Below are 121,896 nucleotides of genomic sequence, written 5' to 3'. Positions count from 1 at the left end.
TTTCAGAATTTAGAACAAAATTAATATTTATTCAGAAAAAACTTTTTTCATTTCCTAATAAAATCTGAAAGCAGACAATGTTTGGAAAGTACAAGTCTTTTGACAAGTTGCTTAGCAGTTCAAAAGGAAAATAGAGATGTTAAACTTGTAAAAAGTAAATATGAAATTATTATATATACACATGTATAAATTGTTTATTTTTATATCTCTCCCCCAACCCCAAAAAAAGCATTGCTATGGTGTGTTATTTGCAGATTAGTATAATTATTCTGAGTTTTGAGGTGTCAATGGTTTGAGGCATCAAATGAAAGAAAACAAATTAATCACAACATATTTAATTTACTTTTTTTGTCTTCTGCATTAACAACACTAATACATCTATTTACAATAAATGCAGTTCCAACATAATAGATAACATGAAAAAATAGATTAAAATTTGCACGCATTGGCTTTTCTAAAATATGAGGTGGGATCGCACACGCGCATCTGCCACTGGCTCTGCATAGATGTTCAATAATACTTGCTACAACAGAAGGTACAGAAACTCAAAGCAACACAAATGAGATTCTGGTTCTTTTGGTTTCTAGCTCAGGTGAAGATCAAAACAAAACAATAAATAAATAAATATTGGAAGTTTGATTTGTTTCTTTTTACAGTATAAAAAGTTCATTTTTTTGCCAGTGGTCAGAGGGAATGCAGGAATGCTCAGCATTCTCGAGCATTATTGCACCACCGCTTGGATAAGGGTGATTCAGACGTTGTAAAGTCACAATTCATTTCTTTTTGCTTCTCTCGATCCAACATCATAATTTTCAGTTGCTGAATGTAGTTCTTAAGGTCCGTTAATAAAATTAACTTGCTACCTGGTGGGACAGACACATTATGCTTGGCAAATGCTTCATGTTGTAAGCTGAAAAATAAAAGTAAGAATTTAGTATCTTATGAATAAATAACAGCATAAATATAAACAGTTGATAATTTTAATTATAATGAAATGTTCATCTAGTTAACAGATAAATTTGTAATAGCCAATTCCAAATAGGGTGGAATCATGGTCATTTAAAGCCTGCTAAACTATTTTCTTTCATTACAAAATTGTTGTGAACAGTAGTATGCAGCAACTAAGTCTGAAATATTACTTGGCACATTTTAACTGTTAACCAGTCTTGTACAAGGGGACTAGACTAACTGTATAAATGAATACCCTATCTTTGTACAGTTCACTATCATTTCAATAAAAAATTAAATACATACTGAACTGTATAAAAAAAGGAATGCACAATGGGCCACAAAAATTAGGAAGTATGTGGGGAGCGAGCCAGCAGTCTTAAGTCTGTAATCCAAGTTAAAAATACTAATATGACTCACACATGTATAACTAATTTTTCAGCTTGGCATACATTTGGTGTATATACTTAGATGCAAACAGATAATAGTTTTTTCTTAACTTGCAATCGAATACAGAAATAACAAAATTTGTTACTGTTCCTGATAAGTATTAGATGAACAGAAATGGTATTTTAAAGTCATGCTTTAATATCTACTTTCAGAATAAGAAATCACCCACATTTATTTGTAGAAATTCATAAGACATTTATTTTTACTGCTAACACTGAGCCATTGCATACCTGCCAACTTTTAATCCGTTCGAGGATGATTTTCCCCCAGTGGTAGTAAAATGGAATTTAAATTACAATTTTAGGCCGAAACATACGCAGTATTTTGATAGAGCATATTCAAACTACAAAACCAGTATTGCATATTAATATATTTGCTTAATTTTTTTTAAAAATAGTGGTGGTCAAAAAGATTATAAAATTTAGTTTATAAATGCAAGGAATATATAGAAAACATACATTTTACTACCACTTTAAATATAGAAATAAAATTTTACACCAAATGCGTAAAATTTGGCAAGTATGCCATAGTCATAAAAAGAACATGCAAAATTAAATAGTTTCAATCTGGTACTTTCAGTCAGACAGAAATAAGTAACTTAATGCACAAAGCACAGCTTATTTTTATATATATATATGTATATATATATTACTCTTTTGGTACTCCCATAGGTTGTGCAAACTGATAAACCTAAATCTTATATATTTTATAGTTTAATCTTTTATAAGTTTCCCTGAAGAAATCCCATACGATAACTAACAGATTGAGTTGGCCTTTTATAATTGTTAAATTATCCCATATAGCATATTTATTGGAAAGACTTTAAGTTCCACAAGTAAATATTAGTTATAATTGAAGAAAACATGAGGTGGTTGCGAACTCATTTTTGAGATAATTGGTAAGCTTTTCTTGTCATAACCTAAACAAACAAGTCATATAGTAATTGATAAAGTTTCATTAAAAACAGAAACATGTCTAATTAATTTGTGTTCCTAATGGAAACTTATCAAGTGAGATTTGAATTAACAAGGTAGTAAAATTAATGGAAGAAGTGCTTTAGGCACAAATTACATCTATGATCTCGCACAAGACTCATTTTGAATCACCTGAACACAACCGTCCAATAATTTTAATGTTTGTCGATAAAGAAAAACATTCTATTGATATGAATACTGCAATTAAAATTTTTTATCAATAGTAATCTATTTTCAATAAAGTTTTTTTATACCTCAAAATAATTTATCAATAGCAACAATGGTAAGTACTAATTTAATATATATATATTTTTCCTTTAATAAAAATTGTGTGCGACTAATACAGCAAATTTTCTCCTAACTAAAGAAAATACATTTTTTTTCTTCAGTTAGGAAAAAATTTGCTTTATTAGTAACACAATTTTTATTAAAGAAAAATGCTGCACTACTTTAAACCTAAGGAACAGAAATAGGTGACAATAGTCCTTTTTTTTTAATCGCATAGTTGAGCGCAACAAAAACATAAAAAAGAATGGTGTAAAATGCCCAAATAAATTAGAAAAACAGAGTTGAGTCCCAGTATGTTAAAAGTATGCACACTTATGGATATATATTTTAAAATATTTTTGCGTGTTTTATTTGGATTGTACGCGATTTTTGTTATCCCCGGAGTTCTTGTCATCCAATTCAATGAATAATTGGGGCTCAACTTTACAAAATAGTGAAAGTACTTTTAACAAGAATACCTGAAAAAAAAAATTAGGAGGAAAACAATAATAATTTATTAAATGATGATCATCACAAGTTCTTTAGTAATGTTATCTCAATGGGAGGAAAATATGAAGTTGCATCGCACAAAAATTATTTCATTAATACTTTTTTTTATAACTTTAAAACATTTATATAATTGCATATCTTGTGTTGTGCTTTAATTTTCCATCTCCCTCCCCACGTGTGCACTTTATTAAAGTTTAAGCCTTATTAACAGATATTTAATTTGTCTGCATAATTTAAACACAATACAAAAAAGCTGCATGTCAAAAATAAATTATTCAATTTTTTCATGCTAAAATTTTGTATTAGCCTCAAACAATAAATAGGTAGGTATCTCGTGCGTTCCGTAAAATAATAATTACAAAAACTAAAATGATTTTAATGTAATTACATATAATTTTGAATGTTTCATTAACAAAAATATATCAGGATCAACTTTATAAATTTAGTAGCACTTTTGCAAAGTTAATTTATTGTGAAGGAAATGGAAAAATAAGTTATCAATTGTGTCTCTCTCAGATTTTTTTTACTTAAATGTGTATGCCAAGAATTATATACATTTGTGTACTCAAGATGAGAATTAAAGGTATGATTTTCTTTTCACTTTAGTAGATGTTTTGTTTTCTAATATTATTTGCTTAATTTAGCATTTTCATTTATTTCTTGATATACATCGGTCCCCTCATAAACATATAAACAATGCTTTACTATAATTCATACTTCTTAAACTCATTTTTATAAATGCTAAATAATATGAAGGTTACATTAAATTTTTCATAGTTTAATCAAGCGTACACTCAAAAACATTCAAGCACAATAAATTAAGTTTAGAAAAAATTAAATAGCTGTAACAATTTAACTAATATTTTTGCTCACAATGTATAAATATAAATTTTTGCATGAGTAATATTTCTTCTTTCAGTTAATATGACCTGGTTAATACAGGGCTGATTGTGCTCCGGAAAAAAATCCGGATTTCCGGAATTTTTGCTAACAGTGATCCGGAAGTTTCCGAAAATCAAATTTTCAAAAGGTGGAACTTAAAACATTTATTTGTTTGTAAGGGCGAGACGGAAAGATACTTTATAAGCTTATATTCATGATTAATATTAATTTTTTATCAGTAAATAGTTGTTATAATCATAAACTCAAGAAAGAAAGACATATTTGTAAATTTTAATTACTTTTCCAGATCATCATAGGTATGTGTAAATGGTATATGTATGTGTAAAATTTTAAATATATTTTAAGTAAACTAAGAAATATTGAGGAAAAGGAAAAAAACCTTGTTTAAATTTTTTTCCTGATTTTTCAATTTAAAGTTTTTTCTTTTTTTTTTTAAACTCAAGAAATTTTCCGGAATTTTGATTTGGGCTCACAATCACCCCTGTTAATATAACAATTTAAGTCAGAATTGTAAATCTTTAAATATCTTGTACCTCTGAAAACTAGTTAAGCATTTTAACATTGTCAACCACATATGGTTCAAATTATTAAATATAGCCCCACCCCAAATTCAAACAACATGAAGTAAGTATCAGAATTTCTAAATAAAATGCCTATCTTTCTAAGTTTCATCGAATTTTCCAAGATATTCTAGTTATTTATTGTCAGCAAGCTTGTATATTTTAAATTAAATATACAAAAGTACATTTCAAAATAAGGAGAATTTTCATATTTCGTCAGTAACTCCAGAACTAGTATGAAGATTAGTTGAAATAATAATAATAAAAAAAAACAATTTAAATGCATGCGCATCAGTCAGTGGTTTCGGATTCGATCAGGTCTCACACTGATTTTCTGCAGGAAGTAAGATAGTTTAAGCATTCCTGTAGTAAATGGTCCCACTTGTTCTGTCTGTAATTCAGTTTTGAGGTTCTGGATATTTGCCAAAAGGACCTTTCAAGTTTCCAATTAAATTCCAATTGTACTTCCCGTAGTGTTCAAACATTATCTACAAAGTTGAAGTTTGGAGATCTGACTGTGGAATCCATATGAAGAAAATCATCACATTTAACCAAGATGAGCTCACAAAGTTACTGCAAATTGTTGTCTACCAGCTGCAATCCAACATGAGCCCAACACATTGCCAATCTATTTTTTAATGAATCATGATTTGAAAACAGTGTAACAATGGGCACAATTACTTCAGAAATACCTAAACAGTCTTTGTACCTGCATTAAACCACAGTGAATAACTTCTGTACTAATGATAGAATTTTCACCGAGTGCCGATCTTAATGGTTTAAAGAAGGGCTACTAAATTATTACGTCATTTTTTCTGACGAATATCGATTTTTAATCAGTGTAGGAGCAATCGGAAGTTTAGGCGCCTTAATGTTTCCATATTTCACTTCCATATTAAGGGAACTTTTTAAGCAAAAATCGAAAGATTTTCACACCCAATTGGGTATACTATAGCCTACGTCACAGGTTGTGTTATTTCTACTAAATTTAACCCATGAACGGCATTTTCTGCGAGCCTAACTTCAAGCCACAAATAAACAAACGAAGTGTTTGATCGTTTAAATAGCTGCTCGTCAGATTTTATTGCATTATAAAGAAAAGTAATTGGTATTCGATTTTTGATTAATAATTGATTTATGTGGATAGTGGCATTTATGTGGATAGTGGCACAGAATTTAGCATTGCGTCATGGTAAATGTTATTCCTACTAAGTGGAAGTAATTGTGTTTTTTTTATATTATACCCAATTATAAAATTCAAATATCCTAAGATAATTATATAATATATATTTTATAGAGTTGCAATTTTAAATAAAATAAAAAATTTGAATTAAGTCTATCAATATAGTTTTTGAGTTATAAAATTTCAAAAAGCTTTGTTTTGATACATGCAATTCTCAAATATTATTCGACCGATTCTGTGCAAATTTTGCATCATGTCACTCTAAATTAAACAGTTTAAAATTAAGTCAAAATTTGTATGCTTTTTAATTCAATAAATTTTGGATCCTTTAATCTATTGAGACCATATTTCCTGGTATAATATTTTAAAATTGAATGGTAGTATAAAATACTTAAAAATTGAACTATTTCCCATAAGCTACGGACCTTAATTAACAGTGTTTCTTTCTTTCTAGAAGCGGTCATGTTTAAATAGTCTTTCCCATCGAAGTGGGAGAATTTGAACGTTTACTAATTAGAATGAATGGAGCATTTTTCCAACTTGGTAAAAACAAAAATAGGAACACAAAACATGATAAGCCAAGCAGTGTCACAAGGAGAAAAACTCTGAAAATTTTATTAGCAAAAAATTTATAACAATTCATAAACCATACATGCTTTATATTCAACTAATTCAAGAAAAAACTCGCAATATGAATAGCAATATTAGATTTCAGAAACTCAAAAATACCGATATTGAATTTTTAAATCGCGTAAATGCGAATCATGAAGCATAATTTTCAGATCGGATGAATACAAAGCGCAATGCGTAGTTTTTAAATCACATATTAACACGAAAATCGATGTTACAACCGCGTGAATACGAAACGCGATAATGGATTTTAAAATTGCCTGAATAGGAATAATCGAAACGCGTAACTTTAAAATCAGGTAAATACTAAAATTGATGATTAAATTGGCAAAAGAATCATACGGTACTTTATTACGTCGCATGGTTAAGAAACGCGATATCAGTAGATTCAGTTCCAAATTTTCAAAATGGCGAAAATCTGCTAAACCAAAATAATTAAATTGGCAAAAGAATCATATGGTACTTTATTACGTCGCAATGTGTTGACGGTCTGGGAAACACCCCTGAGGATGATCCGAAGACATGCCATCACAATTTAGATCCTTTGTAGAGTAGCACCCCCGCTTTGGTAGCCCGACGACCTGCATGCGAAGTCTAGCACTTTACGGTAGAACAAGTTCACATTTACGATTTAATCGAAACAGTTGGCAGTTATGTACAAGGTTTAGAGTAGCAAAAAAGAAAAAATAGACAAGTAGGGCAACTAATTTATCCGTATCAGCAAAAGTTACTTCATAGGTTTTGTTAATTTTCTTTTGCTATAACAAAATTATTCCATTTGTTCGTTGTTTTTTAATAATTAAGTTCAAATATTCACATCTAATATTTTTATATTTGTTTACAAAGACTTTACAACAATTTCATTAAATTGAAATTGTAAACAACTCAATTACAGTTATCTATTATTAATAACAATTTCCTCCAGTATAATGAGGGCAATGTATCCTACACCATGAGAACAAATAGAGCCAAAAATCTTTCTAGATTTTATTACAACTGTTATCTAAAATTATTTTGTCGAATTATAAGCAAATTCTTCTGCTCTAAAACCCTATTTCAAATCATTTTTACACTTATCTACCAAATTTTTTTTATATTGTTAGTAAACTGAAGTGTTCCTGGTTGCTTAAAAAATATATTGAATAAATATCTCACTTGAATAGATAGCTATGTCAGATGCATAAATATGAATAAGTTAGAACTTGCTATTTTTCTATTTAAAACGTAAAAACTTCTTATGTTATTAGATATCTTGGTTAGGATGCGATTTCATTCGATGAATTGTAAAAAACTACGTCGGAAACATATCACTTACAAGCAAGTTTTTTTCTCAGCCCGCTTTCCCATAGTAAATTCAAGATAACTAAAGCTCACCTTCGAGATGGGTTCATAAACTCATATTGGGCCTTGATCACATTTTTTAAAACAATGTACAACTTTCCCATAACTATTTCTGCATTCAATTATTCAAGTTAAATTAAAACAGTAACCATAGATATGTGAATTGATTTTGTTTCTGCTATACTCAGAGCTTCTTCTCCAACAAATATCAACTTGTTTAATTTAGGGGAAGGCACTTTTGTGCAAAATTTAAGTTTCTTGAAACTTTAAGAATATTGCAAATGGTATTACCAAACACACGTTAAAAAATATTTTTGCATGTTACTGGAATAATTTAGAAGGGGAAACATTCCTCTCCTTGCTAAAACAATTCACTTATTATAATCAGAGTTGCAAAAAAAGAAAGAAGAAGCCTGTCTTTATTGGCTTTTCAATATTTTACAGCTCACAATTAACATTTACATATTTAAAACAATTTTATTAATGACTTTTTAGTAAAACAATACAAGTAAAATATGATATTAAATTTACTTTCTTTTAAAGGCATTTATTCCATATATAGATAAAATGATATTAATTTTAGTAATGTAATTGCAGCTCCATATCTGCCTCAAAATCAGCCATTTTAGTCTAAAATCATTCAAAACCATTTTTTCATCATGTTCTTATTCATCCTAAATCTTCTATAAATTAGATATTTTCTATAAAACTTAACATGATTTGTTCGAAACAACTATCATGATTTTGTTAAAATTATAATAGTTAAAATTATAATTGCTATAATTATTAGTAATTATAGTTAATTTTGTATTACTCAGACATTTATGCTGCGTTAAAAAAAAAGTTTATTTCTAATTGTAGTTCAAAGTATTCTAAAATGTTTATTCTTAACGCTTCCAAAGTCAAAGCTGTTGCTTCTTATTTTTTCGAAAAGGCAAAGTTGCTGCTCCAAATTGTTTCGAACAAAAATTATATCAATTCAATAATTAAGAATTTTATATTATTACAGTTTCTGAAAAATATTAGTTCCAATAAAATCTGGCAACCCTGATGAGAACGTATCACCTCTTTAGTGAACCAGAATAAATTTAATGGTTAAAATTATTTTCCTATCTGGAAGACAGCTTGCAACTCTCGCAAGAAAAGTAGTGGCTTAATATTTTTGTTATTAGAAGGTGTGTGGGGGATGAAGGTGGAATATGTAAAAAACAAGTTAAAGAATAGTGGGGGAAAAAGAAAACTATGATTTGTATTGATTAAGGGGAGAAATTCCCAAAATATCAATTCTTGCTACAACTGTTTATGTTACTAATACTTTTATTACTTATGTTACTTATACTTTTCACCTTTCAACCCCACATAAGAAGTTAAACGGTAAAAATAATAATTTTTCTCACATTCATATCTAATCTATGTTCATAAAAGTATCGAAAAATGATTTTAAAAAAATAAGTGGTGGGGGAGTGCATATTCAGCGGGAAAGGTCAGCTGAATGGTGTCAGGACTTTTTTTTCACGCAATGCAGTTTAGTTTTAGTTCGAAAATTAATAGCTGTTAAAGTTAATAGTAAAAAGTACCACGCGGGTCTCTCTACATCCACAAGAGTTTTCAACTCTAATGTTGAAATTAAGATTTGTCGGTCACTTTTATTCAAAATTCCCTCCCCCCCTTTTTTTTTCAAAAATTATTGCCTTTTTCCGCGAATTTCTTTTCGCATTTTGCTTTAAACGATGACCATATATTCTTTTATTGCAAACGGATGTAAAAATTTATATATCCCACTCCTCTCTGAAGGTGGCTATCAGCTCTTACACAGTTCGGGGAGGGTGTGTTCTTTGTGAAACATGCCTGCTAAAGGCATCCCAGTAAAGCTCTGAAGGATTCTGGTTCGGGGAGTACGTAGGCCATTACACGCGGACAATATCTTCACTTTCTAGTGTGTCCGATACCTCAGCGATATTGTATGGCTGCGCATTGTCGTTTATAAACAGAAATTCTGGACCTACCATACCGTTGGGATGTAGCGCTACCTTTGATCAAATATGTTCTGCCATTGTGTATGCCTGCCCAAACCAGTAACGCCTAGACCGCACCGATCACGTTCATACACTAACTGGTGGCCAGAATAACTTTTCACAGTGAAACGGGGAATGTAAAACATCACCCTGGACCACTGTTGGTGACACCAATCAATGCGTTCCTACGCTAGCGTAATCTTTCTTGACGATAACGTGTAGTTGAAACGAGATGCACCGAACAAACTTACACGCATGTGCATACAAACAAACTTGATTTAATAGCCGTGAGTTATCTGTCAGAAACCTGTGTACCAGCAGTGGTTGCAAGGTCTGCAACCATCTCACCAGGAGAGTGACATTTCTGTTCCTTAAAAACCACTAAGGATATCGATCCCCTTAAAGTGTGGTGCTCCTACCACAGCCTCGCTTTCAAATAGCATTTCCAGCTTTAGCGGCCTCTTTTAGTTGCGAGTCGAAACTTTTTGACACTACCATTACTGAGACCACAGTGGTGACACTTTAACCTGCTTTCAGTCGTTCATAAGTTCAACAACCAACGGAGCTAAATCGGTTAAATACCTAACAGCATGAATTTTCGAATGAATGAAGAGCTTGTATACCCTCTGTGCTTGATTTTTATGGTTACTGGTGGGCTGTTGGAAACGCTACTTTGCATTAATTAGTTGCTCCTTAGTAATTGTCAAGCAGTGCAGTGTAAGTAGATATTAAAAATAAGTAATAATTTTTTTAATAAATAGAGCTATAAGCTAGAAAATATCACTAAAAAAATTAAAGAAGTTAAGTATGAAGATTAAGCACATTTGTGAAAAAGACAAATAGTGGATAACTTTCAAGTACGTACCGTAACATTTTTAATTAAAGTAGTAATTTGTGCTATTATAAATGAAAAAGAAATTAGTTAAGTTAGCAAAGAAGTACACAGTAGAACAAGTAGTTCAGGGACAATGAAGGGCAAGAATGATGTTAAGGTCTTGAAGGGGTAAAAAAACATAATTTTTTATCTCATTGATTTAATTTTTGAATTTGAAAGATAAAAACCTCAAAATTTTTAGGTCTGAGAGTCCATTTTCATTATATTCGATATCCCTATAAGCGAATGCTAAATAAGCATGAAGAAACACCCAGAAAAGTTCAGATTAGAAAGTCACTACAAGTTTATCATTGTTAATCCCACAAGGCGATGATAATTTGGAAAAATATTAATTATTACGTAAACAAGAATATTAACTTAAATTTTTTACGAATCATACTATTTCTACCATTTGATCATGTAAAATTTTAAAACAATATCATTTTGAATAATTATTGCCCAAATTCCAAAGCAATCGTTAATTTGGCAACTTTAATTTTGCTATATTTATATTTCTGGATTGTCATGCTATTTATTGTGTACATAGATAGCATAGCTAGTAGGTAATTCGTACCGCCCACGTTTTATTTTAGCTAACGTATATTTTTTGAGCGAATTGTTAATATTGGATTAATTGCAAGGTAGCTTCTTTTCATAACTTATATTCGTTTATATTTGACATAATATCTATTTTTCAGCAGTTGAATTAATATTCTTGATATGACTAATATGAACATTGTAATTCAAACTTGGCAATAACAAGTGCTAGCTCTAGCTCAAACAATAAACAACTACAGTAAAAAAATGAGCACACGCTAGCCAAATGGAAAGAAAGTAGACAGGATATAATAATTCTGAAGTTTCTTTAAAGGAAAGAATACAGAGCCCTCTACTGTAGAATTTACCATCCATATGAATAAACTCACATAAATTCCCTGAATAATTTTTTTTCCATTAAAAGAGAAAGAAAGACATGCAAATAATATGCTTCTTGAAGTTCCTACATCTTATAGAATATATTTTAAGAAATGAGAAGTTAAAAAAGTACAAGGTGTGGTAAATAAAATAGAAAGCATTGTGGACAAAATAGCCATATGTCCTTACACAAAATGTTGTATCACCAATATTTAAGTAACAAAAATTGGCCAAATATTTATAAGTTTCTATTTTATTGCAACAAAGAAAAATGAAGATAAAGTAAACGAGATTATAAAAACTGGGCCCCAATACCCGCACCCCTGGTGGCAGTTAAGAGGACGCTATCCTGTGGGAGAAACTTTTCATCAAAAACTCCGTTTCATCTACATAACTTATTTAAAGCCTAGAAAAATTGAATCCAGGCAAACCTAGAATAAGCCAGGAGTTTTAATTGCTAGAAGAAATAAAAATTCAAAATACAATAGAATTTACAAAAGGAGTAATCCTATGTTATCCTTTCATAATTTGTTTTATTTCGAAAATTTCTTTTCTATTTTCAATATTTATCTTTTGTTTGCAATCGCAGTTCAACAGCAGACCCAATTTTGAGTTCATGACTACCTAACCCAATCCAGAAAGCAAGATAACTCGTGGATCAAGTATTGGGAGAAATATGCCTTCGTAGAGGACTTTTTGATGGAACTAACCCGTATTTGCGTTACATAGAGTGGAAAACCGCGAAAATCTCACACGGTTAGCCCGACGGCAAGGGTACTGTAACCCATGATCTGCCGTCTACCATGAGGAAATTTTAGGTCAGCATTGTTGTCGGTGCTAGCCGAGTGCAGAATTCGTATCAACCAGCCATTTCAGGGATTCAAACCCAGGCACCTGATTGGGAGGCGAGCAATATATTCCTTAAACCACCACAGCATCTTTTTCACTATTTAAAACTTCATTGTTTACTTTAGGTTTCCTAAACTCGCTTTTTCCATACTTAAATTTTAAATTACTTATGGAGTTAAGTTTCTTCCGAGGTATAGCGTCTTCTTCCATTTGCCCTTGGAAATTGATAGGTATTTTCTTGAGTTGCCACTTGGTTGTAAGACGCTGCTTTGCATCCCAAATGTGGTCAATGGGAGATTTCAAATTTACATACAAGACAGATATGAATTTCAAACTACAATATTAAATAAAAGTTGCATTTAGAAGTATATCATAAAATTTGTATTAACAAGAGATTTTTTTTCTGGATCGCTTACATTCAATACAGAGCCCGCGCTAAGCATCAGCCACCTTAAAAACAATAAAATTTTAAATTTGGGGGAAAAAATTGTGTTTTCGTGAATGATTTTTTTTTCGACCGAAAAAAAATATGTATAATATCTTTTTCACAGGGAAAAAAAAAAAAAAAAAAAGATAAATAAATTTAAAAAATCAACTTAATCTTTAAAAAAAAAAAATAAAAAATAAAGTCAAAGAGAATTTTCTTGAATAAATGTTGTAATTTTTATTCGATTATAGTTATCTCTGTTAGACGTCTCATAACCAATTAGAATTATATTGGAAAGTTCAGATAATGTAAACAACCAGAGAGATTATGAGAGCATAAGACTAACTACTGAAAAATACAGATTTCAAACGTTCATACACGACATCACGTTCAAACGCGACATCACGTGATGAAATTTTTTTCTACAGTTTCTGCCAATACAACAAATTATGTGATAGCAAGATGCATATTATCCTCCAAATATTTTTGTAGGAAACATGTTTTTTCATGACAATAGCCTAAGCTACAACACAATAATGTGACAATAGCTACTCTAGTCTAAGAAATTATCAAAAACTAACCCCAACCGATTCCTACTTCTTTCCCTCAAAGCCGATGAAACAAAAAATAAATTTTTTTAATCCTCTCAAATTTGATTTTATTAAATAATTCAACTTACAGTAAATTTATATTTTTATTTGAAATTTTCTGCGTGAAAAAAAATCATTAATAAAAAATAGTTAAGATTTGCCTTTGGCTAATAATTTTAAATCTTTAGTGTGGGCCCGGTAAATTCAATTGACAAAATTTTCTTTGAAAAAATTCATTTTGTTTACTTTGTAAATCTTATTTAAATTTGTTTATTTAAATTTAAATTTGTGTCTCTGGATCATTTGTAATTTTAAAAAGAAATTTATTATCAGACTAACTTTTTTTTTTTATTATTCAGAATGAATTAGAATGTCTTTTTTAATTATTAGTTTAAAATTCTATTTAAAATTAGTTGGTATTTTGTTTACAGAGTGTTTTCTGAAATTATCCTATTTTCTTGTAAATAAGAACTTTAGTTCAAAAATTCAATAATAGTTAAATAAAACTTCAATCATTTTATAAGAAAACTCCATTTTCATCTTTACTTTCATGAGTTATTTTTCAAACTACAAGCAAAACACAACTTAAAATTCAAAATAGAAGTTAGAGGCATTAACTTTTGTCTTGATTAAACAAGCGGTAAAAAAGTTAAAGGACTTGAGTAAAGAACATATTACTAGATATGTTACAAATTTCTTTGCTTTTTAATTGAACACAATTAGTGAAAATATTAAAAATCCTGGAATGGATTTTCAATAGTTTGAAGGAAATTATTTTAAAAACTACTGTAGCAGTAGTAAAAAAAAAAAAAAAAAAGTAATAGATTATTATGGTCAGTTAAAATCGGTGTAACCAAATAAAAAACACAAAATTTTTGTTTTTAAAAGGTACTTTTTACTTTCAACTTATTTAGAAATGATATGAAATAACTTGGAAATTGATAATTTCTAAAATTAAAATGTTTGAAAAATTGTTTTAATATTTCTGTTTGAAAAAGATTTTCTTCCACTTGAATTGAAAGAAGCCTACTTTTACCAACCACTACTGCTTATAATCAAATGCAGGCTTTGTAATAGGTTAATAAAAAATATGGAAATGGTTTTGTATAAGATACATATACCAGACTATTTTTTTTAAATTTACATTAGAATAGCTTTACATTAGAATAGCATATTAAAAGCAAATTTTATCCAAAAGAAAAAATATTTTAATTTCAGAATTAGAAGAGAAACAGAAAGTCTAACAATTTGCAATATATCTGATACTAACAACTCATAATAACTTCAAACACTAGAGTTGCGCTACAAAAAATAACTAGCATCAATTAGTTAATATTTCCTCAATACAATAAATAATTTAAATTAGTAAATTATTTCAAGATTTCTTTTATCAAATAATTTAATTGTTGATTGGAATCTATCAATTTTAAAATCAGATGAAAGAGACAAATCAATAATTGTAAACCCCTGCTCATCACTATAAAAATTTGATAACATAAAATTTTCATTTTCATTTCATAAAGACACTGAATTCCCAAAAATGTTTAAAAAATGAATCCTTTAGGCAAGCATCAACTGTACCTGAACTATGTATACAATTTACTAGCCCGTCCCTGTAAAAATTGGAAACTATTGAATTTTGCTATTTCTAATATCAATTTTTACTGAAATAAAAATATTTTGGAACGAAAATCTAACTTTTTCGATTCTGCAAATTTATTTTTTTTAGAAATCCGCATTTGTATTCTCAGAAAATAGAATGTTCTGGAATCTGGACAAACAAAAAATCTGGAATATCTGGACAAAAGACTCAAACACAGGACAAATATATTTTATCAGAATTACAAACACCTCTAAATGCATTCTTTGTTGGCGCGACTGCCCACTATGGACGCTAGCTTTCTGAAGAAGAAAATACATCATCATACGACAAAAAACTGCTTTAAAGTTTTCATCTGGTTATTTGGAATGATTCCAAAAAATTGTAACCATCGAGCAATTCGAAATACTTAAATAATGCATATTACTAACAGGGTTACAAAAAACCCAGGTGGGTTTTTCATGTTTTATTGTTTTTTTTTTCAAAAGAGAGGGCAGGGATAAGAACCTTATTTTGAAAAAGCTTATTTTAATATTAATAATTAAGTTTAATTTTATGAATTGACTTAACATGTAGGTAAATAATAATTAATACAAATAAATTGGTACAAAAGTCAGAAAAAAGTTTCTTCTGACATCACATTACAAAATGTTACATGTACTCACATAGGTACAATACACATTTGAAACTTATTTTAACACAGGATTACTTTTTATTTATATTTTAATCTCAAAAAATATTTGAGGAAATATTTTTTTTTTTTTTTTTTGTGTGCATAGATAGCGAATCAAAGGCACTGACTAATCAATGGCCATACAGTCAAATCTAGCCAGCAAGGTAGTCTCCAAAAACAATTTTTTCACCTAGGTTCATTTTTTAGGCTAGACTACTACATATATATTTCAATACAATAGCGCAAAAGTATAACAGAGGATAAAAAAGAAATATATTTTAGAAAAAACCCACTTTAGGGTGGGTTTTACCCAGTAAAACCCACCTGGATTTTACTGGGTAGGTGGGTTCTTTGTAACCCTGATTAGTAATTGGTCTAGTTGGGAGAAAATATTTGAGGGGAAACTTATAGTGGTTAGTCAATCAGAATAAGTTTCATAAGCATGCAACTATTTTTTTGGCCAACAATATACTTGAGCCTATGCCGCAAATGCTGATCTAGCATCATACTAAAGATTTAAAGAATAACAAAGCTTTCATACTAGGTAAAAACAATACATACACCTTATACTCACACAAACAAAATGTTAATTCAATACATACCTTGTACATTCATAAAGTTGTATCCCATAAGTTTCCAAGACAATCTGGCAGGACTGAACAGAAGAGCCCCTGAGGAACTTATTTACCACATCTGATAGAGGAACCGCAAGCAAGGAGCTATACTTTAGTGGTTCAATATTAATTGCTAACACATAGCGTGTGTCCACTTGCACTAAACGAGCGATATGAGGATGGTAGGGATAACTGGACAAAAGAGGGCCCCTTGGGCTACTTGATAAAGCTGTTCGCATTTCAGGTGATGGAGGGGGACTACACAAATCAAGACCATTTGGTGTATTTCGTGTGGAATAAATATCAGGGACAATAGTTGCTGGAGTACAATCCATAAGCGATAAGGGTTGAAGAGGGGATGATTGAGGAGGTGTAGGATAGTGAGGTGGAGGACCAGGGCCTGCTAATAGCCTTGGACTTCCCCCATGAGGATGCAAGATCCTGTCATCACGGCACAATGAGCTGCTGGTGATGTCATAACCGTCTCTGATTACACCAGCAGGGTTGCTATTGCTTCTCACTAAATTTGAGGAACCAGCCCCATTTAAGTTTACACTGGATGATGATAAAGACGTTGGACACCACAAATCATTCTCACTGTACCGTCTAGACAAATTTTCTGGGGTATCTTTCTGTTGCAAGACCACTCTCTCCTCTTCCCGAATCCAATCTGGCTCTAAGAAACGCGACAGCCAAGGATTTGCGGGAGTTGGTATGTAAGGGTATATTGAAGGTGTAGTTTTTGGCACCACTGCATTTTCTGTAGGAGCAGATCCAGCATGAGATCCTCCCAATCTAACAAGGGGAGGTGGTGGAGGAAAAGGCCTTGGTCGATTAGAAGTCAGTGAAGGCATATTTTCCTCCAATTTTCTATACCTCTCTAAATCAGAAACAGAAGGATGCTGCAAATGACTGTTGTATTGATTAGAATAGTTAATAGAATAAGGATAATTACAGTTAGATGAAGTGACCAAAAGATTTTCAATAGACATAGGAAACATGTTTGTTTTATCACTATTCGTGATCGAGCCAAGACCATTTTGCAATTCGGGACTTTGAGTAAGGTGAGTAGCTCTTGATAGAGCTGAATTGACGTTTAGATACTTGTCAAGTCCTAAGAAAGAGCTTAGCATACTTTCTTTTTCTTGCATTTCACTTATTTTCTCCCTGAGTTTTTTAGCATTCTCTACAGCAACAGGAGACTGAATAACAGAATCTTCCCATTTCGAAAGATTATCATTGGAAGAAGGCAAATGGGAGGCATGTAAGCAACGAAGGTCTGCCCAAAACTCCTCAAAACGAATACCACCTAATGCATTTTCCAGATCTTCCACACAGCAAATTTGTTGTATTTGCAAACTATCTGCCAACGATTTTCCATATAAAAGTCTAAAATAGGCTATATCCCACTCAGTAACATTTTCAATGCGTGTTACTGATGGCATAAGTTCAACAGGAACTCCATTTAATGGAATATATTTTTTTGTTCCCTTTTTAATATATGGTACACAATCATTCCTGATACTGTAAAAACCACACTGGTCATTATATAAACGATTTCCTTGAATATCAAGCTTTGCCTTACAGGTTTCAAGGAAATCATAATAGCTTATGCAGTCTTCTAAACTTACAACTACATCGCTTGATGTAAACTTTGGGTAACCAAACTGTAAATCACAATGGAACTCATTAATTTCATTGTACAAAGTTATTTCAGCCTCAGTCATATAAAAACTTTCAACATGAGCAAATTTAAAAAGATGACCTGGAAGAATATTCATTGCAGCTCTTATAACTTTATCTTCCAATATCCGAGCAGCAACAAACTTGTGTTCACTACGCATGATGTAAGGAAGATTAATAGAGCCAACTGTAGACCAACCAAATGCCTTGCACCTGCTTGTATAATCAGCTGGCGGTGGAGAGGATGGTTTGGAAATAACAATATTATCAACCGATGGTTTCTTAGGAGTTGGCAGAGTTAGTTTAATCGAAGAAATAGGCTTTTCCTTCTGGGATGATGAAGCAACAGTAATTGTAATGTTACGGGATTGCAATCCAGACAGTTGGGGATCACTCACAATAAATTTTTTGACATCAGAGGGATTCTTCGTTTTAACAGTATCCTCCTCATCCTCCTTTTCTTTCTTAATTTTTACCCCGCTTTCAATATGAATTGGATCATCAGCGGGTTTAGCAAGCGCCATGTTACTTCCATTCTACTACATAGGATTTGGGCAGCTTATGCGATTTTCCCAGTGATAGTTGGAGGTCAGATCTTGATATCATCTTCCTAAGATGGCCTGAAAATAAATTAAATTTCTCTTTTAGAAAATATCGTAGTTTATGTACATTTAAGCAGAAAACCGGAGCCAAAAAATTTCTGAAACTGCAGCTCCACCAAAATAATATAACTAAAGCTCCATTAATTTTACTATATATTACATATTAGTATATATATTAGTGCATCTGAGTTTCAAATTTTAATTGAAATTTTACTTATAAAAAAGAACACATAAATAATATTATCATCAGTTCGCACAGTAAATACAAATTTAATTTAATTTACAGTAGAGTTATTCGTTTAAGAAAAGAAATCAAGCTAATAAATCATCAAAAGTATTATATAGCAGAGAAAATTCTTTTCGCTGCAACTTAGATGTTGCAATGTATCAGACCTCTTGAATTTTTAACCCAATTTAAATAAAATATATCAGCTAGACACAAAATATCTGTATTTGTAGAATCATCCAGAAATGAAAAGCAAAAAAATCATGTTTTTTTTTTTTTTTTTTAAATTTTATGTCCGAAAAAATTATAAGACAATGACTGTAGAAGAGAACATGAGTTGGAGAACTATGCAAGTTATATTAAATGAAAACTTGGGTTTTTGCCTTTATCACAAAAGTTCAATGTTTGACAACTGCACAAAAATCAAAAAGGTAACAAAGATGTAAGATATTGCTGAAACAGCACAGCAGTAAAAATATTGACATCATAATCTTTCTGATAAGAAAATATTTTGCACAGAACAAAGGTATAATGCTAAAAATAGTGCTGTATATTCAGCAACCTTTGATGATGTACCAGAAGTATTCGAACAGTACAACACTTTCAGAACAGGAATACTGCAGTGATTTGGGCTGCAGAATCAAATAACAGAAAATTTCCTCTGAAATTCATTGACAAAGGAGTAAAAATCAATGCTGAATATTACAAAAAGAAAGTACTATTGGCTACACATTTAATGCCACATGCTGACAGATTGTATATCTCAGCAAGATTCTAAACCATTGCACTGAGCCAAAACAACACAGGCTTGGCTCCATGTCAATCGCCCGAAGTTTAACAAGCAAGAAGAACGTCCCTCTTCGCCACCAGATCTAAATCCTTCGTACTATTGTGTTTGGAGGATTCTAGAGTTTTAAGTTAATGCTAAGCAGCACAGAAGTTTGGTTCTCAGTTATTTTATCCCTTAAAAACACTGTTTTTTTATTTATATTCCATTTTGAAAAAAATTAATTGTCTTGTTTTAATAATAATTACACACTGATGACACTAATAAAATTATCTGCGTTTATTAAGTTTAATTCTGATTACTATTACAGATATATAATTTGCTAGGATTATTCTCAACTAGTAAAATTTTTATAAGTATATTTTTTCGAGGGGGAGGGGGGTAGCAATATTAATACACTTTTCAAGTGATTTTAAATTTTTAAACTATTTTTTAAATAAATACTCATTTAAAAGAAATGTACCTTTAAATGTTAATTTTTCTCATAATTTTAGATTAAATTATAGAAAAAAGTCTCAAGTTGTTTATCAATTAATAATATTTTGTTAGTTCACCTCTTTTGAAAATATATATATGCACAGAGATTGCCTTTTAGCACGCCTTTAATTATTTCTATAAAGAACAAATTATTCTCTTATTTTAATAATCAGAGAGAATTACTCTTTGAAATATACACATAAAACATATAAGAGGGTAATTTAAAAGCTGTTGTGGATAAAATTACTATTAAAAAAATCTTAAAAGTAATCTCGGTCCAAAGCCACTGTTCATTAATATGAAGACAAAAAGCATCCTAGATTTTTTTTTTTCATGTTGAAAAGAATATTTAAATTTTGGGGGGAAAAACACAATTACAACTTGCAACAAAGTTGCGACGAAAAATTCTTGAAATTTGTAAAACAAAAAAAATTCACAAAACTGATTTCAATAAAATATTTTTAATTGCTTATATAGGGGAGAAAGGGATAAGCCCAGGGTGAAACCAGGTGCCTCGATTGTGTCGAAATTCTTTCTTTAGCAGATAAATTAAACCTTTATAGTCAAGTAAAACGACCTACCATAATGGTGCTTTGTTGTTGATGTTGATTAATTCACAATGCCTGTGTAGATATGTTTGTTTTATTATGTTAACTTTCTTATTTCCTTTTGCTTAAAGTGACCTCATTTATTGGTCATCACAGTTACAAAAATTCTATTTAGTCCTTATTATTATAGATTTACTAAAAATTCACACCCTACATAAGGATCAGGATTTAGTCCAATAATAGCACCATTTTGTTAACCTTTGCTCCAAAGGTAAGACTGGATATTACCCGGTTTTGCCTTCACCTCTTTGAATTGATTCGATGTAGGGCCCACAAAAGTTACAGAAAAATTGAGGCTGGACAAAAGTAGACTACATCTAAGGCTGGACAAAGGTGTTACAGACCCCTAGTCAAGACTTATAGGGGCCCTTTCCTCAAAGCACCAAAAACTTTTTGAAGACCCTTTATACCAAATGTTAGCTTTTTTAATATAGATGTATAGAAATTTTCTTTTAAAAAGAACTAATAAAAAAGAGCTATGTTTTCTTTCGGAAATTTTGGCATGGCCCCCAGCAGACCTGGGCCCAAGGACAACTGCCCCCTTCAGTATGGCTTTGATTAAATTTCGTGTATAATTTTCTCAAATTATCATATCAAATAGAAATGCCCGCAACTTTTTCTCTGAAATCCTAGTATTTTTAAATTTCTCATAGATTTAACATGTGTACCCGGTCTTACTCCCTAGTGGAGTAAGACTGGGTGTACTAGTATAATGCAAGTACCCCACTAGTCGAGTAAGAGCAGGTGGTTTGACTCTTTCTAGAAAAAAATCATTAAAAAAATATTACACCTATGACTTTTTAAAACTGATATATTGTATACAACTAAATGACTAGATTTATTAAATCTAAAAGTGCGTAGGTAAATCAGTTAAGCTCCAACAGGCCTTTGAATTTTAGCTATCCGGCCTTGCCCCTTTTTTCCCTAAATGCTTCCAGCATTTTAAATATGTCAGTTACATATGTCACACTCCTTCCTTTCTAATGACAATAAAATTAAGAAACTTGGCTCATAAATAAAAATTATAAACAGTAAGAACATGAGCCATTTTCTTTAGTTACACCATACAATTAAAGTTAGTTAAATTTTTAAGTCATCTCTTAACAGTTTTCATCTAACACACTTACCAATTCAGACTTAGCTTTTAATCACAAAAACTTACTTAAAAAAAAAATTGACAAATATTTTAATGAGCAATTTACCCATGTTTAAATATGGTGCAGGGATAAAATGTAGAAGTTTTGCCTTTCTTTCTTTCTGTAGAAGTTAAGCCTTCATAATTTTAAATTATAAACTACAAATCACAGCATGTTCTGCTTTGTATTATCCAACCTAGCAATAGGAATTTCAGTCAATCAGAAATTTCAAATAGGAATTTCAGTTAATCAGAAATTTCAAAGTTTTTCTGCTGGACATATATTTTATAGTTTGACATGAATAACATGCCAACCAAGGCATGTAAAAAATTGGAGATTTTTCTTGAGTCCTGATTTTTTAGTCCTGATTTTCGAGTTCTAGATAGCAATATTGAATCTGCTAATTAAAACACAGTGGAAAAAAATTTTATCACATTTTTTTATTAGTTTACAAAAATTACATTTAAATACTGCATTTGTAAAATTTACTTAATATCATACCATTAAATATATTTAAGTAAAATTATTATCAGTATGTCAACAGACCAGTATGCGGACTAGTGAAATTTTCCAGTATTGGCATTATAAGTATAAAAAGGATTGGTGTATCAATACCTGCGCCAAAATGGAATTTTGACAACCCGGCAGTGGTACATGAGAAATTAAAAAAAATAATAAGATACAAAATCAAAACATACATAATTTGTAGCCACCTTGGACAAGCCACAATATAAATATTTACTTAACTTATTATAGTTGCAAGGAACAGGCAAGTGGCCTTTTGGCGAAAGCAGTTGGTATGAACAGATATGGATGCAAAATTACAGAGATATTTCCATATTGGTACCTCATGTGCCAAATGAAATCCAGCAGATGATTAACTTCGAATAAAATAAGAAAAACACAAAGTGGCTAACTCAGGGGCAATTACAAGTTTTATATATCGAATCTTAGGGGAGATTTCCGCATCGTGATCTGTGGCAAAATAATCGCCAAGTCTTGGAAACTTCCGGGCAGTGGCCCACGAGAAACTAAAAAAAACATAACAGAAATGGACCAACTTGAAAGGTATAACTTGTAGCCCAGCCCTTTTTTTAAAAAAAAGTTTGCAAGTTTAAAATCTATTTGGCACCTTGGCGATTGAAGTTGGAGCCACAGATCACGATGCGGAAATATCCCCGAATCTGCCCCGGGTCAGAAATTTCTTTTTTTAGTTTCTTGCTAGCCACAGCTTGAGAGTCACTAAAGGGAAGGTTTCTTTAGCATAATCTGCATCAACCTGTCCTGACAACCTTTGGGTAGCGGACGGCAAAAAAGAAAAAAAAAATCACAGAGGGGGACCAACTCGAAGGGTATAACTCAAAGCAAAAGCCCAGCATTTTTAAAAAATTTGTTAGCTTAAAATCCATTTGGCGCCTTGGCGATCATAGTCTGCAAAGCAGATCACGATATATGGAAATATGCCCTTTACTAAAACTTGATTATTTTGGTGCAGGCATTGATATATAAATCTTAACGTCCTTCAATGAGTGGTAGTTTTTGTATCAAGGAATAATTATCCAATATTAATTAAATCTGGTTATTTTAAAATATTTTTCTTATGAAAAAAAGAGAGAAATGAAATTTATAATAAATCAGGTTTATAATTTGACTAAATTTTAATTAAAGCTAGCTTTATCATAGAAAAATAACATAACCACAGTTATAAAAAGTAATATTAAATAAATATAAAGGACTAAAGTATAAATAAGACAAATATCAAGTTTATTTAAAACTTTTGAATGAAAGAGCTTATCCTATGTTTTATCCCACTTATATTTAATGATTTTTTAAAGCTAAACTTTTTGATAAATAATGGCATAGCAATCACAACTATAAAAAATTATAAATAGTAAATACCAAATAAATTTAATATTTCAAAAATAAAAAGGTCCAATATATCCTAAGTATATTTCAATTTTTTTTTTTAAACTTGTCTTTTAAATTAAAGATTGGGTAACTACAATTATAAGAAACAATAATGGATATGGAAATATCAAAATTAAAAAGTTTTAGATTGTAATGTTAATTTTTTTTATTTAAGACTGAGAAATTACTATGATAAATTTGTTAAACATAAATTACATTTATGTTTACATAAATACATTTTAGTACAACATGATAAATATAGCTCTAAAATAAAAATACTAATTTATTTTAAAGGTGGATTTAAAAAATTTCTGACCATTTTCATAACAAGTTGATATTAAATTGAAAAAGAAATTTTACAATCTAACCTATTTATATAATACTAAAAAAAAAAATTGCGTATGAAATTTTTAATGAAAAAAAATTTCTTTCAAATTGCTTTTCTAAGTTAGAATAATTTTTTTTATAAATATACATGGATTTTATGAATATAAAATTGATAAACTTAATTGATAATTGTAAATTTTATGAATATAAATACAGATTACGAAACGTATAAATAAAAAGTAAAAACTGGGAGTGAGGAATGAGAAATAAAGGAATTCCAAACAAAACAAATATCCCCTTTTAAAATATAAATGTCACAAATATAAACAAATTAATTGTGTTTTCTTTGAGAATATTAAAATAAAATTTTTTTTAGACAAAGTACAAACATTTTACACAGCATAAACGAAATACAAGCATAAATGAAGATGGAACGGATATGTTCTTGATACACTTAAGTTTTGTAACTATTATATCTTAAGACATAAAAATTTCATGGATTTTTTAAAAACATAAAATTAACTACTACAATGTTTACAAACACAGTAACTTAAAAAAACTAAATTCCTCAATCGATACGAGAGTAAATTTAGGTTGCGATGATCACCTGTCAAAATATTAGTATACGTAATCAATGACATATTAATGCCCATTTTCAGTAAAATTTCTAATACATATAATATTTAAAATTTGTATTAAGAATATTCTTTTCGAAAGCAATGTTGACAAACATTGATTCTCGCCAGCGCAGCATCAACAATGTGACCTTTGTAAAAAATGTAAATAATATAGGCTAATGATCGCTTAAATACACACACTTACCTCCAGCATTTGTGATACATTATCCATGCCGCGTGTAGTCACCGATTGTCAGAATAAATTAGGTGACAAACGATACATTTCCGTTTTTATTGCTTTTCTCATCTAAAAGAACTAATCAAGAATTAAAATTCTATGCATCGGGCCCATTATGAGCATTATATTCTTAACTAATACATCACCCAAACACAGTCCATAACTTCACAGTGTGTGACAAGGGAAAGACCGTTCCATCTCAATATCCGAGGGTGGGTTCGACAGACGAAAAGCGGGCGCCGGCATCGTACCGCTCCTCATTGGCTCTCTTCCATTGGAAGTGTAGGGGTGGAAGGTGAAAGAAAATCTCTGATAGCATTCCGTAGGCGTGCGGAGAATTGAGAGAGGAAGGGGAGGGGTACCCGAAGCGAAAAATAATGAGTTTCAAAAACAAACAAAATAATGTCGATAAACAAAAAAAGAAAGAAAAAAGGCACAAAGCCTACTGGATGTGTGACCCGCATTCCTATAGCTTGAACTTGGTTTAAAAAATAAATGTTGCGCAAGGCGCAATGACGAAAAAAATGTTAAAATAACTCACCGGAACAAAAGTTTTATGAAGGGAGAATTTTTTATTGATTGAAATGTTCATAATTATTTTTGCTCCCAGTTTTAAAATTATGCTTTAGCGCAATATGACATTTGCAAAGTTCGAACAGAAAAGTGAAGTTCGAGGAATAGTTTTCCAGAAAAGAAAATATTAATTGAAAAATTTTTAAAAATAAAATACATATTAATATTTGTAGTTTATGTATTTATAAAATAATTACTTATTTACATATACAAGCAATTTTAATTCTTTATAAGCAAATAATTGCTAAAAATTTGTTTCTACTGAAAATTTTATGTAAGCTACAAAATTTAAAAATATTTTGAGTGTTAATAGAAAAAAAATACATAAAAAAAGAATTTATAATAATAATATCAAATTTATTTATTTATTAGCTATTTCCAGCACTAATTCATTTTTATCACATTATTATAATAAAATGTACGTTAAAATAAAATATTTCGAAATGAATTTACGTTGACTATGCCGTCCTATTTATTAATAACATTTCATAGTAATCCTTTATTTTTCCAAAAATTTATTATTGTTAATAGAGAACGTTAAAAATATTGTTCACAAAGAATGATGAATAAAATAAATTAAACCTAGTTAAGTTTCCAATGTAAACTACTTACTGATGAATCCCGACAAGTTTGTTTCAACAATCCCGGGTCCTGAAAGTTCAATCAGCATTTCTTTTTTTTTTAAATTTAGCATTTGGATTATCAGACAAATAATATTTTCCCAACAAAACAAATACAACAAATTTAAACATGCGTACATTGAATAAAATACAATAAATGCGAAAACAAATATATATATATATATATTCACTAAACTGTTTTGATACGCTTTTTTTTAATGGAAAAAAAGTAGCTATTATTGTTTATAGTCAAAGCAAGGAAAATAATTTATAAAATTGATTTTTTTTTATTTTTAAGAAGAGCATGTTGGAATCTTTTTTATTCCCTTATTAAACACACACTTGTGAAGCACTTTTCAAGATTTCATGTTTAACTATAGTATTAGCGTTAGTTAATATTTATGGAATAACCACAGGGTCAAATAACCAAATTCCATTCATTTCTCATCCGGTCTATGAATCAGGCTGAGTACTGGGTACTCAGCCTGATTTTCATTATCCGATTTCTACCCAGCAAAACGAATTTCAAAACTGGGTATTCAGAATCGGGTAACACTCATTTATGCTGGACACATTTGCATTAAAACTTATGGTAAACTTAAAAGTACCCATAAAAGTAACAGGTTTTGAAGCAATAGTTCACCAATTTCTAAATAAAAGGTGAAATTAGAGCAATACATTATAGATTTAACAACTGTACAAAATTTTAACATTCATTAATTAATTAATATAAATGAAAACCCTAATAGGACACATTACAAACAAAATAATTTAAATCCCTAACAGCTATTAAAAAAACCATAATTTATTTTAAACTGTTAAATCTTTTTTTAAATATATAAGAAATTAAATAAAAAGTTAGTAAATGATATTACATCGGGCATAATCCATGAAAAAATAAAATTCTTAAGTTGCTTGCATTTCATTATATTTTTAAATTAACATAAAATAAAAAATTAAAAAATAGCCTTTGAGTCACCGACATTCAAAATTGTTTATATAAAAACACAGAAATACAGAAAAGATGTTTATTTAACATTATAGTTAAAAGTTGATGTACGTTGATGAGTTTAAAGTTGAGCATTAACTGCGCTCTAAAAACATGTTTAATGTTGTTATTTGCATAGACGAAAAAATATTTGTATCATGCAATATATATATTGCATGATATATTTTGCTTTGGTTATACTGATACAATATTAGAAAGCACTCCTTTTTGCGGATATAATCGTGTGAGCTGATGAAGGGATTATATCTTTTAATTTTTTTTTTGTTTTGCTCACCGGCTTTTTAATGGATATATTTTTTAATATTTTCTAAATATTTAAAAAAAATATTTTATTGTAATTTTTTTTCCCTCTCTTTACACATATGTATATTTCTAATTATTTTTTTCACGTAAATCATCAATAAGCTCATTTGGGAAGAATAAACTTTATTTCAAATACAAACTGATTCACGCTTATGCTGAAATTAGTCATAATTTTTTTCAGAAAGCGCGTTTCTTACTTGTTGGTTGAATACGTTATATTGTCGATCAGTTTTGTTCTTCAACCATCGAGTATTCTATGAAGGTTTTCATTGTTTTCTTCTATGTGTAGAGCAAATACGGGATAAGATTTGTTATGAAAGTTTCAAGCGAACTAGCGAATGTAAGTTTGACCCTTTAATTTGACCATTTAATTTAGGCTTAATTTAGGAATTGCTTTATTTTGTTGGTTGAACTGAAAAAAAATTACAAGGATGCGGAGTTTTAACACAAAATATAATATCCGTTATATGGGTCATCTATTTACAGTGTTGATAAAAAAATAAAGTTTCCATTTGCATATCGAAAAACTAAGTATGAATTAAAGTTCAATTGGTTAATTAAATAGCGTTTATATTTATTGGATGATTGAAAAATATACCTTCATACTTAAAATATTTTTCATTCAGTATTACCTACATTTTAATAAATACTTTAATATCCTTCATTTTACTTTAGTTAAACTAAAAAATGCTACTAAAATTTAAGTAAAACAAATTTTGAAAAAAAAAAGAGAAAAAAAAGAATAAATTAATGTTTAATGACTGTTTTCATAGTTAAGTTTTACTTCAGTCATTCAACATTCAGTTTTTCCGAATTTCTTGAATAATTTTTTTAAATATAGTTCAAACATAGAAATGAAAGATTTAATCCAAGATTTTATTTATTTAGGAATTTTATATCTTTGAAAATTTATTATTATTTTTTTTTTTAAACTTATTAAAAATGCTTACAACCTTAAAATTTAAGATGCACTTGTTAAAATCTATATAGAATATATTTCAAAAAATAAACTGAATAAAAAATAATTCAAAAATATTAATTTGTTACTTAATAAGGAAATTGTGATCATATAATTCTCAGTAGATTAACAAGGGGCTGATAGAATCACTTATCTGTCTAAATAGGGGAACCCTTAAATAAAAACTGTAACTAAATATTTCTCATTTTAGGATGTTAAAGGAAAAAAACGAAAAAGTTGATGCTTAAATTATTACCTATAAATAAAAAATTGCTTTAGCGAATTTTTTTTTAGCAATTTAAGGAGGTAAAACCTACCTTTCTTTTTTACTTGATACAACTGTTTACGCAATAAATTTTTCTCTTTACTAGCCTTTCAGAAGAAATGTGACTTTTTAAATGATTATTGGGTTATTCCCCCCCTGAGAATACTCGAATCCCTCACACGAAAGTCCCGAAGATTCAAAGAAGGAGGGTTTCCTGACCTCGCTCCCCTCAACCACTTTTAGTCAAAATTGTGGCTAAATTTGTTTTTATAATAAAGTGTTTAAAGGAGGAAAAAGGGTCTTCAAGCTGGATTCTGTGGAAAAGTCAAAAACTTCGGGGGAAAAACGATAATTTTTAATGATTCTTTTACCATTTCAGGAGGAAAATCCTCAAAATCTCCCGTTTTACTACAACTGCTCAATTTTTAAAGCAGTTACTCATAAGTTTAGTATTTAAAATAACCCGTTTCTCTTCCTCCAAATTAAATTCACGGTTATAAAATTATCGTAAGGGGACATATAAATGGGAGTGTTTCCAGAAAACGGTGGGTGATGAAAAAAAAATTCAGATTTAAGTTGTCAATTTACGTAAGGATTTTTCTGCATTTGTTAAATATAACATTTCAGGAGGAAAATATCCATCAAGTTCCTTATTTTATTTTATGAGTTCCTTTATTAGTCCCTTATTATTGAACCGCCCACCCAATTTTGGGTTTACGACTACCAATATTCAACTCCGTAGTCTTGTAATTTTGAGCCCAATCCAGAAGACAAGGGAACTCCTGGATCAAGTATTGGGATAAAAATGCCTTCGTGGAGGACTTTTCGATAGAATTATCCGGCAGTTGCGTTACATGGAGAGAAAAACCACGAAATCCACCCACGGTTAGTCTGATGACAAGGGAACTCTAACCCATGATTAGTCTATCACTGAGGATATTTTACGTCGGTGCGAGCCATGTGCGGAATTCGTATTGGCCAGTCATCGCAGGGATTCGAACCCGGATCACTTTTCAGGAGAACACTCTATCACCTGAGCCACCACCGTTTACGAAGTTCCTTACTGTTTTGTTCGTACTTGTTACTATTTTTACCGTATATGTAAACCATGGATGATCAACCCGTAAACCATTGATAATCAATAATCAATAAGCACAGTACTATACTGTGGCACGCATGTCAACTGTGGCATGCGTGCCACAGTATAGTACGGTGGAGTTTTGACAGAGGTACGCGGAGACTTTTGAAATATTAAAGAATTTAAAAGATAATAACGTGATCTTCAGAAACTTAATCTAAATCCGTAAAAATCCTACTCAGTTTACACGATTTAGCCATCCGATATCTTTTGCAGCATACATTTGGTAACAAATTTTGTCAATTATGAAAACAATAAAATCAAAATATAAGTCAAGTTTAACTGATACGCAATTGAAACTTCTAATTTCGTTCCCATCTTAAAGAACCTTATCCTAATGTTTGTAACAGTTAAAACAAATATAAAACTTCAAAAGCCGCATCAATTTACTACAGGCTGTTTAATATCGTAGATCTGCAACCAAAAAAGAGATTTAAAAAAAAAAAAAATAGTTGACTCTGATAGAGTTTTGGATGCAAGATTATAGATTCTGGATGTATCAAAAATTCAATCACGTACCATTTTTTCATAAATTGAAAATTTTGATTTTCGCATTTACAATCTTCGTATTCTAATCTAAAAAAGATAAACATTTAGTACCTACTATCTTGTCGCTATAGGAGTCAAGGAGATTAAATCTATACAATTTCGAGACCAACGACATTATTGCGGCAATCTGTTCAGCATTGAGTACATATCGCCTTTACTTCACAGACAAGTTGTTACCCATCGATCTGAAGCAGGCTGGGCTTTAAGCCGACTCTGGGGATTAAACCCCAAGTCCTTCAAATTGACTGAGTGAATTGCTTCAACCACCGAGCCATCGCATATCGTCGCTTATTTTAAACATAACCTTAACTGAATGAACTTCTAAAACTATTAAGTTTGCCATTTTGTTATATTTATTACATTATTTTTTAAAATTTCCACTCCTGAGAATTACGTGAAAAAAGTGCTACTTGTGAAAAATCTTACTAATAACCTAAATAAAAGACTTTTTGAAAAAAAAAAAAAAATATATATATATATATATTTTTAGTATATTGGATTTTTTTTCCTTTCAGATTAGGGCACTCTTTCTAAAAAAAAAAATCTTAAATCTAATATAGATTATAAAATGGGATTTTCTTTGGCATATTTAATTAATTTTGTAACAGCGCCTTAAAATGATAAATCTAGGCTGTCATAAGACCCTATTGAGAAATTTATAGACCGTCATATATTTTAAAAATATCATTTGGGAAATAAAGTAGATAATTAAAGGACTTATTACGAAAATATGACAATCCTAATTTTCGATGTTTACATAACCTTGAAAAAAAAGTAGAGGTAGAATGTCCTCATTTTTAATCAGTTTCTAAGAGAAATAAAAGTGCGTAACGCTATCGTGATTTGCACAAAATATTTACAAAAAGAAAAAAAAAATATCTAGATGTCAGTACAAATCCGTTCAAATAATTTATGTTTCAGATTTCCCTGACAAAACTTTTTAAATTTCAAGTAGTAGCTAAAACGATAATACATTCTTTGCATATAATCAATTATAAATTATCCTCTTTTTCAAGATTTTACTTATTCCGGTTCGTAATAATTTCACAATTGCCCCCCTTAAACCATCAGTTTCCAAAAGGTGCAGAACCCTAAGGCCTCGTGAAAGGATCACAAGGGTTCCAAGAGTTAAGGAATTTTTTTTGAAAACAAATATGATTTTTAAAATCTATAATTAATTTTATATCTGATTAATTATACATTATTTATTTAAAATTGTCGTGTTTTTTATGAAATTAATTAAAATGCTTGTGAAGAGAGAAAAGTAAAATAAAGCTTTTTCCAGATTTTACTTTCAGCTGTTCGATATAGTTTCACAATGGCCAATCTCCTTAACCATCGGTTTCCAAAGGTGTTCTGCAGAACCCTAAGGTTCTGTGAAAGGGTCACAAGGGTTCCAAGAGTTAAGGAATTTTTTTTAAAAACAAATATGATTTTTAAAATCTATATTTAATTTTATATCTGATTAATTATACATTATTTATTTAAAATTGTCGTGTTTTTTATGAAATTAATTAAAATGCTTGTGAAGAGAGAAAAGTAAAATAAAGCTTTTTCCAGATTTTACTTTCAGCTGTTCGATATAGTTTCACAATGGCCAATCTCCTTAACCATCGGTTTCCAAAGGTGTTCTGCAGAACCCTAAGGTTCTGTGAAAGGGTCACAAGGGTTCCAAGAGTTAAGGAATTTTTTTTAAAAACAAATATGATTTTTAAAATCTATATTTAATTTTATATCTGATTAATTATACATTATTTATTTAAAATTGTCGTGTTTTTTATGAAATTAATTAAAATGCTTGTGAAGAGAGAAAAGTAAAATAAAGCTTTTTCCAGATTTTACTTTCAGCAGTTCGATATAGTTTCACAATAGCCAATCTCCTTAACCATCGGTTTCCAAAGGTGTTCTGCAGAACCCTAAGGTTCTGTGAAAGGGTCACAAGGGTTCCAAGAGTTAAGGAATTTTTTTTAAAAACAAATATGATTTTTAAAATCTATATTTAATTTTATATCTGATTAATTATACATTATTTATTTAAAATTGTCGTGTTTTTTATGAAATTAATTAAAATGCTTGTGAAGAGAGAAAAGTAAAATAAAACTTTTTCCAGATTTTACTTTCAGCTGTTCGATATAGTTTCACAATGGCCAATCTCCTTAACCATCGGTTTCCAAAGGTGTTCTGCAGAACCCTAAGGTTCTGTGAAAGGGTCACAAGGGTTCCAAGAGTTAAGGAATTTTTTTTAAAAACAAATATGATTTTTAAAATCTATATTTAATTTTATATCTGATTAATTATACATTATTTATTTAAAATTGTCGTGTTTTTTATGAAATTAATTAAAATGCTTGTGAAGAGAGAAAAGTAAAATAAAGCTTTTTCCAGATTTTACTTTCAGCTGTTCGATATAGTTTCACAATGGCCAATCTCCTTAACCATCGGTTTCCAAAGGTGTTCTGCAGAACCCTAAGGTTCTGTGAAAGGGTCACAAGGGTTCCAAGAGTTAAGGAATTTTTTTTAAAAACAAATATGATTTTTAAAATCTATATTTAATTTTATATCTGATTAATTATACATTATTTATTTAAAATTGTCGTGTTTTTTATGAAATTAATTAAAATGCTTGTGAAGAGAGAAAAGTAAAATAAAGCTTTTTCCAGATTTTACTTTCAGCTGTTCGATATAGTTTCACAATGGCCAATCTCCTTAACCATCGGTTTCCAAAGGTGTTCTGCAGAACCCTAAGGTTCTGTGAAAGGGTCACAAGGGTTCCAAGAGTTAAGGAATTTTTTTTAAAAACAAATATGATTTTTAAAATCTATATTTAATTTTATATCTGATTAATTATACATTATTTATTTAAAATTGTCGTGTTTTTTATGAAATTAATTAAAATGCTTGTGAAGAGAGAAAAGTAAAATAAAGCTTTTTCCAGATTTTACTTTCAGCTGTTCGATATAGTTTCACAATGGCCAATCTCCTTAACCATCGGTTTCCAAAGGTGTTCTGCAGAACCCTAAGGTTCTGTGAAAGGGTCACAAGGGTTCCAAGAGTTAAGGAATTTTTTTTAAAAACAAATATGATTTTTAAAATCTATATTTAATTTTATATCTGATTAATTATACATTATTTATTTAAAATTGTCGTGTTTTTTATGAAATTAATTAAAATGCTTGTGAAGAGAGAAAAGTAAAATAAAGCTTTTTCCAGATTTTACTTTCAGCAGTTCGATATAGTTTCACAATAGCCAATCTCCTTAACCATCGGTTTCCAAAGGTGTTCTGCAGAACCCTAAGGTTCTGTGAAAGGGTCACAAGGGTTCCAAGAGTTAAGGAATTTTTTTTAAAACCAAATATGATTTTTGAAACCTATAATTAATTATACATTATTTATTTAACATTTACATTTTTTTAAAATTAATTAAACTGCTTATTAAGAAGGAAAACAATATTAAAATAATGAAACGGATACACATTTATGAAAAATTGCATTAATATTTCCCATCGTATAAAAGCAACCAAATTCAATAATGAAGAAATATGTTCTCTGGTAAACATTCTAAACGTTTATTTTCGTCTTTTTTCGATTTTATTTCAAAGCAAACTACATTTTAGGTACTTTATTTTCAGTTTATGCATTCACTAAAATCAAATTAGAACTAGACTAGATGCCGCTTCAGACCTGTAAATTCAACTGTCTGTCATAAAAACCGAACTTTAAGAATAGTATTGATGAAAGGAAACAGTAAAACATTTCATTTTTCACATTTTTAAAATATATTGAATTAAATTTCAATCATTGACTATTTTTAAAATATTTTATAGTTTTTCGCATATGTTCATAATTGCTAATGAAATTTATTAATTATGTCTCGGGGGTTCCGCCAAAAAATCAATTATTTAATAATAAAAAAATAGCTAAAATAAATGGGAGCCTACTGCTTCAAACCTCCCTCGAATTATTTTTCTTAACATAGGTCGAGCGTTTACTTACAGCTTATTAAAACGCTATATTTACTTGTAAATGAGAAATACTAAACATAATAATTTTTTCGAAAAACACAAAATTAGGAATCGTTTCATAGCACATGAAATGTTTTCAACTAATAAAATTGCTTTTAATACAGATTTTTTCGGGAGTAAAATTTAATGTGAACTAAACAATTGTTATCAGTTTACATCTGACTCGACTCCGCCCCCCTTGTTCTATAATAGCTGAATATATTATTAAAAAAATAAATATATATACACCGAAGAGCCATTACATTATGACTACCCTGCTAATAACATGTAGGACCACCTTTAGCTCTCAAAACTGCTAGCACCCGCCATGGCATTGATTCCACAAGGTACTGATAGGTAGTCTGGGGTATCTGGTACCAAGCGCTCACCAACTGGTCCTACAATTCCCTCACATTGCGAGGGGGTAGCGTGGCAGCACGAATTTGGTTTTCCAAGTAGGACCACAAATGCTCTATTGCCAGGCGAATTTAGGGGCCAATACATGACTTGAAAGCCACTGGAATGTTACTCGACGATTCGACCCTTATGACATGGTGCATTATCCTATAGGTAAACACCATCCCCCGCAGGAAAAACTGTTGCCATGAATGGGTGAACCTGGTCTGCAATTATGCTCAAGTAGCTTACAGACGTCAGGGATTGTTCTATGAGGATTATGGGTCCTAATGAGCCCCATGAAAACATTGTTCCTGGGCGAGAAACCATGAAAACCTGGGCGAGCCCATTGTTACAGATGAAGGGTGGTTATAATGTAATGACTCTTCGGTGTATATATACATAGTTACGAAAACTTAATGGCAACACAACACACACATAAAGTCAATCAATCTACATAAATCTAAAACACTTCTAAAAGTGGTTACACACTGTTGAAAAATAAATTTGCTTTACATAGAAAACTATTTTGAAATTAATTAGAATTTAGACATGAACAGTGCGCAAAAAAGCGAATACCCTGAATAACTTTTGATCTAGTGATCGGATTTTCTCTTACTAGAACTTACTATTAATGGTTCAAAGACCTAATCTTAAATATTTTAATTAGAACAAACAATAAATATTTTAAGTTACGAAATCAGACACAAAAACGGACTTTCTCTGAATAAACCTACTCTTTTTTTCTGTTGACGGATTTGGATTCTCAGAACAGAAGGGATAGCCACAATCTGGGAAACATGGGTCCAATAGTGAAGACAAGGAAATGGTCGAAAGTTTAGACTCTTTAGTGTTAATTTGATTTTTCGCTAGATCTCGACAACCTTTTAAACAAATCGAAAAACTTTTGCACACCACTCTAAAATTCGTTTATCCAAAGATAGTCATGTTTTGATAATGTTTTGTCAATAGTTTTTAAGAACTATTTTATGCGACAAATTTGAAAATTAATATGACAAAGTGACGAAATTTGAACAAAATCAGTTGAATAGTTTCTGAGAAATAAAATTTAAAAAAAGTAGTATAGATAAAAGTTTTCTTTTTTCTTAAAAAAAAGCTAATTGATCGATGTTATTCAAATTTAAGGTCAGGCCCTCAGACCATTGCGATTGAGTTTTAGTACGTGAAAAATCCAGTTATTAGATCATAAGTCATTCGGAGTGTTTTATTTTTCTTCACACGATGTACAATCGGTTTATATGCATTGATTATAAATACAAATTAATTGTTTTGGTTCCTTCGCTGTAATAAGTTTGAAAGAGTAAAGCTATATTACATGCAAGTTAGACGACGCTAGAATGACAGGGTTACTGCATCAAACCACAAAATATTTTCAAAAATTATCAAAATTCTTTTAAAACCTTGTTTTTTAAACGAATGTTTTTCTATCCTTTTAAAAGTTTGAAATGTTTCAAAATCTTTACCTTCTTGGAAATTTCTAAATTCATATCGTTGAAAAGAATTAAGCGAATTTTTTTGAAAAAGCGAAACAAAATTATTCTTGAAGTTTGTTATACCTGGGTTAATAAACTATTTTGATGAGAGATTTTCCTTAGGGCTAATGAATAAAGAGATGTAAATATTTTCCCCGTAGGACAGGGGTGGCGAACCTTTATACACCAACGTGCCATTTTTTTCAAAAAATTGCTTAATGAGATCATAGACGTGCCGTCAAATAATTTTGCCTTCGTGATTATTGGGAAAATAATAATACTAAATACTATCAACTCAAAACTCTTTAATTACATTGAAAAAAATATATTTTGCAATGTCTCAGTTCTACGCGTAATTCAACTTAAAGTAACATCAGTGTGACTTTTGTTGTTGCAGATTAGATGACAAATAACTTATATTAGGTTGTAAGATGTTAGTTTAAGCAGGACTGTTTATTTATTTTGTTATTTATTTATTGTTAGCTGGTTTTTTATGGTTATTAATTGCTTTTTTAGCATTAATTGTTAATTTTTTTCATTAATAATTGTTTATTATTTTGCGTGTTTTTTGTGAATTCTAATTTAATTGTTACAGATGCTTCATAGTGTAATAGCATTTGAGTAATAACAATTCATAGTGTAATAACAAATGTGATCGGTGATGGCGTGCCCAAAATATTGTGTCGGGTGCCATAAATGGCACGCGTGCCATTGGTTCGCCATCCCTGCCGTAGGATTAGCAAAATAACTTATCCTTGAAATGTCGTTTTGGGTATTCCAATGACGATAGGTATTTTTTAACAAGATGTTTAATGATACTGAATCGAAAATCGTAAGTTAATTAACGCAGTATGATACCTTTATTCCGGTAGGGATGCGACATCCCTTAATTTACGATTGTACATTATAAATGCACGAAAGACATTACAACAAAAACTCCCTCATGATAGAACTAAAAAAGGGAGGAGTTAAGTATGACATTTATTTCATATTATAAAATCTTAAGCGCCGCCGCAGTTTTGGATGTTTAACTTAACGTCGCATTTTGTTTTGCTATTAGGCTTAACTTGAAATTACTTAACTATTAGGCTTAACTGTTAGGCTTCACTATTAGGCTTCACTATTAGGCTTAACTTCAAAAACTATTAGGCTCAAACTTGAAATTAGGAAAATGTGTTGAAAAATAGACAGATTAAAAAACATTAACGTTCGGTATTTATTTGGAGAATTTATTAACTGTTAAAGTTGTTGTAAAAAATAACATGTGGATTTCGAGATTTTTGTTTTCTTTATTTGCTGTAAGTAATGACTATTTAGCCATTATTATTAAAAAAATTATCTAATGTAAAATTATAAAACTTATTAAATGTGTTTACATAAAATTATAATAATAATAATATGTATTATAAATAAAATAATTTTGTCATCAAATTTTAAGGAAAAAAACAATAATGAATAAGAAGCAACCGCATGGGGGTTGGTGAACGAAGTTTATAAATGACTTGATAAATGTTATTTACTATACTCGGCAGTTCAAGCTCGTCTTCCTAACCAAATTGGAAAACTGAAGTCAGCAGTATCTAAGAATTTTAATGATTTTTTCTGGTAAAATTATGCAAATAAATTTTGCAATCAGCATTTTTTGAAAAGCATTAGTCTGTTTTTAGATTTTTGATACAAGCCTGTTTTTCGTAACCTATGTTTCGTAGCTAATGCTTTCGCCAATTTAAACAAAAATAAAAATATTAAAAAAAAAAAAAAAAAAAGAACCTAAGCATAGACAAATGTAAAGCACAATTCTTATACGAGAAAACAATTTCAGAATAATTTATGATTTCAAATGAATTATAAAACTTAAGCAGATTTACATATGTTTAACCAAATATAAATGTACTTTCAGTCGAATGTAGTACTTTTTATATAAAATAATTAAGTGTATTTATTAATGTGTTTTCTTCTTTTTATTTATTAATTTTTTGTTCACCGAGTAAAAATTCCAATATTCATACGGCTTTTTTTGGTTCAAATGGGTAAATTTTTAAAACGCTCTGAGCTTTCTCAGAAATAAACCTTTTCTTTTGATAAAGAATAAACCGGTACAGAGTCTTGTAACACGAGCCACATGGGAATCTTTAAATTTAATCGAGTTTGTCAGAAACCAATATTTTATAATCCATCTTGATCAATGTCTTAGAAACTATTCTATCAAATTACCATTTTGTTTTATGAATTTATAGATAATATAACTCTCTAGAAATGAGCGTTGATTGGTATTTATTCAATTATTCGGTATTCTTCATATGTAATTTTAGAATCCTTGTATAAAATGAAGTAAAAAATGTGCATATTTTAAGAGCTGAACGTTAATATTTAGGGGAGAAAAACAAGAACACATTGCGAAATCTTTAACGGCGAAAGTGATGTAAAGAGTATAGAAAATATATAAAGTTAAAATTATAAAAGACAACTATTAAGGCAAATTTCAAATTTTTTTTAGCAATCAAACTGGTTTTGATGTTTTAAATCTTGCCTTCCACTATAGTAATTCGTACAGTTTTGCACAGTGAAACCTACTATTTTGGGCAGCAGTATTCTCTACAGTAGTCTTTCTTTGAAATTACAATTAAAATTATCATTCAATACTCATAATTTGGTGATAATAATTTTTAAAGTGAGCTGCAACTATACCGGGAAATAAAAATCGAAATTTCATGTATTTGTTGAAAATAGAACTGAAATTTTAACTTTACAACAAACTAATACGAAACTAATTTCTCACATTCGCTCCGCAAAACTAATATTTTGCAAATAAATATTTTTTCAGAGGCATTTTGATTCTTGTAAAAAATTATTAAAATACCGAAGAGTAAAAAAGTGTGATACACTTTGAAATTGAGCTTCAATTCAATCTGAAAATAACAGTTGAAATATCATAATTTTGTTGGAAATAAGATGGAACATTACAATAGACATTTAGAAACTATTTTCACTTATTCTCACTGTGGAATTTACAATTTTAAGCGATATATTTTTTGAAAAGCAATTATTAAAAATAATCATATTAACTGTGGAATTAACAGTAATAAAAGTAAAGCAATAAAGCACTTTTTGTGGGCCAGAGAGATCATGGAGGTTAAAGTTCCACAATTTCATGATCAACGCACAGTGGGCTAGCATCCAAGGTTTCGTGGCTAAAATTAGTATTTCGATCAAATCTGTTTCAAAATTTGGGCTTTTTTATTTAGGGGTTTTTGTGTGCAGGTAAATTGAATTCATAGTTGTAATTTTGATATACACTAAAAATACCCAAGGAAAAAAAATGGCGGCTGAAATATGGCGAGCAAAAACAAATAAAATAATATAGAACTTTTAAATAATTAAATATAGCAATGAAATTATAGTAATTTTCGTAATTTTATATTAAAAATGAAAAGCAAATTATATTTCCGAAGTAATATTATAAAATAACACGAATTAATTACAAAATAACGCGAAAACATGAAGAAAAAAACATAATTTTTGTTTTTCGGTATATTTAGTCCACCTTTGTAATACGGGCAAAATGGGGCAGGTTTTTTCGAAAGAAGAAACATCAAAGAAGACAACAAAAAAAAATTTACCTAATTACCTCGTGGAACTTTTTGGAACTAAGTTTCGAAAGTCATTCAAACATTGTAAAATGTCAAATGATAAGATGTAAACTATAAGTTTGTCAAGAGTATTAACTAATCTAACAAATTGAAAAATTGCACTATAATTTCAGACTAATTACTCTGATAAAACTGTAACAGTAAGGTGAAATTCCTACGTATATAAGTTATAATGTTTGGAATGATTATGAATACTTAATTTGGGCTATATTAAAACTGCCAACAGATATTTTAGTTGAAAATTTAATTTTTGACTTTTGGCCAAGGTTCATGGTCTTCTGGCCCGCAATGCAACGGCATGAAGGTGGCAATGTGGATAGAATTGCGCACTGGCTGCTTTTACTTTTTAGACAAGCTGGAACCCATCGATTTGAAGCTGGGTATGTTTGAAGCTACCGGATCAAAACATAGTCCATCACGGTGACAGTGTTTTAACCAGTGAGTCATCGCGGTTCATTTGACTACAGTAACCAGTCTAACAATAACGGTTTAAATTACGATTTTCATGTGGAAAAGTGTCTACAGATTAACGTAATAAAAAACAATTTATATATTAATTTCCAAATTTGCACTGCGAAACCTTTACATTTTACAATAAATATGTTTTATGACGTCTGAATTTTTAATCTCATCGAAAACACTATTACCCTATTCATACAGACTGAAAAGAGTGTAAATATAAAAGATTCAACAATATCTAGTCCAATCAGATCTGAGAGGATCCCCGAAAAAAGTTAAGTTCAGGTACGCCTAGAGTAAACCTTAAAGTTTCAAATGCTGAAAATATTTTGACGAAACGTCAAAATGTAAATAAATTATTGCATGAAAATTTCCCACTGTGTAATTCTGGATAATCTTTCCATAATTTGTTTGAATTTTGATATAAAAAAAAATCAGCAAACGTTCTTTTTAAAAATCTGAAGTGGTAGCTAACAGATGAAAATACTCAATTACATTAAATGTTAAATAATTATTAAATACTTAAACCACTTACGTAGGTGAAAGAGAATTTTATATGAAAGGTTTCTTCTGTGGTATACTGTTCTTTTAAGAGCAGTGGTTAGGTTTAATACAAATGGTACTATCATGGTGCCACTGTCAGCTTTGACAGCACTTTAGTTTATTAATGATAAATAAATGCTAGATTTAATTATCCCTTTGAACTGTGATTTTTAATACAATAAAGTAAAATTGAATGATAAATCTAAATTTGAGAACAAATAAAATAATTAAAATATTTAAAAGTTAAAAAAAATTGTACATTTTTTCACTAGTTTTAAACTAAATGCTCAAAAATAAATGTAGAAAGACAAACAAGAGGTTTTTTATATTATTTTCGTTTCTTATTTTCGCATTATTTTTTTTAATTCTAAGGTTTTATTTTTTAATAGTGGAATGAGTATTTTTTTCCATTTTATTTAAAAAAAAATCCATTTAACAAATTAATTTTTTTTAAAAAAAAATGGTATTGCGTTTATATTTAAACAGAAATATTTTAAAAATGGCACATGAAAAATAAACTTATACTTAAATTTTATTCTTTTATAAAATATGTACATAAAAAAAAATGGCGGTTCAGCATCTGAAAAGTAAAGAATACACAGACTATAAATAAATAAAATAACCACGAGAAAAATTGTTCTATGCTTTACAGGTGTCCTTTACTTTTTTTTTTTTAAAAAAAAGTGTCGTTTTCAACTTCCCGTGTTTTTTCCCAGTTCTTCGGAATTATGATGTAAAAGAATATCCGAAAAGAACGGGAGAAAATCGGTTTTATTTTATTTGTTTTGTTGTATGTTAAGATTTCAATTCTACCCCTTTTGTACTCAATATCCTTTCTCATGCCCGAATGAGGGTGAAGGGGCCCGTTTAAATATTGCGTTTTCAATTATGAAAAGTAAGATAGAAATTTGTTTTTATTTATTAAATGTTGAAAGCTGATAGATGGTTGGAGAGCCCACTCAAGTGTAAAAAATAATGCAATGTTTCTCACGAATTTCGTATTTTTTTTTTTTTTTTTTTTTTATTTGTGTGATTTATCTTGAATCTTGAACTGGTTAAACCTGTGTAAGCATTAAATATTAACTGTTGAAGTGTTGTGGCAGAATCAACTTACATTTAAAAATTTTCTACTTTGGAAATTATAAGATGACAGTTAAAAATCAAAATAAAAAATAATATTTTCTAAAAACCACGTTTTTGTAGTGAAGAATAATAATTAAAAAATAAAAAATTGAACAACGAAAAACGTAGGGCGCATGAAATACGTAACAGTAATGTTATATTAGTGTGTGCATGTGTGCTCATGAGAATATGTGTATGCATATCTGTAATTGTATCTGAATGTGGATGTGTATGTGGAATATGTTTGTGTATATGCATGAGTATGTGGATGTATATGTGGATGTGTATGTGGCTGTGCATATGTATGAGTAAGAAAATGTGTATATGTACTGTTATGTATTTCATGCGCCCCACGTTTTTCGTTTTTCAAATTTTTATTTTTTAATTATTATTCTCCACTGCAAAAACGTGGTTTTTAAAAATATTACTTTTTATTTTGATTTTTTTTGTACTCACTTCCAGAATCTCAATTTTTTCACTCACTGTACACAAAACTTTTCAACTGACATGTGACACTAATTTGAAATAATCGAATCGACAACAAAAGATAATCACGAAAATATTAAATTTTCTTTAATTTTAATTTTATTTTACTTGTATGTCTTCTTTCTTTTCATTTTCATGCATTGTCATCCAATTCTGAACTATGTGCCAAATTTGAAGTCTGTAACTAGTCGGGAAGTTAGTTTAAAATAGATTACGAAATTCCACCCGAACAGACATACACGAAGGCAAGTTAATATAAACGTAGTAATAAAATAAAAGGAAATTTCTCAGAACTGTACATCGCTTAGGAGATTGAATTTATCAGGTTAAACATTAACATTTCGTATGGGTATGGAATTTACACCTAAATGATAATCAAAATACATTCCGTTCAAAACTATATTAGCGTTATGCTATATAGAAATCTGGCTATATTAACTATATAGCTAAGCATATTAACATCAAGTTATGATTTTTTTTTCACTTTTAATAAAACTTCTACGGTTTCTATTAAATAAATTTAGTTTTTTATTGTTTTATGTAATTTTTTTGAAAAACTAATATAATAATATAGAGATCGTAATTCATATACTAATCGCTAAAAGTGAATTGGTGAACTTACTGATAACTTACTAAACTTACTGACTTATTCACATAAAAAAAATTTCACTTTGGAATGTAAAAAAAAAAAAAAAAAAGACATAAATTAAAACAGTGTTTCGCAATTTTGTAAGCAAACTGAAAAAATTTAACATCATAAAATGAGCATTTTAAAAACTATGTTTTCCAAGTAGACTAGTAAGGAGAAAATAATTTTATTTTAGTAAAACATGAAACATACGCGCAGGCGGAAGTAAAAAATTTTGTTTCGGAAGTTACGAAAGAAAATGATGCGACATACTGTTTTGTTTTTGGTCTGAGAAAAATAGAATTATGCTCCCCTTTTGAAATTCAGTTGAAAAACGAAGATTTTTAAATTATATATTATATTTCATTTCCCTTTTAGTTCTATGTCTGTATAAGTCGCAAAGTGATAAGAAATTTTGCCTGACAATAAAATAGCAATAAATTTTGCTTGCACCATTTAGGACACAATTGTAACTTTTCTTAGCACAAAATACAGAGCTTTTGAACACTCCTAGCTAGTCGAATAGTGGTCGAAAATGCGAGTGACGATATAAATTCTAACTGGCCATATATACTCTGCTTGAATCAACAAGATGTGCGGATAAGTTTTAGTCGCGACAGAACTTTATAAAGAAAATGAACCACTATAAAGAAATGAATGGTCATGAACCTAATGAAACTTGCATTATCATTTAATCACAGAGTTTCAGTTTTGAACACTTTAAATAGCCGGAAAGTTTCGAAAAACTGAAATGACGATAAATTCCTCTTAAGGTCTGGTTTCTTAGGACAAGCGCCTTATCTGAGCGTCAGCGGGACGTCAACGTCCCGCTGACGCTCAGCGGGACGTTACTAGGAAAGTAGTAGAATAGTTACTAGGAAAATTGTCAGAATTTAGATTGACGATAAATTCTTGTAGAACTCTCGATACGATTGAAACATCCCAGAAAGCATGCAACCTTACCACAACCTCGTGTCGGAATTTTCTTTTTATTGTCACGAAAATGTTTGTACTAAAAACCTTTTTTCAATAAAGCAAAAATATTGCAATTTCATACCCTTCATTCTAAAAGGATTAAAAATTATTTTTTAAAGATTTTTTAAAAAGTATTGTCTCTTAGGTCCATAATGACGTTTTAGTTGACGTCACACTAGCGATCAAATCAAATTGCTTTGTTCATTAAAATTTCGTGACAAGGTGGATTTTAGCTGAGCATACAAGACTTTGCGAAAAGAAACCTTATAATGACCTAGATTTAAGATTATTTTCACCTTGAGACTAGCTTTAATAAAGGTTTTTTTTTCTCGCTTGAAAACCCTAAGTCAACCTCCATTTAAGGTTTTCATATAATTGGTTGTTTTCCAAGATTTTGGATTAGGGCAATGTGCGTAGAATGAAGCAGATTGTCACAGACCTCGATCTAAGGTTAGAAGGTTTACACGTAAACCGTATTACAACCTTTTAAGTTTACATTGAAAGGTTTAGCTGAGTGAAAATAAACCTTATTTTGCTATCTGGGATGCAATGTAATCAGGCTTAGATCTCTATTTGAAATTCGATTATTCTAACTTGTCGGAGAAAATCGAAATTTTTATTGACGCTAATTTATTGAGCTATAATATGACCATAAATTCATAGAGCTTGGAGGCGTATATGAGGAGGTCATAAATTTGCAGACCGGTCAGGAAATGATTGAAACTTGCATTGTTGTTAAGCACAGTTATGCTGCGAGTTATTATTTGAACGCTTTAGCTAGTCGGTCTATTGTTATAGGGCGAAAAGCTCCAGCACAGATTTCAGCAGTCTTAGACAAACAGGTACAAGGAGAAAATAAGAGGAAATTTTAATTATAAGATTTCATAGCTGCAGATACGAAAAAAAGTTCTAGAAAAAAATCAATACTAATATAAATTACTCAACAATCATAAAGGTCATTGTATTTAGGACATCAAAAATGTAAAATTCAGGTCTCTATCAGTTTCTTCTTCATCCTAAATCTATATTAGTACCTATTGAAAGAAAAAAAGAAAAGTCGGAATTCACATTACTAATTGAAGCTTCAAAGTGCTTTTTAATAACGTTACTTTGCAATGCGTCGAAAGGTTGTGTGCCCTATATCTTTTTATTTAGGATAAGACACATTTTAAGATATCCTTTTTGGAGTTCTGAAACACTTTTGAAAAATTCTCTTCGTGAATGGCTTTCCGTTATTTCATGAATGGTTAATGGTTTTCAGTTTTGTTTTATTAACTCACTTTTGCGCCTGTGTGGGTGAAGTCTTCAATCAGAATGTCGTCGAATTTTCTTACAAGTTAAAATATTTAAATTCAGGTATATATTACCCGATGGCAATGCCACGTTATCACCAAAAGAAATTTATTGTCAATCAAAATTCAAGCAGCTTTTCGACTAACCTAAAGTTTTAAATCTCACCCAGAGCACTAGCCCAAAGGATAATACAAGATAAAGTTATAATCGTTTCCTGATAGTTGCTACAAAAATTCTATCATCACATTATCACCAAAAAGAATTTATCGTCCATTAAAACCCTGACCACTTTATAACTACTTATAAAGATCCCATTTCAACTGGAGATCTGTGCTGGGTAGTATCAATAATTTCCGGACCGCTATAGCAAAATTTAGCGCCAATCTAAATTTCGACCACTATTTAACACAAACTAACAGATGGATAGGTAAAAAAATACAATGAAACAAAATTTTAAAAACTACGTTTCTTAAGAAGTCTGAAAAGGATAAAATAATTTTATTTTTTCCAGACCTAAAGAGAAATTAGCAAGGCGTATTTTCTCAATTAACTTTTAACCACACCGATATTTTCTTCACATTATTTCAAAATTATGCGTCTTTCGATTTCCATTTTAGGTCTGTCAGAAATAAAAATTTCTTATATTAATTTTGAAATTTTTATTATATTTTATTACATGAATAGATTTTTTATATTTTATTACATGAATAGATTTTTTTATATTTTATTACATGAATACATTCTTTTACTGAAGACCTCCCCTTTATTTTTTTTATACCATAATTTTTCCACTTGTAAGTTAACACTTTTAATTCCATATTTGCAAAAATAAATAATTTAAAAAAAAATTCAAAAAAATTAAGTTCTGCCCAAAAGTAAAGTAATTGTCTAATAACACATTAAAAAATTACTTAACAGATTTGTAATGCTTTTATAGGCATTACATATTTCCAAGCTTTTAAAATTTCTATAATTTCATAAATTTATTTTTTTAATCATTCTTAATCCAATTATAATTAAATGAAATTAAATATTTAATTTTTATCACTCTTTATAAAAGCGCATATAGATAATTTTTCTTAACAATTTAAGTAACGGCTAATTTTTAACTAACTTTTTTTTTAAATTCAATGCAAGGGTGTAACTCATTAATTCAGTGTCTCAACTATTCGAATATCAAAATCTAGTTTTAACTTCAAGCTGCTTTATTTCTCTAACTACAAAATATTTCGGTTACAGGGTTGTATTAACTTCCCACCAGTGGCGTACGCAGAATTTTTTCAAGGGGGGTGTTCATAATTTTCTGAAACTACTAAAAGAAATTCGAGTCTGTAATAAAGCACTATTATTTCCCTAATTTAGACAGCTAGACAATTTTGACATTTTATTTAGACAATATTGTTTAGTTAAATTTTGATTTGATTTTTTAAGTTTAAGAACATAATGTAATATCTTCTAAAAAAAGTCCAATAACATATGGGTGGGAAGTAACACTTTGAGGCCACTTTCACATTCATCAGATTTTGTTATGCTAGAAACGTTTTCTTCAACGGAAGTATCACATTTCTGTACACCAGAAAAAACTTACATTGGTACTAGATGCTGTCACCTCACTAATTTCAGGTCGCGGTTTTTTCTCAAAATAATTAAAAATTGTTAAATTCTTGCGTTTTGACATCCTAAAGATCCAAGAACAGCAAACATATATATATATATATATATATATATATATATATATATATATATATATATATATATATTCTATCCAAAATTCATATTATAAATTCATATAAATAAAATCATATAAATTCATATTCAATATATATATATATATATATCCAAAATTCTCGAATTGTCTCAAAGACGACAGAACGTCTAGGATTCCAGAATCATCGTAAGACCTCGTGAATGACAGATAGTCTCGAAAACTATACTGGCAGGACAGAAAGGAACCAGTCCGTAACAGTATCACGTGAATTTGATTTCAAAAGTACAACTCTATTATAGTAAATGTTTTTTCAGTATTCTGAGAAATACCGTCAGAAAAAAAAGTAGGCATAAGGCAGATAAAAATATATAGTTTTAAAAAATAAAGCTCGCATAATTTCTACTAAAATTTTTATTTTTGCCATTTTGTCTGAGCTCAAGGGGGGTGTTTAAACCCCTAAACCCCTCCCTTGCGTACGCCACTGCTTCCCTCAGTCACTTTAGTGATTAAACTGTAGCCAAATTATTTAAAATTTGATATCAATAAGTTGGGGTTGGCTTTGTTTTTGGCTATACTACCTATTGATAACTCGCCAATTTAGATCCCTACCCATGCTCCTAAGTGTTCGTTAGTAATTATTCATTCACTGGTAATTTTAAATAATTCGCGTTAGGACTGGGGGTCGGATTCCCGAGGGCCCCTCAGTCCGACTGTTTATAGTTACAATTCTCATATAAAAATTAACATTTTCGTCTCCATTAGAGGAGATGCTTGCTATTTTATTTTTATTATATTTGGTCATATTTTGATCCTTTTAGAAATATTCCCTAAACAAAACAATTTTGCTTGGTGTGTTTCGGCATTAATCCCTCTTTCACTACTACCAACGCAATGTAAAACAGAAAAATCACCACTATTACAACCAATTCTTCCATAAAACTGGATAAATGTCTGCATAAGATAGTTATTGCGAGAGCATTTTTGTTTCCGCCTTATAAAACATGTATGTATTTAAAGTCCTTTACCTGGGTCAAAGATATGATTTCAGGGCTCCAATGCACTACTAAAACTACTAAACTCCCTTTTTTTTACCATTCTAAAATTTTTTTTATTGTTACTTAAAATGGAATAAGAGTTTATTAGTAGGAAAGTGTAAGAATTAGATAGAGAGCAAGTGCAATAAAATTACTATACGATTTGCTTTTAATTATATTTGATTTTTGTTGTGTTGAAATTGATCATTTAAAAATTTAGAAAGAATAATTCAGAAAGTGTACATGTTTCTGAATACATACGGGCATCAACAATCTAATACTTTATCTGCAATGTTTCCTAAATTGTTTCCATGCTCTCTTTCCAATTTCGAAATCTATGGTAAAAAAAATAAGGAAGAGCTTGCTAGTTGCGTAATAATCCAAGCAATAGAACCCCAAAATGTACAAATAGGCGGAATTTTTTATTTTTTGAACACTTATGTTTTTTAGAGTACTGAACACGAATTCGCATTTTGCGACGAAATTTTTTTTCTGGGAAATATGCTTTTATTCCCTAGGAAAAACCTTGAAAAATCCAGTTTTTTTTATATGTAATCGTTTTATGAAAGTTTCTGATGGCATAATTGAAAACGAGGGAATATGAGTTTTTTCTTTGATTTTGTATTTATCCCAAGAAACAAAAATATTCACCCCCCTCCGCCGGGTATTCCATCTCATAAAATCAAAATACGTAAAGGGCATTTCTTGGTTAATATTTATTAATGTTTTTTTTTTTTTTTCAATTTTTGACAATCTAAAATTAGATTATGACCCAAAACATTTCGATGCGAATAAGGTTTCACACGAAACAAAAATAATAATCTAACAAAGGAAGAAAAAAAATATAAAAGTTTTATTTACCAAGTTTAATACAAAAACTACTTTTGTCTGATAATAATAATGTGCAAGCTACCTTAGGTTGGTGGCTACAATAATTATCAACATGTTGTCCTCTGCTATTAAGTTTTCAAGGGCATTCAAGCTAATATCATTGCTATCTCCCTTTCTATTTCGCACGTTTCTTTAATACGAAAACAATGATACATGGGTTCGTCATTTTGTAAAGCAACTATCATTCTTTCCCTAACATCCTTTATTTGGGAAATCAATGGGAAAATCAAATGTGTACCTACTCTGTAATCAAATGTGCAGTTTCTTTTCTTTTCGTTATGCACCTTTGTTTTATTTTATTTATTTATTTTTTTTTACTGAAAATCAGGAATAATATGGAAAACAGTAAGAAAGGCAAAAAGTAAAAATAAAATATTATAATCCAAATAAACTTGACTTACAATATACAGAATTTAATTAGTTTATAATTCTATTGCTTAGCAACGATCGGTTCTGAAAATTTTAATGCAATGACTCAGAATTTTGCTTTTTCGTTAACGATCTTGAATTATGTATTTTTTTTATAGATAAAATTTTTGAATAATATTATTCTTATCGAACTGAAAAATAATGGACATTCACCCTAAGAAAATAAATCTGAATGTGTAATCACCATAGAGGAAAAAATATTATTAGAAATTTAAAAAAATTATTAGAAACTATGGAAAAAAAATTATTAGAAACTAACCGCCTGGGCGACCAGCTTGTTCGCCTACACCAGTGTTTCCCAAAGTGTGGTGCGCGTACCCCGAGAGGTACGGGAACAGTTTAGTGTGGGTACGCGTTCTTATGCGAAATATCTTGCAACAAACGAAAATTTCAAAAATTTTAATTTGAAAGCAAAGATTTCAAATTTACGATTACGTATTTTTCTATTGGCTATTTTTTTGCAGAGTTAACAGCTAATAATTAGCGGTGTCAACAGCCAGTTGTGATTTTTAACTATTGTGCAGTTTTTTTACAGTAATAAATACATAAATTTTTTTATTAGTGGTACACAGCGTTACGAAACATGTAGAAAGGGTACACAAAAGTCATAAGTTTGGAAAACACTGGGTTATTCTAACTCACTGCTCCGTCTTTCCACATAGATTCGGCTGCATCCGGCAACATTGGTATTTTAGAAACAAATTAAAGAGATTAAGTAAAAATTGTTCTCGGACTAGCCGTATCTCGGTTTTCTCTTTGTGTTTGAAGTGTTGCTTTATCACCCTAATACAAGAGAGACTAATTCAGAAGGTTAGCAAAGATTCTATTCACCATAACTGTTCTATTTTTCATCCAGACTGTTGCCATCCAACATATAAGAAATAATTTATAACCACCTTGCTTAATCGATTCATTATCGATTAAGAATAATACTACATGTTCATCGCTTCACGATGCCACTCTAATTCTGCTGTCTTCGAGAGCATTTACATTTGAGTTGATATATTTATAAAGAGAGAAAGTAGTGCTAGTTTAGATTTAAAACTATTAATTCCTACATTAGTGTTCCTTGATTTAATGTTTACACCAAACAAACACGGTTTATCAGCGATGATATTTAATGAGACCTATTCTCTGCCACTGTCTGAAACACGTTTTTAGTCTAAAAGATCGAAAAGGATCTATTCAATTTGAATGGAAGCAAGCGATAATTTAAAGAAATATCGAAAAATGATAATCTCGAGAAATATCGACAAACGATAATATCGCGAGTAAAGCCTGCTGTATGAAGGAGTCGGAAGGAAATCTTTTCCTACAACACCCTTTCACAGTAAAGGTTGGTGGCGATTAAGTTGTTGAGCACCTTGGTTGAGCTCTGTTTTGTTAAGCGCTATTTCTCTTGGGGGAGGTGGCTGTAAAATGGATGTATTGATTGGAGGATAATTTGCTACGAAATATTTTGACCAAAACAAATAAAAGTGCAGAAGAAAGAAAGAAACTAAATGATTACAATTACCGTCACTCACAAAAGTACCAAAGTGGTTGAGAGAATTGAACCCTACCGAAGAGCGAATGGTGACTCTCCGTACCCCTTTCATGCAAATACTAGAACTGGGTGTTGATCACCAGTTAGAGATAAGCCGATCCTTTGTTAGCGTAACCAATAATTTGCACCAGGGCTCGAAAAAACTCAGAAATTTTACCCGTCCCCGAGGACAGCTTGTCCAACAATGTACCCGTCCTCCTTTGAAGCTAACCCGTAGCTTCTAAATAAATAAAAATATAATTTCCTCTTATTTATTACAAACATTTATATAAATTGCACAATGAATTAGTAGTTACTTGGATTACATTATACAGTAATAAAAGAAATACTAGGTTACTAATAGTAACCTAGTATGTACTTCTTTTATGAAATAATTTAGGCGACAAAGGTCAAGTTATCTGGAATGTTAATTTATTCGAGGGTACTGCGTTTTTTAAATGAATCAAATATGACGTTTGCCAGTTCCACAATTAAGCCAATGATTTACATAGGTTTCTGCACAGAAATCTGAAAGGGGTTTTCCATTTAGGTAGATGTTTATAATTGCGTTTAACGCTTCTTGCTTAAGACCAGTACGTAATGTGTTTTTTGTAAGTTCATTGCTGAAAAGCTCCTTTCAACCGCTGCAGTTTTCCCAGTCAGAGAAAACATCAATTCCACCATGCACAGTATGTTGCTATATTTCTAGATTAGAGAGTCATTTTAGAAGTGAGGGGCTAGACTCTTGTAAGATAACAAAAATTGAAAATGTATCACGAGCATTAACGGGAAAATGGCCGTCCGCGCGGACGTCGGATTCGAAAAATTCGTTGTCCGCGGGCAATTTTTGACCGTCGAGGACGGGCGGACGGGCTGTTTTTCGAGCCCTGACTTGCACACACTGTTATCCATGCAATATAAATGATTCATTCACTATTCATGAAAAATTGAAAAAAAGCCTAGCTTTCAAATCATATTTCATGTATGAACTTGTGAATCCGAAACGGGAGTATGATGTAGCTTACAATCTCCTTCAAACACCATTGTACCAATCCGATTTTGGAACCTCCTTATAATTTCATAAAAACAGATATTTGACAGTTATTATTTTCTTATATATCTTATAAAAGCTTATCAATAGCGAATTAAAATAGTTTCATCAAAACCTGCCACTGAAAGAACTGAGTTTCAGTTCTTTAAGAGTGTTTTACTTTCTTCGCGAAATTATGGGTCAAATAACCCAGAGGAACGCTAAGGATTTTTCCTTTTCTTATAATTTCGTTTAATTTTCCGTCTGGTTTTGGGTTAGATTTAGCATTTCACCTTTTCGTTGTTAATGTTTAACATTGTGTATAACATTATAACACAAACATTAAACAAACATATAAAACAAACAAAACACACATAAATATTATAATGTTTGAGTGTTGGCACAACATAATGCATACTTACCAACATTAGAGGTTTGTGCGAAATATTTCTTTTAGAACTAATGCAGAAGTTTTTAAATCTTGTAGAGTTAATGTAGTTTTTATGTAACTTTCATCAGATTTTCGAAACGTACTCATTTTTTTTTATCTGACCTTATGAATGTATGTTTAAATTATATATATACGGTGGTTTGCAAATATCTTATAATTCTAATTTGTTAAAATATTCAGAAATTTGACTTTGATACCAACAAGAAATTTTTTTTTTTAAATGACATTACCGAAATGCCTTAGTTGGAAGATATGCTTAACGCTACTAAACTCTGCGTTCAAAGAATTATTCTCTTTCTACCAAATATAAAATTGAATTAAATGTAAAAGAAAATATTTTTTCTAAAAGTATAATTATAATTGTACATGTTTAAAATTAAAAATTTCAAGTTCATGAGGAATTTCTTTACAGTTTTGAATATCCTGAAAACGCAGGCAGTATATAATTAAATTTCAAGTTGATAATAATTTTTTTTAAGGAAACAATATTTAATTCAATAGTGTTTGACATAATACTTTATACAAGGTCTTATTAAAATATTATTTTGAAAATACTAGCAACAGTTTTTGAATAATTTCGAAATGATAATGATTTTAAACTAAACTGAAATATTGATGAAAAATAATCAATTTTTCTGATAGATCAGAACTGTATTTACGGTTAACAAAAAGTTTCCAATTTCAAACCGTCGCTAAGCTACAAAAAAGTAACTAAAATATGACAATAAACAAAAATATAACGAACAATGTGAAGAAAAATCGAAAGTAAATAAACAGAAGCATTTATACAAATTTTAATAGTTTATCAGAGTATGTTTTAATCGGTAACATTTTCAATTTATTCTTAAAATAGTACTTTTAATGAAATAGTATTCTCTAGTCAAATAAAAAAAATACTTAATAAATTTACTCAACAAAAAATATTGTTTTTAAAAAATATTAAAAACTTTTAGATAATTTCTAACCAGTAACTTTTTTTCTTTACAAATTACGATTTTAAAATATAAATAATTAAAAATCATTCACAGAAATGATTGATTTTGAAATTTGAAAATCAAAACTAAAATATGCTTGCAATGTATTTACTGGTGATTACTTTTAAATGATTTTGAATCATGAACTCCTTTCTTTACAATATAAGATTTGGCAATACGAAATAAAATTCGAAATTATAATTAAATATAATTTAATTAAAAAATTAAATGCAAAAAAAGGTTTAAATTACACTTACAATGTGAAACAATTCATATTCGGGACAACTTTCAAATATTTTCATATCCGAGTCTCTTATTACTAATAAAATAGGATTTTGCAATACTAATATTTAGAAACTATTCGTAAAAATGATTAAAAATGATTAAATGATAAATGATAATGGTAAACTATAAAAATCTAAATTATACTTACTACGTGAAACAATTCCAAATTTATAGAACTTATAAAAATGATGACCTCTTCATACACTGGAAAAAGAACCGTGGTTTTCGTAAATATTTTCAGATTAATGTGAAATACAAAATGTTTGAATTCGAAAATTCAATACAGTATTAAAATGTTAAACCTATTCAATTAAGATATGTCAGTTTGAAAGGTAATTTTTTCCCTTTCCTAATGACTTATTTTTGCACCAGGGGAAATCAAGAAATGGAAGTTAAAGTAAACTTTATCTCGCGAAAAATGGTCTCTTAACTAATTAAACCATCTGCTCGGTAAAGGCTCAAACAAAGTGCTAAAAATTTCAATATGCTCCTTATTTAAATGTGCTATTTTATTCCATTTTTTTTTTATCATTTTCATTTAGAATTTCGTTCTTTGATTAATACTTCTCTCTTCCCTCCCATAGATTGAAAAAAAATTTATTTTAAGTCTAGTCATTACAAAAAAAAAAAAAAAAAAAAAAAAGGAAACTTTAGAGTTACGTGTTGCATTTGACAACAAAAGAATACGTGCAAGTTTTTTTTTAACTGATGTGAATTGCACCTGTTTAAAAATTAAATAATAATAGAAAAAACATAGAAGTGTTCGTTTTATACGACTTTTACATTCTTTATTACTTTTTTGAAGAAAAAAAAGTATCTCTACTGAATAAAGTAAAATGATTTGATTAAAGTACAAATAAGAGTACGAAAATTGACAAAATTTGTGATTTATTCACGTCGTTTTACTTTATTCATATGTAGTACAAAATATAACTCACATACATAAGCATCTTTACTGTATGAAAATTACACTTCTAAAACTGAAAGGAACATGTGTTTTTGTTTTTACTTAAGTACACACACTGGTCCATGTATCGAAAACTTAATAGATCTTCTCTTGCCTAGTTTGTACTGTACAAGGGTCTGGTGGGAATATCATGATGTGAGATATATTCTATTGGTATGGAAGTGGTACCTTGGTGTTTATCAAAAATACAAAAAAAAGCCATGCAACTTCTAAACACACTGGCAAATCAAATTCATCCTAGAATGTTAAATTTTTGCTCTGAAGATGACTACTACTTCATGAAAGATAATACAACAGTATATCGTGCGAGAAGGTTACGAAATTGATTCATCAGCTCACTTATTTCCAATACTTTCCTTGGTCACCGCAAAATCCGGATTTCCATCTAATAAAAGCTGTTTTCGGACACGTTTTAAAGGCATATTCGTCAGCAATCTCCTCATCCATCTAATTAACAGGATCTTGAAGTCGATGTAGACAATGCATGATATTATTTAAGCATAAACACACTCCAGAAATTTGTAGAATTGATGTACTCAGGAAAAAGGGCTGTTGTTCTTGCAATTTGAGATCTAAGAAAATATTAATCTAAGGTTTCTAATTCATTGGCCAGTGTGCGCTACGTGTAGAACACACTACCAAGGTCCTATTTACCTGATGCAAATTGCACCTGTTGAAATCTTTAAATAAAAGAATTAAAGAAAAAAAAAACATTTTCTATGGCAGTCCTATTCTGTGATAAGTACTTTCTTAATATCGATAGAAAAATGCATTCAATACAAGTATTTTCACTGTGTAAAAATTACTCTAATATAACGCTAGTTACAGGGGCTATTTTTTACGAACATGTTGAGAACCCTTTTGTCTGTTTGTCTACGGTAAGAACTCCCCCGCCACAAAGTCAGAGGCTGCCTGCTGCTATGGAAACAAGAATAGCGCATTTCTGGGAGGGTAGCTTCTCTTCACTTTAGGGCTAACACAATAGACGGAAGAAAAATATTAAAGTTTCTATCGCTGACTCAAACGGAAACCAGTACAAAACAATGATCCCACATCTCTACTTGAAATAGTTATACCTCGTTATCATAGTCACCGCCACGGGTCCAGACGAATGGTTAGGGGAGTTCTTACTTTAGACAAACTATAGTGGTCATCTCTTCTTACTATTTGTTTTTGTTATCGTCTATCCGACATAGTTTTTATTACCGTTTAATTCTATTAAACTAAGTATTTAATGCCGTAAGTGTTACATCTTCAGTTTGGCGTAATATAGCCAAAGCGCAGGTCTTGTGTTAATAAAATTTACCCTCAAACAATAAATCAATATGAAGCATTTAAACGTTTTCTTTTGCTCCAGATTGGTCTTAAACTGTTATTAATTTTTTTGCGTCTTCTAAATTATTTGGTGCATTTCGACAGCTAATTGAGACGAAATGTTTTTGATCATGTAATTTGAAAAATTAATTATGATTTATTTTCAGGAGATTTTAAAGAAATGCGCTTTTTTACTTTAATAGTTAGGGGGTAAAAAACTGATTAATTTATTCTTTTACAATGACTAATTTATTTTCAACTGACTAATTTATTTTTTTTTTTGAATAAAAATAATTTCTTAAATAGTGTTTTAAGATTAAATGAATGGGAGGTACAAAAAATTCTTTCGGGTAAAATTTTTTCTGGAAATTTTTTATGACTAAACAGTTTAATTTTTTAGATATTATATTCTAAGATAACACGAATTGGGGAAAAACTAAAATTAGACTCGTTTTAAATTTTTTTTTATTTCATCGTTTAACGAAAAAGAGCATTCTGTTGTTTTTCACCAACATTCTGAGCTTGTAACTATGTGCCATTATCTAATTTTTGTGAATTACTCAGCAAATATTACATTTTCAGAGAGCAATTTGAATTTTGATAACCCTGACAGAAGGGATGTTATCATCAACTTTTATCAAAATATTTTTATGGATTTGGTATCCATCCTTAGAGTGTTTGTACGGGAGTTTTTCCTTTAAGTGGTTAAAATTCTTTTTGAGCTGCAGAAAAGACAGCACATATGTAACCTTAGAGAAACATTAGAGGTCAGCAGATATATAACATAAGAGCTTTTTTTTTTCTAGTATGTGTGAGGATGATTCGGTTTGTACAGTTGGAAAGTAATCACGCGAATCTCTTTTAGAGTTAGTTCTTCATACCTACCTGAAAAAGATCATAATTAATTGTTGATATGTTTGATAATAAAATAGATTTAAAACATCAATAATTACTTATTAATAAGATTAATTTCTATGAAAGTGAAAGTAAAACCAGAGAAAATATGGAAAATCGACAATGTCGATAATTTTTTAAAATTCTCAGCAAATTCATGTCATTGCCAAACTGAAAAATTAAAGAAATTTTTCAAACTGTATATACAACAAAATAAATAAATACAAAGTACACGAAGAAAATTAAGTACATTTGAATTCGCTACTAGCTTTATAGATTATGTTTCATTCTGTTTTTTCTTTTTCTTATATTTTATTTTCTGTTTTTACGTGTTATTTTTACTTATTGTGTTCTATTTCATTTTTTGTAATTTTTGTAAAAAAATTTTTTGAGTGCTCCTCACACTATTGTATTAATATATTTTGCTTTGGCTATTTGATACAATATCAGTAAGCACTCTTTTTTGTGGATATAATCGTGTGGGCTGATGAAAAGATTATATCTTTTATTTACCGGATTTTTTAAAAAAAATCTATCATTTTTTTTCTTTTTCCCAGTTGTTTGTTATATTTTATTATTATTTTTCTTTCCCCCCTTTTTTTTATAAGTCTGTAATTTTCCTTTGTTTTATCTTCATTTTGCCCCTTAGTTAATAAAATTTTAAGGTTGTAAAGGTGATCATATTTAATAAAATTTTGAACAATTTTAACTAAATTTTAAGGTTATAAAAATGAACATGGTGTCCCAACTATTGTTGTAACGCCTGTTGTATCATTTGCTTATTAAGTTATTTCATCATAGTTCAAACCAAAGATTTTAACAACAGCGTTTTACATTCACTTTCATTAGAGAAATATGCAGGCATTAGAAAATTCAGATTACAAAAGCATTTTAATTGTGTTAGAGATAAAACGTTTGTATTCAATCGAATTTTTCTAACCATTTTAATTTTTAAAATGAAAAATACTGAAGGAGGAATAAAAAAAAACGTTGATTCTAAAAGCTATGACGAAGGTTGGGCGAAAGCGCTAAAACATTTAAGAGCCTTATTGATTTCCTCTAGGGAGAGGGCTCCGCGTCTCTTTCATCCCCCCCCCCCACACATATGACGTAAACTCTTTAGGAGTTTTTAATTTAAGTTTCAGCTAGAAATATTTTATACGAGTTGAATTCAAAAGGATGGTATAGGTAAAGATTAAGAAAAGGTTTGAGCATTTCTTATAAAAATTGTTTATTTGGTATAGACCTAAATATCATTTTTTTGTTGTCACAGGATAGTATGAATATTATTTAAGAATTAGTTCTTCTTCATATGTGTGTAATAAAATAAATAAAATTATACAGGAAGTAGGCAATTAATCGTAAAATAATTTGCTAGGATAGGACCAACTGTTTAAATAATAAATAAACGGAAATTTGATTCAAATGTGCAGAAAGAGTAATTACTTGACTGATTCAGAATAGTAAATCTGAACTGAAAACATGCATTTTACTTTGATCGAATTGAATTTCTGCAAGATAAATACTGTACTGAAAGGAAGTCAATATTTAATTAATAATAATTAATGTCTCTATTATAGTATTACATTATGGTATACCATTAATGTTTCCATTATAATATTACACTCGGATATGAAATTAATGTCTCCATTAAAATATTACATTATAAAATAACATTTATGTCTTCATTATAATATTACGTTATAATATAGCTTTAATGTCTCCATAAAAATAATATGTTATGGTATAGAATTAATGTCTAAATTATAGTGCTTACGATATGGCATTAATGTCTTCATTATTGAATGACATTTTGGTATAGCATTAATGAATTTTAAATGTTTCATCATAGTATTACATTATTATATTTCCTTAATGTCAACATTATAGCATTAAATTATTATATTATATTTCACTAATTCCCCATTATAGTATAACAATACTATATTACATTATTAAATTAAATCATTGTCTTCATTATACTATTACATTATTATAGTATATTATTATATTACTAGTGGGCTGCTCCCCCTGCTCGCTAACGCTCGCCAACCCCCGAAAATTGCTATGCAATCTTATATGGTTTGCTTCGCAAACTAAGCTCGCTTCGCTCGCTACTAACTTAGGTACATTGCAAATGCACAAAATTCTAAGAATTCAAAACAATCATTCAAATCCATATAACAACTTTTTCTTTTTTTTTTAAAAAAAATACATCTTTTTAGCAAATACTAAGTCATTAAAATAAATTTAAATTCAAATAAATGACATGTAATACTTTAAACCTATTAGAAATGCGCTATAGTATAAAATCTTAAAGCGTAACAGCACGACTGAGACTCATTTTTCAATGAATAACTAATAACAATAATAAAACAAACAAATTTGTGATATAAATCAAAAATCGTTAAATAAATCCGTAATATATAAATTCGTGAAAAAAGCGCTTTCGTCGCAATACTAAAGTAGAGATCTATCGTCAAAGACTACTCACTTCTGCCTAGCTTAATAGTATGAGATTGCCGCAGCTGATAGGGTGAATTTCGGAAGAGATCACATTTGGTGAGAATTTTCTCTCTGGTTATTTTAGTTTCCGTTTTTAAAAGCGCTATATGTTGAGCTACCTCAGCTAGATTTCGCATGTGACATTTTTAGCGGCAATCATTGGTCGATTTTCTAGCGTTGCCATTCGGGGAATTGTAACGAGGCTTTTTTTGTCGCCGTGTAAGAGAAATATATATATAGATATTATTCAATTACATTAATGCCTCCATTATAGTATTGCATTATATTATAGCATTACATTTTGATACAGTATTAATGTTTCCATTATATTATTATATCCTTATATTTCATTAATGTCTCCATTATATTATTATATCATTATATTTCATTAATGTCTCCATTATATTATTATATCCTTATATTTCATTAATGTCTCCATTATATTATTATATCATTATATTTCATTAATGTCTCCATTATTTATATTTATTTAATTGAAATTCAATTCAAATAAACACAGATAATACTGTTTGGATGTTTTTTTTTCTCGAAATTATTCGGGATAGAGTTAGTGGTGTGGTATTTTTAATATTTTAGGAAAGGAAAAGGAAAAGAAGAGAAAAAGAAAGAAAAGAAAGAAGGAAGAAAGCAAAATCTTAATTAGGACTTCAGTGTGGGAGCAATACAATGCAATAAAAAAATAAAGAAAACGATGTAAAATGTTTTGATACAGGAATCGGATTTTGCCGCACTAAGATGCGATCATGATGGATCGAATGTCTAACCTTAATATTTACATAAGTAATTAGCGCAAGTAATTAGCGCAGAAAATAATATTTATGAAATCAGACTCGAAAACGCACTTTCTCTGAATAAACACACTTTTTTCTTATGGCGGAGTACAAACTTTTTGAATTTTTTTTCGACATACTTTATTTTCGACTCTTGATTTTCAAAATTTTGATTGGGGGGCGCAATCTGAAAAATATGGTCACATTAGTTTAGTCAGAAAAAATGGTCGAAAGTTATGTCATTTAATGTTAATTTCACTTTTTGGGTATTTTTCTATTATCTCGGAAGTTTTCAAAAGAATCGTAAATTTTTTTTTTGCACACAATTACAACATTTATTTATTTATATATAATTCCAAGAAAATTTTTTTTAATAATTATTTATTATTTTTTATCTTAAAAAGGGTGAAGAGATTTTTGAATTGTAATTTATTTGCAAATTTTGAACTAAGTTAAGTCAGAAGATCAGCCGAAAGCTTAATCTTCTTAATGTTCATTTCCCTTTTCGCATATTTTTCCGTATCTCTGGAACCATTATTTAAGAGGATTAAAAAGATTTGCACACAATTATAAAACTCAATTATCCAAAGATAATTTCATGCAAGATATATTTTCTTTAAAATTATGCATTATTTTTAATTATTTAATTTCGTAAAAGTTGAGAAAAATTTGAATTACCAAGTATACAAATTTTCAATCATGAAAATTTAAAGGAAAAAAAAATTCATAAATTTGAACAGTTCTTTAGGCATAATAAACTTATAATTGCGGATTTTCTGAAATTTTTTGTCTCGCAAACTAAATTAACCTACTTTGCTAAAATCGCGATTTTGATATTTAGAATTCCATTATGTAAAATAATGTAAACCTTTGTTTACCTCAAAATTGAAAAATGTTTTCGGTAATATTTAAGCTGAATTATGTCTGCAAATAATAAACAAACGTAAAAAATTATGTTATGCGTGTAATAATCAAAAATTGTAATAATCTGTTCGACGCTGAAAATTCTTTTAAGGAACATTTAAGCAAAAGCAAATGTCTAGATTAAAATCTTTTGCAAATTTCAATAAAATAGAGAAAACTGGTTGCAGAAATAAAGCATAAGATATATTCATATATTCATTCAAGAAAATAATTACATTTCTCATAAAATTATCAAACACTGTAAAATTTTGCTCGACACAGAAATTTTTTTAAACGAACATTTAAGCTAACGCAAATGTCTGGATGAGATTCTTTTGCAAATTTCATGAAAATAGAGAGAGTTGGCTTTAGAACATGCATAAAATGTATTCTTATATTTTCAATCACCATGTAAGTTATGTTCAGTAATCGTAGTATTTACTAGTTAAAAGTATATAACACAGTTAACTTCACAAAAATATTAATACAGTGAAAACTCCAGGAAAGACCACCTCGATATAGCGAAACCTCTTCTAATTACGACCATTTTCAGGAAGCACGGCATGCATACATATTTTAAGCATATCTTTTCCATAGACTTTGTGTTGAAGAAAATCTTTAAGAGAGACCAGTAAAACCTCTCCTAGTGACCAGGCAAACACTTACACCAAATGTGGAATGCATTTTAAATTTTATATAATAATATAAATAAATTTAAAAAAAATTAAAAATTGACACTTTAACAATGAAAAGATATAATCTTGTCCCCAGCTCACACGATTATATCTGCAAAATTAGTGCTTTCTAATATTAAATTAAATTATCAAAGCAAAAAACAACATTAAAATAGAGCGAGGATCACCAAATGAAAAAAAAAGCAAAAAAAGCAAGAGACATTGAGAAAAAAAAGAGTAGCCTGCAGCAAGCTTGGTACATTATTTATAAATGCGGGTTTTGTTTTCAATAATGTTTACACAATAAAGTAAATAATGATTATTTTACAATGTTGTTTACAATATTATTATTTACAATATCAGAAGGATGAGGAATATAGCAGTGAAATTATTTCAGACATGATTAAAAAATAGAATGAACTTTAAAAGTATAAAGCCATCTATTCTAAGTCACAGGTAACACTGATATGGTATTTAAAGGTGATTGTTGATGTCACAGTAAACGGGGCAGAAACTCAAATGGCCGATTAGTCTATTTTATACACATTCTGTCCATTTTCTCAATAGTTTGATCGCACATTATTAAAAAAAGCTGAATTAACTTAAAGCGTCTTTTTTTATAAACTTCAAATGCTTTCTAAAAGATACATTGAAAAAAATCTAAACAAAATCTAAAAGTATAAAAACGACGGAAAAAAAAATTATTATACGTAATTGAAGGGAAAAAATAATACTTCCCCGTATAAAACAATACTATAAAACACACTTTGACAATTTAAAGAGAAAAATAGATTGTCTTAGAAATTACAGACTAAATAATATTTTAAGTAATTTTGAAGGTTCAGAGTGGCTTTTTTTTTATTTTAAGAACAGCATCTTTGAAAAGTATATCAACAATAGGTTGTTTAAGAAACACATTTTCTCATCCAGAAGCTGTTTCTGGCGGGAAACAATTAAAATATCTGTATACAATTGACCATAACATGTTCTTAATGCCACCATTTCTTTGTTTTTTCTTTTTTAGAATATCGCCGGTTACTTTTCCCACTTAATTATAACATTAAAAAATTACAAGGTATAAATCTAAACAGAAATAATAACAATAATAAAATAATTAAAATCTATTACAGTGAAGGCAAAATGTTAATAGACAATATGATATTTAATTGGCATCAAGTACAAGCATCGAGCATCAATAAATTAATGCTTTTTCCAGTAAAAATGACATGGACAAAACAAATATTTTCAATACTTACAAATATAAATAATGATTGTAACTAAGGAAAAATGAGAGGTGTGGCAATCCGTCTTAATTATTGTTTACCTCGACCACGATTAGACCGTAAAATATCCCATGTGGTTCGTCGAACCATGGGCGATGCTCTTATCGAGCTTACAATGGGAGATTTTCGTAGATTTCTATACTAGCATTCAATATATTTCAAACATTTTATATATATACTAGTTTTCTACATATAACGCAAATGCAGGTAAGTATTTCCCTCAAAAATTTGTTTCACTAAAACGATCATCATCATCATCTTCATAGTTGACCAGACTGCCCAATGTGAGCCAATGCCTTCCTCTGAAGATTTCTCCATGACAACTTCCGATTTATCTTTGATCTCCAATTCTTTTCTTTAATTGCGAGAAAATCAAACTCCACTGAGTCAGCCCATCTCAAAAGCGGCCTTCCCCGCGCTTTCTTTTTCCAGTGGGTCTAAAAAGCAGTATCTTTTTTATTGTGTTGTCATCACTCATTCGAATCACGGGGGCGAAACAATTCATGCTATCTATTTTTATGTATTTAATAATATCAGGCTGTTTATAAATCTCGTACAGTTCAAAGTTAAATCTCCTTCTCCCAGTTATTATTTTCATTTCAAATATTGAGATACAATATTCCTCCAGTTTTGTCATTGTCCAAGCTTCAGAAGCGTATGTTAAGACTGGCCGGACAAGAGTTTTGTAGATTAAGAACTTTGTTTTTCTAGAAAGAAACCTAGATTTAATAAATCTTCTCAGCCCATAGACAGCCCTATTTGCCAGATAGAATTGGTTTTTTATTGGGAGAAAGAAAAATCACTAAAACGATATACATTGCAAAATAAATTAAAATGTAATAATAATTCGCACGTGAATAACGCGTGCTTGCAACAAACTATCCAAACGTTACAAAAATTGGTACACTGGTTCACTAAATAAATCAGACAGTTTGAGAAATGCAGTTTTGAGATATTCAAGTGTATAAATTTCTTTTAAGTACTTACACTAGCAGGGATGAATTTACAATATTTTTTCATCAATCACAACGCAACAGCATTTTTATAGGTTGGTTAATATAATTTATTTAAACAAAACATAATTGTGATAGGATTTCACAGAAAATGCATAAGTGTAAATACAAAAGGAAATGCCTACTAAATTAGAGAACATCCTGAATAGAAATTCAAGACGAAGCATTCGAACAGTGAACAGTTTTTCCATAATAATCATAATAATAACAATAATAATAAACAGAAGGAAAGATTTTCGAAAACACGAAGTGGTAACCATTCTTAAGTGTACTTTAAACTGAATTTAAAAAAACGCATTTTTTAAACTTGTAATAGATAACAATTGATGTTAATACAGTTTTTTTTTTCAAAAATTGAATTCATTAATTAAATTAAATTAAATGTATGTACACATTTATATTAATTGTAATTATTTAATAAAAACTAACTAAAATAAAAAATTTCTTTGTTGAGGAATTGACTTAAATTTTTTTTTATGTCACTTGTTTGCATAATATCTCTTTAATATTTTTGTCAACTCTTTAATTACTATATACATTTCTTGCAGAATTAGTTTAATTTTATTGAGATAATATCAAATAATGAAGAAAAAACTTATTCAACTTTACACTAGTCAATTTTTGTTTTTTATTTGTATAAACTTCACGGCATGGTAGGAAGTTTAATGAACCAGCAGTTTAAAGTTTTAAAATCACCACTTGAAACATTTTGTAAGATAGTTTCCTCTTTCAAAAACAAAGTTTTCTCCTTTAACTGAAAGCAACTTTTCGCCCTGTCAGAATCGATTTGTACATCTGCGACAGACTTTCTTTTTCAGACTTGAGGTTTATTTTACGCACTGCTTCTTAACAATCTGAATAAACTGAAAGGGGGAATTAATTCGCGCTGATACACTTCAAAAGTCACTGGTAAAATAAATACTAAGATGATTTCATCGCAATGTTTTAGTTACAGATGTTTTTTTTCTTTCTAATTTGTTTTTTTATCGGTCTGTCAAATTTGATTCGAAAGTAAGTTCTTTTTTTGTATTGTTTTTGCTAACTCCTTACTTTCAATGGATCAGAACAGAAAAAGAAATAAAGATATTTTATAGTCGAAGTAAGACATATGTCACAGGAAATTGTGTCACATCCTGCGACAAATTAAATGAAACGAATAAGATGGATTGCGCCTCATCCGTAAGAGAGTGATATTTTACTGGCAGAAAATCTCAAAATATAGATATTGTAAGTAACAACAAAAAGTACATTTTATGTTACAAATTTGTTAGAAAATACAACGAAATTCTTCTTGTGCATTAGAATTATTATTAAAAATAACAATTTAAGCTGTATCCCGCCCCCCTCTTTAGGAATTGTTTAAATATCATTCCAGACATTTATAGGGTTCGGAAATTAATTCCATTTTTTTCCCAAACAGAGGACTTAACTATATTTTTTCCCATCCAACCTCATACTTAAACATCATAATCATTATATATTTTGACAGCTGATATCGCAGCTCAATTGCTTGTGAAAAAGTTCGATTGATTTTACGCAGTAGTTTTTGAATAGTGCCCTTTCAAATATGGAAAGTGAAAAGCTGTATTTTCGGCATCATTTACCTTTTTATTGTTAAAAAGGGAAAAATACTTTTCAAATAAGGAAAAAAAATATCTGATGTGTATGGATAATGCATTGGCAGAACACTAATGCCAAAACTGGTTTACAAATTTCTGTTTGACAAAATTTCGATTAAGAAGTGTGCACCATGCCAGTTTAAACTGATAAAGACACAGTAAAGGCACTAATTAATGCAAACCGGTGAATAGCAACGCTTGAGATCGCTGAGGGATTAAATTTATCGAACGCAATCGTTCATGACCATTTGAAAACCCTGAAGGTGTAATCTGAAAGATCGACTTAAGGGTTTCTCATGTTCTTATGGAAATAAATTTGTGCTGTCGCGTTGACGTCTGTAAATTGCTTCTCTAACGTAAAGAAAATTATCAATTTTTGAAGCACATCATCACAGGGGACGAGGAATGGGTTGTCTACCTAAATGTTCAGATTTGTGCAAAATTTTTTTGACGGTAAAACCTTTTCTTTAAGGAAGTCAAAAATCATCTGAATCAGTTTTCTGCCAGTCAATGAACAAAAAATTTCATGCACGTGGAATCATGCTACTGCCAGAAAAATGGCATAAGTTACTGAACCAGAATGGAAATTGTATGATTTAATGAAAATTTATTTGCAATTAAATTTGTTTACAATGGAAATTATATGGGTTGTCTACTTAAATGTTCAGGTCTATGCAAAAAATTTTAGAAGGTAAAACCTTTACTTTAAGGAGGTCAAAAGTCACCTGAATCAGATTTTTACCAGTCAATGAACAAAAAAAATTCATGCACGTGGAATCATGCTACTGCCACAAAAAATGGCATAAGTTACTGAACCAAAATGGAAATTATATGATTTAATGAAAATTTATTTGCAATTAAATTTTTTTACAATGGAAAATTCATTTACAATGGAAATTATATGGGTTGTCTACCTAAATGTTCAGGTCTATGCAAAAATTTTTTTAGAAGGTAAAACCTTTATTTTAAGGAGGTCAAAAATCACCTGAATCAGATTTTTACCAGTCAATGAACAGAAAATTTCATGCTCGTAGAATCATGCTACTGCCAGAAAAATGGCATAAGTTATTGTACCAGAATGGAAATTAGATGATTTACTGAAAATTTATTTACAATAAGAAAATCGCCATTCATTTTCATTAAAAAAATGATATTATTTTCCGAACTACCCAATATATGTTGTTACTGTCTTGCATTTTTTCTTCATTGTACGATGATTTGTTTAGCCATTAATATTGTGCACTTTAGTCATTAGTGCATTTCATCCGTATTTTTTTGTAAATAATTTGTGAACAATTTTTAATGAGCTTGCGTTTTGCTTTCAATAAGTTGTGTTATGTAAGAATTTTTTTATTCAATAATAAATCCGGGTACTTGTTTAAATATATTATTAGTATTCGTGTATCCGATTTTAATGCAAATTTGTATTGTTTGTATGGTTATGATTAATAGCTAATAATAAAAAAAAAATCAGAGAAATGCTTATGACTTTGTTTTTGATTGATCAAAAAATGAAAAAACTGACGATACCATTAAAAACAATCAAGGGAGTAAAGCTTTTTCAATGGACAAATTTAGAGCTGGCTTTAAAGTACGATTAAAATTCATAACTGAAAATCTAAAATAAGAAGGGAAAAGTGCTCAACAAACCCGCCCATATGCTAAAGGCTAGCCCCTGTAATCGAAGCAACTATATTCGCTCAAGACATGGTATCCAATTTTTTTTTCATTCGCAACCCGAAATTAAGGCCAAATAAGCTTCGCAAGGTAAGCATCTATTTTTATTTGTTTTCAAAAGTTTATAGATTCTTTATTGCGTACTATGCAACAAATGTGCGTGTTTTCATAGTGAAAAATACTGTTAGGGTGTAATCAAATAGTTAAGTAAAAGGGATATGTATGAAATAAATATAACTACCCATAATAATAGGAGTAATGGTAGGACTAATAAACTAAATAATAATAGATTTGATAGGCTAAATCTACATTTCACAGTTTTGTTGCGTGTTTAATTCAAAAAATATTTAAAGCTTTGAATCAATTGAAAGAGCTTAATTCATATTTTTTTAAAAATAATTTTAAGCTCTGTTACAAATTATTAAATTAAATGATTGGAAAAGAAGGTATTGATGTCAAAAAGGCATGGTATGGGATCATGAAAAAACATCTTGGATATTACGAAATTATATTTGGATATTGAATATTGTCAGTCAGTGATCGGTTAATATTAAATATCAATTCCAAAGTAATAACTAAACAAATAAAATTGCGGCTGAAAAAGAGAAAAAGTAATTAATGAAAGCTAAGGGGATCGTCGCAGTAACCCAATAACCTCGATGATCAAACTAACTGAGATAGACATTGAACAGATTGATATTCAAGAAATTTGGAATAAGATGGACAGGAAATAAGCAATTATAAACGAATGAGTTATGACAGAATGGTAAGCAGTATTCAACAAATGAAAATTGACGAACAATCGAAGATTTGCGGAAAATGATGGGTTCCTTCTCGCTCCCGTGAAAATGACGGGATGAGGTTTCGCCCTCTATTTCTCACTCCCGTGAAATTTCCGGGCTGGAGTGTTCAGTAGTAACGCTCCAATAAGAATAAAATAATTCATTTCATTTGCCCAGAAAGCATTTTATTTCACATTTTACACATCAGATGGTAGTGCCAGGATACTTTTAAGGTAATTGTAGATAGTTAGTTTATTTTAAACTAGATGTCAGCACTAATCAAATACGTGTATTTGGCACTTTTATGACCGTTTTCTTGAAAATTAACCGATCGTTAAGGGGTTATATGTCCCCTCAAAAAAGTCAAAATCACTAACCCTGAGTGCAAGAGAATGTGTATGAGAAGAACTTTAGGGGAACTGTCAAATTTTCTGCACGGTCAATTTATTCAAGAATTCACAAAATAAAAAATTTTGCACCTGAACAACTACGTAAGAACAAACACAAATTTCATACGAGGAATAACACATCCGTATATTCACATAACAATAAACACAACACGGGATAAGATTTATGATTTAAAACCGTTTGAAATAGGTGACAGAAGAGAAGAGTTCGTATTAATCATAATTGTATCAGATTTACGCAATGCTATAAAAGGTAAACGAGAGAAATGTTAATTATATATAATTGTTGGAGATAGACATTTAACTTATTGAAACTATGATTGAGAAAATTTAAGAAGTAATGATTGATTTTCATTATTAGCTAATTATCAAGGCTATTAAACCTTAAAGGAAAAAAAAATAATTAACTCTTACAGTCAGCGATTTTGTGACAAACGGAGCCTGAAACTACTTTTCAATGACATACTCTTTCAAAAGTCTTAAAATACCACTGGCGAGGATATTGGTACTTTTCTCGCTCTAAGTAATCTTAAACCCAGGCACTATGGTGTAATGACCCCTGATAGTCAAAGAAAAGCACATAGAAAGTTAAAATTCTCTTTCGAACGAAATTAAATTTTGCTAGACAACAATAGAAATTAATTTCATTTACGTTTAAATTAAGAAAATTTCTCGTAGAATAAACTAAAAATGCTATGAAATTAAGGATGAATAAAGGTTTAAAATAATTAGATGAAAAGATTTAAATAAACGAGTAATTATAATAGTACATTAAAGTTTAACTGTGACTGGAACCTCACCTCGAAAAACACGAACCAAATCAAAGTCGTCACCCATTGGTTAAGAACCCCAGCTTGCCACATTTTCACCTCTCACGTGATCTTTGATTTTATGTTCTCCTACCTTTATGTGCATCTGTAAAGTAGAAAATATCTTACGTTAACAATAATAATGATTATAATAATAATGATGATAATAATAATAAAGATTTCAAGGAAAAGAAAAATAAACTCGCACACTTCAGAAGAAACCAAGGAGTAAATATTATTCTCGACTTAAAGTAGGGAACCTTTAACTTATCTTGCCAGATTTTTAATCTGATTTTCGAGTTTTTATTTTTCAAAATGAGTCCCCAATATTATGTTAATTCCTAATAGTATTCATTAAAACAATTTAACTAAGTATGTGTTGTTCGTGGAATTTAAAAAAAAAACCCACTTTATTCTAGAATAATCAGTCATCAAGCCAATACACAGGTTTTGCAAAGAACTGCACTGCCCGATAAAAAAGACACTGAAATAGAACTGACTCTCTGAGAGTGATGAAAATATTTTAAATATTTTTGGCAAATGAAATGTGCACTTTGAAAGCTACAATTTTTGGACAAAAACGCTTTTGGTAAAGGCTCTGTAAAACAGCGCCATATTATCTGGAGCGAAGAAATTATGTCTAACATTTGCAAGTTGTAACTGCAGTAAATTTATAATGATATTGCTATTGCGTTTAACGTAACAAGGAATTGTTTAGGAGACATTTTACAATTTTGCGCAACGTAACCAATATATTTTTGAACATATTCTACAAATGTCATTCTGTAAAGGCTTGCCTTTTACTTAGTAATTGAGATTTAATATCTAGTATTTTAGACCACTTGACTGAGATATGGGTACTGTAAATGGTACTTTAGTTCACTATTACCAAGCTATTCGGTGACGCTGATTTTTAAAAAAAATTAAAATGTCATTTTTATAACGTTTTAATTTTCTAAATAACTAATATAATTTTTTTTCGCTACAAAAGGAAAACATTTTAACGGAACAATCATGATTGCATTTTTTACAAAAAGGATTATAAAAAAATTGCTATATTTTTCTACAAAAAGTGGGATCGTTCAAGGAAGTTAGTAATGGTTTATTTCCGGTTAATAAATTTATTCTAAATGTTTCTTCTAACTTTACTGACTTTGTGAACTGACGAGTGAAAAAAACAGATTTTTGCAACATGAGCTAATTTTTTAGTAGTAGTTTTGAGATTGGAAAAAAATGAGAAGGTACGTCACTATGGGTAAAAAAGTTTCTTTTATTTTTTGAACTACTGGCACATTAAACGTCTTTTTAGGATTTCAATTTTTAGTTAAAATAAATTTAATTTTCTTATAAATAAGTACGAGTATTTTAAGATGGGCTGAATTTTGATCTGTATCGATTACGATTTATTAGTTTTGATTAAAAAAAAAATAACAACTGTACTGTTAGTTTTGTCAGTCATTTTGTCTGTTCATTGAACTCCATGCATAACCTTTGATCCAATGATCGGATCTTCACGTACTTGCGCTAGGATTAAATCTTAGTGCTTCAAAGGGTCTCAAATAAGTTATTTAATTAGTGTAGACGATATTTAAATTATTATATAGTCGATACGAATTCCTCCTCCGGCTTGCATCGACCACAGTACTGACGTGAAATATCCTCAGTGGTAGACGGATCATGGGTTAGAGTCCCCCTGTCGTCAGGCTAACCATAGGAGGTTTTCGTGGTCTTCCTATCCATGTAACGCAAATGCGGGTTAGCTCCATCAAAAAAGTCCTCCACGAAGGCAAAATTTCTCTCAATACTCGATCCAGGAGTTTCCTTGTCTTCTAGATTGGGTTCAAAATTACAAGGCTACATAGTTGAACATTAGTAATCGTAAACCCATAAAATTGGATCTTCTGTTCAACGACGGTTATAAAATAAAATTGTAGTGAGCAGAGCCGTGATGGCTCAGGGGATAGAGCGTTCGCCTTCCAATGAGGTGAACCGGGTTCGAATCAGTTATACGAATTCCGCATCTGGTTTTCACTGACCATAGTGCTGACGTAAAATATCCTCAGTGGTAGATGGATCATGGGTTAGAGTCCTCTTGCCGTCACGCTAACCGTGAAAGGTTTTCGTGGTTTTCCTCTTTATGTAGCACAAATGCGGGTTAGTTCCGTCAAAAAGTCCTTCGCGAAGGCTAGTTTGTCCAAATGCTTTATCCATGAGTTTCCTTGTATTCTAGGTTGGGTTTAAAATTACAAGGCTATGAAGTTGAACGTTGATAGTCGTAAACTTAGAATTGGGTCGGCTGTTGAGGCATAAAATAAAATAAAATGATCCGTATACCGAGCAGCCGCGGCCCTTTCCTAATTGCATACAGATGGAGTAGTTAGTGTTAAAAGATTTATTTTTGATAAGTTTTTCGAATATTTTCTTATAAATTTCGTTGTTGAGATTTTTTTCTCAACTGCTCGAATTTATTTGTTTTTAATTATTAATTTAATTAAAAATTTATTATTTCATTATTTTTTTGCTTGAATATCTATAAATTTAGTGATTTAGTTTGATATTAATTTTTCGTTTTATATTTGGAATAATCGAATAAATACCTTGTAAATTTATACTTCACTTAAACAAGATTAAAATCGTAATTATAAACTGTTTAAAAAATTTTTTTAATATTTGATTTTTTTTAAAAAAATAGAGTTTCTTTTATTCTATTATAATTTATTTTATGTTATTATTGAACTGGAAGGAAAAAACTATTTCTTCTGGGCAGTTTTTCGCACAGTTATTACCACGGGAAAAACTTTTAATCCCCGTAACCCTAACTCATTCTCCTTTGCATAAACAGTACATGAGAAACCATAAAGACCTCTCCATCTAATCTACTTGAAAAGAAATTCAAAATTAATCGATAGTTCATCCTATACTATTCTCTCTGATAACCATTAACATTTAAACTTCAATAGTTAATGAAGTTATCTGATTCAGCACAACTCAGCACAAGCAAATAGATATACGCATGGACACTCCACTACACGGTTCGCTGATTGCCAGTAAATATGGTGAACGACCTCTTCATTCCTTTTTAATTCCTCTAATAACACTGAAGGGAGATGTAGATTTCATATAAACCCGTGTTTGCAGTCGTTTTCGTCATTATAAAAAAAGTTTATAATCTCAAGTTATTGCAAACGCGAGTAAGTAAACAATTTAATATGCAAGGGAATTGGGAAATACATATGCTGACGATACGGACTGTTGGCTATGAACGTTGAGTTACTCTCGAATATATGATGATGCACGGAAAAAAGATTTTCGCTCTATTTTTATTCATAATTTTTTCACGCAATTCGAAATTAATTTCTATGCATGGTTAGCTTAAAAATCATAAATGCTTGGTTAATTTTAAAATAAATAATATAGATAAATTTAGATTTTATAACATAAGCTTACATCCATTAACTATTATTATTAAAAAAAGTCGGATGCTAGAATTAATTGTTTTGTATAACAATAATTTGTTATATCGATTATTTAGCATCTGTTAGGCAAGAAGAAAAAGCCCAACGTAATGTTAGATACAAAAAACAAAGCCGGCAATTGCTTTTCTGATCCTGCGACGCAAAGTTACATCATATAAATAGTAAACAATTTTCCTGCAAATGACGTCATCGTTGGGAAATCCTGACGTTTCACACGCCAATCAGGTTCGATATACACACGTGACGTACAGGTACCAGATTAAATCTGATTTAAATCATATGGTTAGACGTATTATAATTATAATTTTAACCGTCACTGAATAGCCGACCCAATTTTTGAGTTGATGACTACCATGTTCGACTCCGTAGTCTTATAATTTTGAACCCAATCCAGAAGAAAAAGTAACTCCTGGATCACGTATTAGGGGAAATTTGCTGACAGAATTGCTGACAGAACTAACCCGCATTTGCGTTATGTAGAGAAAAAAAATTAGCAAATTCGAGGTCACCCTCTCGAACTATTAAGATAGAGTCCTAGAACGTGAAAATACGATTATTGGATTAAAAGTTATTCAGGGTGGTATGCATTTTTGGAACACTGTACGCCAAAAATTATTGTTTTGAACTTTTTGATAAAAAAGAGAAAAGTTTTTAGGTTCTTGAGTAAACTATAAAAATGATAGCTGTGTTTCCAAATGCCTAATGACCTAAGTAATTTATCAGAATTTATTATGAAATTCTTAGCTTTCACAATTCGCTCTGTGGATAAAAGAGATTTGGTAATACATGAATTGCACCATTTCATTTAAAATATAAATACGCTTTTTCTAAATTACTTTCAATCTTTTCGAAATAGAATTATACAGAACTACAAGTGTTGAAATTTTTCAATTAGTTTTTGTTTTGGAGTTAAAAGCGGGAAATAAGAGTTCTGTATGGCAAAAAAAAAAAAAAAAAAAAGAAAAGATATTTAGAAAATTTATAGTACAGAAATAGTTGTTTTTCATGGTGGATGAAGACAAAAATTTATTCGCAATAATCAAAAGTTTATTCTGCAAATCATTCAAAATCAGTATAAATGAATAAATTGAAAGTGTATATAATTTATTTCATAAAAAATGGTAAGGAAAAGTTTATTTGAAGAAAAAGATTTTAAACTATGAGTAAAAAAATATGATTTTACTAAGGCGTTAAAAATTATCAATACAGAAATGCGAAAATTATCAATCCTGCATTTCAACATTCTATTTTCTTTTTTTATCCTTTAAAACCGGCGTTGATCTAATTCTGAGTTTATGATTCTCATGTTAAACTCCTTGGCTTTGAAAGTTTGAACCCAATCCAGAAGAGAAAGGAACTCTTGGATCAAGCATTGGGACAAACAAGTCTTTGTGGAGGACTTTTTTATGGAAATAACCCGCAAATATAGATACGTGAAGTGGAAAACCACGAAAACCTCACATGGTTAACCCGGCGACAAGGAGATTCTATCCTATGATCCGTTTACTACTGAAAATATTTTACCTCAGCACTGTGATCGGTGTTAGTAATACCTCCTAGAAAAGAAAAGACCTCAGCGAAGGTTAGCATAAACAAGAAATTTGATCCTTTAGTAGTCCAAACGTAATGATATCATACGTATTTACCACTACTGCGCAGCTTAATATCCCGAACGCAGTGATTTCTTTCTTATTTTCATCCACTGCGCAGTTTATATTCACCACGTCGGACTACTGAATTCATCGGTGCTGAGGCCTTCTTCCTTCTAGGAGATGTTGGTGTGAGCCGGGAGAAGAATTCGTATCAACCCGCCACCGCTGAGATTCGAACCTAGATTACCTCATTGAGAGACGAGCGCTCTATACCCTGAACCTCCATGACTCCGCATTTTAATAGTTTTATTAAATTTTTTAATATTTTATAACCGTGACAGCCAATAAGTGACATATTCTTTTTGATGGAACTTACTCGCTTTTGCGTTACATTGAGAGGAAGATACCGAAGATCGCTATGCAATCTTAACTGGTCTGTTGATCAAAATTGTGAAGGCTTGTCTTCGAATCATGGATGTTTCCCTGACCGTCGCCAATAGCCCATTGGGAAGCTCTAGTGACACGTAAATAAAGTACCTAGTGCCTGCTCGCAAACCATGCTCGTTTAGCTCTTTACTAAGTTGAATCCAATTTAATTTTGTTATACCGTAAAATCTTAAAGTAAAATCGCAATTTAATAATTAAGTAATATCGTAATGATAATTAAATAAAATAGTAAAATCGTAATGATAATTAAATAAAATAGTAAAATCGTGATGATAATTAAATAAAATTGTAAAATCGTAATTTAAATCGATTATTAAAAATTTTAAAACTAATTCCTCTTTAAAAATTTAAAATTTTTAGTCAATCATAAGTTTTTAAAATGAAATTTTTTAAATTGAAATAAATGGCATGCAATAGAAAAACTTGCAAAAACAAAACAATGATTATGTTTTTTTTTTCTTTTCTTTTTTTTTTTAAATAACATTTTTGACGCTAAAACAACAAGTATATCTTTCATTTTAAATGTCATCAACGCTTTCTTCTGCTCTTCGAGCATGCCTTTTTCGATTATACTTAAAGCGTAACAGCTCGACAAATACTCATTTTTCAATGAATAAGAATAAGAATGAATAAAATTATTATTATTGAACCCGCTTCAGTGGAATTAAAACATAATATAGAACAATTTGCTTTTTGATATGAAACATTCGCTTTTAACCTTTCAAATCTTCTCAACTTCAGTTTGAATATATGACATCAAGTTTGACTATATCAGAAAACGATTTCGTCAAAAACAAAGAAAGTTTCGTGAAATTTGTGTATCCATTTTTATAGTGTTTAAGAGCTGTTTGCATTAATCACTAATTTGGGAATTCTAGTTTAAAATAATTAACAACTTTTCTAAAATGACAGCAGATATTATAGTATTTGTTTAAGGTACATAAAAAATTGATTGGTTACGCACTTGCATTAACATCTAAATACTATCGAAGTGTTAAGTTGTAAATTTTAATTGTTCTGAAGTATGAAAAATAATATATTTTTTCATCAAAATTTTAGGAAATAATAGGAAAATTCGATCACTTGATAGTTAAAATGCAATAGTTGCTCATTATTATATCAATTATATCAGAACAGCGATTTCTGTACTTTTAGAATATTTTATTGATTTAAAATTTTACTATTGGTATTGCTCAGGAATCATGCCGATTATAATCATTAAATTTTTAACAAAATGCTTTTATTGCATTTATAGAAGTGCATTAAATGTTTGAATTTGTTTTTTTAGCAAAGATGCTTTACGAAATGTATTTAGAAAAATTGCTCTGAAATTTTCAAATAATTTTTTAAATTTGTAACGTGAGTACCGTGAGCAATATTTAATTGTGTAAAACATTTTACAATGTCTTTTCTAATTGACTTTTCTGATTGTCTTCTATAACTGTTTCTCAAATATTGCAGTGTATACATTTGTTTCCCAAGAAATGCTTAAGGTGCCTTATTATAATCAGAAACTAAAGGTGAAATCTGAAAACGATTCTGAAAATTCGCCATTTATCGAATTGGTTGCTCAAAAATTTGTGTTCTTTTTCTGTAACAACTTTTCCACCAGCAGTTAGCATCAATTTAAAAAATAATATTTATATATTTCTTTTAGTGAAAATAAAATTCAATGTTTTTCTGAACTTCAACGTTTCAAGATTTTAAACTCATATTTTAGACATGATAATATTAAGCTTTTAAATGGAGTTTAACCCTAACATTTAAAACTTGGAAGTGTGCCAAAAAATCCTCTCCCTTCACCCTTCCCCACCTGTCATAAGATGTTTCTGACACAAATCATTATTTTTCCTGCATATTTTATCTAGTTTTGAGAGGAAAGCCGGAATTGAACTAAAATATTGGTCGTGTTTTTTTTTTAAATGTTACGAAGTTTATTTTATTTTAAAAACTGTAGGACAGAATATTTTACATTTATAGTTATGTTGTTATATGAATAGTTAAATCATTAAATCTAGAATCAATGTGAAAAATGAATACTGTAATAAAAACAATTTTTTCAAAAACTTTTCAGACAATTGTATTTAGATACACACGGTAGTTACAGTTTTCTTTTAACAATTAATAATCATATTTTTAAAAATCATATTTTTTTAATAATCATATTTTTTAAAGGTTTCTATTTGTTTTTAAAGTTCTAATGCTGATAATGCTTATTGCACGCGATTTTAAAAAAAAACTCAGAAAACGAACGTGGTCTTGTGGAGCGTAGAACACATAAATACACTAATTTTCAAATATTTAGAGCAAAAACACAGAGATTTGATTAATTAATTGATCTTAAATATTTGTACTTCTTTTACAAAAATTACAAACAATTTTATATGCATATTTTTTTTTAACCGTTGACATTAATTATAAGAGAATGTAGTATATTCTCAAGATATAGAAGATTTGATTAATTTACGTTTAATTGACTTTTATTTTTTACTAATCATGATTTGAACAGAATTTGTCTTTTTTTTTTTTTTTTATCTTCATTAGAATTTAATCACAGTAAAGAAGCGGGTGTTAAATGGATCAGATTGCCTTACAATTTTAATCTTTAGAGAAATAAATGCGTTTTTGTAATTGTAAACATAGAAGTTGTGCCTTAGGAAAATTTAAGGTATTTTTAAGGTTGTTTTGAGGTATTGACGTTATTTTGAGGTATAATTATACGAGATATATTTGAGGTTGGTAAGAAAAAAATCCTAAAAATTATACCCCATAAATACTGAAAATGAGGTGTACGAGGTTGTTTTACATACACTTCAGCACATTTTGAGGTTATTTAAAATTCATTTCAAATCAACCTGGCTGATGAGGTGATATTCAAGATATACAGGTTGTTTTTCTGACACTTATAACAAAAAACGTTTTTATTAGGTATAAAAAAATTACCTAATTTCAACTAAAGAGAGTGAGGTATTTATTGAGGTATATGAAGTCATTTTATCTATACCTAAGATTTCTACTGAATTTATGTAATTGTTGATAACAATAGTTTATCTAATATTTGATAATTGAAAATTAATAACTGTACAAGCTCACTTTTTCATGTTAGAACACAGAACTGTTACTTTTCACTACATGTTATTTTTTTGCAATTTACCTATGTTAATAATTTTCTAAGCAGATTATAATTACTTATTAGAATATTAAGCAGAATTAAACAAAACTCGATTTTAAGTTCATATGATAATTTGTTTCATGGTTATGAGCATGATTAACTGCTTAAAAAATTAGCAAATTTCAGTAATCTTAAATTTTTTAGAAATAAGTCAGCATTGTTTTTATGTCATTTTAATGCTGAATCGATTAAAACAATTGCAAATAAAAGCATTTATTGTGTGAAAGTTATATGCATTTTTTTTGTCTTGAATTTCACTCTATGAGATATGTTTTTATATTTAAACAAATGATTGTAGCAACTAACAATTACTTTTATTCTGCTCGGTATCATAAGTTACATAGGAAATATTTTTCTTAACCTCTTTGAAAGGCATTATTTCAAATCGTTTGCTTTTAGACATTTTCCTCTCATAAAATTGCTCACAACTAACAAATGCTCCTTATCGGCTTGTGGTTAGTTTTATTCGATTGGGTGTAAAAAGTGCATAAAAATTGGTACTTGTTATTATATGATTGTTGATTATATTGATTAAAATATTAAAATAACTATTTTTTGGGAAACTCTGAGGTGATTGACAATAATGAAAGTCCTTTTCAGAATCAGCGTCAAAAATGAATTAAAAAGCTATTAGTTCTATGAAATCTGGCAAAAGTTTAAAAAGATAGACTAGTCTTACTGAATTTATGTAAAGATTTGTAAGAAGAAAGAGAAAAAATTTAATCATCAAGTTTACAACTACCATAATGAAAAATGTATGGGAAAAAAGTGTTAAAATTTCCTAATAAGATTGGAACTATATATTAGAATTTCTGAGGTTGTTTATGGTAGTACTTTCTTCAGTGTATTTTATTTTGTGGCTGAGGTACCAGTTGCACTTTTAGACGCTTTTAGCTACGAGAATTGAATAGAAATGACAGAAGCGGTACCTCAGTAGATATATACTTGAAGCTGAAATATAATAACCCAGTGGTCGGCAAAGTGCGGCTCCAGAGCCGCATGTGGCTCTTTGGCTCCTTAAGTGCGGCTCTGGCACAAATATCCACGGAGGGCGCAATAATATTTTCATAAAAAAAAAAAAAAAAAAAAAACTTAAAAAACTGAAATACAATTGCTGGATTAAAAAAACAAGAAGATATGGGGCTCTAAATTCGAACGTCTTTGTGTTGAATTGGAAATATTGGAGGAGAAAAAATTTGATGTTAGTTCACAACACAAGTGGTCTGCTTTGAATGACCTGGAGAAGGAAATCATGATCATTTTCAACGCTTGGAATAGTATTCCTGACTCTTTCGATCAGCGGTAAAAGCTCGCGTTTGCTGTTCTTTCCCTTTTCGGTTCTACATATATATGCGAACAATCTTTTTCAAGCATGAACATTATCAAGAGTAAACTGAGAAGTCGTCTTATTGATGAGAACTTGGAATCATGCCTAAAATTAAAAACAACAACATACAAACCTGACTTACTCAAACTTTCCCATGAGATGCAAGCACATTGTTCGCATTAATAAATACTTATTAAGTAAGAAATTTAGTTTATTTAGTGTACTACTTATTTAGTGTAATAAAAGCTTACTAAACAAGCAGATTTGGCTCCCAATTTTTTAAAAAATTGTTGTAATGTTCATATTTGGCTCTTTGGCTAATAAGTTTGCCGACCACTGTAATAACCTGAGGTAGAACATAAAACACCTCATGTTAGTAAAAAATTACCTTTGCAGCGACTAAAAAATATACTTGAGGTAGATCGAGAAAAACCTGAAGTGTAAAATGAAACACCTAAGGTTGGTGAATGAAGACTTCCTCTGGTGTAAAAAATTATACTTCAGGTTAATAAGTAATAACCTGAAGTGCTAAGTGAAACACCTAAGGTTGGTGAATAAATACTTCCTCAGGTGTAAAAAAATATACTTCAGGTTAATAAGTAATAACCTGAAGTGTTAAGTGAAACACCTGAAGTTGGTGAATAAAGACTTCCTCTGGTGCAAAAAAATATACTTCAGGTTAATAAGTAATAATCTGAAGTGTTAAGTGAAACACCTAAGGTTGGTGAATAAAGACTTCCTCTGGTGTAAAAAAATATACTTCAGGTTAATAAGTAATAACCTGAAGTGTTAAGGGAAACACCTAAGGTTGGTGAATAAATACTTCCTCAGGTGTAAAAAAATATACTTCAGGTTAATAAGTAATAATCTGAAGTGTTAAGTGAAACACCTAAGGTAGGTGAATAAATACTTCCTCAGGTGTAAAAAAATATACTTCAGGTTAATAAGTAATAACCTGAAGTGTTAAGTGAAACACCTAAGGTTGGTGAATAAAGACTTCCTCAGGTGTAAAAAAATATACTTCAGGTTAATAAGTAATAACCTGAAGTGTTAAGTGAAACACCTGAAGTTGGTGAATAAAGACTTCCTCTGGTGCAAAAAAATATACTTCAGGTTAATAAGTAATAATCTGAAGTGTTAAGTGAAACACCTAAGGTTGGTGAATAAATACTTCCTCAGGTGTAAAAAAATATACTTCAGGTTAATAAGTAATAACCTGAAGTGTTAAGTGAAACACCTAAGGTTGGTGAATAAAGACTTCCTCTGGTGTAAAAAAATATACTTCAGGTTAATAAGTAATAACCTGAAGTGTTAAGTGAAACACCTAAGGTTGGTGAATAAATACTTCCTCAGGTGTAAAAAAATATACTTCAGGTTAATAAGTAATAATCTGAAGTGTTAAGTGAAACATCTAAGGTAGGTGAATAAATACTTCCTCTGGTGTAAAAAAATATACTTCAGGTTAATAAGTAATAACCTGAAGTGTTGAGTGAAACACCTAAGGTTGGTGAATAAAGACTTCCTCTGGTGGTGTAAAAAATTATACTTCAGGTTAATAAGTAATAACCTGAAGTGTTAAGTGAAACACCTAAGGTTGGTGAATAAATACTTCCTCAGGTGTAAAAAAATATACTTCAGGTTTATAAGCAATAGCCTAAGGTTGAAAAAGAAACACCTTAAAGTAGTAAATATCTACCTCTTCCACAGATGTAACACCTCAGGTTGATACATATATACCTCTGGAGGTATATTTGGGGTAAATTTTGAGATATTCATTGCACCCTTTTCAACCTAACGACGTATTTAAATAACAACCTCATTTATATCTTTGAAAAAATAACTGATTTATACCTCGAAAATACCTCAGTTTTTCTATAAGGGTAGTTTGCTGCAAACCGGAAAATGTCAAACAAGCATAATTGAAAAGTGATCTTTGGCTCAAGAAAAACGTTCATTAAGCAAGAAAATAAAATATTAGAACAGCACAGAACTTCTGAAAACATAATCAACGAAAGTATTCTACTCTCTCTATAACATAACTCAGTTATACTGTCTCACAAACCTTATCTTCGCCTGTCTTATTCAAGCATACTGTGTGCAAAAAAAAAGGAGAAAAAAAACTATCACCCTGAATAACTTTTGTTCTAATGATCGGATTTTCAGGTACTAAGTGTCAATCTTAATGGTTTCTGGGGTGACTTCAAATATGCTAATGAATTAGTGCTATTGATTAAGTTTCGAAATCACACACAAAAATGCACTTTCTCTGAATAAACATATATATTTTTTTATATATATTTCAATTCCTCATCCTCAAATTGGGGGTGGGTAGACAAATTTCGAAAACATTGGATCATAAGCTGGGGGGGGGGGATAAGTTATATATATTTTGGTGACATGCAACTTGGTGCATTTGGTGATGCCGCCACAAATGAATATTTTAAAATAACCCATAGTCTAATTCAAGAGAAGAATACTTAATTTTACTCCGTTGCTAAGCAACCAAGTTCAGACAATAATAAAATTGGAATAATGTTCTGCGATTGCTCGGAAAGATTTATTTATTAATAGTTAATAGAAAATATCTCGTAGTTTCTAGGCAATAGATGATTTTTCAGCTGATTTCTGACCGAAAAGCAAAAATATTTTTCTTATTCATCTCTTCTGAAAAGAAAATTTGAATCGATTTATAAACTATTTATGATTTTCTAAACTTTCAGAATTTGAGTACATGAACTTTTTTATCTGACATTATTATTATTTTTTTTTAAATGTTGTTTCTACTTCATTTATACGAGGATTTCATACTAAAATCAAATTTGCATAACTTATTATAAATATATACAAAATTTTAAGGATTATCATTTTTACAGCTTTGATCGAGTCTTCTAGGCTAGAAAGTTTAAGGAAAAAAAAAGTACATGAGAAAAATGTAGACTGTATAGTATTTCTAATGCAGATTCACAAGGTTTTATATAATTTACGATATTTTTTTTTCTATAACTGAAGGAACTGCTGCATGTTAGGTGGCATTTTAAAAACAATGAAATATGATATGTTTAAGAATAACATATTGATATAATATGTTGCATATTGTATGATTCATTGTTTAAAAAATCGCTTCATTCTTCTAGATATTTAGGTTATATGGTTTTCTTTAGATAAAGGTGATTTGCAAATAGCATCCTGATGTTTCGATACATTCTGAAACTTATTTTCGCAAATTCCTCATAAAATGCCGCACAACATGTTCTTCAATTACGATAAGCTAAATGTATCACCAAATATCGCTACTATGTTTTCTTTGTTTTTTTCTTATATATATCTGATACAATACTCTCCTTTTAAACGGAGTTTGTAAGGTCCTTAAGATACTGAAATCGTGGCACAAAAACTTTAAAGATGAAATATTCAATTTCATTAACTCAAAATATCTGGTCCCAAAATTTTAATTTTAAAGTTAAAGATAACTTCATAGTTACAATGTTGATGCTACGGTTCTCTTACTTTTTTAAAGACCACATAAATCTTGTTAAAATATTAAAATACATAAGTTTACTTCTACGAGTATAAAATCATTATCAAAATAATGATCAACATCCAAATGGAAAACAATATGATGATGAAAACTTGAAAGAATATGAAGAAGGTAATATAAGCCGACATGTTTCAAGCGTTCAAATATAAGCGCCCATTCTGTAGACTCGTCAGGCGTGAATGACTTGTGACGTTGATTCTTTTTCTACTTTTATTATTCGTTTCTACTTTTATTATTATCTATTATTTTTTCAAATCAATGGAGTTTTTATCTTTTTGATTCAGTTTCTTGAGACTATCCGTTTAGTAACACAGTATATTAAATTACTTCACGCTATATTAAAATAAATTTTGCGCAAGATAAAGGTATAGGTTTTTAGATTGAAAAAAATAATAATTAGTCAGTACTTTCTAAAAAAAATTAATGCAGCTTTAATAACATTTTTCAGGACATAAAGAAATTCCAATTTTAAAAGTCGAATGTGAAAATGTCCCCTAGCACCAGGAATCAAAATTAAATAGTAATAAAGACAGCATTTTAAAGCAAGTTAGCGATTATTTACTACTCAAAGATATTTAAAAATGTATTTTTTATTTATCAATTCCAAAGTTTATTCTACTTATATTTCAGGGTATATTTTAAGCGTCCTTCCATCGAGTTTATTCTTACACCCCTTATTTGGTTAAAATAAATTATTCAAGCTATATGATTTAATGCATTTATAGTATAATAGTAAACGGAGTAATAGTAAACGCATATCTTTAACCTTGATACAGCTATCATTAAATTAACGGAATAAGCTTAGATAAATAATAATAGTTAAATTTTTCTTGTTTTAACTTTTACGGAACAATATGTTTCGTCAAAATAGATTTCATTTCTGGAAATAACGAAATTATTGAGTAGGTTCCTTGGAGCAATATCATTCTTGTCCTCTTATGACGAAATATAGGAAAAATTTGTATCCATAGGTTCTGTAAAAAGTTTGTTAACCTTCTCGCTGCATATGTTTCGAGTTCGCTGCAAGTTCGAAAATTGTGTATTTTTTATTACAATTTTCAAATCTGATGATGATTCTAAAATTGGAACGGCTTCGAAATCTTTTTACAAATTTCAATTTTTATTATTTGCTGATTAACATAATAAAGCATTTTCCTAATAAAAAATATCAAATTAACTAATTCCTAATAACAAATTATGCTATAATGATATCTAGGGAATTGAGCTAGAGATGAAAAATAATTTTAACAAAAGTTAATTTTTTCAACATCTTTTTTTAAAAGAGCAGCTTTCTTAAAAATTAACGGTGTAGTATATAAATTTAAATGTCAAAATGAAATTGCTGTTCGAATTTGTTCATTTAAAAAGCAAAGCATAGAGTTGTGGATTTTTGAGTTGCACTTATGTGTATTTACTTTTCACAAACCAAACAAATAAGAAACAATAAAGTAAATAATTTGTTTGTTCAATCTTAGAGAAAAAGGTGCACTTATTTACTACAATCAGTCAGACGTTTTTCACTGAGTAATTTTAACATAAAAAATGTTCTTAAAATCTTATCAGCTAATTGGCTATAGTTCTGAGACTTGAAAAAATACTTAGCAATTACTTACAACGAGTGTTAATTTTAAAAAAAACTTAAAGTACTAATAAAAATTAATTAGTTGAATAGTTCTGTGAATCACACGTTAAGCTACGCGCGTAAGTCAAATTCCTCGTAAGCTAACCACATTTAAATATTTGCTCATTGTCACCGAAATATTCTTTTTAAAAATATTTATTTTTAATTTTTCTCGGCTTCTACTAAATAAAAGCAGTTGAAACTTCAAATTTTTTAATAGGAAAATAAGTAGATTAATAAGTATAAAAAAATTCATACCTCAAAATTCTAAATTTTTTTATCCTTAATTAAATTAAATATATAATAATAGATAATTATAAAAAAATATTTTTGTATTAAATTATCTTTGAGGAAATGGATTTCATGAGTGGGTGTAATTTTTTATTAATTGCTTAATAAGTTTTGAAAATATGTCTAGAACAGCAAAAGAGGAAATTAACATTAAGGGATCAGAACTCTGGATCGCTCTCCTGACCAAACTATGGGGAACATATTTCCCAGATTGCTGCTACCCCCTATATTTGAATCCAAATATGTAAAAAAATTATATTTATTCAGAAAAAGAATGTTTCTGTGTCTGATTTCAGTAACAGTTATCACTAAGTAATTAGCCTATTTCAGGTTACCCCCCCCCCAGGAGCAGTTAAGATTGATTCTCAGTACGTGAAAATCCGATCATTAGAACGAAAGTTATTCAAGGTGATATCTTTTTTATTTTGCACATTGTACATTGAGTAACCAATCAAAAACACTGGATAAGAAAATTTGTAGAAACTACACTTATAGTTGACGTGTACATCATTTTTAATGTCCGAAAATAAATTTCAAAATAAAGATAAACAGGCAAGAAAACAAAGAACACAGAATCATTTCAAAGTATAAGAAACTATTAACTTGCCCTTTTGATTTACTTTTATCCTTCTTCCTTTTCCAGTGGTCTTTCGACATCATGATTTCTGACTCACCATTTTCTTCCTCGAACCTCGTTCCTTCAAACTTGTAGTCTGGAAAAATTATTATTCGATAATTAAAAATTTACTGATAATAATCTTTTTGCATCCAAAAATGAACAGAAAAATGTAAAAAAAACTTCCTAGTTTTACTAAACCTTAATTGAAATTTAAACAAAGTTCTTCTCATCGCCAGTCATAAGTAAGTAACTCTAAAAATCATATATTTATTCATCACATTTATCACATTAATAATAGTTTTTTCTTATTGGTTTATTGGAATCACGTACACTTGCAGGCTTGTCTGCTCAATTTAGGCTTATAAACCTTTGTCAAATAGAAGGACAGATAGCACAATACAGAGAAGGACAGCACAAAGATACATCCAGGGTAACAGTAGGATTCGAACCCGCTACCACCACGCTTTGCACAGCGTTTGGCGAGGCCCCGTATAGTTTTTGCTATACTGAACTACGCAGTGCGAAATAAACAAATAAATAAAAATAATAATAAAAAAATCTTTAATTTTTGATATGAAATTACTCAAAATGTAATGAAAGTATTAAAATCATTTTTATGTCAGAATGTTCGTTAAACATTTCGCTGAAAATACCTAAAATTGCATATTTTTCATCAAGTATTTTACCTGCAGTGGACTGAGTGTTAGGACACGATTCCCAGTAGAGCACCGAAGTTAAGCATCACTGGCTGCTTTCAGTGTGCTGGTGGGTGACCATATTGATCAGCCTGCAAAGAGACCGAGAGTGTGCGGTATCGGTCCTCGCTAAACTGTTCGATCGTCAAGTGCTCGACTTCGAGCAAAGGTCGTCGAGTTACCGAAGCAAGGGAGTCATCCCCTCTGCGGAGGTTCAAAATTGAGATGGCTTGTCCTCGGATCAGCCTCAGGAATGTTTCTCTGACCGTCGCCAATAGCCCGTTGTACTGCTCCAGTGCGACGTAAAAGAACAACGTCATCATCGAATATTTATAGCGTTTCTGAAGTTTTCTGAAAAAGCGGAGGTCGCTCCAGCAACTTAAAGTTTAGAGATAGACAATTCATAAATGGTTTTCAGTGCTAATTATTTTCGCATTTTGTCATCTCAAAATAATATTTACAATTTGTTTTCCTTTTTTATAATGCTTTGATGCTCTTTTTTTTGTTTTCGTTTTTCATTTTTTTCTCTTGAACTACTTTCTTGGTACGTAGATCTTAATGAGATATCAAACTCATCGTCATTAAAAAACGCCTGCTTAGATCATCATTTAAATGAGTGGAACAGATTTTGGAGATCACTTTTGCTATGTTCCATTTATAAGACTAATCGCTTCAAATCAGTTTTTGATTATTTATATTTTTAAATTTTCAAGAAAATTCAAACAGCACTAGAAATGAAAAGAAAAGGATCCTTCTGAATAAAAAGAATAAATAGAAAATAAAATAATAAGAATAAAAATAAATGAATAAAAATACTAATAACATCAAACGGTATAATAATAATAACAGAAAACGATAATTTTAGCATACAAATAAAATAAAAAATCGATATCGAATGATATCATATCAATAAGCGATCTCATTAAGAAGAGACTACTGTATTAAAATAACGTCTCTGATTTTTTTGATCCCGAAATTACGGATCTAGCGTTTAGAAGGTTTGAACTGATTAAACCAATCAAAAGTAAGTTTGTGAAAAACATTAATCTTTATTTCAAACATTTTTCTACTGCGTGTCTCCTAAAATTAGGAAGTCCACTTTCAGAGACCCTAACTTAAGCCTAGATACACATTCTAGCCTAGATGCTTAAATAATATGACAATAAACTGTTGATTTTAATTTTCAATACTGAAAATATATTTTCTAAAATTATTTTTTCGTTCTTAATTTATAATTTTCTGAATAATAAAAATAAAATCTCTCTCTGGTAAAATCTCTCACGTCGGTTTTAAACGTAGCATCTAAATTTATATTTGCCAGCGCAAGGGGAGTGGTGGTGGAATAATTTATTCTTCAAAAATATAATCAATATTTGAAGATCTCAGCTCTTAAATCCTTTTCTCCAGGGCCTTCATATCCTGGGACCTCAAACATCGAACAAGCCCTGATTCTTTGCTTTCTTGGCCATCCCACGGTGAAGTGTGGTCGCATTTATTACTAAGTTGGTTCTATTGCGATAGCGCTTGCATTTTTTTTAATATGACAGTGCTGTGGTCTTTTAGGGACTTGATAGCACCAACTTGCTACCTTCTCGGTAGAAGTTGAAGGTCTTTTAGGGACTTAATTGCACCAACTTGCTACCTTCTCGGTAGAAGTAGAAGGTCTTTTAGTGATTTGATTGCAGTAACTTGCTACCTTCTCGGTAGAAGTTGAAGGTCTGTTAGTGATTTGATTGCACCAACTTGCTACCTTCTCGGTAGAAGTTGAAGGTCTTTTAGGGACTTAATTGCACCAACTTGCTACCTTCTCGGTAGAAGTAGAAGGTCTTTTAGTGATTTGATTGCAGTAACTTGCTACCTTCTCGGTAGAAGTTGAAGGTCTTTTAGTGATTTGATTGCAGTAACTTGCTACCTTCTCGCTAGAAGTTGAAGGTCTTTTAGTGATTTGATTGCAGTAACTTGCTACCTTCTCGGTAGAAGCTGAAAGTCTTTTAGGGACTTGATTACACCAACTTGCTACCTTCTCGGTAGAAGTTGAGGACATTACTTGATCAGCTACGGGTCCAATAAGGCTCTAAACCTTTTCAAAGCGAGAAGCATGGATCCTCTAACTGACTTCGGTCTACCGATCTTCCACACTAAGAATTTCACGATACGAATCGGCGGCCTTTCTTATTCGGAATCATCACTTTTTTCCCTTAGTCTATTTGCCACTCTGGTCTGTTGAAGTTTGTTTCAACATATGAATTATGTTACTTCTATACTCTATATTACATTCTTATTAGTGTTTTAGTTTTTCAGGGACTCTTTTGACGATAACTTACAACATTGTCTGTCGCAAAGTGTGGAGGTAGCAGGTTCGATTCCCGCATGAATTATATATAATAATATTCTTTGTAAAGTCTTTCTGTAATTTGTGCTTATTCTATTTACATACATATATGAGCTTGTGTGTGCAATTTGTGATTTATAATCTCTGCTTTGACATGAGTTTATAAGTCGTTCGAGCTCAGAAACCTGTGTTGCTATCGAATAAATAAAATGTGAAGTGTTTTCAGAAAAACAGTGTCACCATTGCACACCAAAAAGTTCATTCAGTAAAAATTTAACAATTTCAACCGTTTATAACGAAAGAATAAAATAAGTTGGGAAGCTCGGCAAGAATCACAGGTTTGACCATGTTTTTTTCCTGTGTTATACTATTTCTGCTAATTTTGGCTTCCTTTGACAATTTGTCTTGTGCTTATTTAATACGCATTTGAAATAAGTAGTTCATGATTATAGTGTGAATTCCAGCTTATGTAAACTAATTTGTTATGAACGTTTGTTACTTCCAATACAAATAACAAAATCATCAAAGAAAAACAAATCATTATAGAAAATGATGGTAAGTAAATGAACATTTAAACAATGATTTGACAAAAAAATGTCTTTTATTTAAACATAATGACTATTTCTCCTTTCGAAAATAACGCCATTAAACCTTATTTATAAGTAATCATATTTAATTCTTACCCGTCCATTTACTAGCAATCTTTCGATTTCAAAATGTTGCTTCTTTTTAACAATTAAATTAACTCAATATTGCTTGGAAAATTGTTTCTGATTATTTTTTAAGCGTGTATTTGACAAAGTCATATTTTATTAAAAACTTCAATTAGTTTATTTTCAGTCAGTCTATCTAATGAATTTTACAGAACCAATATTCTAACAATACAATGAAATTTATATTTTGCCTACAATTTAGATCTCTGAAAAAATTTGCTATAGCTACTGATGCATCTTGGAAAACTTTTCAAAGCTGTACTCTTAGGTTGAATTCTTTTAATGAACTTTTTAATTTGTGCTTTGTAATCTATTTACCAAAATACATCTTTCCCACGAAACATCTTTTACCCAGATTTATCTTTTCTAGTCCGTCTTGATGGACTTAATAACTGGCAAAAAATATAAAGAATTTTATTTCCAATAAAAGAATGAGGGTATATTTTATTTCATCTCTACTTTACTTTTGGAAAATATTTAAAAGCAAAAATAGTGACATCGAAAACATAATATATTTAAAAATTTTAAAAACAGTGTATTGAATAATAAACCTTTATTTTAAAAAATAAGTAATGAAAAGAAAAGAAAATCAGATTTGGTTAAAAACTTTTCCCTGGTCTCCTTATTTTAGATTGTAGTGATTTCGAAGAGTTGGGCAAGATGTATCTTAGGCGAGACATGCGAGATATATTTGGGGGAGATCCTTTCAATTTAATTTTGAAAAGTGTTTAGCTTTGTTTGTAAAATTGTTGAGCAGATCTCAAATTTTTCTTTGCAAGGATTACCATCTGGTGAAATACAATCCAACTTGTTATCTAAACGAATCATAGCCTGAGTAAGACAGCAAAAATTCGATTTTAATCATGGTAATTTTTCTAAAAAAAATGATAACTGAAAGTTGCTATACACCATCGGAAAATTGAAAAAAATTAGTATTGATATAAAATTTTCTTGATTTGACTTTTTACCGATTACAAATTCTATTTAAAATATTTTTTAATTAAATTCATTAATACAAATGTCGCTTAAACTTGCTCTTCTAAAAATATTTACCTTTTCAAATACTTTAATTATTTTACGTTTTCCGAAAATATCAGAAAATTTTGTTTCTAAAATCCTCATTCCCATGATTTGGGATAGTAAAATATAAAGAACTGATAATACAATATAAAGATATAAAAATCTGTTAGTTATATTTGATGCAATTTTTTTCTGATATATTTCGAATAATTTGATTTAGTAGTCATTTGATGATTAAATTTCAAACTCAGAAATTTTTTACTATCACTTATAATCAATTCTTTTAATCTAATACTCTCTGAATTTATGACTGCTAAATACTTTTTGCTTTTATTGATTTATACTATTCTTATAATTTGATTGAAAGTAGTCACAATGAACTCTTGTTAAATATGTTATTTAAACAAGTTGTTTGTCATTTTGTGTTCAATATAAATCAATTTTTGTTTTATTTTAAAATCAAAATTTGTTTTTTTAAGAAATAAAAAGTCATTAATTTAAAAAGAAATTGAAGTACAGTTAAAGCTCTAGGTAACAAGTACTGTTTTATTACGCGAATTCCGCTATGATAACAAGTTTCCCTTTCACTGCCAAAATGTTAATTTTAAAGATAAAAAACTATATATATAACAAGTTTTTAAGTTTAACAACGACAACAAGTTCTAGAGCTTTGCGCTCCCGTGCCGCAGGTCCTGGGTTCGATCCTCGGGACGGGCAAGGTTGACTCAGCATTTATTTCATTCCTTTCGTGGGTCGATTAATGAGTACCAAGCATGCTTGGGAACTAAACACTGGGGGTTTTCGCTTTCGGCTGACCACCTAAGAGGAACATCTGCTCCTGCACCCCAGAGCCCAAGGTCAAGAAAACTGAGATGAGCACAGTAGGCCTTGGCCCCCTATGGGTTGTCACGCCACTGAGTTTAGTTTAGTTTTTAATTTTACCGAAAAAAAGCTAAATTTAAGACCTTTTTTATATTTCTGATATCAATAAAGGAAAATAAAAACGAACATCATTTTTCTATATTATTCCCTTACAATAATTTTATTCAATTCAAATATTCTATAATATTAATTCTAATAATAATATTCAATAATACATAATCTAAAATAATCTAAATCTAAATAAAATAATCTAAACTAACATTATTAAAATATTCTAAAATATCTGTCAAGTTAGCTTGTGTAGGCTTGTGAGGTCAGTCTGAGGGTGGGTGACCACTTGGATTAGTCTGCGTAGGGATCGAGGGAGCGTGGTATTGTGATCCTCTTGCAAGTCGTCGTGCTACTGAAGCGAAGGTGCCATCCCCTCTGCAGAGCATCAAAATTGCGATGGCATGTCTTCGGATCATCTTCAGGGATGCTTCCCAGACCGTCACCAATAGCCCATTGTGAAGCTCTACTGCGACGTAAATGAACTACAACTATAGCGACAAGACATTTACATCGGCTATAATGAATTATGCTGCCATCCTTTTATACTGTAACGAACTTTTACTGCATTACTTAGTTTTCTACTCCTATTACAAATTAGTATTTCTATTTTAGATTGATCAGTATTTATACAAAAAATAATAAGTATTTGTAACTTATAATCAGCTGTATTAGTAAAAGTTCGTAACTGATACCGAAAAATTCGTACTTACCTATCTCTTAAAGAAACCATACATATGTATTAAAAAATTTATGCATTTTATTTCATTTTAATTCCCAAGTTGAAGAGCCTACTTACATTGGACTTATTACAATTTTCAAGTCAACATGACAGTCTTGTAATAATTACAAGACTGTCAATTACAGCCAAACCTATTCCTGATAGGCTAGCCTAATCGGTTAGATAAATTGCTTTTCAGGGAGGCGAGTACTCTATCACCTGATTTGTCACGATTCGATCCTTTCATATATTAATAACTAACGATCGTTGTTGTTTCTAATGCCACTTGCCATACTAGCAAGTATACTGAACATACTGAAACCGAGCCATAGTAGCTTGGTTTCACCAAGCCTGCTTTGTGAAACCGAGCAAATTTAAGGCAGAGAGTGCGTTTCTTGTTTTTCAGTGGCGCCATCTATGACCAAGAATTCGACTTCTGCCATGTCATACGTCGCACCCGTTTATAGAGCGGACCCATTCATACATCCATTCATTCATTCACAGATCGTAATCTTGATCTGAATTAGAGAACGATCGATCTCCAATCCAGTACCCAAAGAGGTATTGATTTGTTATGGGAACATGGAGGACTTTTGCGACTCGACAGATTTAACGTGCATCAGTCACTTTACTACACGGGGACTTTGGCCGGCGGGGTTCGAGCCCACGAACTCTCGGACATGGCCTAGCGCCCTACCGACCAGGCTATCCCGGACCCACTAACGATCGTAAAATGTGTTTACTAAATATAAGAATTTCATAATTCAGAGTTGTGATTTGTGGCCCCTATTGCATCAGGCATGAAATATGAACCTTACACCCATCCACCACAAGGTGGCAAAATTGGAAGCCCAACCCTCCATGCTGGAAATATTACAAAAGTTTTGCATCAATATCCTGTTGTATAATCCCTTTTGAACAATTGAAAATCAAAACCATTTGTATTTTAAAGCTGCAACAATAGTCTTATCTTAATCTTAAGGAAATTTTTGGAAATAAATTTTTTTTGAATTATTTAAAAATCTGTCTTCGAGGTGTACACATTAGTTACAGCAATTTAATTATAACAACAGTAATTGCAAACACCGTTTTTAATAAATTATAAGTGTACTCCATTTTCGAACTTTCTATATTCAATACTATATTCTTTCTATATTCAACTAGACGAGTAGTTCATGATTTTCATTAGTTCCTGCAGTAGAACGCCAAACAACAATTCCACCAAAATTTGTCAGAAAACATCAGCAGTGAATCAGGCGGCCCCATTATTGCGGAACCCCCACTCTATTCGGAAGAATAGAACATATTAAATTTGCCTGAACAGCATGTTTGAAGGGAAAATGCTGGAACTTGATGAATTAACGGCATTCGTCAAATACAAAACAATTAGCCTATTATTACTGTCATAGGCAGATCTGTGGAATCCCAATCCATGAATACTTATTGTTATACTAAGTCTGTGAATAGAGCTATTATATATTTGAACTGGGAATATCGCATAGTGGAATTCAAAGACATAAAAGACAAGTTTAGAAAACGATTCTGGAGAAAAGCTAATAAATAATATTCTAAAGAATATTTTACCTGCAGTTTAAAAATGTATCTAAATCATTATAAAACATTGCAAGCATAAATAATAAAAAATGCTTGTGTGTTTGAAAAAAGTTAAAAATCTTGAATTTTAAAATATTTTTTGATACATGCTAGAATAGGAACTGTGTCTGCCAGGTTTGATGCTGTTAAACTAAAAGTTCAAAAGCTGTTAAACAAAAGTTTTATTTTGTGTCAAGTATGTTAGTGTTTGCTTTCATTACATAGGTCACGGGGTCTTCAAGCTTTTTTTTTAAAAAAATTGCCAAAGGGGCTACACTGTCTAAGTTCCAAAGAGCTTTACAACGAAGGTGTTACTTAAATGCTTAAAGAGATCATCCTCTAGCTCTAAACATTTAAGAAAAACTGTCAATTTCTCATGGAGGTCGGATAATTTTAAGCATTTTTCCAAGGAATTTTAAATTTCCTCTTCCCTTTTAGTATAGTATTTTGTCTTATTCACCTAGCTGGCTCATTATAAGTGAAACCTCTCGAGAGCGACATCAACCGCTCTCTGTTCCACAGGAAAATGGTCGTTAATGGAGGTTACCTGCATTGACTTCATAATGTTCTCCAAGGTACATGATTTTCCCCGAACGATTTTAATTTTACTCAGTGTCATTTTCTCGGTGCAGGAAATGCCACTTCATGTTGGAGCCATGAAAACCGGATTAATGAATAAACTTTAGCTTCAATAAAAATGACCCCTACTGATATAATTACGTGTAAAAACAAATTTACCAATTATGAGAGATAGAACTATTTTAAATAAATAAACAATTATGTTTTTTTGTTTAAATTTGTATTTAATTTTGTATCATAAAAATCATTTACACCATACATCATAAAATCTAAAGCTTGTCTGTTTGATGTGCTTAGTTTTTTCTAAAACAATTTATTTTCCTAATTTAATTTTTAACTCTAAAAATAAATAATTGATAACATCGACTTTAGTGCACTCTGACTGTAAAATGAGGATATAAATCTTTTTCAGAGATTGTCAGAAAGAGTTTTGTAAGTAACAGCCTCACAAATATTTTGAATACATTTTAATCTACTTATTTGTTTTGTTAATTTTTTTTGTTTTGATATGTTCGTGTATCCTTAATTAACCTTTTCCGCATTGGAAGCGAAGGATTGCTCGGTCACTGGTAGAGGTTTTGTTGGTCTCTCTTGAAGGTTTTCTTAACACAAAATCTGTGGAGAAAATTCTCCCAAAAGTGGTCATAACTAGAGGTGGTCTTTTCTTCAGGTTTCACTGTATCAACATGATACAAGTGCAAATTTTATTGAGATCTCGAATGTCCATGGTGGGAGATTACGTCACATATTTAGGACATATTTTATATAACTACTTAAAAGGAAAATGCTAAATTTCTTTTTGTTTATCAGTTATTTTCTGAATGCTATTTTGTAAGATTTACTCCAGTTGTAAATTTTAAAATATAATAAAGATAAACTGAGGTACGCCAGATTAGTTAATCTGGAGGGTAGTTTAGAAAACTCCTCCAGACACAGACTACGTAAAAATTTTTGTATTAGGCACAACAGAGTTGCTTTTGAATCGTTGTGCCAGCAAATTCCATATTCAAACAACAAGCAAAAGCAAATGCAGTTTAAATATAATTTAATCTGAAATAATAGGCCGTGATAGCCTGGTTGGTAGGGCACTGGGCCCATGTCCAAGAGTTCGTGGGTTCGATCCCCACCGGCTGAAGACTCCCCGTGTAGTAAATGGTGACTGATGCACGTTAAATCTGTCGAGTCTCAAAGTCCTCCATGTTCCCATAACAAATCAATACCTCTGGGGGGATCCAGGAGTTTCCTTGTCTTCTGGATTGGTTCAAAATTACAAGGCTACGGAGTTGAACATTAGCAGTCGTAATCCCAAAATTAGGTCGGCTGTTCAACGACGTATATAAAATAAAAAAATCTGAAATAATGTGCAATATTTAAGCTGAAAACAGACAACTGGTACCAGCCGAAAGAGTTGCAGAATCAAAGCTGATTTAGTGTTATAAACAGTATCATCAGTGCCTTCATCTAATTATACTGTACTTGTTAATGGTACCAAAACCTGTAAAGGAATTAATTTACTTGGCTGTACCGAAACCCTTCGGAATTTTCGTAATCAAGACAAGAAGTAGATCGATAATTCCACTAATGAGTATAACAAAATTGTTGAATGTAAATTTCATTTCGGCGCAGAATTTTTCACCTATTTCTTTCTTTCTTTTTTCAAAAAACAGTTGTGTTCCCATTTATATTTTTGAACTTTGTTAAAATTTATTTCATAAAACTATTTTTTATAGTTTATTATTATTTGTCTTCTTAAATAATTTTCAATCAAACTAGTTAGTTTAATTTACCTTGAATAAACTTTTTGAAAAAAATTTTTATACTTGAAAATTTTTAAAAGTTCCTTATTTATTATTTTAATGCCCTTCTTTAAAGTTTAGTCAACCCTTGAAGTCTCAATTAACAAGCAGAAAGAATTTGATTTCAGCATTTGCAGCTTTTTTTTTTCCTTTCACTTAAACTCCAGCGCCACGACACCACCAGTATACTTTTTTATGGTCAGAATGTAACCGTAACAGTAGTACAGACATTTCAGTTTTTTATGCCATTCACTTTTTAAATACAATCAACCTCGTTTACTTTAAAATACGTATAATTAATATATATATATATATATATATATATATATATATATATATATATATATATATATATATATATATATATATATATATATATATATATATATATATATATATATATATATATATATATATATATATATATATATATATATATATATATATATATATATATATATATATATATATATATTGTTGGTTTTTTTTATGCAATGATTATGAATATTTAATTTAGGTTAGGTCAGTTACCTTCATTCGTTTTTTTTTCTAAGTAAAAATAAAACGGGGAAACCGACCTTTTTCATAAAAAAGAAACTACGATTTCTATTTTGAAAATGGGGTACGTACTTTCAATCAATTTATGATCAAATCTTTATTAAAAAGTCTGTTCACCTGGAATAAAAAATGTGACAGTCTCGTTAGTCTTAAAATGTAAATATTGATTTCTTTTTACTAAATAAGTTAAATGGAAGCATAGCATTTTCTCACTTTTTTTGTCCTTTTTTCTTGTGTGTGCTACCATACCATAATGATGACTTTTGGTTTATATTTTCAGAATCATAAATAAATAACTCTGCACTTAGGAGTCACGAATTAATTTTTAATTGAGATACTACGTTTTCGACCACTGGCCAATCAGTAAAAGCAATAAATAGATCAAATAAAAATCAATGTAATTTAGCAGGAAATTTAACGACGGTTCTTAAAGCGAAATATGAATACAATACGTCAAGACAAATAAGCTGATTATTTATTTATTTTTATTACCTTTGCACTTCCAGAGTTTATTTCAATCTTAAATAATAACAAACGACCGCTAACGTGCTTAGTTCATGACTTCATTTTATGAAAGACATTTTATGACTTAATTTTAAACTCATTGTTTTTGAACTTTTAGGATGTATGTAGGGTACAGCATAAGAATTGAGAATTGCACTTTTGAAATGCAGAAATTGAGAAATTTCCTTATCGAAAATATCAGGAAAAAGTGGTAGCAGACATATTAGGTTTGAATTGACACAAGGAAGTGATAGAAAACATTCACTGGAGGCATCACCCAGTCATGGCCAAGAACCTAGTTCCATTTTTAAGGTATGACAGTTATGGTATGAATGCCACATAATTTTGATCCCGATCAGACGGCGTGGACAGCGCCTGAGTTGGTACCCCTCTCTCCAATCTTCCTCTCTACAATCACCGAGAGGACTTTCAGCGACGATAGATTTAAAATGCTTCTTGATGCGTATATACGCTGATTATTTTCTCGGCTGTCAGGATCGAACTCAAAACCCCAGCTCTCCACCAGCGGTGTGAGCAAAGTTATCGATGTCTGACGCCAATACCGAAGAATTAATTGCCTTAAAAGGAGAAGTGTTGTAATTGGTGGAGGTAGGCAAAGAAAGGTAAGATTTAAAAATATCGAATTTGAATACCTTTTACTGTGCGACTAAATTGTATAATAAATTGTGTAGTCGTCATTTTATTGAAAATGGAATTAGAAAATTAAATGCGAATTTAAGGATTAAAAGAAATTAATAACCAAGAAAATATGCATTGCCTATAATCTTATAACACTCATTTCACTAAAAAATGAAAAAATATTTATTCATTTTTCAAAGAGTGAATCCATATTTTAGAATGTATTTTTCAGCAAAAATTTATTTTGCGTTGAAATATAAAGCTTTTTATACAAACTTGTTTAAAAATCATATTATTAACGAAAAAGTATAATTCACAGTTGAGCTTTTTTGAGTGAGCTCAATCTTTAACTGTTAAAATAATTTAATTTCACGATGTAATAAATTTAAATTTTAGTGGTCTTAATCGTCGATTGAATGCCTGTGCATGCCTCTGCCTGTTACACCAGAGAGTCTTGCCTGACAGCGATTTTCCAATTCAGCGGCGTTTAACGACCCGCTTTCCTCTTTGGCCTTTTTCAGTTGAACTTAATTTTTTTTTTTTAGTTCAGTCACAAAATTTAAAAGAAATAAAGGTTTGCATTATAATGGCGACCAAGAGAAAAATCTCCAAAAAAGAGAACGAGTTGCTAAAGGCAACTGTGTTGTAAATTAGCTGTTCGGCAATAGTGGTTTGCTCGGCAAGTCCCTCATGCCAGGCAGCTAATCCCTAGGTGCTGAATGACCTTGCCACACTATGCATTGCTGACTCTACGTGCTCGTGGTACACGATATCTTTAAGAGCTTCCTAAAGATATAAATCATAGTTTGATGAAACACGTGTGTTAAAGAGAGAATCATCAAGCATGCTAGATGCATAGTAGCATTACCAGTAGTGGAATGCAAAGCATCACCTAGTGGCATTCAATTTACATTTTAGATCATGGATTACCTCACTATTTTCAATTCTTACGATGAAACATTTGTCACAACATTTTGAAACTCTTTGTATATTAAAGGTGGACATTACAAAACACCTTGCATTTCTCTCCTGCATATCCTGTTCTGCATATATCATAGAATTTAAGTTATCATTCCCTAGGGGTTCAATAACAATATGATCGGATTGCTAGTCTAGATAATGGTGTAGGATTTCAATCGGCCTCCATTCGTAAACATTTTTTCTTTAACTTTGTTTAGTTTGAATTTGTAAATTAATAGTTAAAAGTTTTTCTGTCCTTCATTTTAAATCCTATATTTAAATCAGAATTCTAATTTCCAGTATCATCAAATCTTTTTAGCTTCCGAATTTTTTACTATGTAATAACTGCTTGCAATTTGAATATATAGGAGTAGTTTCAAGATTTGTAAATATCTGAGGTGTTTTTTTTTAAAGTAAAAAAAAATCCTTGAATAAATCAAGAATAAAATGCATCATAAAAATGAGAAATAGTACGCCATAAAAAACTGCTGGTGCGTTTGAAACGCAACAAACAAGATGACCTGGCATTGTCGGCATTTTACAATTGCAGCTTTTGAAGGGTGGATTGATTTGTGTCATGGCCAGGAATAAGAAATCATCTGACCAGTGAGGGCAGATAAATTTTGATCCTCACCTAAATTTCATTCATTTTCGCTTTGATTATTCATTTGTTTAAAATGATATTCCATTTAATATAAGATTTTTCTTAATTACTTTTCATTGATAGAACATGAAAAATAATATTTTCATTCCCATATATGGAAGAAGAAAAATAATCTGTTAATAATTGAATAACATTTTAATTGAAAGGAAAGTAATTAAAATTTAGTTAACTAAATCTGGTCCTTCAACATTAAGGAAAATTATTCTCTAAAACATTTTTTACAGAGTTTCCTTTAAATAGTTATTTAGCGACGATTCAAAGGGTCAACATGGTTTTAATTTCGCTGAGCAACTGTCAATGTACAATTTTCATCGATTTTTTATAAATTGTCTAAAATTTAAGTTAGGATTCTGATTTTTTTTACTGGAGTTTAAAACGAAACGTTATTTAAATGCAAACACTTTTGTAGGGCAATGCAAAGAATTTTGATAATTTAATTATCTTCAGAGTTAAATATGAAAAAAAAAAAGATATATGTCTTACGCACATGATTAAGGGCTTAAAAATCATGTTGAAGACTTCAAACAACTTTTTATGGGCAGTCAAATATGCTGTTCTTTGAACCATTCTAGCTCAAAGAAATTAAAAAATTAAAAATACTTTTTAAGATATAAAAGATTTTTTTTTTGGTATTTCATAATAAGAACTGTTTTGACCCCCAAAAATATAAAATATTTACTAATATCCGATTGAATATACCAAATACCAATATCCAAGTATCTAAAATATTAAATAATATGTCATGTGGTCAAATTACCAAGTTTCAATTTATTTTTAGCCAAAATTTATCTTCAAAAGGATATTTGACGGCACCGAGCATGTACTAACAAAAATTTTGCAACACCCTTTCTTATTTTTTCATTTTTTTAAATTTTATTTTTAATTTATTATGAATTTTTTTTGTTGTTTCAAATGTGCCTTAATAGATTAGAGTAGTGTACGTGAAAAGTTGAGTAGAAAAAAATATTTAAATACTAGAATTTCTTTGCAGCTCTTCACGGTTCAATGCATGCGCAAAAAATTCTTAAGCGTTTTTTCTGGAAGCTATATTTTCAAGTTGGCTGGTCTCTTAAATCGAACAAATCTTTTTCAAACGACTTCAAATTTAAACTTTATGCTTAACACTACGTTTTTTACATAAAAATACAAAGATTTTTTCTTAAATTTAATGCTAAGTTTTTTTTGCACAACTAGGCTCACAATTAAATTTTTGCATAAATTTTGGGATATTCTCTATTTTAGGAAAATGTTCTCAAATATTAAGTTTGTCAATTTTACGTAAAAATATATATTTATGAAAATTTACTGGTGTTCTTCATTACACTTGAATAGTATAGGTAATAGTATAGGTAAAATTATTTGTATAGGTAATTAATTGGAGCACCTCTGATTTTCTTCCTTTTTGATATAACTAAACTGTTCATTTATCTTTCGAGTTATGTAAAAAGATCAGATTACAACAATAAACATCAGACTTCATGACGTTAAAACCGAAATTGTTCTTGTAATTGATGAAATAAGAGCAGATTTATGAGGAAATGTAGCAGCTTTATATTGCCAACAATTTAAAGTTCATAATTCAATATTTAAAAAGTATGTGAGAGGTGTTTATTTTCCCGAAGTCAATTTTAAATAAAATTTAATACTCTAATATCTTAAAATTATTAAAAAAAACACACGCACACATTCATGACATATATTATGTTTTTATTTAAAACTGAAAATAAATAGCTTTCATTTTAATAATTTTTTTTTATGTAACAATATATGAATACTGAATCGCTTTTTTAGAGTAGGGGTGTAACCACTTACCATTTTTGATTACGATTTCTTTTTATTAGAATGGGAGAAATAGCTCATAATTTAGAATGTTTTTTTAATATTAATAAGACTGTTATTATATTAATAAAGGTGTTTGATATCTTACAAATATGAAGAAAAGTATGATACACAAAGTAATTTTCTTTAGATCCATATTCTATACAAGCATATTTTTCGCATAGATACATTATTAAATTTTTTTTACGCCTCACGTGTAGGGTCAAAATATATATATATAAAATAATTAATTTTTTAAACATTTCAGGTAATTTAAACGTCTTATATTTTTTTCACAATCACGAGAGTTTCCCCACGATAATTTAGAAAGAATAGCTTTTTCCCATATTTTATACATCCTAAATAATATTATGAGATGAAATCTATATAAATGGAGCAGTGTGTTTATATGTATGTATTCTATACAAATTCGCAATTTTAAACTGATCCGCACATTTGATCCCTTTACATTTTGATCTAATGATCAGATTTTATCCCCTCAGGTTTAAAATTTTATGGTTCGAGGAGGTGACGTCAAATATGCTAATTAATTTCTGCAGACGATATTTTTTAAGTTACGAAGTCAGAAAGAAAAGTTCTTTCTCTAAATAAACATACCGTTTTTTCGATGAATTTGGATTTCTGACTACCAAAATATAGGGTGCAGCCGCAATTCAGGTAATTTAATCCCAATAGTTTGGTCAGGAGAGCGATCGAAAGTTTGGATCTCTTAATGTTAATTTTACTTTTTGTGTATTTAGCCATACCTCAAGAATTTTTAAAGCAAGCAGAAAAGTTTTGCTCACAATTGTAAAATTCGTTTATCAAAGATAATTACATGCAAACATAGCTTGTAATAAGTATTTATTATTTTTCATTGTTTTATTTACAGTCGAAAAAATTTTGACTTGCAAGCTATACAATTTTGCATCATTCTAAAGAATGTAATTTAATATTTCAAAATACAAAATTTGAACGAAATCGGCAAAATAATTTATGAGAAATGGAATTTTTAAAAAGTCATGAATTCAAAATTTGATTTCTCAGAAATTATTCGACCTGTTTTGTTTCCCAGACAGTGGCTGCCCCCTTTATTTTGAGGGTATGAAATTCAAATCCACCGAAAAAAGGTATACATTTATTCAGAGAACGTTTTTGTGTCTGATTTCGTAATTTAAAATATCGTCTGCAAAAATTAATTAGTATATTTGTGGTTACCCTCTGGAACTATTAAGCTTGAGTCCTAGTGTGTCAAAATTAAAGATCCACAGTTATTCAGGGTGGTCCGTTTTTTTGGCACACTGTACGCCAAAAATTATTGTTCTGTATTTTGTGTATTTCTCACTGTAAACACGGTTCAAAAACTTTAAAACTCTCTCCGATCACCGTTGCGCCCTCTCTACATTACAAATAAAACAGTTTTTCATGGGGTTTGCTAAATATTTAATAGTATGAGTTATTTGCTAGCTTGCAGCTCTAATCAATGGAAAATTAGTCTTGTTGCACGCTTTTATGAATTATTCATTTTCGGTCGTTTCCTACTTTAAGTTATGACTGAAATCTACATTAATAATTTCACAATATATGGTAATGACGTCACCAAATTTCTTTATCAAAAGATGTCTGATTATTTTAACACCACATTTTCATTGATACTTATGCTTTAAGAGCGCGTGTTTCCATAAACTTAAATAATGGAAACTTAACAAGGTATAATAAAATAAAATAGTAACCATAAGAGCTGTAAAAAATTACCATTTCGCAATATACATCAATGATGCTTAATTAATTTTGTAATAATTAAAATTTTAAAAAAAATTTGTACTACGACACTATATTAATGTTGAAAAGGTATTTCATTTAGGAAAGTCATAATATATCACCTTATTATTGACGTAAATGTTGCTTAATTATTTTTATCAATAGGTACTACTGATATTATCTTAATTGGCGTTTTTTAATAGGTACTAAATATGCTAATATTGGTACCAAGATAGCTACAATAGGTTTAGTGGAAATAGGTTTTTTACGGCTCCCCGAGCGGGACAAATACTGGAGAAAATTGTTTATTATGGCACTTTTTGAATATCAGAATCGGACCTCATCCAGTAGCATTATGCCAAATGGCACTAATTATAATTAATCTTTATTTTGATGGGATGATAATGAACTTGATAACGTAAAGCCACCGGGAAAAGAGAAATAATAATAGTTAAAGATTGTAATTGTTTTAGCTTATTTGAATTGGTATATATCTTTCAGTTTTGTGCCTGATATCGTAGTGTTGATTCACACCTATTTATCGACTATTATTTTTTTCCACCCCGATGAATGTGTATTCAGATAGTTGATCATAAATTTAAAAAAAAGACGAATGATAGTCTGAAATAAGTGAATATTAATAATTGCCTACGCATTAGTATAGATAACCTCTTATCCGCTTAAACAGTTGCTTGTTTCGAAAAAGTTGGTTTCAATGCCAATAAAAAACGATATTATCTTATCAAAATCATAAACCCACGTATTATTATCAAGTCTATAGTGCGTTTTAGTTGAATAAAAAACAATAAAATTTCTTTCGAAAGTAAAAAAAAAATGTTTTCATTCAGTGATGATTTAATTTGAGAAGAAAACAAAAGATTTTTTCTTATTCATTATTAATAATGCTCTGATAAAAAGCAAGCAATTTTGCTTTCATCACACAGTGTCAAATCTTTATAAATGGGAAACAATTGAAGTTTTACTGTTGAAATTTATTTTTATTGGTAACATAAGAAATATACGAATATTATATTATATCTAAAAATAACATGGTATCAGAAATAATAAAAAAAAGTACTCATTTTCCTCAACAAGTTAATCGTCTATCTCAGTTGACTACGAAAGCTATGTCCCGCAAGTGGTCAACTTACACAGATTGATTACTTACATTAAAACTTTTTAACGATGAACTCAGTTGTACAAACTACACTGATTGTGAGTTCATTGTTAAAAAGTTGCACTTAAAGTTTTAAAATTTGCTGACTAATAAATGCAAATTACCTATAATTTTTGCTAATTAGGCAGTACAATATGTAATTTGGTATGTGAGGTTTTTTTAAAAAATTTATTTGGTCTATACTTGTTAGTAAGGTTTAAAAAACGTTACCTTTCTAACGAGCACTTTTTCTAAAACCTCTCAAAGGTAAACAATTATCCGGAAATGCTTTTATTTTTATAAATTTTACTTTCAAAGGTTCCGTACCGCTAAGTTTAAAAATATACAATTTTATGTCTTAAAAAAGAAATCTTTGTATTTTTTGTCTGAAATATCTATATAATATTAAAATTTTATGATTTAGAATGGATAAAAACCAGTTTTTATGTATAAACTTTACTTTTGAAGATTTGGCATGGTTTGTCAATAACTCTCTGGATTAACTACGCTGAATCTCAATAGTTGCATTTCATATAAATTTTAATTGTTTTTATTGCTTTCAGCTTTTTAATGATTCATGAATATTTGAAACTGAAACACCAAATATCAGAATCAGAATACAATAATATCAGAATAAGTTCAAAAATCCTGTGCAGAAAAATAAGCATTATTTGTCCGTTCTAAATACTTCTACAACAGCCAAAATCTAGCATAACTTAGTTATATCTAATAGCAAAAACTATTTTCGCATTTGAATTAGTCTACCACATTTAGTTATAGAAAGTGAAAAGAAATTAGAGGTAACAAATAAAAAATTCTTGATAATTTTGTTTTAGTGGAGGGCAAACTCAAGGCATGCTTGCTGTAATGTGACACGGCGAGGTTTCAACAGCTTCCCTAAAAGAGTTATTGAAAATTTTGAGAAATAATATAATAATTTCTTTTTAAGAAACTTTGTCAAAATTTGTAAAAAGCCAACTAATGTTGCTCTAAATAAGCCATCCTAATTACATTAAATTTTTAAATTTGTGTAAGTTGACCACTTACGGCACATTGCTTCAGTGATCAACTCAGGCAGGCGATCAACTTATAGAGGAAAACAAGACAGTACTTTTTTATTATGCTAGTTTTTTTTACAAACCTATTTGTAACAAAAAGGTTTGTAAATGCACTTAAGTGTAAGTGCCATTAATAAGTGTTGTAAGTGTTAATAATTTCCCGTATAGTCAACTTATAAAAAGGTTAGATTTTATTAATAATATTATTAATAATATTTTATAACTGGCATTGAACAGCCGACCCAATTCTGATCTTACGATCAACAATTTTTTTTACTCCGTAGCCAACCCAGAAGACAAGGGAACTCTGGATCAAACATTGGGACAAACTACTAGCCTTTGTAGAGGACTCTTAGATACAACTAACCCGCATTTGCGTTACACGGAAAAGAAAATTGCTGAAAACTCCCATGGTTAGCCCGTTGACAAGGGGATTCTAACCCATGATCCGTCCACCTCTGAGGATATTCTACATCAGCAGCGTGGTTGGTGCGAGCCAGGAGCAGCATTCGTATCAACCAACCACCACTGGGATAAGTCCCAGGTACACCTCATTGGAAGGCGAACGCTCCATCCTCTCATTTACCGCGGGTCGATAATTATTAATAATATTAAAATTATAAAAATAAGCATTTTTTACTAGATTATGTAGAAATGATTGGAAATGCTATAAGGGAAAAGATAATTTCATCGAATCTAATCAGAACATTATCGACTAATGTATTAAATATCAAATACGAGTATTATAAGCACGTTTTAAGATAAATATGTATTTGAATTTCTTCAATACCACAAAATTTTGAAAAAGACCCTGTAATACCCTTGATTTTTTTAAATTTGTGTTGTATTTCGGTTTCGCAACTTGTGATTCCAGACTACTTCTGTAATATTGACATACTTTTTAAATGTGAAATCAAAGGCGTTGTCTTCCTCTTTTTTTTTTATTCGATACAATATTTTCTAAAAATACCTCAATAAATGATGGCTGGCATTCCTGCCTTCTCATTCCTGAATTTGATCTTTAATTTGATTTATCCGTTTAAAATGTCTTGCATTCTCTCTTGAACTTTCACATTCTTTCACATTTCCTTCCACGATGTCGTAATTTAAGGAAATATCTCGACTCGAATGTGGTAAGGGGAACTTATTCAGCAAAACTTAGTTGAGGAATTTTGGATCAACTAGTAAATAGCTTTTAAAAGTTCAGAGGGACCAGACATGGTTTCTTCATTTTATTCAAGACTAGTTGAATACCTGTTCTTCGTCCAGGATGAAAAAAAGTACATCTATATTAAGAAAAGAAAGAGTTCGCGTGGGTCTGTTTGCGTTTGTGTGTATTTCTAATAACTCCAAAGCCGTTTGCGCTAGAGTTCTGAAGTTTGGACAGCAGGTAAAAGAATAAATTTTAGCCTCCGTTCCCAGAAATTGTTCAGAAATTTCAATCGAACGATTTAGTTCGAGACAGACGAATGAAAAATGGAATTTTCTCACTGATTTAGTGAAAGCCAATGTTTTAAATTAAACTAGAAACGATTCAGTTCGTTCAGACGATTAAGATTTATGATGTTGGTTAGCTTATAGCTCTAATCAAAAAAGTTTTTTATTGCACGTTTCATAATGCTTGTCTTTTATACATTGTGTTATTATCTAAATGATTAAAGTGATCGTGGTAGCGTAGGCGGAATATATCACTAAATTAGAATTTCTATCTGAAACCATCTAAAGCTATCTGAAACCACTTGTTTATTTTGATTATAGTAATGCTTTCAAAAAGTGTTAATGAAAGAAAATAATAATTCAAAATCAACGTTAGTTGAAATTAAAAAAAGTATGGTTTGTACTGAAAACCAAAATCAAGAAGAAATGGTACTAATTCGCTGAGAAAAAGCGTAAAAAAAAATCCAATTGATGCCAATCATACTTGATTAATTTTGGCAATAGGTACTTAGCAAAATTAAGAAATAGGCTATGTACTAAAAAGCAAAATTAAGGGAGAAAATGTATTTATTCGTTATGGGGATTCGTAAAAAATCGCAATATTGTTACATTTTAACTTTATTTAATTTTGGTAATAGGCTCTTCTGGTATTATGGTCATTGAGACAGTTTTAATAGGTACCAAATGTATTCTTATCATGTATTTTTATAATGTATTTTTGTAATGTATTTTTATAATTGATACTGTGGAAGTAAAATTTTATGGCCCCTCGATAAAAGTTCATTAGAAAATCGGTTGATTGTGATAGATTTTAAATATCAGAAGTTAAATACCTCGAGCGGTAGCATTAGGACAGAGGATCCTGAATACAGATATTCTTTATTTTGATAGAATGAACAACTAAAACATGTTTCACTTAATGTAATAATGTAAAAGCACCGGGAAGGGTAACATATGATAATAAATAAAAAAGATATAGCAGATGTTTCAGCTTTATTATTTGTGTTAGTATTGGTCTTTTAGTTTTGTGCTTGATTTCGTTATGTTGTCCAGCACTACAACAGGGATTCTTTTTTCCCACCCCTTACGAAGAACGGATATTCCGTTAGTAATCACTAAATTAATACTGAACGATACTACGAAATCATTCTCAAAGCTGGAAAATATATATCGACATGATTAATACAGATTAATATCATTTTCTTATGGGTTTTTTATTTTCTGATGTTATCTTAAAAGTGTTTTTGATACAACTAAATCAGTTTAAAAGAATAAAAAGAGATGAAAGAGAGTTTGGGTTTGGGTTATAGCCAGGGTTTAATGACTTTTTTTACTTGGAACTCAATTCCATTTTATGGCAATTTGTAGTGTAAACGAAACTGAAAGCATATTTTAGCTAAACAGAGCTCAGAACAGATTTATCAAAAAATGTCTTCAATTATAATCCAAAATTTCGCTCAAGCCAAACATGATCCATTTGTTCGTTTTTCAGTTGAGAATTTATATTTTCCTATTTAAGGAAACCCGTATTTTAGAAGATGTTTTGAAATAAATTTATGGAAGAACTCTCGTATATTCTATTAGTTCAGACTTCACAACAAACAGCCATTTGGAAGAAGAGTGTAAAAATTGTAGTAAAGGTAGCTTACGTAGGAGATTTAACGTTAAGCAAATTTACAGTAAATTCGCGTGATTCTTTGGTTCTAGTTTCATCAATATACATATTCTGCAGAGTAAAGTTGGAAAAAAGAGCTTTAAGAAATATTTCTTTTATAATGATTAGAAAATGCAGTTTTAGCTGTTTAATTATAGACTGGTACTTAGACTATTGCAGAGATTAAGAGTCTTTTCAAGTGGGATCGAGAGAGCGATATCCTCTTCAAAACTGGATATAAAAAAGGGTCCCGTTTTTTCCCTTTAAAATATTCAAAAAGAAATTTGCTCTGAGAATTTTCATAGTTAAAGAACTTTTTAAATTATGTCTTTTTTTACATTTTTAACAAACACATCTTTTTTCTTTTATATTGCATGAATAAATTCGTGTATAACTAGAATGCACATTGCTGCGGAATTGCATACCTATTTAATTATTAAAGAGTATTAGAATTAGTCTTCTTCCATTAGTCTAATTGCATTGATAAATAACAGTGAGCCGAAATAAATAATTATGCGTGCATTTTATGGACGTTCATGTATAATTAAAATAATTATTACATACTATCTCATCATCAGATCTGGTGACCTCAAAAGGCGATCACCGCCTCCACTTCCCTCTGTATTCACTACTATTAAATTTAAAACCTTAAATTCACTCTATTTCAATTTGGAGTTCGCAAATGAGGTCTCGCTTTGGAGGAGTAGGGATTCGTAAAATAGTGTAAGTTTTTAAGACAAGGGGGAGAGAGGTAACAAGAAGTGTGACAAGAAGAAGAGAAGTGTTCAGCTAATTACTTTCGTCAAAAATTATTTGTAAATTAAATATCTGTTTTATAGCTGACCAACTGCATTCTTAAAAGTGACCTGAAATTAACGACTAAAAATTTTTTGATTGCCTCATAAAACAAAATTTTTTAACCTTTTTTTAAATTTGCCCAGACTGTGGCCACCCTGGATGATTTAGAATGATGCCCTTACCAAAATCACTAGGGCACATGTGCCCCACTGAAGCATCCTAGGGACCATCCTATACCTCATCTACGACTATGATTTTCCTGCTAATGAAAACACACAAGAGATGGTAGCTTATTATGCAGTCGTCACATCACTGATATACCAGTTCAGACAACCCAAACACGCCATCAAAAAACTCCAAGTCAGATTATACGAAGTTAAGATAAATGCAGTTGCAGACAAGTTGAACCTCATTATAGTCAGACAGCATAAATCAAATGCACAAATAACAGAAAAACTAACCTATTCTCTGAAGAGATTTCCATAGTTAGCAAAGCAAAGTATTTTGGAGTTACTGTAGCATACAATCTAAATTGGTAAGAACTTATCAATATTACTTTTTAGAACTTATCAATATTACTACTTAGCACAAGGGGCATATCAATACCTGAAACCACTAATAGACCACCAGTCGAGACTAAATCTGTACAACAAACGCTTGCTTTATATCATGTGCATACATCCAATCATCATGTATGCCTCATCCGCATGGACGACTGCAACTGAGCAAAAACAGATATTTTCCAAAAACAAATTCAACGATATTTACTAAACTCCCCGAGATGCATTATCAACGAAAATATACACAAAGACATGAAATTAGACAAACTCAGTCATTACTTGAAAAACTGAATATACCATTTTATAGCGAGCCATTCACTACAACACTGCTAACTTTACCATCATATTTTAATCAAGAACTTACCGACGCAACTGCCAAATATAATCCAGTCCTTTCTTTCCATCAGACGCTGTCCTTAGTACCATCCACAAGCACTAAAGACTTCAGCATGATACGAATAATCTGATATCAACAAACTCCTCCTCCAACGATATACATTAGATATCACAATTTAGATATTAATCGAATATCCACCGATGGATCGATCGGTGATGCCTTCGATGGCTAGTGCCGAGAAATAGATAATTAATTAGAATTATGTGTTTTTCCATACCATCCTACATGGCTTTCTTTAGATTTAGAGCAAGTAATCAGAGCTGATTTATTATAAGGGCTGAGAGGTTTAGGCCTAAGCTCCCAAATTAACGTTATCTTCCCTAAGAAGCGTCTGCTAGAATTATGAATTACAAACAATAAATGCAAGGTACAATTTTCTTAATATAACGTAATTCTACCATAATCTCTTATATTTTCTTTTAATAATGTTATAAATCATCCAAAAGCATTTTGCATACGAATAATCAACGAGATGTTTAATCAACGAAATTGAAATAGATTAGTTGACCTCGTTTGTCTGCGTTTTCTGGTTTCTAATATGAAAAAAGCGTTTTTTCTCCTACTTTTGTTACTGTGGGCGATCAATTCATGTAGGATTTGAAGGTTAGGTTATCAGGCAGAGAAGATATGAAATGATGAAAGTTAAATTCTGTTGTGGAAGCTATAATATCAGTGTTGCCAGATTGGGCTACAAGTAGCGGATTGGGCTACTTTTAAAAGTCCCCGCTACTGAAAATCGAATTTGGGCTACCCGCTACTTTTTGGGCTACTTATTATTTTTTGAATGCTACAAATCTTAAAAATGCGCTACTTTTTTCCTCACAGAAATATATATAAATTTTTTTAAATTTTCCCCTTCCCATTATAAAATGATTCTGAAAGTTTGCAGTTTCTTTACCCTTTTCAAAGAGGACATTTTTTGTTGTTGTTAAAAATGCTTTAACTTTAGATTTGGATTCTTGATTTGTCCATATCTATGTTTCAAATCGTAAACTCGCGAAATCGCAAAGATTAATATGGAAAAATATACGGAGAATATGATGGGGAAAAAAAATCTTCAACCACTATTAATCGGTTATCGTCTGGAAAAACAAATCACATGACTCGCTTCACTTTGAAACTGAGAAAAATTAAAATCTAGAGTCATTAAACATGCTGAATGAAATAGTTGTTGTGAATGACAATGAGTTTCCAAAAAATATCGTACTTTTAAATGCTTTTTAGTAAATTCATTTTACTTTTGTAAATTGCCATATATATACAGTTTCACGAAAAATAGCATTCCAGGAAATATAGAAATTTCAAATAAAATTGAAAACTTTTCTCTGAACATTTGCTTATCGCATACACGTCCACCATTTTCAGATTTGCCAATAGAATTATTACCGCAAAAATCCCAAATTGGAGAGATATAAAATCAGTGGCGCTGTCTCTTACCAACAAAGTGGGACAATTTTTTTCCTGATGGCATTCCTACAAATGGGATAGATTTCTGGTGCAAGGTCACAACAATTAAAAATGCAAGTGATGATCTTGCTTTTAAGGAATTGTCTCAATTTGGATTGAATATGTAAAGTTTGCCGATTAGCAATACCACAGTTGAGGCAGTGTTTTCAAGGGTAACATCAACAAAAACCAAACTTTGAAACAGAATGAGACTTGAACTTTTATCATCAATTCTTCGAATTAAAATGATGTTTGAAGATAGAAATACATGTTGCTATGATTTTATACCATCAGCTAAAATGCTCAAATTTAATTCATCGATTTATCATGGGGAATCATCGACAGAGGAAAATGAAGAGGCGGATCACATACTTTCGGTTATACAATTCTAATATCTTGTACTACAATAATTTTGCATTTAGCATTTTTAGTGGGTTAACTTAGTCAAAAGAATAAGCTAATGTGTTAAGACGAATATTTCAAAAATTTCTGCAATTTTTTCCTTCTTTTCTAAATTAAATATTGCTGAAAATTACTTTATTTTAAATAATTAATTACAAAATTTAAAAATATATTTTTATTAATAGTATCTTTTTCTACAGAACTATCTAGCTTTCTACGTATTAAAAAAAGATTATGAAAAAATAATATTTCATATGCAAAAAAAAACATATTTTGATTCACAACCAGGATATTAATTTTGATAGAAGATTGGAAAGTGGGGTTACTTTTCCCGACTGATTTTTACACATAAAGCTTGAAAAAACGCGCTATCCAATATTATTATAATATTAGTGTTTTTCATATTACGCGTTCTTTCAATTTAACACTTTCAGCAAAACAAACCACAAATGAATTCGGGAGACTCCGCAAGCTTGCTACGATACTACCCAAAATATAGCAGACGTCGCTGTTTTACAGAAATATAGCCAAATAAATTAGAAAACTCAAAACATGGCAAACTTTACACTTTATTAGTGCTGTGATATTAATTTTGTTAATATATATATATATATTGTTTTCTTTTTATTTATTCGTTTATTTTTTGGGCTACAAAATGTTCGAATCCGCTACTTTTGGAGCTCCCATTCGCTACTTTTTAATCATAAGTTCTGGCAACACTGTATAATATACTCATATTTCGACCCTATTAAAAATTTATCCGAGGAGTTTTACACCCTATCTTACAGTTTCGACCCAAGAGCATCTGCAGGAATTGGATTTTCAGCAGTTGATTAGTTGCCAAACGTCTGTCCTATTCAACACATTGGATCCCACCTATGGGAGATGTTTGACGCTTGGAATAAATGCGGCCTGCTTAGGCTTTTGATCAACCTATAGAGCATTTTAAAATGGCGCCAGTCACTGAAATATTGATTACACTGTGTTGAAAAACTAAAATCGCTGTTGCAGCAAATTTTTCAATGGAATTTCCGACTTTAAAAACATGCGGAACTCCTTTAATTTTTTTACTACTCCTCGAAAAATTGCATCGGAAAAGGCTTTGACACACGCCTGCAAACGAAATTGATCGAGTAAGATTAACATACGACGTCAAAATTTGAAGATGTTGAGATAAGTGATTTCTACAAGACATATCTTGCGGCAGAAAAGTACACTGAAAAAACTGCTATGAAAAACTGTTATGCCTCTTCGAATTTGGTGTTGAAAAACTCTAAAAAATTTGTGAATGATTATTTTATTTAAAGTTAATACCGAAGCGAGCGCTCTTACACACTTCAAAGGGCGTGGTATACTTAAATCTTATCACCAATATATTATAAAGTTATCAATCTGCAGATTTTTATTGAAGAAGGTTTTTTTTTGAGCTCCAGAAATTTGGCAAATAAAAAGTGCACATTTAAACTATTTAACTAAATTCTTGTATGAAACGATGGTAGGATATGTTTTAAATTCATACTAAATGCTTTTGGATCGTTAATAGAAGTTTAAAGGCGAATAACTGTACAGTTTCAAGATAGTGACAATATGCTGTTTGGTTACATGAAGTGTACTAATGAAATATGAGCTCTTATCGGATTGAATTGACAAAAGTCATAGCTTATTTAATACTAAGTAAGTTTAAATTTTTTTTACTGATTGATAAAAAAAAATACTGATTGTGGTCGATTATTTTTCAAATAAACATGGGCAAAAGTCATAGCTTTTTTTATCCTAAGTAAATTTAAATTGTTTTTTCTGATTGATAAAAAAAAAATACTGATTGTGGTCGATTATTTGCAAATAAACATGGGTAAAAGTCATAGCTTATTTAATACTAAGTAAGTTTAAATTGTTTTTACTGATTGATAAAAAAAAATACTGATTGTGGTCGATTATTTGCCAAATAATTTCATTCTTCTAGTCAGATGAATTTGATAAACTACTCATTTAAACTGTTAAAAAATGCAGGTATGTTTTTAATTGTACGAGTATAATATATTTATGTTTGCACAATATTTAGCTAAATCAGACAATGGTATAAAATGATTTTATAATATTTAACTTCTATTCACTACTGTATTGTTCGAATTCATATTAATATTCATTCTGTGCTGTGTGTATGTTTGATTCACCATTTTGGTGAAAAGTAGTTGTCACTATTTTTAGTGTTTAGGGTAAGGAAATTTTTAAAATTGTATACTTAACTGCGGAGCATTTTTAAAAAGAATGATTTGTGTAATTTCGAAGCACTTTTAAAGGTGAACCGTTATTTTCCACAATAAAAAGTATTAACTCGAAGCATCGAAACGGGCTTACAGATCCATGTTTTGTTGAAGTAGCATTGTTTACAATCTGCAAGTCCACTTTTGAATGTATGTTTTTGGATGTTAATAATTTAAAATTAAAGCTTTACAGACCATGCATTATTTTTCTGAAGAGCCTCTACTTCAATTAAAATGGCCTTGTTTTTTCAACAAGCAAATGTTAGGAACAAAAGAAATTTTTTTATCTAGATAAAACTTAGAATTAATTTGAACATATAAGCCGTAATAGCAAAAATAGTTCGTAGATTCAACAAATTTCTATCATGGCAAAATATTTCCCTTTCAATAAAATAATATTCTTCACTTTTTTTGATTCCTTTATTTTTACATCAATAGGAAGCATGCACAATGAAAATAACCGGAGAAACCAGTTTTTTTTAATAGGATTTTCTTTTCTTTTTTTGAAAAGGAGTAATTTTCTAAAAATGAGTGCTTTGGAAACAAAAGCAGAGAAATTTCAAAGGTTTGCTGAGAAAAGCTTTATTTTCACGTTAAAATTAAAAGGTGCTATTTAGATTCTCAGAAAATCGAGCTTGTTTTTTTATTCTTATTTACATCCGTGAAATTAAAAATCAACATTATTCTCCTAAAACATCAAGGCGATTTGCATTATAAATTAAGTCATACAAAAATGTTTATTTTAATAGGTAATAAATAGCAATAAAAAAATATCTTGAAACGTATATTAATAAGCGTCTTACTTTTGTTATGTCTGGACCAAGAAATTTTTTTTTCTTGTTAATTGAGGTCGAGAAAAATTATTTTTATTTAAATCTGAATCTTCAGAAATAGAAAAAATGGTGGTGGTAAACAAATAAATAACTCGAGTTTTATTTTTGAGGCATTTGTTTTCAAACCAAACTTGATCAATTTTCAGAAAAAAAGGCGAAACCAAAACCAAAATTCAAATTTTCCATTTCAGAATTATTTTTTTTAAGAACTAACCATGATCCGTGATTATTAAGATAAATAGAAAAATAGAATGAATATATATGTACATAAATTTTTATTTTTATTTTTATAACCAGCGTTGAACAGTCGATGCAATTCTGAGTTGCAGAATATGAATGTTCACCTCCGTAGCTTAGTAATTTTGAACCCAACCCAGAAGGCAAGGGTACTCCCGTCCTGTATCAATGGAACAAACTAGCTTTCTGATGGAACTAACCTGCATTTGCGTTACATGGAAAAGAATATCACGAAAACCTTCCATGGTTATCCCGACGGCAAGGGGATTCTAACACATGATCAGTCTACTACTGTGGATATTTTACGTCAGCACTGTAGTCGTTACGAGCCGGGAGTAGAATTCGTACCAGCCAACTACCGCTGCGATTTGAACCTATGTGCACCTCAATGTGAGGTGAACAACAGACCTAATTTTAAGTTTATGACTATCAACGTTCAACTCCATAGCCTTGTAATTTTGAACCCAACCCGGAAGACAAGGGAACTCTTGAAACAAGCATTTGGACAAATTAGCCTTCGTGGAAGTTTTTTTGATGGAACTGACCCATTTTTGAGTTACATGGAGAGGAAGACTGCGTAAACCTCCCACGGTTAGCCTAACGGCATGGAAATTCTAATCCATGATCTGTCTACTACTGAGGATATTTTACGTCAGCCCTGAGGTCGTTGCAAGCGTATGCTTAGTAATTCGTATCAACCTGCCATCCCTGGGATTCGTACCTGATTATTTCATAGGAAGGTGAATGCTTTATCAAATGAGTCACCGTGGCTCATATATACATTGTACATTTTTTTATTTAAATGATACTAATAGGTGGACCGCCCCTGAACAACTTTCTCAGTTCCTTTCGGATCGTTAACTGAGCTTTATATATTGAAACAGTCGGGTAAAATTAAACTTGTTTCTGGCACTATGAGAACACCAAAACTCAAGGTAATCTTTACCAAAGTGCTTTGATAATGACTATGGTAAATTTAACAATAAAATAATTTGCTGTTTGGTACTCGATACTATGCTGATTGGTAGATAATATGAAAAAAAATTGGTAATTTCATCATGATAATTATAATTTTGTAAATCAGAATTTCGGATGAACTGTTACCATATGAGCAGAAAAATTACTAAATGAGTGATATAAATCTTGCTTTTATTTTCAGGAATTATGTTTAAGTTTATGTTTATGTTTAAGTTATTAAAGGCTGGAATGTAACATAATTAAAAAAAAATTCCTTTTTTTTTCTCTTTTATATGAAAATATTCCGACTGAAAAAAAATACATAATCCTATTTGATTTTTCTTAATATTTAAAAATTGTAAGAGCCGCCGCTGCTGTTTTGGGTGACCGGTTTTACATTTTGTTTCGTTGCGTTTAGAAACTTTAAAATATGCAGGTATACAACAAATGTACTGAGAGAAGATAGAATGAAAATTTTTGAAATTTGATTATTAGTTCAAGAATTCTTTATTTTTAAACTTGTAACAAAAATACCGTACAAAACTACGGTTTGCGTTTGCTACCTATGTTTACACTTTTTTCTTGTAAGTGTAGCGTTTTGAATTTCCAGATATTTCCGAATTTGTAATGGCAATAATTTTCAATAATATTTGTTACAGTTTTTTAATTGAAATATCCATTACATATATATATATATATATGTTAATATGAGGGTTCGTCTATGATTGAAAAAAAAAGAGGATTCAACTCTACTTACATTTAATTTGGGAAAAATTATGTAAATATTCTCGTATATCTCGACAAAATATCACGCATTTTAAATATTTTATCCGATAAGCTGACGAAAATTAGATTATATCGTCGCACGTGACCTGATCATTAAACTTCATGTTTTGGAGGATATCGCTGTAATATACTACGCATATTTTAAGAGTTATTTAAATTTTCGTTTCTTAACTCAATTTAGGTTGATGCTGCTAAAGGAAACAAACAAAGTCAGTCCTTTTACGTTCGTTAGACTTTTTTGCACAGTGCCAAAAATATAAAAAATGAACCACACTGAATAACTTTTGATCTAGTCTTCATATCTGATCTTCACGTTTTAGGACTCAATCTAAAGATTCGAGGGGATAACCTAAAATATTATAATTAATTACTATATTTTAAGTTACGAAATCAGACACATAAACATGCTTTCTCTGAATAAACATGCTTTTTTTCGACGCATTCGGATTTCTGCCCCTCCCCCCGAAATGAAGGAGGTGTCCGTAAACTCAATAGTTTGGTCAGGTTCATAGTCTGATCCCCTAAATGTTAATTTTAGTTTTTGCGTAAATTGAGAATTTCTTAAGCGAATTGAAAAAAATTCTACATACATCATTTTAAAGAATGCAATTTTAAATGGCGAAATATAAAATTTGAGTGAAATTAGTCAAATATTTCCTGAGAATTCGAATCATAAATTTTGAATGGTCAGGAAGTACTTGACCGATTACGCTCAAATTTTGAAATTTGTCATTTAAAACTGCATTATTTAAAATGATGAAGAAAATTGTATGCTTAAAAATTTAAAATGTTTTCGACTATTATTAAATAAAATAATAAAAAATAATGAAAGTTAATAAATATTTAGTAAGAGTTATATTTTGGGAATAAACAGGTGGAAAAACCCAGCTCAAAGTCGCCCTGCCTGGAGGCAACTAATTGAGAAAGCCTTGGCCTGCACTAGGCTGTAGTGCTGACAAAGAAGAAGAGGAAGAAGAGATATATTTTGAATGGAATTATTGTTGGATAAGCAAATTATATAATTGTGTGCAAAAGTTTTTTAATTCGCTTTAAAAGATCTCGAGATATGGTGAAGTTCTCAGATAGCGACTACTATTTAGGGTGGTCCATTTATTTTTTGTGCACGGTACATAGATCAGTGATAAAAAAAAAATTTTTTTTGCAATTACTATAAATTTTTTAAAAAAAATTTGTGTCAACAGATTAACGAAATTCGAAAAGGTTGCAATTTTTGCACCAATATTTAGTTTTTCTGTTTACTTCAGGAACACAACTTAGTAATTTCAAACGATAATTTACGTACATTTTGTTTCTTAAGTTCATTGATAATCTTTTTGTTGTTAACTAAAACAATTTAAAGGAGTTAGCAGATAAATATTGCGAAGTGAAGCTAATAAAATTAGCAAAAATAATCATTCGCATAAATTCTTGGACTTACCATCTGATTTCAAAAACAGCAAAACTTTCCTCCTTACTTTTTGATAAAAGGAAATGTTCTAAATTTCCATTAAATAAATTCATAAATTTCCATTTTTTTATAAGGGAGGGTTATGATACTGATAGTAATTATAGCTTAGACTTTTTCAAGCTATTTATAAATATAATAAACCTATGAAAAATGCAGCTTTAAGTGAATTAGAATAAATATAAGTAGTGAATAATGATTTATGTTTGAGTATTATTAACTAAAATTGCTATATTTAATGCTTATTTTGATTCAAAACATATTATTTTTAATTTTCAAAACGTTGCAATATTTAGCGATAAAAGTTATTATTTGGTAAACCAATTAGATGTAAACAAGCTATCATATCCTTGCTGATGCAACGCCTTGCTGCGACTGTAATAAAAAGCATGAGAATGAGGGTGTATGAGAACGAAGGATCACAAGACAATGTCAACTTTATCTATCAAAAGGTTACTCAAGATTGAGTCAAGTTACTATGTCTTATATACTAGTGAATTGATGTTTAAATTTCGTAGTGGTAATTACGCCACAATATTACCCACCAGAATTTTATCAGGGATAGAATTCGATCAACGGATACTACTAGTTGCTGCATTTGTGAAAGACCGGGAGAGCTGTATTAAGGTCACCGGTTTTGGAGCTTTAGCCATGAGAACTATATTAAGTTCATGATTGTGTGTGGTCATTCCTGTGTTGCTGTTAGCAGTGTGCAGAAACCAGTTTTGTGTAAATGAGACTGAGAAGCAACAGCGTGAGGAGGACGATGAGGCAGTCACAAATATGAAGTCAACTGTTCAATGTGAGAAGTAGTCGTGATCGTATCACGTTCGCAGGTCACCATTGTGGGGATAGACCACAAGACAATGACAACGTTATCTATCAAAAGGTACCTCAATATTGAATCCAAGTTAGCATGTCTTATATACTAGTGAATTAATGTTTAATTTTTGTAGTGGTAGTTACGCCACAAGGGGTTAGTAGCCGAAGATGATGCTCCAGATTTTAAATAAATTACACAACAAAAACAGTTGCACAACAAAAACAGTTATTAACCAATGTGCATAATGGAGGAATTAGCTTGCCTTGTTTTAAGACTTCTAGAATGTCGTTGTAGAAACTTGATGAATGGATATGAGTTTTATTAAAGAGGTGTGTGCAGAATATGATGGTCTCAAAAAAAAAAAAAATCAACCAAATTAACCATCTCAGCATTTTTAGTTAGCTAAACTCTTCCTTAATTCACTCACTTCCTCAATTGCGATTTAAAAAAAAATTTTACGAGCTTGGTGAGTTTTCAAATCCGGATACAGATGTGTGTTTACTGCAAAAAAAACCTTTTCAGTATTGAACCCAAATTTAACAACTAAGTGGGGAATTACTTATTTTTCTTTACTTCACCCTAAACATTATTATTGCGGGGCAAAGTCCCTAACTTCGGTGTTAGGGTGGCTAGATATATTACAAATGTAACTTTTAAGGCGTTGTATTTGTATTCAGAACTCTAAGCGATAAAATTAGTTTCAAAACTCTTAATTTCTGCAATGTAAATTAACTACCATTATTATGAAGTTATAACACCTGTAACTACCTTACAAAAACAACTGTTGACTTTTAAATTCTTAAAAAAAGGACTAATTTAATAAAATATACATTCCGTATGAGTGCATTTCAACTGGCATGTATCCAGATTTAAAAACTCACCGACTAAATGCCTCAAATGTATTCGAAATTTTTTTTTCAGGTTCATAAATTATTAAACCTTGTTCTGAAAACTTGTTATGAAACAAATACCTAAATTTTTTTTATCTTACTCTTATTTATAAATGAAAATAAAATACTATTTAAATTGTCAATCCATAAAGTCTTACAATTTTAAAAAGAATGGCTAACTAAATATGTCTTTTATTAAATAATTATTTGTATAATATTTTAATTCCTTCAGATGGATTGCTTTCTGCCATGCTACTCTAGACATTACATGTTACTTAGCGAGTTTCCTTTTATAATTAAATTTATATTTTAGCCTTAAATACTTTTCATTTTGTAAATAACACTTATTCTTTGTAATCACAGAAAAACAGGAGTCAATTTTTAAAAATAGATATTCCTTCTTCACTGTAAATGTTCCTTGCTAACTCAATTCACATCCTTTATGCGCTTCTAATAATATTTTAACACTGTATTCGTTTTATATTCGTCAAATTATTTAATGTAAAACATTCGTTTATATTGGTGTTTCTTTTTGTTTCATAAATTCAAAACCTAAGAAAATTATCTTCAATGACCCATTTACAATAAAAACAATTCTTCATTAAGACTCATCGTGAAACTTCTTCTAATGTAACACGGGTAAATTAAAATGATAAGTAGGTAAACACGGGTTAGGTAAATATATTAAATTTACGATGGAAGTACTAAGTAAAATTCTTGCACATTTTTAGGCTATTCCTAGTTTAGATTTTGTTTATTTTTTAAATATGCGAGTGTATATTTCTCCGTACCGTATAATGCCGCGCATAAAATAGAGCGGCAATTTTCACGAACCTGTTCCTTTTATTCGGGTAATAAAATTAGAATGCCATTTGTTCTTAAAATATAACCTGAACGTGCTCATAAAATCAAATTTGAAAGAAATTTCGTGATAAAAACGCGTAAATAAATATTTTTCACGCAATCGAGTACTTTCTGAGAAAATGGAATGATAAACTGAATCGAAAATATTTTACATCACTAGAATAAAATTTAAATCGTTATTATTAAATTGCAGGTATGCGGCAAAGAATAGAAGGGTAAAAAAAGTAAGTATCATCAACATGAAAGAGTTTAAATTAGACAATTAATGCACGTCACGTGACCATTTTTTTTACACCTTTGCTAACCCTTTCTGATCAAATATCTCAGAAAGTTACAGTGACTTTAATGTGGTTTTGAAAATTCAATGAAAAAAAAATTCTATTAATATATTTAAATATTTTTTTCTCGTAGATTTGAATTTTGCAAAAAAAGGAAGAAAAAAAAATTAGCAATTCTTAGTAATTTTGAATGAAAAATTACAAATAAAATAGGTTACAAAAATTAGGAAAAATAAATTTTCAACTATAAAATGTTATTTTAATTTCATCAAGTATTAAAAAAAACCATTACAATACCTTTTTAAATTAATTGTGCCTTAAAACTGAGTTTTCACATATTTAAGAGTTTCTTTACTTTATATAACATAAAACCCCAAAGAAATATGTAAAGAGTTTCAAATCTAATGTTAGAGCATATAAAAAAGAGACATGTTATTTTTTTCAATGCATGGAAAAATGGCTACACTATCCTAAACGGTTTTAGAGCCCCGCTACGTTAAAAAGCTTAACTACTAGTTAGATTTTTGAGTTTATCATTTTCCTTTATTCGTTTTATATTAAGTTCATAGATGATATTTCTTTAAGGATATCGTGTGTTAATGAAGACAAAAGTACAGTTTGCAAAAACCACTTTTCTTGCTCAAAAATTCATTTGAATATTAAAATAAATGTTTATACTGATGACATGCATCATTACTCTCTTTTAACTAAAGAATAAATCCCAAATAGTGTTAATACTGCAGATTTTTTTTTCTCTGTTCAGAGTATATGACAGAAAGAAATAAACAGGAGTAAATAAAAATATGACAGAAGCACTTTTTACGTATAATAGAACTGAAATGAAAAATTTGAAGCTAATTGGAAAAG

General features: G+C 29.9%; 1 protein-coding gene and 1 long non-coding RNA gene across 3 annotated transcripts; one reads left to right on the top strand and one right to left on the bottom strand.

Moving 5' to 3' along the window:
• Positions 1-319: 319 nt before the first annotated feature.
• LOC107445161 (uncharacterized) lies at positions 320-85,697 on the bottom strand. 2 transcript variants are annotated; one of them, XM_016059504.5, is made up of 6 exons: positions 85,640-85,697; positions 85,430-85,535; positions 69,350-69,464; positions 53,869-53,924; positions 16,312-18,626; positions 320-910 (listed from the first exon to the last, which is right to left on the bottom strand). In XM_016059504.5, exons 5-6 carry the CDS (start codon positions 18,528-18,530, stop codon positions 706-708), a joined length of 2,424 nt encoding a protein of 807 aa, XP_015914990.1. In that variant the 5' UTR covers positions 18,531-18,626; positions 53,869-53,924; positions 69,350-69,464; positions 85,430-85,535; positions 85,640-85,697; the 3' UTR covers positions 320-705. The 2 variants fall into 2 exon arrangements, with proteins under 2 accessions (XP_015914990.1, XP_015914989.1); XM_016059503.4 differs by lacking the exons at positions 53,869-53,924; positions 69,350-69,464; positions 85,430-85,535; positions 85,640-85,697 and adding an exon at positions 24,900-25,216.
• A 3,044-nt stretch (positions 85,698-88,741) lies between these two features.
• LOC107445160 (uncharacterized) lies at positions 88,742-107,353 on the top strand. The gene is made up of 3 exons (XR_001584216.4): positions 88,742-89,023; positions 97,001-97,505; positions 105,223-107,353. It is a non-coding gene; the product is annotated as an uncharacterized LOC107445160 (long non-coding RNA).
• Positions 107,354-121,896: the final 14,543 nt, after the last annotated feature.

This window comes from Parasteatoda tepidariorum, chromosome 7 (genome assembly GCF_982258835.1).
Source record: "Parasteatoda tepidariorum strain Cologne lab strain chromosome 7, Ptep-v5.0, whole genome shotgun sequence".
NCBI lineage: Eukaryota > Metazoa > Arthropoda > Arachnida > Araneae > Theridiidae > Parasteatoda > Parasteatoda tepidariorum.
This window is presented reverse-complemented; position numbering and strand designations above follow the sequence as displayed.

Bases quoted from the DNA above. Each gene is read 5' to 3' on its own strand.
- LOC107445161 (XM_016059504.5), bottom strand. From the start codon at position 18,530: ATGGCGCTTGCTAAACCCGCTGATGATCCAATTCATATTGAAAGCGGG. The intron at 911-16,311 runs GTATGTATTGAA...TTTATTTTTCAG, and splicing joins CAACTTTATGAATGTACAAG to CTTACAACATGAAGCATTTG.